Raw genomic sequence first — 123043 nt, forward strand, 5'->3', positions numbered from 1 at the left:
ATTACCTAGGAACCCAATGTCTGGTCAACTCTGATTCCTTTAAAAATTTGTTGAGAATTTAAGGACAGATGGGATGTGAATATTTTTTACACTTTAGTTTGTTTTTTGTCTATTTGTTCATCATGTACAACCGAATCTCCTCCAACATTGTGATGATAGGCTTAGTCCTTGTTTTTACCAGTACATTATTAAAGGCTTTAGACATGTTGTAAAGCATTGTATTAGATTAGGCAATGGTGGTGAACCTACATCTTGACCAATATCTAATCCAAAATACATTAAATATTAGACCAAAGGTTATGAAATGGTGCACTTCGTAATAAAAAGAATTCAATGTCATGAAGTATTCAATGCATACCTTAGAGGAATCACTATCAAGTGTATGAATATGTCATCATTGACTTCTTTTATGTTCCTCATTTATTTTTCCCATGCTTCTAGGTGTGTGGAAGATGTTACCCTCCACATTAGATGCTTCATATTCTTACCAGGGAATTTCTTTCTAAAATTGGCATACAAGTGTCTGATGCAAAATCTTTGATCCACTACATGGAGAAGATATTTTATAGTTGGTAATAGGCCTTGCGTTTTCAATTAAATACAATGAAGATTTTTGTGTTGTCATACGAAACTGAATTCAATAGAGAAACAAATATATGGTATTACCTTATGCTGGTATAACATGAATGTACATCCTGCACACAATTTAGCCCTACCAATATCCTCAATCAAAAGCTCTAAAAACCAACTCCATGAATCCTTATTCTTAACCTCAACAACAACATAAGCAATAGGCAACATTTGGTCGTTCCCATCTCTTCATACAATTGTTGACGATTTTCCTCCATATTTGCCTTTCAAAAACCAATCATCTAATCCTATAATAGGCTCACATGACATGAAATTGTCTTTGCAAGCCTTGAAACATGCATAAAACCTTTGAAAGATTAGTTGACCTTCATTCTCTTATACCTTAAGTTTGATTGTTGAACCAAGATTTGTCTTTAGAAGCTCATATGTATAATCATACAACCTCTTATATTGTTCTCTAAAGGATCCATCAACAATGTCTCTTTCTATTGCCTTTACCCTATAAGATGTACACCTAAATACACCAATGTTCCATTTCCTGCTCACTTTATCACGAATCTCAATCCCCTTAGTTTTCGAATTATCCTGTCTTTTCCAACCTCTTACTTAGCCACTTTGCATTAATTAAACAAAGGTTAAATTCTCTACTGCAATTATGATTATCAATAATTTTCCTCAACTACCATGTTTTGATTACTTGCATATAGCCACAATATGCATACCAGAGACATTTTCCTTTTACACCAAGACATTTCACTCTCACTCTTTTTTTATCATTTTTAACAATTTTTAAACTTCTCCCATTTTCCAATGCATAGCTTTTATAGCTTCTACGAATTTTGCCTTTTCACTCAAATAGGTTCTAACTTCCTATATATATTGAACCATACGTTTGGGCATTGAAAATGTTGCAAACTTTCCATAACCCTCTTTATCAGTATGTGTTTTATCATTATATGCTTCATCAATATATGCTTTATCAATATCTGCTTCATGAATATCTTTAGCCCTTCCCAACTCTTCTAATTGTCACTCATTATTTAATAATCTTATGTCTAAACCCACATACACCTCATCATTATCTTCATTTGCTCTATCATTTGCCCGTGAACTCATAGATGGTCCCACAAAGTCTTCTTCAATACTTTCCACTTCAACTCCTGCATTACCCTTTATTCTTCATGTTCTTCCTTTATATCAGCATCAATACTAATATCAACTAATCCCTCAATATTGTAACATCTCGGCCGGATATTAAGAATTTAAATAATAAAATAAATACATAATAATTACTTGTCAATTAATAAAACTTCATTTCCCAAAAACACAAAAAATTTAGAACTTTTATTACTTTCAATAATAAACCAAAATCCATAAGTATAAATAAGATTATAATTATCCAAAAGTCTAGTAATATCCATAATTACAATTTATTTGAAATCATAAAAGCTATATAAAAGCTCTAATAAAAATCTCCCAAGACCAGCCCCGCTCCGGCTCTACGTCTCACCAGTTCCACCTATAACATCATCTGCTCACGTATATCATGTATACGATCATCGCCACATACAAGCAGATAGGGTGAGCTAACAAGATAAACATATATATATATATATATATATATATATATATATATATATATATATATATATATATATATATATATATATAGCACATTTATATATATCACACATTCACACCAAAGAATTCCTTCCTTTGATTCCATATCACATGGCCACAACCATGTTAATCGTGTTCTACATCTTCTGGTGAGTACTTCAAGATGTCTTGTTGTCATACCTATCGGCCACAACCGATAGAGCACGTGCGGGAAATCATGCTACGGATCACACACCGTAACGCTAAGTGGAGTCCCAAATACGAACATAGTTCATAACGTCACAAAACTACCAAAATTTTCAGCTAACTACTGAGGATGTCAATTTATCTGTATCCATCCGTACTGGCCACAACCAGCACACTCACACCGGAACCACTCGCCAACCTAAGCTCAACTCAAGGGTTCCTCATGTTCATCTGTCATCCCAAGCTCAACTTGAGGGATGCCATTCTGAGTCCCAACTCGAGGAATGCCATGTGTTTAACCCTTATCCTGAGCTCAACTCAAAGGATACGTTCTGAGCCACAACTCAAGGAACACCAACAAGCTGACCTTTAAGGTGTCATAAAAGCCTTGTAGATCACGCACACATTGCCATCAACCTAATGTCGCTGCAGCACAAATCGTTTGGCGCAGGTCACATAGCGCTAGGCGCTGCCGCTTCCAAATCGCCTAGCGGGGGACATTTACTGCTAGGTGCCAAGCGCCCCAAAGCCCATTGATCTACAGTTATCGCCGGGCGGGAAGCTCTTTGTCGCCAGGCACCGTGCGTGAATGTTGTCCTCTGAATCATCATTATCGCTTGACAGTTCGAATATTACCGCCAGACGTCCTATCAATGATTGCACAATACTGGTTTCTGCTCAAGTCCAGGCACAATTGCTCGCATAATACTCACCTTGTCATTCCCCCAGAGTCCTATAACTTAGTTGGTTACTGTCAACAATGATGTTTATTTTTCAATCCTTAACTTAATAATAGTGCATATCATGCTACTACCATCACAATTACAAAGTTAAGCTTCCTCACTTCAATCATATTATTATTCTTAGAGTCCTTAACTTTAAGTTAATGATAAGCCTGTTACCACTGATATGGAGTCCTCATCACAATCAAGTACAAACACTGTTGATACCATATTCCTTATTACATGATCCCATTTGTCTCAATGCCTTGTTCTATTCTATAATTACCAAACCTAAGTTTATCCAATGAACTCTTACATGCACATCTTCTTGAGCACTTACTACTTGTCTCACCAATCCATTACAATTATGTTTCTGTTTCTGTATCCTCAAACTACACTTCCATCAATACCATTCTACATTCTTTTAAGTCCTGACCATTCTAATGCATCACTCTAGACTATATAAGCTTTTAACACCAGTTTTCCAGTTTAGACCACTCTCGATAAAATTCCCAACCCCACAATTATATCACACATGACCCAAAATGGTTTCCCAACCACCAAGCGCACCAAAACACCTAACTTGCAACTCTAGTATGGCGTCTGGCGGCAAACTGGGTGCCACCATGCGGTTCCTGTTGTTCTAGGAACCCAACTTCTCCTATGCACCTACGAGCTTTAACCAGTCTCCAACTACTCTGTTTTTCATTTATTTTTCGAATCAAAGGCTACACTCACAAGTTTAAGATCATGGTTCGTTCCTATGGCTCCCATTATACGAAAACCCCTTACCTTATTCTGCTTAACTTAGTGTCACAATAACAATCTCAACCCTAAAAATATTATTTCGATTTTCGTCCAATTTAATCATCACTCACATGTAATTCAATTATGTATGACGCCCAAACACTAAGAACCAATAAGGACTTCCCCTTTCCTCAATCAGAATCACCCTAGAACACGTTAAAATATCAAAATCAAATGAATAGGTTCGCGCCTGGCGAGTGTTCATCACCGCCAGACACTTTATCAAGAAAACCCAGAAAATGGGTTACGAGCTTGCATCGCCTGGCGGTCTGCAACATGCTGCCAGACAGTTCCTATCAAGAACCCAGAAACAGCCCAAAAATGTATGTGTCGCCTGGCGGCTACGAATAGCCCGCCAGACGGTTTCTGGAAAATTCCCAGAAACACAAATTTTAATAGAACAGATGGAGGTTCATGCATAATTATCACATACTTATCATACAATTCATTTGTAAATACAAAGATTAATGTGTAGAGCTCCCCTAACCTGATTTCCTTAGCTTAAATTGGAGTTGTTGTGAATTCTCTCTTGATCACCAATGATCTTCCTTTGACCTTATCCCAAAACAGCTCCTTTCTTCACTCAATCCTCACAACAACTCTCTAATTTCGTTCTCTGTTCTACAAGCACAATGGCAGCCACCAAAACACTCTCCCTCTCGTTTAATTGGTCACTAATTGTTGTCTTAATTGGCAATGATGATAAAAAAAACGAAAATTGGTTTAATGTGGTTGCTTATTGCCATTCAAGGGTTCATTATGAGCAGTTTTTTCTAGCCCCTCTTGACTGCTAGGGTTTTCCTTGCCCTTTCCTTTTCATGCCAAATGAAATTTTGGCAAAAAGAAAGTTCAATTTGATCCTACCAAGGTTCGAACACACAACCAGTCAATCCCAAAGCAATTGTATAACCAATTCAACCAACTCATGTTTCATGATAATTCTTATAATTCTATTACCGCTCCACATGATCAAGCATAACTATAAAAATAATTATAATTTAAATGGGTTTGCAACATGCCGCCAGGCAGTTCCTATCAAGAACCCAGAAACAACCCAAAAATGTATGTGTCGCCTGGCGGCTACGAATAGCCCGCTAGACGGTTTCTGGAAAATTCCCAGAAACACAAATTTTAATAGAACAGATGGAGGTTCATGCATAATTATCACATACTTATCATACAATTCATTCGTAAATATAAAGATTAATGTGTAGAGCTCCCCTAACCCGATTTCCTTAGCTTAAATTGGAGTTGTTGTGAATTCTCTCTTGATCACCAATGATCTTCCTTTGACCTTATCCCAAAACAACTCTTTTCTTCACTCAATCCTCACAACAACTCTCTAATTTCGTTCTCTGTTCTACAAGCACAATGGCAGCCACCAAAACACTCTCCCTCTCGTTTAATTGGTCACTAATTGTTGTCTTAATTGGCAATGATGATAAAAAAACGAAAATTGGTTTAATGTGGTTGCTTATTGCCATTCAAGGGTTCATTATGAGCAATTTTTTCTAGCCCCTCTTGACTGCTAGGGTTTTCCTTGCCCTTTCCCTTTCATTGCCAAATGAAATTTTGGCAAAAAGAAAGTTCAATTTGATCCTACCAAGGTTCGAACACACAACCAGTCAATCCCAAAGCAATTGTATAACCAATTCAACCAACTCATGTTTCATGATAATTCTTATAATTCTATTACCACTCCACATGATAAAGCATAACTATAAAAATAATTATAATTTAAATAGCACATAAATGGCATACATAGGACTTGAACCCAAGTCCTCTCAACGCAACCAAGTACTATCAACCACTTGAGCTAGTATTTTTCCACGTCATACAGGTTAGAATTTAATGTCATAAAGGCTCCCACTACCCGCATTTATTAATTAATTAATTATATTCAACGGGTCTTACAAATATCATCAACACTTTCATCACTACTATCATCAAGTCTAGACTCATTCCAACTCTCAACATGAAAGTCTCTATCACCTACATACTCACCCCCTCCTTTAAGTCAGGTTAGGCTTCACTCTCACACTAACCAGCAATATCTAACTCAACCCCCTTATCTAACTCAACAACAACATCTACCCCAGCTTCAGCAATACACTTACACATTTAATGTAATTGACCTTGACCTTTACACCCACCACCATTATCTAACTCAGGTTGAGTCATACACTCACCCCTTTATCTAATTCGCATAGACCCCCTTATCACACTCAGGTTTAGCCATAACCTCACCTCCCTTATCTAACTTAATTTGACCTTCATAACCACCCTCCTCACTATCTTTCTCATTCTCAATGTCCAAAATATTATTGTCATTGTCACCTTCAACTCATTTCCATCATGAGAAAAATATTCCAACATTTCTATTATCACGGGTTCACGCACTTTATGCACTATAAAAAGATGAACCTCACCATTTTTTTGTCATTGCCACCTTCAACTCACTAGCTCAGTTAACTAAAAAAGTACAATTTTTTCTTTCTTCAATCTCAAAAAAACTAAATTATAATTATGATTAAAATCTAAAAACTTCAATAGAATCCAAGTGCAATCCAAAAGGATGTTAAACACCAACTACAAACCAAAATCACAAAAATACCAATGTGTTAGCTAAAAAGACAACATAATTTGACCTAAATGCAAAACCCAATATAATAAAAACACATGTGTAACCCTTTATTTATGTGTTGGTGAGCCAACCCGGCTCACCACGGGATCAACCTAGGTGAGCCGGTTTCTAGATGGGTTGAGTCAAAAATTAATCCGTATTAAAATTTGTAAAAAAATTTCAACCCAACCTGGCTCAAACCTGTAGTGGGTCGGGTTGGCTCGCGGGTTCTAAGTCATTTTGACAGTTCTAGTTTCACTCCCTACATCATTACAAAGCTTTGTGCACATTTAATTGCATTTTTGTTGCACAAATTGGTAGAATTAATCGAAATCACGCTTCTACTCAAATTTGGGAATTATGGTTCATGATATTGGAAATTTTGTGTGCAGTGCACCAAAGCGAGTAACTCTAATTTCTAGATATAATTGAGATCATTTATAATCATTCTACATCATTACATTTTCGATTGTATCATAAAAAATATCTCAATCTGAGACTACCATGCACTTTGTTCATGAACATGTTCTTGACTTTTGGCATATTTCGAGTTTGATGAATTTGGACCAATTTAACCATTGCATTAGCCTAGTTTTGACCATTTAAAATTAGCTTATTCATCATTCCCTACTATTTTGCATTACATGTCATGCATTCATATATAGTTCATAGCATTTTTTGCATTTGATGATTTTGAGTTTTCTGTTTTTTAAGTGTTGATTTTGAATAAATTTTCTCACCACAATTCAAGTACAAACATTGCATTTGACTTTAGCCATGTCCACAGATTGATTCCCAAGGTTCTCCTTATACTGCATTTTTAAGGGGAATTTGGATTTGATTGAGTCTTTTAGGCAACAAAAAGGCTTTATCAAACCTTTAGTCCCCCACCTCTATTTATAGCATACAAAAAACCTTAATGAGTGTAACATCTTGACCTAATATTACAGGTTTAAATAAGAAAATAAAATCTCATTAATTATAAATCCATTTCCCAAAAACACGAGAAATTTCAAATAATTTATTTCATAATAAAGATAACTCTAAATTCAACTTTCTCAAAAATTCAATAAAATACCAAAACAGTCTCACAATAGTTTACAACTTTATTCCAAAATCGTAAGTGATAAAAACTCAATAAAATCGTTCCCATGAGTTTTCCCCGCTCCACTGCTAAGTCTCACCAGAGCCACCTGCAATATCATTTGCTCCCGTGTACCGCGTACACGATCATCGCCAAACACAAGCAGATAGGGTGAGCTAACAAAATAAACACACACACACACACACATACACACACACACACACACACATATATATATATATATATATATATATATATATATGTATGTATGTATATATATACATATATATGGCACAATTATACAATCACACAAACACGTCAAAGGAATTCCATCCTTTGATATCACATCACATGGCCACCACCATGTTAATCGTGTTCTACGTCTTCTAGTGAATACCTCAAGATGTTTTATTGTCATACCTATCGGCCATAACCAACAATAGAGCACGTGCGGGAAATCATTGCCACGGATCATACACCGTAATGTCAGGTGGAGTTCCCAAATAAGAACATAGTTCGTAACGTCCCAAGACTACCAAACTCGTCAGCTAATTATTGAGGAGGGCAATCTATTTGGACCCATTCGTACTGGCCACAACTAGCACACTCACACAGGTAACACTCGCTAACCCGAGCTCAACTCAAGGGTTCCTCGTGTTCGTCCGCCATCCCGAGCTTAACTCGACCGAGCTCAACTCGAGGGATGCCATTCCGAGCTCAACTCGACGAATGTCACGTGCTTAACCCCTATCTCGAGCTCAACTCAAGGAACACCAACAAACCTACCTTTGAAGCATCACTAAAGCCTTGTAAATCGCGCAACCAATACCAGCAAACTGAATGCTGCTGCAACAAAATTGCCTGGCGCTGCTCACAATGCACCAGGCACTACCCGCTTCTAAACCGCCTGGCAGGAGACACGTACCGCCAGGCGCCTCTGCACACACTAACTTTGCTTTTATCGCCTGGCGGGACGACCCCTGCCGCCAGGCGCTACAAACTCCCAGTCCTTTCTACTTTGATGCTATCGCCTGGCAGAGCATAGCTCGCCGCTAGGCGACATACCAGTAGTTGCGTATTACTGGTTTTCTAGTCACTTAAGTCAGGTTGTCCAAACCCTCATTGAACATCCCTAAAAAAACTATGTCAATACTAAAATATTTCTCTCATCACCAAAAGTGCCTATGCTACTTTAGGTTCATAATTTCAAGATTTTTTCATTCTTAGATCAACTTATATTCAACCTACCAAACCTATATCCCGCTACTGTAATTTCATAGACATATACTCTCTCCATCCATCTGCATAGTACCTGGTCCCAAAAAAAAATCTTCAATTCATAATAGCCTTTATGAGTTACTCATGTTTGCACTACCCTTCTAGCTTAGCCACTTCAAGGTATGTTGCCTTCTTAACTCACATTCTGCTTATCGGTTCAACTTCACTTTGTTTACATAACTTGAAGTCCATTGTCATAACATCCAATTATATTCAATATTCATGGGTTAACATCCTTGCACTATTCGTCTCATGCATTTCCTCTCCACCTAGTCCCTATCCAACTGATTCAAACTTTCTTTGTATACCTCAACTATGCTAGTTCAACTTTCCAATTTCTTCCAATGCACCTCCAATACACGCATAACATCCAATTATATCCAACTGATTCAAACTTTCTTTGTATACCTCAACTATGCTAGTTCAACTTTCCAATTTCTTCCAATGCACCTCCAATACACGCATAACATCCAATTATATTCAATATTCATGGGCACCTCCAATACACGCTCCCTGCTGCTGGATTGGTGCTTGGCGACAAGATGCTGGATTGGTGCTTGGCGACAAGCATGGTGCCGCCAGGCAATGCATACGAATTCTGGAAATCCAAGAATTTAACCAATTCATGTTTCATGATGGTTAATATAATTCTATGATTATATTATCTTTTAACATGATCAAGCATATTATCAAAAATAATAATAATTAAATAACACACAAATGGCATACATAAGACTTGAACCCAAATCCTCTCACACAAACAAATACTCTCAACCACTTGAGCTAGTACTTTTCCACGTCACAACAATAAATATTAAATGCCATAAAGGCTCCCACTACCCGCATTTATTAATTAATTATTTATTTAATTAATTAATTTTCACGGGTCTTACAATGAGCAATGGGCTCAAAGCTTTCCCACCATCGGATCTATTCAAATCAACGGACAGAATGCCATGACTCTTTGCATGCCAATGGATGAGGTGTTGAGACTCCTTGTTTGTTGTGCACTACCACACATCCTACACCTTACCTAGATATTCATTACGACTTTATGGTTTTTGCAACCATGTATATCCTGGCCAAGCACGGTTCATGTGCACTAAATGATTGCAATTCAAAAGCACACATTAAACCCGTGTATATCTCAGCCAAGCTTGAGTATTTGCATTAAATGTAAAGGTGGCAAGCACATTTGAAAGTCATGCATGTCTCGACCAAGCATTATTATGTGCATTAAATGTTAAAGTTGAAAGGCATATTTTTGAAGCATTACATATCACAACCAACATAGACCTCGTGCATTTAATATTGAAGTTAAAGACCATTTGGGAACCTTGCATATCACGACCAACATGGTTCTTTTACATAAAATATGGAAGTTAAATAACATATTTTTGAAGCCTTGCATATCTCGCCCAACCTTGTTCTTTGGCATTTAATATTGAAGTTGCAAGGCACATTGTGGGAGCCTTGAATACCTTGGCCAACATGATTTCTTTGCATTACATTCTACAGTGGAAGAGGACATATTGGGAACCACATACATATCAACAGAAAAGGGTGAATACACCTCGGCCCATGTGTATTTTCAATGTAATCCAAGTGTTGATTCCCAATACACCCTAATTTATGGAATCTCCACCAAATCAAGACTGATTCTTCCCAATATACCTCAAGACATGGGGATTTCTAACCTGTTTAATGTCATTGCTTCCCAACACATCAAGGCTTGCAAGGTTTTCAATTTAGTTAAGGCCACCATTGTCCAACATATCTCGGCCCAAAAGATGGCAATTTCACTTAACCCTTTTTTTCCCACATATCTCGCCTAAAGTTAAAACCACAAGGGATGTTACTTTCTAATACATCATGGTTTCACTTGGAGAAATTTCAAGACTCTTGTTCAATTCAATTCAACAGCGAGCCTGGGGGCTACTTTACAGGAGGTAGGGCCAGCTAGATCTCAACATATTAAGCAAAAAACATTTTAGTTAAGCTCAACTCATAAAAATTAATGTACCTGAACAAAGTGCTACGAGATGAGAACATCCCGGCCTGGGACTGAGAACATATCGACTTAAGACTATAATAGGTCTAACACAGGTAAAGATTATTATAATTAGCATTTAGGACGTTACGATTGTTACAACAAAACATTTATGAACATTTATGAAGGAATATAAACGCTCTTGAAATCCATAAATGAGAACCAAGTGTGTAAAGGTGACCGGAACATTAGTAAAAGGTATCTTAAGCCCATTACTATCACTGAGATTTTCCAATATATCCTGACCACTGACTTGAGTGTTAGAGTACTTGTAGGTACCCAACCCTCATTCACATCAGGGCAAGATTGTCCAAGGCGTGTTGTTGAAGTTCATAGAGTGGAGATCAAGACCTTTCAAAGATAACTCAGATCCATATATAAATATTGGCGCCCACTGTGGGGTTGTACACATCAGATGATGTTATCTTTTGTCGTATCTTCCCGACCTCTCTGAAGGGTCCCAACACTTGCTTGGTTTACGCGACTTCATCCTAACTCTATTGACTGCTTTGAAGCACTGTCTACATGTTTTGGAATACAGTTTGCCACCACAAACCATATCACCTTACCTCTTTGGCTTTGATTAACATACGCTAAGAGAAAGGAGAATCCATGTGAGTGTTCATGGAGAATCCATGTGAGTGTTCATGTGAGTGTTCATGAAGTAGTAATGCATCATCTTATCATCGTACTTAGGCCAGGACCATTTATGGGTAACCTATGTAAAAAACTGTGATTGATTTAGATGAGCTCAAAACTCAAGCCACTAAATTTATGCACATGGAGGAAGTGAATGAATTTCATAATGCTACCAGGATATAGGTTGGCGACAAGAAGAGCATATAAAGAGAAAGGATATCTTGGCCAAATCATAAGTTCCGAGAACAAAAACAGTTGAGGTATAACCATTACACCCCGCTGACTTCTAATAGATCAAGGATCCTTGAAAAAGCCCTCAATGCTGATCTCATATCCACTCCCAAAAATGTGTTGACACCTTCCAATGTCGATGTTACAAAACATTTCAAGTACCACCATAATTACGGCCATACGACTAAAGATTGTTATACCTTAAAGGATAAGATTGTAGAATTGGTACAAGCAGGGCACCTTCGCAGATTCATCAAATGAGGTGATGGTGGATATTCTTGAAGAAATGAATGTGAGAGAAAGGATGATAGTAAGTTTCAAAGAAAATTTGGGAACAAAAAAAACTGGGAAGAAACCTTAAAGAGGAAGGTGGATAGTAAGAAAGGGGAGCAAGAGCCTCGAGAAAGGCCTTTAAGATGAGTTATTAACTCTATCTCAAAAGGTTTTGATGGGGGAAGAGCGACCACCTCAGCTAGGAAAAGGTGTGTTTGAGCCATACAAAGTATAAATGTTATCTCCATGTACCCCATAAGATGAATGCTTCCTATCACATTCTAGGATGAATACTTTCATGCAATTGATCCAAAGCATTATGACCCTATGGTAATCTTGGTCTAAATTGAAGATTTCACAGTAAGAAATACCCTTGTACATTAGGAAAATTCAGTGGATATTCTATATTTAAGAACTTTTAAAAAGCTAAAGATTTCGAAGAAAGAAATACAAACATATTCAGAACATTGACACCATCTGTGAGGACGATAACGGAACCATCGGTTCCTTAAGCCCACCATTAGGGATGATCTACTCATTCCACTTAGACCTCGACTGGGGGGCCTATGTTCCTACTGCACCCAATAGTCCACATTGCTTAGAAGTCGAGGCCTAAGGTAATTTAAATACGTTTTCCTTCTTCCACCCTCTGAGATGTCTTTTAAGGACAAAATTGTGATGGAGTTTTATGCTCCAAAACAGACAATACCTCATGAATGCAGTGGTTGGTCCTAATAATATTTTCGAACTTGCAATCGGAACATTAACACCATACTCCTTCCTCACTTCACACCTCAAGAAATTTAATTGATTAATATTATTTTTATTATATTAATTGTAACATACATATAAGTTTTTATTATTATTGAGATACTGAATTTTATAATCAATTTCTTAAGGATCCTGAACCATATAAATGTATGTCATTTTTCTATTATCTTTTCTTGTGTTTCCGTTATTATAAATCATGTCACTCGGATGTTGAGAACCTCTTTAAATCCTTATAAGAATTATTATTAAAAGATATTTTAATAAAAATAATATTAACGTTGGATTTTTAAAGAAAACATATATTAAAAAAATTATTATCAATAAATCATTAGTAACTTTCTGGAAAAGGGTATTGCAGAACCTTGTTTCAAAAATTTTAAGTTATAATTTATGAACTTTTATATATTATTTAATTTCGATTTTTTTTTATTGAATATGGAATTCAAACTCTTAGGAGGTATTATCAAGGATCATCTAATTAGGTTATGAAAAATTTCCAACTCACACCGGCATTTTGATTTTCCATTACCCGATGCCATAACAACCCTCCAATGTTGCTTTCCAAGAAACTTCCGGAGAAGGAAACTAAACGACTAATAGTTTAAACAGAAAATACAAACCGTACAAAAACCTTTGGAAATTGTCTTATTAATGTTTACTATTTTTCACTTCCAGATTTAATAGATTATATTTTTATTACTTCTTAAGATATACCCGTGCTCATCTTTTACTTTTTCTTAATGTATAGAAACGGTTAATGATTAAAAGTCGAGTATACAAACAAAAATAAAATGAAAATGATTTTAATTATGAAGAAAAAAAATCATATGAGATAGTTAATAACAAGAAAATCAATGGAGATAAGGGTTCAATCAAATTGTAAATTAAAAATAACAAGCACATATTAATTTTAAAGAATAGAGCAATATTAAATGTTGAATATATAATATAATAATATATAATATTAGGATAGCATATGTGGTATAATACTTTTGTTAAATAAATAAAAGAAATTCTAAATCTTTTAGGATGAGATGGTGATTTATTAAAATAGAGAAGAGATAAATTAAATTTGGATAATTTAATGGAGAGAATAGAAAAAAGATATAAAAATAAAAGTTATTACTTTACTTCTATATAGTTGGATAGTGTTGTATAAGAGGAAGGATATAATGAGTACTATACTATTCGAATATTTATTTTTTAATATTTTATTTCAGTTATATCATTTAAAAAAATCTTTTTATCTATCATCTGCTTTTAATACATCAACACATTACAGTCAATATTTTTTTTCATGTAACAGTATTTTTATCTTTATAATGAAATTTTCGTGTGGATATGGTCTTATTGTATTGCGTTTGGTCTGAAAAGCCCTCCATTTGGATGAAAATCACAATAATATCCAATAGCTTAGCTTGGTCACTTTCCACATTTCCAGGAATTAGGAAATTCGTTAATTTTCATATGCTCCCCAATTCAATTCTACTTTCACACTGACTGGTCAAGATCACTCATCTCTTCTCCTTCTTCTATTCCACCCTCAATCCTTCTTCTCTTCTTCCATTTTTTTTTTCTTTCCAATTTTCCTTCTCTCATCTTAGCCCTATTCAAAATAAGGTATCTTGATGACGCTTTTTTTTATTTTTTTGTTATCTTGAGTGATAGGGTTTTTCACTTTGGCATTAGCAAGCGATTTTCGTTTGCCAAAGGGTTTAGAAAAAAATTAATGAAAAGGGGTGTGCGGGTAGACGGAAGAAAGAGCCTTTAACTTTGCATATTCAAACATCTGGCTTAGGGTTCCACAATGTTATTTTTGGACGAATTCTATTCATAATTCACGATCCCTAATTTTCTTTCTTTTTAGGTTTTAATTGCTTACATGTTTCGGTTTTTATATAATTAAAATATCAATATTAAAAAGGAAAATCTCTTCTTTTTTGAAGTTTTGCAGACTGTCTACCTTGATCATGGGTTTCAATTCTGTCTATAGAAGCTTGCAGGAGTTATTTCCTCAGGTATAGCTATTTACTATTTTCCCCAAAAGTGTGATTGCACATTAATACATTATTATTAACTATTGGTTGCTCTGTGATCTATTAGTTTTTCGGACTATAGTTCTGATTTGTGAAGTTCATTTGCAATTCCAATATTACACTAATGAAATAAAAATAAAGATTATTGGACTCCGTAGTTGAGCATTAAGTTCATGAACATGTATAATTTGGATGAATAGATATTGTTTCTATTGTTGCTATTAGTTCCTCTGTTTTTGGTATGGGAGACTGGATAGTGGTTGCGTTGCCTATCAGTAAAAAGGTATTCTATTCAACTGTTAAGAAATTCCTCGTGGTAGTTGACATATGCTTGAGAATGAACTTACTTACTGGTGCCAATAATTATATAAATCATCAAACATTCTGTAATCAGAGTATTTATAAAGATGTCTAATCTGGTAGCATGTCAAACTTGTTATCCATACTGAGCCCTAACTGAAGTTTATCAATTTTCTCTGAATAGGTTGATGCGAGGTTACTGAGAGCTGTGGCTATTGAACACCCAAAGGATGCTGATCTTGCTGCTGGAATTGTTCTTGCGGAAGTCATCCCGTTCGTGTCCAAAAAATTACCTCTTGCAACTCCTCCATCGGACAATGCCCATGGGGCTCCACTAAATGTTGAAGGTGGAGTTGCTCCTCCACAGGACAATGCCCATGGGGCTCCACTAAATGTTCAAGGTGGAGTTGCTCCTCCACAGGATAATGCCCATGGGGCTCCACTAAATGTTGAAGGTGGAGTTGCTTCTTTTGTCCTTTCATTCCTATTTCTATATCACTGTACCTTGTTTGCATTGGTCTGGTTTACTAATGTATCTTTCGTGACATGTTTAAAATGTAGCTGAAAGTGAGGAGGAAGGCGGTAGGTTGAGGCACCGTCAGCTTGTTCAAGACATAGATGTGGGGCCTTCTTCTGCTCCACATCCTGTATATACCAAACCAGCTGATTATTCATTGGTACCAGATTTAAATGAAGCTCTGGACAATTCTACATTGTCAAATGTCAATAATTCAAACGGTGTTACTGAAAAGTTTCTTGGAATGGATGATATGAAAGAGTTAGATGTTTTGCAGAATGTTGAAGATAACTTCGTTGAAGAGATCTCAAGCAAGATTGCTATGGAGATATCAAATTGCTTTATTCAGGGATATAATGAAAATATTGATCAGAGACGACCTCATGTTGATGCTGAATCTGAAAACTTGATTTCTTCTGGTATATGTCAAGAGACGGAACCTGAGCATAGCTACCATAGCAAGGAGGCTAAATCCACTAATAACAATGGAAGTGAGTCTGGAAACCGTTTAAATGAAGAATGGGTAGATTTTGTAGGTCCTTCAGCTGATGATTATGATGCCACTACAGGTCACATACCGGAGGATTGTGAAACTAACTTGATTGAGGTAGAAAGTTCTGAGGTTCAAGCTGTTTGTCTTGCTCAAGGGAATACACTAAATTCTATAGATAGTCTTCAATCAGAATTCAATGCTGGGTTTTCTAGTGCTGATGACAAAACTAGTGATGTTGAAGATGATGTTGGTGGAAAGAATGAAGTTAGCCAATATAGTCAAGTATGCAGAATTGATCTGCTTGAGGAAATCATCGATGACGCCAAAAGTAACAAGGTATTAGTAGTCCTAGACTTCATATTTGGATGTTAGGAATACTAGCTTTATAACAATATATCATGTGGCAGAGGTTTTGAAGATGACAATGAAATCATTTCTGTTGTACTGAATGATTAAGCAATAGAGTAGATATTATAGCAATGTATAAGCCTTGTTAATATAGAATGATATGCTTATAGTTTGGTGGTAACTTTGATACTTGTGACATCTTAACATTATTCAACATTGATGCAGAAAACTTTGTTTTCATCAATGGAATCTCTTATCAACTTGATGAGGGATGTGCAACTTCAGGAGCAAGCTGCAGAGCAGGCCAGTATGGATGCTGCTACTGGAGGGTCTAATATTCTGGCCATGGTAGAAGGATATAAAACAGTGCTGGAACAAGCTAAAGAAGCAAATGACATGGTTGTTAAAGTTCACAATCTTTTGCATTTATTGTTTAGAATTAGACGAGCAAAAAATATTTATTGTCAATTTGTTCTTGCAGCATGCAGGAGAAGTGTACGGGGAAAAAGCAATTCTGGCAACTGAACTGAAGGAACTTCAATCACGCCTACTCAGCTTGTCTGATGAAAGGGATAAGTCTCTTGCAATACTCAATGAGGTGCTTTACATTTTAGTTTAGCTTGTTCATTTGAAATTTAATCATCATACCTTTGCTGCACATATTTCTCATTTCAGAGTACCTTGAACGCATTTCTGACTGTTGTAATATTCAGTCTTCTCTACTATAACATAATGGCTAAGGAAGGCATGTGATTTAAAATTTTTGGTCGTGATTAAAAAATGTTCCTTTGTGCAATTGGATTGCTTAACTTGATGATTAAGAAGTAAAATTGCTAGCCTTTTATTTAGTTCATTTCCTTATTCTGGCTTCCAGATGCGCCAAGTTCTTGAAGCACGACTAGCTGCAGCAGAAGAATTTAAGAAAGCAGCTGAGAATGAAAAGCTGGCAAAGGAGGAATCAGCACAAAAGGCTCTTGCTGAACAGGAAAAACTGGTGGAGAAGGTACTACATGAATCAGGAAGACTACAGCAGGAGGCAGAAGAGAATTCGAAGGTTAGTTGTGTTTCTCGTGCTTCTGAACCATTCCATTTATTCTACATGTAATATTTTTGTACAAGCTCCTCAAGTGAGCTTGTTTTTAAAGTGAACTACGGTTTATCCGCCCTTAAATCTTTGGTGGTTTAAGATCATAATTCACAAATTAAATTAAGGAACGGTACACCCTTATTTATTTTAGAGAAGTTTCTTCGTTGATATTTATAATTTTTATTTCCACCTCTTAATCTCTGCAGTTACGGGAGTTCCTTATGGATCGAGGGCAGGTTGTTGATATGTTGCAGTAAGTTGTTTTTTCTGAATAAACGTAGTTACATTTTTCTGCTTGTTTACTGTATTTATATCTTTTAATCCAATTCTCTAAGCTGTTGATTATTATTTCTTTTTTGAAATTACTGTAGGTTCCAGACTATTAGATTATAACCATTACGTTATATTTTTAAATGGTCATTGTCGTACTAGAGGGCATTTTGTTTGACATAATTTCCCTGAAATTGTTGTTTCGGTCTTCTGCCTTTCTTCCTTCAACATGCATATCTGTGTAGTTGTAATAATTTTGTACTTTCTATTCTAACATATTTACTTTTCATTTAACTTTGCAGAGGAGAAATTTCTGTTATTTGTCAGGATATTAGGCTTCTAAAAGAGAGATTTGATGCAAATCTTCCATTGAGTGAATCCTTCACCTCAAGTCAGACCAGTTGCAAGTTAGCTTCATCAGGTACGTCCCACAAAACCGCGGCATCTGATGTAGCTTCTGTGCATACTGATTCATCTGAAAGAAGTAAGACAAGCCAGGTAACCTCAAGTGAAAACCTTTCTCCAAAAGGTGGGCACGAGGAGGAAAAATCAAAAGCCTATCACAATGCTCTTCTTGATGATGGGTGGGATATTTTTGAGAAAGATGCAGAGCTGAATTCTGGAGTTTACTGAGTGCTTGGTTCGTGCTTATTGTTTATACAACAAAATAAACCTTAGAATCCTTGGATGTCACTGATTACTTGTGATCTGGATATTTATGCTATATAGTACTCCGAGGTTCGGTTCTCTTTGTTTTACAAATTTTGTATATAAAACGTCTCTGAGAATTACTTGATTTCTTCTGTCACCTGCAATGGTTATTGCTATGTGTTTGGATGTGTGGAAGAAAGTAAAGAGAAAATAGAAGTAAAAGTTATGCAAGTTGAAAAAAGTGAAATTAATAATATATAAATTGAGTATTGAATTGTTTGATTGAAGATAAATGTTAAAGAAATTTGAATAATTGTTTTCTATTAGTTTGGTTGAGTAATACCTTCTCATATTGCACCTCTATTACTTTCTTTCTGCACTCATTTTTTTTTCTTCATTTTACTCTTTTTTATTATACAATCTAAAAATCTTTTGTTTTTATAAAAGATTTTTGAATTATACAATTTAAAAGGTAAAAATGACTTTATGTATGGTACATTATGGCTTCTGAATAAATATTTTTTGAATTATTTAATCCATTTTTTTTAGAAAAAATTGACTTTTGGATTAACTTTTAAATTACATAATCCAGGAAGTTTTAAAATTATATAATTTGAAAATTATTTTTTATATTTAGATTACACAATTTTAAAAGGGCAGAGTAGGACAAATATTATATAAGTGCAGAAAGAAAGTCATGGAAGTGCATGAAGAAACTGCCGAACAGGTCTCAGACCTCATAAAATCGTATGGGTGACAAGAAGTTATGTGATTTTCAGTATTTGCTTAGGAAACAGATGAAACTAGTAGGTATTCACATCTTTAATCTCCTTCAAGTCATGTATCCAAATTGTAATTTTATTTTAAATTTATTTTCTCCAAACCAATCACACTATAAGAGTGTACATGAGTCAAATTGATGTAGAATTCACACTTTGACTATATATACATAAGTATGATAATTTCCTTTTGTATCCTATATTTTTCTACTACATTGTTGTAAATATGAAAATTTGTATCCTAATTTTAAAAATAATTTTATGTAGTCTAAAAACAAGTTTTTAATTTATATCATTATATTAAAGATTTACTTTTTAATGTACACATTTATTTTCTAATTTTACTCTTTAATAATTAATTTTTATTTAAATAAAATAATTATTTTAATAATTTTATTTTTAAAGTAAACGTGGTTTAAATTTAACCATTTTTTTATTTGTTTTTGTAAATTTAACTATTTCTTTTAAACTAAAATGACTATCTATAATAAAAAACATTACATACAAAATAAATATTTATAATACAATTATAAAAATATTTATATTTACTTTTATAATTATAATTTTATTAATTTTAATAATAAAATAAATTAATATACATATATAATTTATGGTCATTTTTTCTATGCACTTATATAATTTTAACCTACATTTCTATAAAATTTTGTATTTAGAATTGTATAGTCTAAAATAATTTTTTATATTTTGAATTATACATTTTAAAATAAAAAATAAAAAATATATTACAAATTGCATGATCTGAATACAAAATTTATAGGTGTTCTTGCGAAGAACAAATAAGAGATATTAGGAAACACAAATGATTATTTACCTCAATTCTTGACCTCTCGAACCGGCTCCTTCTTGACTTGTACATGTAAGGGTTACCTGCGGAGAGGGCTTCGACGATCAAGTCAGCAAAGGGATCTTCAGAAGTCAAATCTCAGATTAGGGAATTAATGAAAGCGTACCTCTTAATTGCTGGGGTCCACGCGTATTTATAGAGTTATTAATTATGTCTGTCATCCTTATGGGCTGGGCCTTTCCAACTGTGCTGGGCCAACGTTTGAAGCCTAGATGGGTCTGGGCCAAGCCCAAGTCCTATGTTAGGGTTGTTGATACAAGGGGCCTTGTTTGTGATATTCTAAGTTTGGAGTTAGCAATTTGTTATTATGTATTATCCTTTACAGTAGGCGGCTTGGGCCGCTATGTGATCCTTCTTAACTGGTTACTCATATACTGATTTTATTTGTGGGGTTATACCTAGGCGGTCTTGGCCGTGCAGTTACCTTGGTCCACCTAGGTATAGCACACCAGTCCCCCAACCTTTGTCGAGACAGATGTTGCGTCAAAGACTTAGAAGTGTATGAATTATGTGCAAGTGACGAGTAGTGTTATCAACTGTGGTATCCGTCTACTATGGTGAATTTTAACGATGCAGGTTATCGTGACCATGTGCCCCTTGGTTCGTGTAGTTCTTGGCAAGAAAAATTACTTCTTGGTGGGGTATGTTATAGTAGTCCCCAAATCTTTAAGTGTTGTGAACAGTGTTGAGACTAAGGTAGAAGCAGCGATGGTAGGTGAAGGGGCGTCAAATGTCAGGAGTCCAATCAGAGGGATTCGCGTTGCCATTTCGAGTGTTGTGACGCTTCACATCCGTTGTGACGTTTCGCATCCATTGTGATGCTTCATATGATCGTTGCTTTTGGCGGGAAAAGTTGTAGCGGTTCAGATGCGTGCTATAAATACAAATGCTGAGGAAAATTTGTTCACCTTGGTTCATTTGCAAGAAGTTTGAGAGAAGTAATTTGTGTGCATGAGATCTGTCCGATACGTCTCTTGTTTCTGCCGTCATCTTGTTATTCCAAAAAGGTATGTCTAGTGCTAGCGGTAGTGTGTCTTCATCTAGTATGGGTAGTGGGAGTGAACATACAAGGGAAGGGATGAGTAGTCGACCAGGGAGTGGGGTTAGTAGGCAGTTGGCAGGTGAGGGGAGGATCCCCATGGAGGTGACCACGAAGACGAGAGAGGATTCGCCAGAGGAGATAGCGGAGAGCAGCTTGCCGACGAGGTCCGGATACGGGTGGGTGGCCGAGGATGTGCGGACGCAACATTCTTTATTCAGATGGTCGCGACTGTTGAAGTCTTGGCTGAATTGTATTCCTGTCTTTGAGAGGGGTGTCTGGAGGGACATTGTGGCCTTGAAGAGAGTAAAAGTTATTGATTGTGTGTCATGGCCAAGAAGGGGCTTTTGAAAAAATATTTTGTATGTACATGTGCCACTTCTCATTGTTATATATGAGGTTGTCGTTTGATGACTTCACTATAGGGGTGCTACGTTTGCTGAACATTGCCCCTACTTAGTTGCATCCGAACAGCTGGGCATATTTTCAAGCTTTCCGGGTATTGTGCCGGTCTTTGTATTTGCAGCTGTCTCCACAATCATTTCTATATTTCTACGATACTCTGCCCAAGATTCCAACAACATGGCTGTCGCTAATAAGCCGGTCAGAAATAAGCAGGCTGGAGGCGTTTACGCAATCATTTAAGCATTTTAAAGATGGTTTCTTCAAGGTGGTGGTGAAGGAGCCTGGGTGTTCGTACTTCTATAATGATGATGGGAGCACTAAGTTCCAATTCAGCTGGACCGACAACCCTTAGCGGTATAAGGATATGAAAAGGGAGAAGTTGTCACTAACGGATAGGGAAGTGGTGGATACCCTGATGAAGTTTAACGATAAGATGCACACTAAGGCTTAGTTAGGGTTTATAATTTCATACATCCAATTCTTGATATAGAAGGTATCTTTTTGTGTTTTAAGTGCTATGTTGTGTTTGAGTTAACTAATCAGCGTTGTTGCTATTACTGTAGGTCATATGGCACAGGTTGGCAAGAAAAATTTGAATTTGTTACAAGCTCTTCGTAAAGAGAAGGCGATGAAGACCAAAAATGCTGGGAGTACTGAAGTTCCCAACCTGTAAGATCCATTGGTGGAGGTTCATGTACATGGCGGCTCAAAGAGGAAGGCGAAGGTGCCCGCTAAGTAGGGTATGGGTAAAGACATTAAAAGGGTGAGGGCTGCCTTGTTAGGGCCGGGATCCTCGTCTGGTGTGACCAAGCCCGAGGCTGGGTTGATAGAGTTGCCAGAGACTACTGTCCGGCACGACATTGATATTAATTTGTCGGAGTCTTTGGTTAACTCTATTGACAATATGAAACCAAATGCCATGGTGAAGGCAATGGTCGAGTTTAGCAGCAAGGCTTTGATACTAGGGCGCAGAGTTGGAAGCTTGTGTCAAAGGGAGCTAAAGGAGGGTAGTGGGTCCAGGGTGGAGGAGTTAAAAGAGGAGCTGAAGGGTCAGGCTGATAAACACGTTGAAGACAAAACTTCCTGGAAGAAAGAAAGGGAGGAATGGATGGAAGAGAAGAATAGGTTGGGGTCGTGGAGAGTGAGATGTTTAGATTCCGAGAAAAAGCTTAATGTGAAAATCGCGGATCTAGAGACCGACCTCGATGAAATGAAGGAAAAACATGACGTTCTGGAGAGCGAACTCAAACCTGAAGGGTCAGATAATCCAGGAGCATATCAATGGGTTCCAGAAATGGTTGAGGTGAGCTGCCTTCTTCCACAGTGATATAGATGTGTCGGACACTAAGTTCAATGTAAATAAGGACGTGGTTGAAGGGCAACTTGTGAACGAAGCGAATTCCAGCCTAGAGGAAGAGGCGGAGGAAACTGTGGCGGAGGAAGTTGTGGTGGACTTATAGACTTGGAAAACATATAGACTTAGGCTTTATGGTTTTAATATTTGATTTACATTTCTTCAGCCTAAGTCTGTAATAACTCGTACAGTATTTTTATTTGCTTTTAATATGATGGATGCTTTTGCATATACTTGTTTGGACGAATGCCTATCATTTTGTATGTTACCACTAGGTTATTGTTATAGGAGTGTGTTATCGTTTTAAACATGTCGGTTTGGTTATTGTTGTAGTTGCACGATGTGGGTATGATAGACCGCATACTTTATTGATGGGGTTTGTATCTTTTTAGAAATAACCAAGGATTTGGGAGAAAGACATAACCGTTTTAGTATGCGACCCAGATCGTCTATTGGTGGGGAGGTTTTTTCAGAGAATGTCTTAGCAATGGTTAGCAGAAACATATAGATGTTAACTGAATAATTAGTGTTCGACCCAGGCCGCTTACTTGTGATAAGTGGTGGGGAACTTAAGAAAATGAATTGATTAATTAGTGTTCGACCCAAGTCGCTTACTTGTGGTAACTGGTGGGGAACTTAAGAAAATGAACTGATTAATTAATGTTCGACCTAGGCCGCTTACTTGTGGTAAGTGGTGGAGAACTTAAGAAAATAAAATGAGTAATTATTTTTTGACCCAGACCGCTTACTTGTGGTAAGTGGTGGGGAACTTAAGAAAGTAAAATGAGTAATCAGTGTTCGACCCATGCCGCTTACTTGTGGTAAGTGGCGGGGAACTTAAAAAAGTAAAATGAGTAATTAGTGTTCGACCCAAGTCGCTTACTTGTGGTAAGTGGTGGAGAACTTAAGAAAGTGAACATGTATATCTCCTGAGTATAAGATAAAGAACCCTTTGTTTTATTCATGAAGTTTGGGGTACCTCGTTAAAAACTCCCTAGCCAAAACCTTCCTTAGGGAAAAAGAGGAAAAAGAGTACACCCAGGGTTACAAGTATTCATTACATTGACCAAGCTAACTAAAGTAAAACTTTAGGTGAGATACATTCCACGTATTCAGTATCCCTTCTCCTGATAGCAGCTCAAGTTTGTAGGTGCCTCCTCCTGCATAATCTCGTATTCGATAGGGGCCCTCCTAGTTGGCTGAGAACTTGCCGTCCTTTTTTCTTGCATTGCTGGTCATTCTCCAAACTAGGTCTCCTTTAATATACGTTCGTGGGCATAGGTTTGAGTTGTATTTTCTGGCCGCTCTCTGCTTTACCACTATGTTCCGGATTTGCGCTTTTTCTCTTAACTCAGTTAGCATATCTAGGTGGGTACATAGATTATGCTGGTTCTGGTTGGGATCGTATACTTGACGGCGAAAGGAAGGTTCGCCAATTTCAACTGGTATCATTGCTTCTGTGCCGTAAACCAGGCTAAAAGAGGATTCATTCGTGGCAGATTGGGGGGTACACCTGTAGGCCCATAATATTTCTAGCAAGCGGCCCTTCGCGCCATCTAAACGTTTTTGTAATTTGACCAATATGACTTTTTTGGCGACTTCAACTTGTCCATTGGTTTGCAGATGCTCTATAGAGTTGGTAATGTGTTTGATGCTTGGGCCGATGTAGAATTTGGTGAGCGCCTTATCAATAAATTGCCGGCCATTGTTGGTTATGATAGTATGTGGGACTCCATAGCGGCATATGATGTCTTTCCATACGAACTGTTGGACCTGTTGCACTGTAATCGTGGCCAATGGCTTGACTTCTATCCACTTTGTAAAGTAGTCGATGCCGACAATGAGGAACTTCACTTGTCCCTTCCCTGGAGTGAAGGGTCCAAGGATGTTTGTAACATCCGTAAGGAATATTACTTAAATAAATAAATAAATATAAAAAATAATTAAACGTCGCAATATTATTATTCCCAAATGCGGGAAAATTTAAAATGTTTAAACAATGCGCCAAAACTTATAAAATAGTAGTAGTAACATCATTACAATTTCCAAATTCCATTATCATAAATAAAAGCATAGTAAAATCCCCTAGCTCTAATCCCAAGCTAGCCTTTACTTCGTCGTTTGAACATCCACAACATCACATGTATCATCATTTGCTCCCGTGTAACGAATCACACGATCATCGCCAATCACAAACAGAAAGGGTGAGCTGATAAAAAATTAGAAATAACAAATACAATACAAAAGGTAAGTAATACACCCATCTTATTCTTCCTAATTAGTTCTTGGCCAAGATCGTAATCCCCAAGACTTTTCAACCTTTAATCACACAAATAGTTAACCTTGGACTCAGGAATATGATGCTCACACGAACCTGCCCGCTCGTGATCCTGCCTCTACGAACCTCCTCGCCCGTAGTCCAACACATGTGATCCACCAGCCAAGTACCTCCCCGCACGCAACATCTCTCAAGTGTGAGCACGGAACATACGAACCTAACCCGCTCGTATCATCACATGTTCACCACCTACCCGCTCATGGCACAACATCTCCTGATCCAAGTATAACATCATTGCTTAAATGCAACACACACAAGCCATAGTCTGCAACGTCATCGCCTGGCGCAGCCTAGGCGCCGCCAGGTGAAACCAGTGTAGACCGTCGGGCGGAACTTCCTCGCCGTCAAGCGCCAGACTCCAAGCAGACCCACTGTCCTAGGGTCTTCCGCCTGGTGGAATCCACCTTGCAGCCAGGCGCCGCTCGTTGTAGAGGCCTTCATACTGTTCCTATCGCTTGGCGGCCACCCCCGTGCCGTTAAGCGCTATATCAATAGCGCACAAGCTACTATTTTAGCACCCTAAACCAGATTATCCACTACAAAAAATTGTGTAAGTTGTGGCGTTTAATTTTGTATATTGCGGTGTTTTTAAACGTCATTTTTTACGTCCCTGACGTTTTCCGAAAATGCCGTAATTCCTGCCGCCAAAAAGAATAATATGGCGTTTTGAAGTGAAACACCGCAACAAACGCCATTTTATACATTGTATAAAGTGGCGTTTTAAAGAGGTAATTAATGACAGTTAAAAATGACGTTACTTACGTACTGCAAAACAAATCTAATGAAAATAGTGACACTTAAAAACGTCGTAATTCACATTACAATATTTATATTTTATTATTTTAAATTATCCTATAATAAAATGTTTTATTATATTTAATTATTCACGAATATTTTATAATTCAATATATTTTACTATTTATTATCATCCACCTATATTTATAAGTTCATAATTAAATATTTTATTATATAAAAAATATAAAACTCTAAACAAAATATATCAATATATAGATAAAAATGAACAAAAGAAGAAATTTCTTTGATTTGTCCAACAATTTCAAAGTGCATAGGAGTTGAAGTATCTAAGCATAAAATAGACAATATTAAAAGTCATTGTCAAATCATAATACAAATCTATATTTAAATCTAATCCTAATCGATTTTTCTTCCACCACTTGATCCTGCTACACCATTAGAATGTTCAAATGCAAAATCCAAGAAGATGTTTAACCCATTGGAATATTCAATGGTGTTTCGTGGTTTAGAAATCCACGATTTATCTATTGGCATGACTACAAAACAAACATCAAAGAAAAAATCATGATTAGGAAAGGGGGTCATAAAAACACTTGTAAAGGCCTACTACTATCAAAAACACTAAATGAACCATATTAACTAAAAAAATGGTTAATAACAATATCGATTCAAAGAAATTATCAAATCAAGAATAAAGAAATTATTTAACTACTTCTTTCTCACGTCTTATTTTGTAGCATCTCTCGGTATCGTCCTCATTCAAATGGGATGTAAATGATATAATTACAGCCCAACTGACCTAAGCTAAAAATAATACAATAAACTATAAATAATACAAGTATTCAATAAATAATATGAAAAAATAAAAATTATTTAGCCCAAAGTTAGAACTCTATCAATTTAACATGATAATTAAGTGATCTTGAAAAAAAGTGAATTGGTGTATGTAGTAAGATGTGGATGCCAAATAGTAAAAAGAGGTAAAACTATAAAAAGTAACATAAATACAATAGTTTTGCGAATAAAAAGCACTGAATTCCCATACTTAATTTTGGGGAGTAATTGTTCTCATTTTCTTGGCACATACCAGCAATGATTATAGAAAAGACAATGCAATCCATTTCATTTAACTTCTCCAACAGCCATCAAAGTATATGTTATCATCATTGTAGATAATCTATTCAAAGTTCGTTAGTTCAGTCATTATATTGTGTTTTTTATATAGATGTAACTGTAAAAACAACATACTGCAGTTCAAACTTATTACCATGTTTATATTTGAATGGTCAATTTTTTCTTCACTTATGGAGTGGCTTCACAAAGTTTTGATTTATGTTTAATTCTCTCTCGAAAACAAAATATGCCCATATTTTCTCGATATTAATTTTGTATAACTTTTCAAAGCATTCAAGATACAAAAATCAATATGAAATTACAGTGTTAAGAGAATTACCTCCAATTGTAGAAAATGTAGATTTGGCATCACCTATTGCTTCTTGAATGTGTCACAACCCTTAACTATGTCTTGTATTTCCTGCATCAAAAAGAGAATTTATGGTTATATAAGGCACCCTTTAACATTATCTGTAATTACCAACATTTTACCTCTCCTATGAGTTGTCAAAAAGACTAGTGTTAATGAATTTTTTCCATTAAAATTTCAAATGCATTTATATATAATTCGAAACATTTTAAAAAGAAAGTGATATGGCAATGAAAAGTTCCACAGTAGCTTGATTCATTTGAACAGAGAATGATTCATTTGAACTAAAAACTTTAATACAGTGTCATACATGAGTTAAAAAATAGAGAATGATTCATTTGAACTAAAAACTCTAAAACCCTAAATCTCATCCATAGTGAAGAACTAGAAAACAGAGCAAAATAGGTTCTGAACTTCAAAACCCTAAAACCCTAACATAGAACATTACGTTGATTGAACAAACGAAGAAAAGAGAAGAGGTTGTGAATGGCTTCGAACGGTTGGGAGCGGCTAGGAGTGTCTTCGAATAGTTAGGAGAGGTAGGGTGCGACTGCGAACGATTGTGAATGGTGATGGCGAATGCGAACGGTGATGGCAAATGCAAACGGTGAACACGAAGTTAGAGCGGCAAATGCGAACACGAATATGTTTCGAGAATGGTAATCAGAGATCTTGTTTCCAATGCCTTGAAAGTAGACACATTGAAGGGAAATGAATGTGAATAGTGATTTTGGAAAGTGAAATCAGAAAATTAGAAATGAAAATATTGATTTTGGAAAAGGGAGGGAATCCATTTTTAACAAAAAAAAAGCAAAAGAGAGGGACTCACATATTAAAAATCGAGAAAGGATTTCAAAGTATAAAAAAAAATTATTGAAAAGTGACGATTTTAAATGACATATTTTTCAATAATAGTACGACATTTAATAATATGATAGTTAAAAACACCATATTTTGCATGTAAAATATGACAGTTCTAAAAATGCCGTATTATACTATAAAAAGTGACATTTTCAAAGAACCGCCATATTAAAAACGCCGTTATATACGCGATTTTTTGTAGTGATCCTGACAATCCATTAACTCTTCCAAAGGTATCAATACACTATCATCCTTCAGAGTCTTATTCTTAGTCCCCTGACACTCCTCCAATGATTCCATTACCTATAATTCCCATTCCCAATCCCATATTCAAGACCTAGGATTTAACCAATTTTTCATCATTATCCAATAACTCAAACTAGCTTATAGTGATACCTACACAGAACAGTTCTTTATACTACACAACCTGCCTAAAACACATTGTAATAGTAATACGCATTCCACTCAATTAGCTTTAAATCCATATCACACAATTCATAACTAATACCTTAACCCACTAAGGGATACTATCTCGTGTCCCAATTGTACACCCCCAAGCAAACCTATGCTTTCCAAACCTGAAACTTTTAATTAGAAGTATCTTTCTCCCTTTCTTTCATTAGCATTCCTACAAAACACACCATAACATATTCATACTTTCAAACCTCTTACAACTCACATATTCAATTACTAAATGTATATTGTCCCTTCCAGTTTCACCAATTAATTCCCAATACCACTCACTCACCTAGGTTGCTCCCTCCTTTTCCAACACTTTAATCTGCAAGACTATACCTGCACCTCGTCATCGCCTGGCGGCACGCAAGACGCCGTCAGGCGGTGTATCAGTACTAAGCCTAAGACTGGTTTTCTACACACCTGCGAGTAATTCATCTCTCTATAGTATCCCTTCCCGTTGCTAAATGAAACCAAAATGCAACAATTCGCATATAATAGACTAGACTTCTCTTCCCAATTTAATTCCTAAATTTTTCTGGGTCTTTACTCTTTGGAATTAACCCTAATTCAATCCCTTCCAAAATTGCACATGCGATCATGGGTGATCATGTACGAGTGTTTTCCAATATTTGGCCATGCTCACAGTTTTAATTATTTTCATAGTATCAAGGCACCCAGTAGGGTTTACACAAATCAATTCCAGAAATCTCATTGATTTCCGCTCAAACAGCATCAAGAACAACCAGGCGATTCATGGCAAAATGTAGCAAAACCAGGCACAGACTGATGAGTCGCCTGGCAGCTCGGGCTCTACCGCCAGGCGGTTTCTGGGCAGAAACCCAGAAATCACGAAAACAACGCTTTTTATGAGGGAAAATCATGCAATAGGATTCATTCAATATACAAAACATTGTATAAGGTTTAAAACACGCAAAAGTAGCTCCCATTACCTGAATTCCTTGCTAAACTCAAATTGGTGTATGTATCCTTCCACCAAAACCCTCCTAGCCTTTGCTTCCACTCTAAACAACATTTTTCAGCCTCACAACTCCTTTCAATCAGCACCACTCCTCTAGAAAACCTTTGCCTAACCTTGACACGAAAATGCAGCACTCTTTTCTTCTCCCAATCGCCTTCTCTCTCTTACTTACTACCCTAATTAAGTGTGCTTAATTCTAAAACGAAAATACCATAAAGTCTTATGTTAGTGGTTAATCATGGACCATTAGTTGGGTGTCTCCAGCCCATTAGGCTGCCCCCTCTTGGCACCTAGGGTTTCTATGTCTCTTCATTCCCATGCCAAAATAAAATTAGGCAAAATGAAAGTTCTTCATTCCCATGCCAAAATAAAATTAGGCAAAATGAAAGTTCTAGTTTCGTTCCTAACAAGGTTTGAACATACAACCATTCAATCACAAAGCAAGTACACAACCAATTCAACCAATACATGTTTCGTGATAATTCCACCCACCACATTCCAATATAACATTAAAATAATGCACAAATTAAATAACATACAATTGGCATACATAGAACTTGAACCCAAGTCCTTTCACACAATCAAGTACTCTTACCATTTGAGCTAGTACTTTTCCACGTCATAGCACTCTGCATTAAATGCCTTAAAGGCTCCTATTACCCGCATTTATTAAATAATTATTTAATTAACTATTTAAATTTCTCGGATCTTACAATGTCCATTCTCCACTTCCCGAACGACCACGATGAGAGTATGGAATGCAACTATTTTTGTTTTTGGTGAATGAGGTTGCCATGTTTCTAACATGGTATGCATTTCTTAACAAAGGCTTGAAAATCTGCCTCCATGGTTGGCCAGAAGTAGCCGTTTCTGAGTATTCTGGTGGTTGTTGTCTGTGTGCCTAAGTGGTAGCTGCATATTCCTTCATGTATCTCTCTAATTATGTATTTGGCCTGCTCTCTTGTAACGCATTTGAGCAAGGGCTGTCCATATCCTTGCTTGTACAATTCATCACCTATCATGGTGTATCAAGCTACTTTTGCCAGCCATCCTTTGTCGGTATTGGGTGGGGGATTTCTGGTTTTAAGGTAGTGGATGTAGGGGGTTGTCCAATTATCGGTATGACCTAGGTTGAGGCAGATATTTTTTATGGATGGTGTCGATAGTGTCTGTTGTAGGAGGGATTTATGTCTACCTTTGAGCTTGGTGCTTGCGAGTTTGGACAGGACCTCCGCTCGTATGTTTTCTCCTCTATGGGTATGTTGGATGTGTACTTGGTTAATCCAGACTGTATGACGTTGCGGACCAGGTGGTAGTATTGGAGGAGAATTGCGTCTTTTATTTGAAATTCGTTGTTAAGGTATCCGACAATGAGTTTGGAATCTGTTTTGCATACTAGGCTTCGTACACCAACTTCGTGTGCCAGTGATAACCCCGCGAGGATGGCTTCGTATTCGGCTTGGTTGTTAAAGTTTTGAAGGCGAAGTGTAGAGACTTTTCAATGAGGATATGGTTGGGACCTTCTAGGACAATACTGGCACTAACACCCCTTATATTAGAGGAACCATCAACATATAGCGTCCATTGGTCCTCGTCGAGGTGTGGTGGGATGGGATGTCAGACGATGGTAGGGAATATGGTGGTGTGGTGGTGAGGAGGGATATGAGTGGTGGGAAGGGTGGTAGCAAGTTGGTTGGTAGGAGGTTGTCCGGGGATGGTGATCGGATGATGGGTGGTTGTGTGGTGGGTGGGGATGATGGGTGTTTGTTGAGTGGTGGTGAAAGTGTGTGGGGTGGGATTGTATTCACTTTCTTCCTCGCTAGGTTGGTAGGCCGGGGACCTAGGGGCCTATGACGGCTCCTTACCCTTCCCCTTCTGGGTAGGATCAGCTTCAATCTCCCTCCTCAACCTGGAGTTCTCTTGCCTAAGTGCTTCCATCTCGTCAGCACTACGCTTTTTCAGGTCGACAAGTTCTTGTTGCATTTTGGCTTGGCCTTCGAGAATGGCAGCCAAGTCTGGGGTAATATTTGCAGGCATAGTAGGGCCTGCCTCAGGGTGCTTCACGGTTCCGACTCTGCTGCGGGTGGAGACCATTCTCGATAGTGTTCGAATTGCTTGGTAAGGTATTACTTCGTGCCCCACACTGGACGCCAATTGTTCCTGCGGAGAGGGCTCTGATGATCAAGTTAACAAAGGGATCTTCAGAAGTCAAATATCAGATTAGGGAGTTAATGAAAGCGTACCTCTTAATTGTTGGGGTCCACACGTATTTATATAGTTATTAATTATGTCTGTCATCCTTATGGACTGGACCCTCCCAACTGTGTTGGACCAATGTTCGAAGCCTAGATGGTCTGGGCCAAGCCCAAGTCCTGTGTCAGGATTGTTGATACTAGGGGTCCTATTTGTGATATTCTAAGTTTAGAGTTAGCAACTTATTATTATGTACTATTCTTTATAGTAAGCGGCTTGGGCTGCTATGTGATCCTTCTTAACTGATTACCCATGTAGTGATTTTATTTGTGAAGTTACACCTAAACGATCTTAACCGTGCAATTACCTTGGTCCACCTAGGTATAATATAATAGGAATGCATGGAAAAATATATGCAAGTGCAGGAAGCAGCTCCCTTCAACAATAATCATAATAAACGCTAAGGGTGTATGGATTTTAAACCCTCTGTGATTGTTTCTTAAACAGCATGAATGTCAAGATAATAATTATAATTAAAACAGTGGAATTTAGGAGAGAAAAAAAGTATAAATATCAAATTTGTGAAACGATAATTGTAAAAAATTTAAAAATTGCAACCAATCCAGTTTTTAATAAGCTCTGACATGAAGTCAGAAAAATCATTGATCATGCATGACCATTAGATTGTGTGGTGAAATTAAAAAATAAAAAATAAAAAAGATGGGAGTAAATAATGTTGGAGGACACATAAAAGCGCTCTTTTTTTGCGCGTTAGGTTTTTCCACTACCAGTTCACGTGTCTGACCGAGGAAAAGGTTTTCTTTTTAGAAACATTTGTGTTTTTCAGGTTTTCTGCTATTTGGCTTTGCCACTTATGTTTTTGTGTGGTATCATGTTCCATCCCATCACCAATTAATTTTGTATATATTTTATTGAAAGTTAAAGTTATGGTTGCTCCTTCTCATGTGACAAAATCACTATGCTGCCCTTATCAACTGTTCTAGATTTTTAAATCACTAACCTCTGTAACAACTAACACTTTACAAAGGTTTAATATGAAAACAAAATAGTGTTAATAACTTTTCTATTATATGAGAGTAAATAAGATTTAACTAGAATTTTATCATGGACATTCTATAATAAATGTTTGTTTTATGTAACTAACATTTATAATGAGTAGATATATCTAAATATATAAATTGTAATTTAAAAGTTGTAATAAATAAATCTTTTTGAATATATAATTAAATTTTAATTTATGATAAATACTTTATAATGCAGTATAATATTAATTTTTTAATTATTCTTTTAAATATTAAAATTCAAATTAAAACCAAAAGTATTAAAAATAATAAATAAAAGATAAAAACACTTTTATTAAAAAAACTTAAAAGGTATTATTCTTTAATTTAAATACCTTTCTATGAGATTTTTTAATAAATTTTTTTTTTTATCTTTAACTTATTATTTTTAAGGTGATAATGTTATGTGTTTGTGTCCAAATGTGAGGAGAAATGTGAGGAGATAAAACTTCAGATGTTTTGTTTTTGGTTGTAGGTGAAGTAAGGAGAAAGAGGGGAATTGAAGAGAAAGAAGGAAAAATATACACCATATATTAACAATTGATGTATTTATCCACATTTTTTCTGCATAATTAAATAACCATCTGAAAATATTTTTACATATGAGCACTCTGACATTGTTACAAATTTTTTTTTTGTCTGTGTTTTTTTTTTCACAGAATCCATGTAGGAGTAACGGATTATGTGATTTGTTGTGTTACATTATAATCATATTGTGATGTGGTATTGCAATGATGGAGTAATGCTATGATGCTGTGCAAGGTAGTGCGACAATGATGAATGAAGCTTTCTTTATTATGTTATATAACACAATAAAATAATAATTATAAAACATTAATAATATTAAAATAATAATAATAAACATAAACTAAATAAAGAAATACTAATAAAAATAAAATTTTTAAAAATATTTAAAATAATAATAAAATAATATTAATATTAACCATAACAAATTTATAATTTACTATTTAATTAAAATTAATTCTGTTCTCAAGGGACCGAGGTCTGTAATCCACAAATCAACCAAGGGTCTTGTACGTCTTCTCGGGGCCGGTCTTCTCTCGTCAAAGGGGGCTTGGGGGCGGCGCAGGAGACCTGCAAAAGACACTCCGATGCCTAAGTCAGCACTGGTGATGTCAGGGTTTCAGAGAATAATTAATGCGTAATGAATGCATGGGATAGTGTGCTATTTATACCTTTTTTACCTGTGGGTCCTACCTGGGATGGGCTTTCTGGCCCAATACTCCTTTTTTAGCCATTCTTGGATCTAGTGTAGGAGTGGAGAATTTACCAAAGGGTCCCTCAGGTTCTTCAAGTGTTGGCGGTGTCCGGTGTTCGGCCATGAGATGCGTAAAGGGGGGCTTTCTTTTGGGAGGGTGCCTTTGCATGGGAAACGGCTGTCAGGCTTCGGCTGCTGGCCACGTGGTTTAATGGGGGAGTGTGGAGCCAGGTGGGGGCCGTGATGTCCATGTGGAGGGGCTCTTGTGTGGTAAGCAGCTCTGCGTGGTAGGCGGCCATCGCGTTCTCTGATGGCTGCCTGGTTCTGCGCGAGGGTGTTTCTGTGAGGTAGGCGGCCATTGTGCTCTCTGATGGCCGCCTGGTTCTGTGGGAGGGCGTCTCTGTGAGGTAGGCGGCCATTGTGCTCTCTGATGTTCGCCTACCTGGGTATGGTTGGGACATCAGCCTCCCAGTCTAGAGGCAAGAAGTGACGTGTAGACTTATTTTGCAAATTTCATTTGTGGTTCTTGGCCGTGTGGTTCTTGGCCGTGCACCATACTAGCCTCCCAGTCTAGAGGCATGAAGTGACGTGTAGACTTATTTTGCAAATTTCATTTGTGGTTCTTGGCCGTGTGGTTCTTGGCCGTGCACCATACTAGCCTCCCGGTCTAGAGGCATGAAGTGACGTGTAGACTTATTTTGCAAATTTCATTTGTGGTTCTTGGCCGTGTGGTTCTTGGCCGTGCACCATACTAGCCTCCCAGTCTAGAGGCATGAAGTGACGTGTAGACTTATTTTGCAAATTTCATTTGTGGTTCTTGGCCGTGTGGTTCTTGGCCGTGCACCATACTAGCCTCCCGGTCTAGAGGCATGAAGTGACGTGTAGACTGATTTTGCAAAGGGTCGTGTCGTAGTGATAATTGGCCGGTATCTCTGAAGGGGTGCCAGGGGGGTGGTACTGTTTGATCTGACATTTGGCCAGGAGTTAGGTTGGTTGAAAAGACGTGACTGTTGGGTAGCCTGTTGGTGTCAGAGTTGGCTTTTCGAGGAGATTTTCGGCGGTTGGGCCTTGGGCCTTTGGGGGGTTTGGTGGGAGGTGAAGGGTTTTGGCTAAGTTCTTTAAATAGGAGTGGAGCCATTCGTTATTTTCATCGCTCTTAGCTTCTGGTTTCGCTGTGGTTGCTGTGTGGTTGCTTTGCTTGTTGGTGTTCGCGTGCCGCCTGCTGTTTGACGAGTGTTGAGGTATGTCGACTACGTCTTCTAGTGGTTCGAATGAGGGTGATTCGGGTGCGAGCTTTGGTGGACTAAGGTTAGAGTTCTTGAGTTCGTCAGAGACGTTGCATATTGAGGTTGAGCGGGAGGTGCGTGAGGATCCGGCCAATGAGCATGCGGAATCGCTCTGGCCGAGAAGGGGTGGGTACGAGTGGGTGGCTGAGGGGGTGAGGGCGTGCTCTTCCAAGTATCGTTGGTCTAGGTTGCTTAGATCGTGGATGAATAGCATCTATCTGTTTGAGAGGGGGGCGGACCCTAGTATGGTGGCTATTGAGAGGGTGAGTGCTGTGGAGGCCGTGTGTCATGGTCGCGAGGGGTTGGAGGGTGATTTTTTCTATATGTACGCATGTATGTTTACAAAGCTTCATGTTCGGTTGCCGTTGGACGATTTTTCGATGGGGGTTCTACGCCTTTTAAACGTTGCGCCGACGCAATTGCATCCGAACAGTTGGGGGAGTTTGCAAGCTTTCCGGTTGATTTGCAAAGCGCTTTACCTGTCGCCGACCCCCGAGAGTTTCCTGTATTTTTACATCACGCGTCCGAGGGATCCGTTGTCTTGGGTATCTCTGGTTGGCAGATCGAAGATTAGCTTACTGGATGGCTTCACGCAGTCGTTTAAGAGGTTTAAGGATGGGTTCTTTCGAGTGCGGGTGCTGCCTGCCGGAAGGCGAGTATATTATGATGATGAGGGGCGGCCCAGGTTTCCTTTCTATTGGACAAGTGCGCCGGCGCGTAGGGATGCATTGGCGAAGGAGGCCTTGGATGAGGATAGCCGGAGGGTGGTGGAGGTGTTGGAGATGTTGCCGATTAGGGTGCCGGGGAAGTGGGTTGTTTGCTGTTATTTGACGGACAATCCTGGTCGTGACTTATGTGGTATGTTGATTTATTGTTGTTGGTTTTGTGTTGAACTAATCTGAAAAATTTTTCTCTGTGCAGGTGTGATGGCGCACCATGCTAAAAAGGTTGGAGGAGAAGTGGACTTATTTGCCAAGATCAGAGACCAGATGGCGAATGCCGCGAAGGGGGAGGGGCAGTCGCAGGCGCCGAACCTTATTGGCCCGGTTGTGGATACTTACAGACCTCCTGTTGCCAAGAGACCGGCTCCTTCTAAGATGAAGGGGGTTGGAAAGGATCGTAAGAGGCTGAGGGCTCTTGCGAAGACCGGGGGTGTTGGGTCTAGTGGGTCGAGTAACCCTGATCTTAGCGGCTTTGAGAAAGTGAAGATTCAGATGAGGAAGGGCGTGGAGCTCAAGTTGGGTGACGAGGAGGTGGCCGTCGTGGAGGCTGCTGACCCGGGGCTAACTATGCGAGCCATGAGCGAGTATTTGGCGCGGGGTATGGTGTTGAGTCGGCGGGTGGCGACTATGCTGCAGGGGGAGCTGGCTGCGGGTGATAAGAAAAAGGTTGCAGAGGAAGTTGCTTCATTGAAGGCGCAGAGGGATCGCGAGCAGGCGGCTTGGGCGGATGAGAAAACGAGGCTGGAGGCTGAGGTGAAGAAATTGAAAGGGAGTGTTGTGGGTTTGGAGAAAAAATTGAAAGCCAAGCAAATGGAGTTGGACGGGGTGAACGCCGCCAAGGAAGCTGCTGCTGAAGAGGCTGCGAGTGAAGTTTTTGGTCTGCAGCAGGCTGTGTATAATGAACACGTGAACGGTTTCCAGAAAGCTTTGAGGCAAGCCGAGTTCTTGTATCGGGAGGTGTCTGTGACCGACTGCCGCTTTAATGTAAATCTGGATGTGTATGATGGTCGTATGCTGGATGTTGCTGAGATTAGCCGGCTCAGGGCTGAGAAAGAGGCGGTTACTGTGGCAAATGAAGATACATTGGTGACGACTCCAGCGGCCACCCTGGTTGATGAGGGGGTGGGGCAGGTGGAGGTTGGTGATGAAGAAGCCGATGGCGTGGAGGAGGACGCGGCGGTCGACGAGGTGGACGAAGCTGAAGAGTAACAGTAGTGTAGATATTGGGGGCGAGGGCGCCGAAATTTGTTTAGTTCTTTTGGTATGTCCATGTGGGGACTAATTTGTTTTGTCAGTGATGCCGATTTGTTTTGGGGGCGAATATGCCGGGATTGAACTATGGGGACAAGAATGTTATTATTGTAATTATATTTTGAAATTTATGGAAATAGTGGTGTTATCAGCTTTTAACTTGTCGATTTTGATTTCACGTATACAAGAATGTTTAACTTTACTCGCGTAGCGGCATATGGTTGTTAATTTCCTCTAGCGGTTGTTTATACTAGCAACACTTGAGTGTTGGTAGGAGTTAAGTTGGGTTATTCGACCAGCGGTATTTGTAGTAGTGGCTGGGAGCTAATTTATTCGACCAGCGGCACTTAGAGCAGTGGCTGGGAGGTAATTTATTCGTCCAGCGGCACTTAGAGTAGTGGCTGGGAGTTAATTTATTCGACCAGCGGCACTTAGAGTAGTGGCTGGGAGTTAATTTATTCGACCAGCGGCACTTAGAGTAGTGGCTGGGAGTTAATTTGTTCGACCAGCGGCACTTAGAGTAGTGGCTGGGAGTTAATTTATTCGACCAGCGGCACTTAGAGTAGTGGCTGGGAGTTAATTTATTCGACCAGCGGCACTTGGAGTAGTGGCTGGGAGTTAATTTATTCGACCAGCGGCACTTAGAGTAGTGGCTGGGAGTTAATTTATTCGACCAGCGGCACTTAGAGTAGTGGCTGGGAGTTAATTTATTCGACCAGCGGCACTTAGAGTAGTGGCTGGGAGTTACGGTGAATAAGAGATGCATAAACTTGTATTTCATTGATGGGTGATGCCTCATTAAAACCTTCCCAGCCAAAACCCTCCTTAGGGAAAAATGCCGGGGTAGGAAAGAGTACATCATATTACAAGTGTAGTTCAGCTAAAATAGAATTTGAGGTGAGAGATGTTCCAAGTGTTGGGAAGCGGTTCTCCAGATAGTTTTTCCAGGCGATAGGCTCCCTTGCCGACCTCTTTAAGTACTCGGAAGGGTCCTTCCCAGTTGGGTGAGAATTTGCCTTCGTGCTTGCGGGCTTTGCTAGCCATCCTCCACACGAGGTCTCCTTTGTGAAAAGAACGTGGTTTCAGCTTGGAGTTGTACCTTCTTGCTGCCCTCAATTTGGTCGCCAAGTCCCGGATTCGTGCCCTTTCTCTTGTCTCGTAAAGGAGGTCGAGGTGTGTGGTCATGCAGTCGGCGTTTATCTGCGTGTCGTGGTGTTGTTGTCGGACTGAAGGTTCCCCGATTTCCACTGGTATGACAGCGTCTGTGCCGTAAACTAGAGTATACGGTGATTCGTGGGTTGAAGACTGGGGGGTGCACCTATATGCCCATAGCACTTCGAGTAGTTCTTCTGGCCATTTACCTTTGGCTCCGTCTAAGCGTTTCTTTAACTGCCCGAGGATGACCTTGTTGGCGGCCTCGGCCTGGTCGTTGGTTTGAGGGTGTTCGACGGAGCTCGTTATGTGGGTAATGTTCAGGTTGTGGTAGAAGTCAGCGAGGCCCTTGTCTATGAACTGGCGGCCGTTGTCGGTTATGATTGTGTGAGGGATTCCATAGCGGCAGATGATGTTTTTCCAAACGAAGCGCTGGACTTGGTTGGCTGTGATGGTGGCTAGTGGCTCTGCTTCGATCCACTTGGAGAAGTAGTCGACCGCGACAAGAAGGAACTTGACTTGGCCTTTCCTTGCTGCAAAAGGGCCGATTATGTCCATCCCCCATTTTGAGAATGGCCATGGTGAGGAGACGTAGTGCAGTTCTTCCTGGTGCATGTGTGTAACCGGCCCGTGTTTTTGGCATTGGACGCATTTTTGGGCGTATGTGGTGCAGTCTTCTTCCATTGTAGGCCAGTAATACCCGGCGCGTAGTATTCTGGCGGCCATGGTTTTGGGTGCGGAGTGGTAGCCGCAGATGCCTTGGTGTATTTCTTGGATGACATAGTCGGCTTTTTCCTTAGTTATGCACTTGAGCAGGGGCTTGCTGAAGCCTCTTCTAAATAGTTCGTCTCCAACTAGTGTGTATCGTGCCGCTTTCCGTACCCACCCTTTTTCTTCATTGGGCGGGATGACCCCTGTTTCTAGGTATTTGATGAAAGGCTCCATCCAAGTGTTGGTGGTGGTAATGTTTAAGCACTGGTTTTGTTGCTCAATGGAGGGTGCGGTTAGGGTGTGTTGGAGGAGCGACTTGTAACGACCTTTCTTTTTGGTACTGGCGAGCTTTGAGAGAATGTCTGCCCGGGTATTGTCGCTCCGAGGGATGTGTTGAATTTGAAAAGTGTCGAAGTGCTCAGCCAGGGATACTACCATGTGGTAGTATTGTGCAAGGGTGGGATCTTTGATTTGGTACTCACCGTTGAGGTGTCCTACGGTGAGCTTTGAGTCTGTTTTGCATAGGAGTTTGCGTGCGCCAACGTCTTGTGCTAAATTGAGACCGGCAATGATGGCCTCGTATTCAGCTTGATTGTTGGATGTTTTGAAGGTAAAACGTAGAGATTGCTTTATGAGGACGTTGCCGGGTCCTTCCAGTACGATGCCGGCGCCGGCCCCTAGCGGGTTTGAGGAGCCGTCTACGTGCATGGTCCACCAGGTGTCATAAGGGGCTTGCTCTTGAAGGTCATTGGCGAAGTCTGCCAGGCACTGTGCTCGGATGGGTCCATGTGGTTCGTAGCGAATTGTAAATTCTGACAGTTTGATGGCCCAGGAGGATAGCCGACCGGCTAAATCAGGTTTTTGCAGGATCTTTTGTATGGGATGGTCCGTTCTGATGATGATCGTGTGTGATTGGAAGTATGGTCGTAGGCAACGCGCCGCTGTTATGATTGCGAGGGCTACTTTCTCTACCACCTGATATCGTGTTTCAGGGTCTTGGAGGATGCGGCTCGTAAAGTATATTGGATGTTGGGTGTTGTCCCTTTCCTGGACGAGTGCAGAGCTGATGGCGTTTGCGGACGCGGCTATGTACATAACAAGGGGGAGGGAAAGATCGGGTTTGGTCAGGACCGGGGGGGTGGTGAGGAGTTGCTTCAGAGTGTTGAAATTCTGCTCGCAGGTGTCATCCCAGGTAAACTTCGTCGACTTTCTCAGGAGTTGGATCATTGGTTTGATCTTGTCTGCCAACTTGGGGAGGAAGCGCGAGATGGCTGTTAGTCTGCCCACTAGTCGCTGTACTTCCTTGACATTCGCGGGGCTTCTCATGTCGATGATGGTTTGACATTTTTCGGGGTTGGCCTCGATCCCTCGCTGCGTGAGCATGAAGCCCAGGAATTTTCCGCCGTCTACCCCGAACGTGCATTTTTCAGGGTTGAGCCTGATGTTGTAGGTGCGTAGGGCTTTGAAGACTTGCTCTAGGTCCGAGGAGTGTTGTTGTGCGTTGGGGGACTTGACGATGATGTCGTCAACATATACCTCTACTGTCTTGCCCAAGAGTGGCTGGAAGACTTTGTCCATCAAGCGTTGGTACGTAGCGCCGGCGTTTTTGAGACCAAAGGGCATGACTTTGTAGTAAAGGTTGGCTTCCTCGGTTATGAACGCGGTTTTGATTTTATCTTCATCAGCCATGGGTATCTGGTTGTAGCCGGAGTAAGCGTCTAAGAAGCTCAGTAGGGCGTGTCCTGCGGCCCCATCGACGAGTCTGTCTATGCTAGGTAATAGGTAAGCATCCCGGGGGCAGGCCTTGTTCAGGTCTGTGTAATCTACACACATACGCCACTTCCCGCTGGGTTTCTTGACTAGCACCACGTTGGCGAGCCAAGTTGTGTACTGGGCTTCACCGACAAAACCGGCCTGTTTCAATTTTTCGGCCTCTGCCATAGCCGCTTGTCTCCTACTTTCTCCAAGCTTCCTCTTTTTCTGGGAGATGGGTTTTGCGTTAGGGAAGACGGATAGCCGGTGGGCGGCTATTCTAGGGTGAACGCCGGGGAGGTCGGCTGCTGACCAGGCGAAGAGGTCAGCATTCTGTCTGAGCACTTGCTCTATGTGGTCTATCTCTCCGTCAGGAAGGGAAGTTCCCACCTGGAGGAAGTGGCCTTGTTGTTCGAGTGGGAGCTGCCTTGTTTCGCCCACGGGTTCGAGGCGTGTTTCGGAGTTTAGTCTGGGGTCCAAGTCATCGCCGTACAGAGTGGGGTGGGCTTGGGAGTGTTCAACGTTGTGGGTTGTCAAGGGTGGGAGTGGGAGTTTCAGGCTGGCCATGTAGCATTCTCTGGCTGCACGTTGGTCGCCATGTACTGTGATGATGTCGCCTTCCGGGGATGGGAACTTTATTGCAAGGTGTGGGGTGGATACTATGGCGCCAAGCGCGTTGATGGAGGGACGGCCAAGGAGGATGTTGTAGGACGTGTGGGCGTCGACGACCAAGTAGCGAATGGGAATGGTTTTGGTCTGCCTTCCTTCTTCGAATGTTGTGTGAAGGTCGATGTACCCTTTGGTGGGGACTCTCTCGCCTGAGAATCCGTATATAGGCTCATTGTGAGGGGTTAGGTCAGCGAGGGGTATCTGCATTTTGTTGAACGTTTTCCAATACAAGATGTCCACGGAGCTTCCCTGGTCAATGAGAACCTTCTTTACCGCGAAGCTCTCGACTTCTACAGTTATGACCATGGGGTCGTCTTGGTTGGGGTCGGTGCCCTGAAAGTCAGAGTCTGAAAAAGTGATGGGCGGCATTCTTCTTTGTGTTCGGCTGGATATGGTGTGTATTTGCTGGATGGCCCGTAGATGTCTCTTCCTCGATGAAGAGGACCTTCCTCCTCCTGCGAATCCTCCTGATATCGTATTGATCGTTCCTCGTAGGGGTGGTCTATCATCCGCTCGTCGCGGCTGTGGTTGCGGTGGTTCCCTTTGTTCCGCGTTCTGTGCTCTGGCTGGCTCTCTCCTGGGTTCTCGGCGTTCGACTCGTTGGTCATTGCGTCGTTCGGTCCTCCTGTTATCGTTCCTGTCGTAGCGGGGTCTGGGTGGACCCACCCCAGCTTCTCTTATGTAGTGCCTTAAGTGTCCAGCTCGGATGAGTTCTTCGATTTTGTCTCGTAGGGTGCCGCATTCGTCAGTGGTGTGGCCGTTGTTGCGGTGGTAGTGACAATACTTGCTCAAATCTGCGTTTGGCGGGTTTTGATACTTCCTGGGTGGTGGGAGGAGCTCCGCTTGCAGGACTTCATCGAGTATGCGGGACCGGGGTGCGTTGAGGGGGGCATAGTTCGAGAATTTTGCTGGTCTGCGTTCTGAGGGACGGTTATGGTCTCGTGGGATGGGCTCTTTGTTGGTCCTTTTGGTCTCTGTCCGCACCGGGGCGGGTTGGGCATAGTTCTGGTAACGCCTCATGTCTTCAACCCTTATAAACATGGCCGCTCTCTTACGAAGTTCCTGCATGCTCAGGGGGGGGCGCATTGCCAGCTCGTCGGCGAAAGGTCCCGGCCTGAGGGAGGTCATCATGTACATCAATATGAGGTTAGGGGTGAGGTCCTTGATCTTCATGGCAATGGCCCCGAATCTATCGATAAAAACTCGTAGGGGTTCCCCTTCTTCTTGTCTGAGGTTGAGGAGGGCGATTGTGGTTAGATCATGCCGTCTGCTTGTGTCAAATTGCGTGGTGAAGGTAGAGGTGAGCGTAGCGAAGGAATCGATGGTGTAGGGGGGGAGGCTCATGAACCACTCTAGAGCCGATCCCCTGAGGGCTACTGAGAATGATTTGCACAGTACTGCATCATCAGTAGAGTACAAGCTTATTTGATTGGTATAGATGGATACAAATTCATCTGGGTCCGTGGTTCCGTCGTAGGTGACTGTTGGTGCCTTCCACTTGTGGGGTAGAGGTGTCTCCGTTATCCCATCCACGAAGGGGTGGCGGCGATTTCTTCTGGAGGCGAAGGAACTATGATTGCCGCCTAGGGTTGGAGCGGTGGGCCTGTATTCACTCTCGTCCTCAGTAGGATGGACGTCGAGTTTTGAATGGGGGGGGTCATTTTTCGATTGAGGGGGGGCCTCCATCCTCGAATGAGGGGGGTTTGGCTCCCCGGTTGCTTTGTCTGTCTCAATTCTCCGCCTAAGGCGGGAGTTTTCTTCCCTTAGTGCTTGCATCTCTTCCGCATTTCTTTTTTTGTACTCCGCGAACTCCTCCTGCATCCTGGCTTGAGCTTCCAGGATGCGTGACACCTCCGAGGCGGGGCCGGGGTCGCCAGCCTCCACAGTCGGCACCAAGGGGGGGACTTCTGCTGTTCTGCTTCGCGTGGACACCATCTCGCTTCTGGGGTTTGCCTTGGATCTGTGAAATACTCTTCGGCCCCACGGTGGGCGCCAATTGTTCTCAAGGGACCGAGGTCTGTAATCCACAAATCAACCAAGGGTCTTGTACGTCTTCTCGGGGCCGGTCTTCTCTCGTCAAAGGGGGCTTGGGGGCGGCGCAGGAGACCTGCAAAAGACACTCTGATGCCTAAGTCAGCACTGGTGATGTCAGGGTTTCAGAGAATAATTAATGCGTAATGAATGCATGGGATAGTGTGCTATTTATACCTTTTTTACCTGTGGGTCCTACCTGGGATGGGCTTTCTGGCCCAATACTCCTTTTTTAGCCATTCTTGGATCTAGTGTAGGAGTGGAGAATTTACCAAAGGGTCCCTCAGGTTCTTCAAGTGTTGGCGGTGTCCGGTGTTCGGCCATGAGATGCGTAAAGGGGGGCTTTCTTTTGGGAGGGTGCCTTTGCATGGGAAACGGCTGTCAGGCTTCGGCTGCTGGCCACGTGGTTTAATGGGGGAGTGTGGAGCCAGGTGGGGGCCGTGATGTCCATGTGGAGGGGCTCTTGTGTGGTAAGCAGCTCTGCGTGGTAGGCGGCCATCGCGTTCTCTGATGGCTGCCTGGTTCTGTGGGAGGGCGTCTCTGTGAGGTAGGCGGCCATTGTGCTCTCTGATGTCCGCCTACCTGGGTATGGTTGGGACAAATTCATAACAAAAAAAACCAACATGATAAATTTATTAAACATATCATTTTATTTTTTAAATTTATTATTTCAATTAAATTATTCACAATTTTTTACCTTTATTTCGCTTTTCACTTTCTTCTTTTTCCATTTGTCATATTTTAATTATTAGGGAAAGTAGTTAGAGATCCAACTCCATGATCAAGAGTATGAGACATTTTCCATTTGCCAATTTACATTTAATTTTATTACTTGTGTATCAGTGATATCTTTTCCTTTGTTTCCTCAAGAGAACATCTTATATATTTAACACTCACTGTTTTTATCTGCATTCATTTGATAACTACATTTGGAGAATTGTCAAGTTTAGGAGAAAAAAATGAAAGTGTGAAAGGAATATGACCTTGAAAGATATATATGAACAGCCAACTAATTAGAGACCTCACTAGTTAGTTTCCTGAAGTGTCTAGTAACAATTACTTTCACTTAGGTTTGCTAATGACTTGACCAAAATTCCCTTCACAGGAATAAAAGTTGGTGGAAGTTGTTGGCATTTCATTTCTTCCATCATAGAAAATCATCACATCATCATCATCATCTTTGTATATAGCATGTGTGTTAGAAAATTTTTGTTCTTCTATGAGTTATTTTGCCATCTTCTTTTGAACACATCCTTAGTCAAAGAAGAATAGATTGAATACAGAACGAATCCAAAAGACTTTAAACAATTTCTCTAGACCAAGAAAGAACTGATTTAAGATGAGATTTTCTACAGCAGCATGATGATGAAGTGTGCCATCTCATCATCAATTGACAAAGAAGGTATCATGTTTTGTTGGCAGAGATGGAAAGGAAAAGTGGAGCTACGTTCTCTTAAATCAGCCATCATGTCATGTTAAAGTCATGCTGAACTCTCTGAATAAGTGAGCTATATAGTTTCAGAATGACATTAAAAAGGGATTAGAACTTTTTACTCCAGAAAGTTCAGTACCATTCACGCTGACACAGAAGTAATAAACCTTAAAAGCAAAGGGCAGTGTTTATATGTCAGTGTGTGTGATATCAAAAAGACTCAAACATGAGAGACTGAGTTATGTCTTCATTTTGAATTATAAACAGGCTAGTTTCTAAATTTACACGTTGAGCATATAGCCCCATTAGTTACCTACTCTACCCCCTAAACTCTCCATTTCTCGCCATACAAGTTTCACTTGATTGTGCTCAGCAAGTATGGAACCCCAACTTCTGCTCGAACATAGCTCAAGGTTCTTCCATGTCTTCAATATCGAGTTTCACTCATGCCAGCACAAGAGCAACACAGTGCATCTCCAGATTATGTAAAGTCGTGTCCTCTGCTGACGAACTTGTTTGGAACACCTCCCCCATGATCGAAGCTTTGAACTCCTAACTGAGAATGCCATTTCTTCTCTCCTTCAAGGGTGTCTGAAGACTGAAGGTGAAGGTGAAGACTGAACCATATATATAGGAAAAAGGATTTGAAGATACGAAGGAAGAAAAATGTGGTAGATGACTTTTGTTTTTGTGGCCTCTGATTGCAGCTTTGGGACATGTGCCACCATCCACCTAAGATGACAAAGTTACACCCATGAGCCTGTCTCCTTTGCCGAACACGCTTGAGAGGGACTACTCATCCACTATTACTGACCAAGGGTCACCCTTGTCGCCCCATCGTCAATGCCTATCTCTTTTGTGGGATCTGTCTATATCAACTTTGTTACAATGTTTCTTATCTTCTATTTTGTTTTATTTTCTTTTTCATATTTAAATAAGACATCAGTGGAAACCCCTTCTTCTATCTATAAAAAACAAACCACACCAATCGTGATAATGTAAAATACATTCATTGTTGCAACTTGTCTCCAGATAAAGACATTCTTAATGACAGTTATACAATAGGTTATAGGCCTAACCATTCTTAATCTGCCATATTTAGGTCAAATAAAATACTAAACCAGTCGGTGGGTGGTGAAGTATTGTAGGTCTAATCATGACTCAATAATAAGGATCCTAGAGTTTTTTTAAGTCCAAGTCATGGTTGACATGATTCATTGATCATCATGGTGATGACTAAACCACCATTAATATTCTGTGCTTGAACAAGCTGACTCATGTACACCATACTTATAGAATACGGACGAAACTGTCTTTTGTCTCTCTCTTCTCCCATTCGATATGTTTTATGTACTGTAATTAACACTGTCATGATTCAGATTCTATAACCTCGGTGAAAGACTAAAAGACACAATCAAAAACACCAGCTTTTATTAGCATACCACCCACATTACCCCCCAGAAAAAGTGAGATTTCACATAAATTTGTGGGGTGAGGAGTAAATTGAATGCAGCAGGATAGTACTAGTAAGAAATTAATGTATTCGTCCTGGGTTTGATGTTGAATACTCCTAAAATAGAACATGCCTTTCCACACGAGGCCATAACACAATCATGTGTTCAGATTTCTCAAAGGACATTTTGTTGAAGGCAATGTTGTGCCTCTAGTAGTGGCCATGATCACGTGTTCTGTGTTGCCTCAAAGCAAAACCAGGTCGTTGTCGTTGTCGACCTGACATGCCTTCCTCTTATCATTTCCGGCACCAGTCAAATTCCTTCACATTCACTCAATGTTCAAGACCTTCCTTTCCTTCTGATTTTCATCTTCACAAATCGTGCTCTCACCCTCACATTTAAAAGATTAGTCCCACATCGCTACCTCTGCTATTCTGGAAGTGGACAGCCTCAACATTATTGGCCACCCTCAATAAGGTTGATACATTTGGTCATGCACGTTCACTCTTACACGTGTGCCTCTGCCTATGGATTTTCTGTCACGGGACCCAGCGACCCTGATTTTCTGTGTAGGCAAGGAAATTGAAAACTGAGGGCAAAAATTTTTCATTGCCAAAAAGATGAAAACATTCATTCTAGATGTGAACTGTTGAAGTTAATCAAGATCTTGATCGTCTTTGTAATTAGTCCTTATTCTCTGTTTACATTGTCATGCATTGGTTTTTGTCATTTTTTTCTGATTATTGTGAACAAACTAAGCAAATCAGTGGAAAGAATTGAAAGAGAATTTGAAAGGATAAGAAATTTGTGGTGCATTGTGATTGTGTGCCCCATTATTTGCTTATCAAAACTATAACACTCCTCTTAAATTTGATAACTCACATCTCTCATAATAAAGTTTCTCTTCATACAACACCAAAGATTGTCTCAAAACTTTAAAAAAAAAAATGCATAATAATTGAGGACACTAACTAATGCATATGACTTAAGGAAATAAAAGAAAACAAAAATGATGGGGAAAGGAATTTATCTCAAATAAAGATAAAATAGGTTGCATGTATGCTTCAACCTTCACTTACAATAATAGTATGTTATACATGGGTGTTCTCAGAATTTTTGACAAGGAAATTCTACCTACACTTTATAAATAATTCAATGCTTTCCACAATCTTCTCTTTCACTCCATTTCTTTATCTAAATAACATCACATTATAAATACTTATGACTTCTTTAAATTCAACTAATACATTACTAAGTATAATTATATATATTTATATTTAGATATTTAAATTACTAAATAATCAAAGTTTTCAAATATATAAATACTATGTGATCAAAGTCAAGGCATCCCTAATGTGGAAATACAGTTTTTTTTTTTTCACCATAAGCTACTGTTGTACATAGGGACATATGTTTACATGGCAAAATCAAATTGAATAACAATTTCCTTGGAATAAAATTTAATAGAATAATAGAATAAAATGATACAACATCACAAGTAAAGCCATGAGACATAAATATAAGCTAAATAACGAATAGAATAAACATCAATCACATAATCTTTTCATTTCCTTTTTCTTTTGATATATGTTGAACACGAGCAATCGTTTTCGTTTGAAATAATTGTAGAGTCGTCTTTCAAGCCAACCGCAATGCTTTCTTGATGTCTTTCTGTCAAAGAAGAAAACAAAAAACTTTTTAGTTTCATACCTCAAGCAGTTTAATTTACGTTAATTAAAAACACTAGTCGATAATAGATAAGATATAAAATTAAGTGATTAAATTTTATATTTGGCTAGTGTAGTACCACGTCAACTAATCAGAAACCATGATTGATAAGTAATTAATTAAAAATTGACAAACTCAGTGAAAAGAATATCAAAAGTTATGATAAAGTATACTAATAAAGTTAACGACAGATCGTCGGTTAGCATTGGTAGGTTTTTTATGGATTTAGAATACATGGATAAACTAAGTGCAATAAATACTATAAACTAAAAAAAAAAGTAAAAAATTAAATATAAGCTGGTTTACTTTAATTATTAACTGAGTACAAATAAAATTATATTAAGAATATATTTTATTATACTAAAAATAAAATATATTAATTAATATTTATTATAATAAATGGATTATTTATTCTAGATTTAAATATTGTATTAAAAAAAATATACTTATTTTAATAATTAGGGTTATCTCCTTCCATGAAAGAGAGAAAATATATGTTACTTACTTCAATGGCTAATGGCTTGGTGGTTGGGCTATAACGGTTGATGACGTGGCCTTCTTCATCAACCAAAAACTTAGTGAAATTCCATTTAATTCTAGATCCCACAATTCCAGATTTCTGTGCTTTCAGAAAGTTGTACACTGGTGCACTTTTTGATCCATTCACACGTACCTACACATAATAAAAAACAAGAATTTAAAGCACTAGGTTAATTTGTTTGATACATTCATACATGGGTTAATCTAAGTCATTGGTAAAACATCATAATTAATGTAAATCATATTCCCATACACAACCTACTATTAATATTTATATACACTGTCAGTAAACTTTATTAAATAAATTAGTAAATGTTAATTAGAGTGTTTCAACATGCATAAGTGAAATTATTGAGCTACAACATGTTTTCACTGTTTGGATAATGCAATTGGAATAACTAAGTCAAATGTGTTCAAAGGTAAAACAAACACTGTAAAAATTCACCAAAAACCACATGACTCACATGAGTGTTCAAAGACAAAAGAAAAAATATATATACATAGTTACTTTCACACGGACAATATCACCTAATCTTCCGACAAACAGCAGCATCATTGGCTCATTTTCCAATATTTGTGTCGGTCTGTTCAATTTCATATGCAATTGCACGGACGGTTGGGGATCAAAGAAAGAAGTGCGTTGGAACATGTAACAGAGATAATAGAATAGAATAATAAATTCTTAGCATAAGAAACTTCATGCTTATAACACTCAAATACCCTTACTAAGGTGGATAATAGTTCATATATATATTATCACCTAGGGAGAAATTTATCTTTTGACAATGGATCTGTTATTTATTCCCTTATGAGAAAAAAATTTGTTCTGTTAGTTATTTCAGTACCTGTTGAGTATAATGTGAAAAGAATACTTGTAAACTTTTAATTTCATAATTATCATGAATATTCTTAAATATTTTTATATTCATCTTTTTAAATTTTAACTAAAATTATTTAAAAATAAATCATTATATTATAACTTTAAATAAAAAATTAATTGGTAAGTATAATTCAAGTTAAATTATTTAATAAAATATTAATACAAATAACTTTGATATTTTAAAACAAATTTTAAATAACCTAAGCCAAAATTAAATTTTAAAAAGTTAACATTTTATTGAATGACTTTAATTTCATAAATATAAAATCAAATTTTAAACAAGTCTTCCAACTATTAACATCTATTTTACTAATAATTTTATTTTCATTACTTAAATTAATAAAAATATTAAATAAAATTCATTAGTAATTATTAACTATTAATAAATATCTGATATTTAATATTATTATATCCTCTCATCCCTCTCTGCATGTGTCCACGTGCTGTATGTCGCATAACAGTTGTGAAATGAAATATTTTTGTCATTCTTAAACTATATAACATCCTAAAAAAAAACAACCGCAGGTGAAGTTGCATCAGGATTAGAAAAATAAAAAACCAACAAATGTGTCTTATTTTCATTGACATCGAGAAGAAGAAGCAATATATACCTTCCCGAAAATTGGATACTCAGCCTTATATCTTGTACATGCAAAGTCATGTGCCTCTTGGCTAGTCCCAGGCTCTTTCTTCAAAAATTGATTACATGGAAATGCCAATATCTCAAGACCTAACATCAACAAAACACTCATCACTTTCCTTTTAGACCAACCAATGTGAATAAGTTGAAAGAGAATAGCATACCCCTGCTTTTGTATGAGGAATAAAGCTGAGTTAACTGTGTGTAATTCACATCAGCAAATCCACTGTTTGTCACAAAGGAGTAGGAAAAACTAACTTTATTTTCTTTTCATCATTAAACAACAATGCAAGAGAATGTTGTGCTAAATAATAAAACCAACCATTTTGAAGCAACATTGATTACAAGAAGAACTTTGCCCCTGTAGGCGTTTAGGTTCACATCTTTGCCCCTAGCATCCTGCAACAACCAAACTCAATAAACATGTTCATCAATTTACTTTTTTAACACATGATTTTAAACTTTTGTTTCGGTTGAAACTTATAACAAAGAAGTGTACCTTGACGGTGAATTCATGGATAGAATTTTCTGAGATTGATTGAGAAGCACCCATTTTGTCTGTGTTCTGAGATGTGGATACTCTTGTATTTCTCTTTTCTTTTCTTTTCTGATGTTGCACAATCAGAGTTCAAGCCTTTATAGCATTCTGGTTCAATAACTTGTTGGCACGAAATCTCATGCTTTTATCGGGATTCTAAATTTGACCTTACCAATATTTTACTAATTCTTTTTCTTCTCATTCGATTACAAAAGATTTGTTTTTCATGTCAATGAATTGATGTTGCCCACCTCAATGTTTTTTAAAGTATTGAATGGTCACCTTACACCCTGGAAATATAACATGCTTTGCATGACCTTCTGCCATAGGCTGGGAACAATGAAACTCAGTTCAAAAATAATGCCCCTTTTGATTTGCATACCATTTTATCTACAATCCAAAGTTCAAAGCTAAAAACAGCACTACATAAGGTAGAACATTATACCAACTTCACAGATGAATACACTTAATTTCTATAAAAAACAAGAAAAATAATAAAACAATAAAAGATGTATACATAATTTACGTATAACCTAAAAGTATAAATTAAAAGACTAAAATATATTTGAAATAGTTTATTAAACATTTTAAAGTAAAAGGGTTTAAATATTATATATATATATATATATATATATATATATATATTTTTTTTTTTTCCTTTTACAGAAAATAATTTACTACGTGCTATATTAAATGAACACAGTATTTGATATGACAGTCAACAAAATGAGAAATATAAACATATCATTAAAAATATAGTAAAATAAAATAATTGAACTGACTATAGTATTTGATATATATAATTTTTCAATTATAGTTTAACTAATAAAAGTTTTTGAGACTGCATTATTAATACAACATGTTAAATATTTCTTTCTATCATAGCTTTACAGAAGCCTTTTACAGTCAGGCAATCACAGGAACCTCAATTGTTCTTCTCCCCCACTGTTTTCATAAAAATTGTATATTTGTTTTAAAATAGTTCTTGTTCTCTAAGGATTCGAAGTCTCTCGTTAGTTTTTGTTAGGATATTTCCATTTTCTTATATTTAATTTTCTATTCGAAACTAAGACAAATTTCATTTTGCTAAAACAAAAATAAAAACTTTTGTTTGCTTGACTTCCCTCGTTGAACCTTTCATTTCTTTTTCAAAATACAAAGCTAGTTTATTTTCTAACTAACTCAGCACTTCTTATATTTAAAAGCATCAAAATGTAATTAAAAATTCAAATGTATATTCGTTCTCCTCTCCAATGTATCTTAATGTCATTACTATATCTTACTGTCATCAAACATTTTCTTACAAAAAAATTATTAAGATATATATACCCAAAAAACGCGTCTTTGTCCAGTTGTTCAAATACTAAACTAACTATTTTCCTAAAGAATAATGGATGAAGAGACAGTTATCCAGAAATACAAAGGCAGATAAATGGCATTGCACGATTAATTGGAAATTTAGAAATCTGAAGTTGATGATCATCAACGATGGCACTGTTGCTGATTAAGCCAGGTGGCCCAAACGACCAATTTGAAGTTGGCGGCCACTAAAATTAAGATAAGACCATAACATTTGGCAAACCACGCATTTAAGAGAGAACAATTTCAATATACTAAGAGAAGAACAATTTCAATATACTAAGGGAAGTACAATTCCAAGAAACGACCCTGAAAATTGTATGTGTGTGTATATATATTATATATATATATTGATCTAACTTCTGTAAGGGCTTCCCCATGAAATAAGTTATAAAATTTGGAGCAAAAAATTTGACACATGAGAACCTAAATAGATTACCCCTCTCCAACAACTCTACACTTTTACTCATTCTGCCCTGCCCTGCATTCTGCAGAAGAGGCTAAAATACATATGTACAAAACCTAGCAGATGATCCATATGTCCTGTGCAGATTCCGCCGAACCCCTCCAAGGATCCATGCATGTACACAATGGAAAACCACCTTTTCCTAAACAACAAGACCAGATACCTAGCAATCAACGAGGGAAACATGAGTACCCACAAGAATACTGGTTGAAGGACAGGCATTATGATCTAGACGATAAATAGAAATATACCAGCCATTGTTTCTAGATATTTTCTGATCACCTAGGTTGCCAAAAGCTTGGACCTGAAACATAAATACGAAGCGTTTACTATTTTCTATAGAGAATCCAATAGGAGCAGAAGACATTATCAAATAAAATTTTGTAACTACAAAGTAATAATGTTGTGTAACCTCTGTTTGAAACTGGAATTGCGTCTTCAAATGGTGGTCTATAGGACATGGAGTTCCTCTGATTCATAGAGCGAGGAGGAAATCTCCACCCATGATCTGGTATTCTGGTTGATTCACACGGATGACAACCATAAGGAGCAGGCACACCTTTTTCCTGATATCGAGGACCTACCAAAGAAAGAAACTTGATTTCATTCCATATAAATACAACTAACCATGGCATGATCTATTAACCACTAAATATGAATATACATGACAAATATCACAAGAATCATCAGTCATCCCAATCTTACCGGGAAAAGGTGTAGGAATATTCCATCTCTCGTGGTAATCATAAGGAGGTGGTCTTATTCTCTCATGATTATTATTATAGAAGTTATCTCTTTCCATGTTCTGCATAAAGTGCTGCCTATTGGAATAAGGAGGGGGTGGTGGAACCTCCCTTCGATGTTCCACATGCCGCTCCCCATTAACAAAAGAAAACTGATTGGACGGCACATGTTGAGGTGGCCGAATAGAATACCCCTTATTACGCATAGCAACTCCATCGGTATGTCCAAAATTGTCTGGAGGAGGTACAGGAAAACGGTTGAAAGAACAAGTAGATTCTGGCATGTGCATGTCTCTATATTCAGGGCCTCGATTGTGCACTCCATCATTGATAGGTTGGTTATGCCTAGGGGCAGCCATGGGCTGAACCACAGAGGGAAGTGGGTTGTCATTAAGAGTCTGCAAACCAGCTCGATTAGAAAAGACAAAGAAAGCTGAGTTCTATATTACATGGTGGCAAAATCATACGCAGTTGTGAAGCTTACCTGTGAAACGCCTTTTGAATTAACTACGGTGTTATATGGATCAGAGGTAGATGGCATGTGGTGTACAACTGGGGGTGGGGGTGGGGGTGGGGGTGGAGGAGGTGGTGGTGGAGGAAGGAATGAAGGTGGTGGTGGTGGTGGTGGGGAAGATGAAGGCACATCCTGATGTAGAGGAGCAAAGGGCGGGGCCAGATTCTTCTCAAACAGCTTTGCAGTTTCACCACCAACATCAGAAGTCGAATTGATTTCAACTTCATTTGAGGGAGCTACATCTTCCATTTCAAGTTCACCATCAACATCTTCCAAGATATGCCTGTGTTTTTCAATTGCAGAAGTCATTTCTTGTACTTCAGAAGTATGCTCTGGCGTGACAGCCTCAAAGTTCCCACCATCAGAATCACTCCATTCACCATCATCTTCATCTTTAAGCATCCGGGGCATGCAGAATCCAGGCAGCTGAAAAGTTGAGTTGCTACAAGATCAAATGAACAATAAGTGAACAGTCCCAGAAGTATGAAAAAATAAAAGATAATTAGTAGTAACAAGCTCAAACCTTCCATATTCATCAAGCATGCCCTCCATTTCTCTAACGGGGTCATCCATTGCCCTCTCTGTTCTCATCGAACGGCGCAAAAACACACCAGCAGCAGCTGAATTGCTATATAAAGATAGTTCCCGGATATGACGTCGAATTACGTGCACTGGTAGGATTTTTCTCTCCAACCACAGCCTTAAAACCTATTGAAGTTCAAAGCAAAGGTTACAAAAATATGATGATGCAAAACAGATATTCGAGGAAAGCACATTTTGTTTCACTTCAATAAACATTAAACTTGATTTACTTGCCTTGAGACACTGCCTACGGTTTTCTTGTGCAGTATTTCCAGGAGGAGCAGCAGCAGATAATAGTCGTGGAAGGACTGCATGGATAGCAGACGAATATACCCCACAAAAATCACCTGCACAGTCAGACATTTTATATTCAAATTAATTATTACACATCTGGCTGACATTTTCATCCTTCTCTTTTAGTTAGAATAGTGTAGCAAACATCAAACACGTCACCTTTTAAGCCACGAGAAAACTGTGCAATTGAGTCAACAAGAAAAAATAAATCCACCCTCCGATGCATGCTAGACTCCATTTCCAGACAATGAGCAAGAATTTCCATCACCTGGAACACAGCCCAATACATCAACATTGTAAATGGCACGATGTAAGCCTTTTGTAGCTAAAGTTAAACAATTTTAATTAGGAAATAACGGCAGAGTCTATTGAAGGAATTTAAGTTTCATCGGTGTCCAGAAGAATTATAATACCAAATATGCTAATTTTTAGTCAGATTCACAGTCAAATTTAATTAAACCCGAAAATTAAAAAAAAAATGTCTTCAACATTTAAAGAGTTGTCGGCATAGCTTATTAAAAAAAAAAAAACTACATTTTTACCAAAATTAAACTGCAATTCATAAATTATAAATGAAAAAAAAAATTAAAGCTTCATTTATAAAATTGAAGATTTGTAACTGGATATAAATAAATTTTACCCTATCCTGCTTATAAAATAACATTTAAATTTAGAGGAGGTGCAGAAATAGAATATTAGGATGCAATGGCAAGGCTTTGAGTCATTGGAAGTACAGGATTCTAATAAGGTTCAAGGCTTTCAACTCTCCCAACACAATAACCACCCTTTGTGGTGTGGTTCTTCCCAGGTTCTATCATATTCACAACCAACATTTCATAATAGAGGATAGGAGGATTTCTTAAATTTAAAGAATCATATTACCTTATCTGCAATACCAAACTTTGCACAGTCAATAGCTATGCGTGTTGCTCGACCAATACTTTCCTTTGTCCTTGTCAATGTCCCAAGCATTGCTTCAAAGTACAACAAAGCAGCTCGTCCTGCTTCAGTTGGCTTCCCTATACATCTTGACTGTTGAGTTGCAACATACCCATCTTTACATCCATCAAAAGGTTCAGATAAAGTTTGCTTCTGTTGTAAATGTACATCAGGGCTACAACTTCCATTGTGAAGAATATTACTACTGTCTGATGTAGAAACGTTGCAAACAGAAGTAGTTGGAGGAGATCCTTGCGGAATGCAATCACCCCCATCTGTCAAGGATGGACTTGACCGAATATCTGAAATACCCTTGTCACCCAGACAGTCATCAGATGTTGAGACAGAATTCATATCCTCCTGTGGACCTTGACATTTTATCTCTTTCACAACCTCATGCCTAAAAGTAAAGATCGGACAGAAACATTCTTAAATTTAAAGAAATAATGCGTAAACAACTATTGTTTGACAATTGATCTCTTTCATATTGACCATCATTTAAACATGAAGCAAGAACATCATTTTACCCGGAAGATCACAACCAAACTGAACCCCACAATTAGTTTGCAGTAGAAAAAAAACACTTGCACCATGAATCATCTAAATGAGAAAAGTGTAAGTTCATCCAACCAAATTGACAAACTCTATAACAAGTTGTCATAATAACAGAAAAAATAAGCTTTGTGTGTATAAGAACAAAAATGTTTTCTTAATTTCTTTTTCTTCTTTACTTTTTAGGATTTCAATAAAAGTGTTAAAAAGGCTAAGAACTACAACATGCCAAAACTAAATCTTACATATCATTGGCTGTGCCAATATCATCAACTGCTGGCTTGAAGCACTCTGTCTCCTCACGTACAGCAACCTCATTCCGAGGCATATTAACATTATGAGGTGATAAAGCATCATTTTCATTCACACCCATCACAGGGTCAAGGCTTATTCCATTTTGCCCTGATGCATCAGATGCTGAATTTGAATGACTCAAAGTTCTAACGTGGTCTTCATGGTTCGGTAGTATTGATGGATCTGGTGAATACTGAATGCTTCCATCATCACAGCATTTTGTATCAATAGGACAATTTCCTTCATTTGACTGAAATTTTAAATCAGCTTCTTGGCAAACCATATGATCACTAAGCTCTTCAACAACTTGAGTGGTGGCACCTGGGAGAACATCATTGCTGGTTTCATGCTGTTGCTTACCCACTTGAATAGGTGATTTATTCTCAGATAAAATCATTGGATTTGAATTGGTTGAATTCACATTGATATGAGACGAATCAATGTTGAAAGTATCCAACTTTTGCAGCCCAAAATCATTACATTCTTGATTATTAATGGTAATACTCGGACATCTCTTCACAGCAGATATACAGCACATACCACTTGCTGTCATTATGGTGGATGATGAAGCTTCCATATGAGCTTGGCCTAGTTCCGCAGCATTAGCCGACATGGCTTCTAAAGCTCGATGGAGGCGTTTAGATGGAGGTAAAGCAGCTTCACCATCCACAGAGCTGAATGTTTGATCTTTCTTAGTATTACATATCTGAGTATTGGAACATGGAACTGAAAGTTTTGGAGAAACATTATCCAGAACTCCATTCAGTACATATGAGTCTCCATCAGCAGGGCTACCATTCTCATAATTTGAAGATGTGATAATCTGATGTGCTGAGTTAGTAATAGTATCTTCCTTACAGTAGTTTTCTATAGATTGGAGAGTGCTATGATGTTCTGCCTCCACAGATGATTTACCCATCCTGACTCTTGCTCGTTTGACTAGGGGCAAGTGCTCATCCCCATCTTGTTCAAAGCATCTTTCTTTTGAATTTTCACAAATATTCTGTGAACTTTGACTGGCATTCTGCAAACCAGCCTCCTCCTCTGTCCTACTGGTTGGCTTAGAAGCATCATGAGTTGCCCTTTTCCTATTGGGTTTTCTTTTTTTCTTATTGACTACAGGTCTTATTTTCAGATCAAGCCCTTTGTTCAACTCAACTTCTGAACATTCAACAGCTTCCGAGAGTTCAAGTTTAAAATTTGAATCTATTGTACTGCCCTCGTTGAAGCTAAATGTATCAGAATCAGTTGTTATAATTTCAGAACTGTTGTCCTCCATGCTACCATTCGAGACAAAAGCAGATGACTCAAAATCATCACATCCAGAAAGATCAGGTGACTTCCTAACACATTTATTCCTTCGCGTACATGCAGTAGTTGATGGGTCACCAGCACCCTTTGCACCGTCATTATAATGCAACAAAAAGTTTTGGGCACGAGATGGATTTCTAGACCTTCTTACTGAGGTATGTTTCTGTATTACACAACCCTGCAGGCATAAGTCAGCCATAGACCTTTTTCGAGTAGAATAAGTAACTGGCTTAGGAGATTTAACCGCAGCAACCTCATCAGCAGGCTCCTCCAACATTGCCTCCTTATTATCAGATTCATCTTTATATACACCAGCTGACTCATTCTCAGCTGCACATACTACCTCTTCATGTTTGTAGGTAATAGAATCTGAAGAATTCTTAGGTAATGTGTGTGTCAACTCGGGGGTATCTGTCTGATCCTTGGCAGATGAGATAACCGGATTTGAAATATCTACACTAGCAACATCGCCAACAAGGCCAGTTTCGTCAATCTGAGACTCTTTTTTTGATTTCTCAAAACTGTCAATTATCTCCTGAACAGCACGACCAAAATCAGCACCTTTTCCATGACGTTTTCCAAGAAGAGACTGTTTTTTCTCCTCAGTAAATGCTTCTACATCAGAAGGATTGCAGAATGCTCTACAAAAAAATATCAGTTCAAAACTAACATGAGCTAAATATAAATTAGATATAATGTGCAAGGAAACAAAATAAATGATAGGGAGTACAAAAGCTTCAATATAAGACCACAAAACAGATTAACCCAAAATAATTATAATTACTAGCAAAATTGCAGGCGTTGCAGTGCCTGTGACCACATTTGTTATCACACCGTATTATAATTTTTTGTAAATAAAAATGTGTACATTATTTAAGTAATTTTGTCTATTTATATGAAAATAAGATAATTAAATATATACATTCTACTGAATTGCAATAAAAAAGCTAAATTATATAGAATCAAACATTTTAAGAGCTTAATTCTACAAAGAACGTGGAAGTTTCTTTTTTTAATCTATGCAGGAGTCTCTTCCTTCCCACTATCTGGTAGATTTTTTCTTGTTTGCTTTTTATTTGCTCCACCGTGGTCCGTGTATTAATTTTATTTTATTTTTTTCATCTTTTTACATGTGTCATACATTGTGAATTTTGCATTGCGATTTAAAATGTTATTAAGGATGAATTAGAAAAACAATTTGTGTACACCAAAAAGGGGAATCACAAGTATATACTGTAAAGATATACCATTAGTACTCAAACTACCCAACATTCCACATTGCAACACAGTGCAGTAAATAAGCCTTACATAGAACCCCGAATTCAACAGTAGGTGAAGTTTATATTTATATTTGAATCAAGCCTGAGTGCATCAAAACCTTCTCACTTAAGAGGAACTAAATCCATGGTCAATAATAGGGTCAGAACAAAACAACTAACAAAATCCACGTGACAGAATCTATATACCAAAACATCAGGGGTCATCAAAATATTCACACTCCTGGCATGGGACTCAATATCTAAAACATTTCTAGCCAATAATAATACCAGAAGGTCTACGAAAAGATAAACAGTTTAGCTCTATTTTCAGATCACAAATCACAGAAACTAGTATTTATGTTTTCTCCAGAGTTCGTGCAGAAAAGTGACAATCACCTTTTTCAATAATTCATTTCAAAACATTGTTATGTTTGGAACTTTCATCTGCAATGTCATGGACCAGAGAGTAAAAGTGTACCTAATTTGGTAGTATTTTAGGCTAAAAGTCAAGCATTTAAGGTAAAAGGGGGAAGTATCTTTGAAACCTGATACACAGTGGGCAGGTCAAAAGGGTAATTCAGATATGAGGGATGAAGTTACTCCAAAAGTAATTCTAAAAGTGTCGTCATTCATCCTAACCCAACATTTTCTTTTAATCTAAGAGTTAAAGGCGTGTTACGTTTAGATTAAAAGTAAAAAAAATGGGTTTGAAATGAAAAAGGCAACTGTTCGCATCCTTTATATGAAAAAGAGAAAGATGCTAAAATAGGCCATTTTACAAGACAGCCATGATTACAGAAAAAAGATAGGATTGTTCATAACTTTTAGATGATCCAGATTGAAAAGTTTATATAATTAAAATCTGGTTTGCCTATCTTTCACTGGTTTCACACCATAGAAATCAGAGAACTAGTTCAGAATAAAAAGCAAAAAAATTGTGGAATAACCCTAAATACCAACTTTGTGCCAATATGGCACCAGTTTCTCCCAATTCTCCAACAGTGACAAAATGAATTCGCTGTCAAACTCTCCTAATTTATATATAATAGGCAATTATGTTTAATTTCTTTTACAATATCAATCAACCCAACTGACCCATCGAACTCCATCACTACCAGGGACCTAACCAAATCCTAATAGAAATTACATTTGACATGTCAACAAGGAAATTATACTTGATCTTCCATTACAAAAATACAAAAACTTGAAATAAGATGCATCATTGTCTTTTCTATAATCCATTCTGACATTTGGGATCTAAGTCAAGCCACATCTTTTGGGTTTCAATATTTTCTTACATTTATTGATAAATACTCTCGTTATACTTGGGTTTATTTAATGAACGAGGGATCTGAACTAATTTCTATCTGTCTTTCCTATAAAAAATAAAAAATCAATTTGGCCAAGTTATCCAAATTTTGAGTGATAATGTCAAAGAAAACTTTTCTTCTAGCTATTTTTCTCTTTTAAGTTCAAATGGCATTTTACATTAGTTTACTGGTCCTCCTAAACTTCAGAAAAATGGAATAGCAAAGGAAAAATAGACATTTTGTTGAAAATGCTCATAACTTGTTGCTAGCTTACCAGTTTGTCACTGGGTGATACTGTTTTCATTGTTTGCTTCCTCAAAATAGAATGTTCTCTTCCTTTCTTGACAATCACATTCCATATATTGTTCTATTTCATACTAGTTAGAATCATAAGAATTGTACGATTCGAATTAGGATTCGTTACAAAATTCATCAATCATGATACATATCATTTGATGATTGTTTTGTTGCCCGAATTGTAACATGAATAGGATGAATCGGATCTGAATCGTACGTTATAGACGATTCATGAGGAAGGAAGAAATGAAAAATCAAGACAGAGCATAAGAAACTTGTTCTGGTAAAAAGCTGGGTGCCCTAGACCGGAGAACAAATATAGAGATTGAATAATCTAACTCAGTTAACCATGCTTCAAGCCAGAGAACCAAGTGTCTTAGCCTTGGGTGTGTCATTCTATTTATAAATAAAGTGGTTACAAATCAATCTTCCAAATAAGAACATAATACTTCAGTTACAAAATACAAAGATAATAATAAAATATAAACCACTTTATTGTTTTGCTGAAATATCTCCCAACTTAAAAAATCTGATAATTAAATCAAAACTTCCTATAGACTTTAAATCGGCCTTTGGGCATTTTATCCATCTTCGAGTATCGAGTCGGACCTCGAACAACCGGAACGGTTCACAGCCCCCCAACCTTGAGCCAAAGTGTATGAGGCGTAAAGTCTGAAAAAATTTGTTAAGCTCATTCTGGATACTTCCTTCCCAAACTTTTCCACTTGTTTTGTTTAAATTAGTGTTAGCACAAGTGACCTTAGTGCGTAGATTTGATGAAGCTAGTACATGTGATCATGAGAGATTGATGAAGACTTAATGAAGAATTAAAGTGATTGGTAGTTGATCAAGCTTGGGGTTTATTGAATCTAAAATTGACATGAAGACCACAAAACTTGAAGATTGGACTCAATTCGTAGACTTTATGACATAGTGTAGATGTCCTTTGTCTTTTGTCTATCTTTTCAATCAGCTAAAAAGGATTTTAACATGTTAAAAGGCTTGTTGCATATAATTCTAGTATGAATGTATTAGATTAGTTTAATTGCTATGCAATTGGCTGATTTCACTTAAGTCAAGTGAAATCAACAGATTGTATGGACAAATCAACATGTTGAATTCACTTATGTGCAGACTATATTAGCTGGGTTTTAAGAGAGTGGGAGAAGTTATGTGATTTTTGAGCATGAAAACAGTGAAACCAATTTGGAAAACACTCTCTCCAGATTACACAATGAGCAACTCATGATTGAAGTTCTTAGAGCCATTTTTGCTTGGTTTTGAAGCTTGAAGGACGCGCTTTGGTTGGCTAGGGAGAGCCACCAACAAGGTCTGGTTGTTCCTTCGCTTCTAGGTGTTTCTTGGTGTGATTCCAATTCTGCAAGTGGGATCTTGCTATGTTGGGTTTGAGATTCTTGTGGGATTCAAGAATCATGGTGTTTAGTTTAATTCAAATTGTAATCTTTGCGGGATTGTGTAAATCTTTTAAGTTAGTGCATTGTCAGACTTAGGTTGCCCTGACAAACTAGATGTAGCTTAGATTTGAGTAAACCAGTACAAAAACCATTGTGTGATTCTCTCTCCCTTACCTTGTTCATCATTTAAACTTCAAGAAAATCAATTTAATCAATCTTTGTAAGGTTTTCGTGTGATTTGATGTAATTTGGTGGTGCAACTAAGTTTGATATATCAATTGGAACCAATCTTGTTTGGTAAAGCATGCTACTTGAGTGATTTGCGTTTTTCTGCAGAATTTCCCGATATATCAATATGTTGATTTTACATTTTAATTTGTTATCATACTGGTTTGTTTGAGTTTTTCCTGTTTGATCAAATCAATCTATTGTTTTTGTCTTTCAATCATCTTAAATGTGGGGTCTTGCAGCAATTAACTTCTGATTTGTTGGTCAATTTTATTCAAATAGAAAAAGTTTTAATTGAACATAATTTCGAGTTCTTAGCCATGCTGGAATCTCTTTTCCTTTAGTCGGGTGAGAACTTACTCCTAGCCGAGCTGGAACTTTAGTTGCTTTAAATGGTGTCCTTGACCCAGCCGAGATGAAGTTAGTAGATTTGAACTGGTATTTAAATATAGCTGCAAAGGTAGATATCCACATAAAACGTACATCCATAACTCAAAATATACATAATGGTATTATTTATTGAAATAAATTTATTTATGATTTAAAATAAATAATTGTTATATACAAAAAGTTTTAGAAATACTTTACTTGTAATTAAATAACTTTCATATGTAAAAATTCATAAAAAGGTAAATAAAAAATGATTTTTATTAAATATCACTGAAATATTTAAGCGGGTTAAAATAAAATATTGCTATAAATATTAAATTTGGCTAAAATAAAATAATTTTTATTTATAAAACATCATAATAAAACAACTTTTATAAAATATCACTTAAATATTAAAGTTGGTTAAATAAAATATTACTATAAAATTTTCACGTTCATTAAAATAAGATATTACTATAAAATATTTTAGTTAAAATAAGATATTACTATAAAATATTTTAGTTAAAATAAAAGATTACTATAAAATATTTTAGTTAAAATATAATATTACTATAAAATATTTAAGTTGGTTATAATGTAATGTTACCGTAAAATATTTAAGTTTGTTAGAATTAAATATCACTTTAAAATGTTTAAGTTGTTAGAATAAAATATCACTATAAAAATATTTAAGTTCGTTAAAATATAATATTACAAAATATTTAAGTTGGTTAAAATATAATATTACTATAAAATATTTAAGCCAGTTAAAAATATAATATTACTATAGATGGCGACCAGTAGTGGCGAACAGCGACAGACTAGATTTCCATCAACAACAGATGATAGTCAACAGTGGTGGACAACGATAACTACGGCGGACAAGAAGATTACCATCAACAATGGATGGTGGTGTTATAAAGCTTAATGGATTTGGACTTATCCAGAAAATGGTGTCCCAGGTCATCTGATGATTTATCGTGTGGTGGTGGTGTTATAAAGCTTAATGGATTTGGACTCATCTAGGAAAGTGGTGATAAAATTGGACTGCCATAGTCAAGTTCCTTCACTACATTGTATTCCATCTCTGTAGAGAATGGTTCGAATGTATCAAGGACCTCAAATATGGCAATCCAATTTCATCACCATTTTCCCAGATCAGTCCAAATCCATTAAGCTTTATAACACCACCACCACACGATAAATCATCAAATGACCTGGGGACACCATTTTCCTGGATGAGTCCAAATCCTTTAAGCTTTATAACACCACCATTCATTGTTGATGGTAATCTTGTGCACCGTTTATCGTTGTCCACCATTCTTGGTTGTCATATGTCTAGTCCGCCACAATCTGTTGTTGTTCGCCATTGTTGGTCGCCATCTATTGTTGATGGCAATCTTCTTTGACAAAATCATCCTAATTGAAGTTATGCAGTTGTGCACCACTTTCTCATATTATTCTCCATAGCTGTTTTAGTTGTTTATCGGCCTCTGTTTTCTGCCAGCCCAGGTTTGATGTTTGTTGGCCATTGTCATATGCTAGTGACCTTCTTTGTCACTATTGTCACTAAAACATCTCTAAATATTGTCAAAGCTAGATGTCTACTTTGCAGTTTGTGCTCAAATTGTCTAATCCAAGAAAAATGTTGTCTAAAGAAGTTTGTACTATGTTTGTCAGATCAAAATGGTCAACTTGCATATATGCTGACCAAGTTCTTAAGGGACTTCAATTGAGTTTATCTATTCCAAGCTTGGGTCATCCAATTTGTATGCTCCAGCTTGAGGGGGAGTGTTGAAATAAGTAATAAATAGTACATTGGCAATCATTTATCAGCTGTAATCATGATTAGTACTTAGTCTTGTACCAAGGAGTCTAGTGCACTATCTGAGTTGTACCTAGGAATCTAAGGTAGTCTTTTGATCTTTCATCTTCCATTATATCTGTTTCTATCATTATAAATAGAAGATCACAAGAGGGATCTCTTGAGCCATCCAATTTTATATTATCTTTTTATTCTCAACAGGACGGGTATGCTATTGTAAATTTTAATCAACTATGAGGTAATTCAGAAAATACAATGACTTAGGATAAAATGCTAAAGTGTTAAACTGCACTCGGCAACTGAACACATTTATATATAAAAAAGAGTACAATTTAAACGGAGGGGACAAGTTCAGACATGGAGAACCTGCTCTAACACAGGCTTTTCAAAATACGAAACAAAACATATTTTTATATAATCTATAAAAGACAATCCTGACAAAAGATAAATATTGTTTTTCTAACGGATAGAATAAGATTATCCTGTTTGGTTGTTACATCCTGTTCATTAATTAAAAAGTTGAGGCAACCAGAGATGGGTTAAGAACAAATAGGATAGGAGAAAGAAAAGTCACCCCCTTCCATCACTTACATAACTTCTTAATTCCATTCCACCATTACTATAATTGTGGACGCTGCTGCACCATCACCACTGTTGCCACAACTGCTGCAACCCATGCCACCTCTACCACCAGTACAGCAACTATGCCACGTAACTATTGACCCACTACAATCACCACCTCCATGATTACAATCCCAGCCACAACCACCACTTTTCACAGGAATAACTTCGTCATTTGCATACAATTTATATTACCAACTATCAGACTATTTGGTGGGCACCACACACACAATATTAGTCAGTCATCTTACTTTGTCCATCCTATCCTATCTACACTACCAAACAAGTGCTAGGCTTCACAATTACATTGATTATGAAATTTGAACAAAGTATATATGATTTTGAAAGTTATGCTAAGCTATACAAATCAATTGTCACAACAACCACACTTTCGTCATTCAAGCTACCAAATAGTTTGCATACTTACATTTGTTGTGTTCCAAAGAAGTAAACAAGCACCTTCTTCCAATCAGTAGAGTAACCCCATTTCTCTGGCTCACTTACCTGCCACCAGCAAAGAACTGCATAAGTTAAAGGAAGTAGCTACTATAAAAAAGAAGGCGAACAAAAGAAACAGTTTTAGAACCTAAGGCCCCTTTTTCGACCGTGATTTATTAAGGTGAGTTTGGTAAGAGTGTAATGAGGGTTGGGGTAAGGAGTGAAATTTGAGAGAATAAATTTCAGCAAGTAAAATGCATATTCCACTAGAGTGAAAAACGAAAAGAAATGTTGCAGAAGTAACTTCTTTTTCGAAAATTAATGAAGTGTAAAACTTACACCAAGCCTGACAGGTGGATAAAATTTCCAAATCTCGCACACTCTCTCGCACTATTGACTAATATATCTAACTTTAAATCACTCACTACTACATTGTAAGGATCTCTCTTCCTCAGCCAAGCTCTCTCAACAACTAAACGGGGGCCATCAAAACCCATCTGTTATCCTCACATTGTTGGGAAACTGGGTTGCAGACAGGAGACCTTTGGTTCTCGGGTACGGTGTCAACATTCAGACTCTATATAAACATGCCTAATGAAAAGAAGAAAAAACAGATGAAAATGGCTTAAAAATCATCTCATTCATAAGCATGCCAAACCCAATGTTATAGAAGCGGTAAATATTCAAAGTTAATTTTTTTCTGCGAGGAGGAGAAACAGGAAAGTCAAAGCTCCAGATGGTTTCAGCCCATGTTTACTAGCCTATGTTTACTAGTTTCCATCTTCTCCCCCCTTGCTACCAAAGAAATCAAAAGTCGCCTTTTCCGTCAGAAGCAATCAAAACTTCAGAATTCGCAATTAAATTTTGAAAACCTGCTGAACACATTCCAGTTATGCACAACATATTCATCTAAGCAAACCACGAAGCGTACAAAACGCATATAAGACATAGAAAGTTTAAGACTTTATGGTCAATCCATCTTCTATTACGGAATTCAATACTGGATCCACAATTCTCAAGGAAAATTGTCACACTAAACCAAGAATTCTAACCCTACTCAACATGCAACCCCCGACACAACCTCAAAAAGCACATTCAAACAGCACAGTCAAAAGAAAGACAGAAATTTTCACAAAAATTCACAAAGTAAAGAGAGGAACCAACCGTGGCAGGCCATGCAGGGAAGCCCTTGACTTTGGCAAGCACAAGATCGCCCACTTTCCACTGGCGGCAGGCGGCAGCCGCCGCCGCCGCCTTACTGACCCCCTTTCTGCGGGTAGGCGCCATAGGAGGAAGCCTACAGTGAAATGAGGGGAAGAAGTGATATGAAGTGAATCGAGCAGCGAATTGGGTCGACAATGGAAGGGTTAGGCAGTGTTTGGTATTTAGTGAGGGATTTGGCAGGCATTGAAACGCAAGGGATTTGGGGTAAGCAGAGGGAGAAGGAGGGTGTTGGAAAGAGTGTGAAAACGCAAACCCTAATTGAGGGAGAAAGAGAGGGGAGGTAGAAGGGGATTTTGGGGACGCAAGTAGAGTTTTTTTCAGAGATATGAGTTGGTTAGGTGGAAGCAAGACACGGAGTATGGGCTTCTGGCAAGGGTGAAGTGGGCTAACGTGCGCTCCGTGCTGACTGTAGAAAATTGATAAAGATGAGATATGCTTTGTGATCATTCATTTTATTTTTGGTATACTTCCGTGCACGTGACTACAGCATTTCCAATATACTCCATGCCACGGCCGTTCTCCCTCGATTCAAACTTTAGACTTTCGGCATTCATGGGCCGCCCAGTTCTTCCTGCACCCCATTTTTTCTTCCTGCACCCCATAAATTTTAATATTCCAATTTTATTCTCCTTCTCCCAAGGTCAGGCTCCATCCTCATGCTCCCATATAGCCACTCCTAGGGGACTCAAGCTTGTCGGAACCATTGAAGATGAAGTAGGTGATGCGGTGAATCCTTTCGTTGTTGTTGGTGGAAGATTAAAGATCGTTAAGTGTCTTTCAGATTGTTTAATCCGGTATACATTTGTGGTTTTTGCATTGCTCAATCTGGAATTTATTCTCGAATTCAAGAGTGTATTTTGGATTGTCCAATCCAGAACTCAAGTGCCATTTCTGGAATAAGCCATTATGTACCAGATTGAGAGTAACTTCTTCTTCACTCAAGGAGACTCCTCTTCTCCCCCACTTTCCTCTTCTTATCAACCAAAAAGACTCACTCCCCTCAACAGTCATGCATAGAGGGGAACACAGAGCACCATCCATACACCAAGGTCATTTCACGCACAACACCAGGGGCCATTTCCTTTTCTTCCACTAGCAGCAACGATAGGATTCATCGCATCACCCATTTCATCTTCAATCTTCAGTTTCAAAAAGCGTGAGTCCTCAAGGCTGGCTATCTATGAGCTTGAGGATGGAGCGTGGCCCCAAAGAAGGAGAATAAATTTGGAGGGATGAAATGAGAATATTGAAAATTATAAGGGTGCAAAAAGAAAAAATAGGAGTTCATGAAGAAATGGTCTCATGGACTTTAACAAGGCCTTTCTTATTGCACCTTTTTTTTCTTCCTGCTTATAAATTAAGATATCCTCATTTCACCTTTCTTAAATTTATAATAAAATAAGAAAAGTTTGCCTACACATTTTTCTTTTTATTGTCCACTTCAATCTTCTCTTCGTCTTTATCCTTCAGTTTGAAGTTCACCTTCATTTTTTTACTCTTCATTGGCAATGACTCTGGTTGAAGGCTTTGGAAGGTTTGTTTCATCTTTTACCCGCTTGTAAATTGGTTGAATAAGTATTTCTATTTTTTTTTTTTTCTTGTTGGGATGATGTTGTCTAGGTTGAGGGTGTGTTTTTTAGAATGGTTTTTGTGAGATCCTAGAAAATTATGAAAGCTTTTTGGGTCTGGCTAGATATTACAAAAGATTTGTAGAATGATTCTCTAAGATCGTAGCACCTCTCACCAATTAACTCATAAAGATCAACCTTTTATTTGGACTTATCGATGCGAGATAAGCTTTGAAGAGTTAAAAATAAGTTGACTACTGCACCAGTGTTAATTGTTTCCAACACAAATAATCATTTTGAGCTCTTTTTGAGATGCATCTCACCAAGGATTAGATTGTGTGTTGATGCAAGAGAAAATGGTGGTAACTGCTTGTAAATTGGTTGAATAAGTATTTCTATTTTTATTTTTTTTCTTGTTGGGATGATGTTATCTAGGTTGAGGGTGTGTTTTTTAGAATGGTTTTTGTGAGATCCTAGAACATTATGAAAGCTTTTTGGGTCTGGTTAGATATTACAAAAGATTTGTAGAAGGATTCTCTAAGATCGTAGCACCTTTCACCCAATTAACTCATAAAAATCAACCTTTTATTTGGACTTATCGTTGCGAGATAAGCTTTGAAGAGTTAAAAAGAAGTTGACTATTGCACCAATGTTAATTTTTTCCAACACAAATAATCATTTTGAGCTCTTTTTGTGATCCATCTCATAAAGGATTAGATTGTGTGTTGATGCAAGAGAAAATGATGGTAGCATATGCTTCAAGGCAACTAGAGGTGCACAAGAAGAATTACCCCACTTACGACCTTTAGTTGGTCGGTGTGGTGTTTGCATTAAAAATATGGAGGCACTAACTTTATAGAGCTCAAATTAAAGCATTCAATGATATAAGAGTTTGAAGTATTTGTTTGACCAAATTGATTTGAGGTAGAGGAGATGGATGGAGTTATTAAAAGACTACGATTTTGATTTGATGTATCATCCATGAAAGGCCAATGTGGTAGAATATGCACTAAGTAAAAAAAGGTTCAAATATCTTTAATGATGATTAAGAGTTGGAGTTAGTTGAGAAATTCAGGAACTTAAGTCTAGAAGTTGAGTTAAATGTAGATCATATTAGTTGGGGTCAATTGACTATAATTAAGAGGAAGGACATAAGAGTCTTCTCAATATGCGTCCTAACATGACTAAGATGTGCAAAGATTTAAAACAATTATTTTGGAGGATCGGTATGAAGAGAGATGTCGCTTAATTCGTTGTTTCATGTTTCACATGTCAAAAAGCCCAGGTAAAGCATCAAAGACTAGGAGGTATGCTACAACAGTTGGATGTTCCATAATGAAAGTGGTGGGATAGCCTTTCAATGGATTTTATTAATCGCTTGTCAAGGACGGTGCGAGGTCATGATACAATATGGTTTATAGTAGATAGTTTGACTAAGAGTGCTCATTTTTCGCCATTAAATTAGAAGATGTCTATATCCAAGTTGGTGCAACTGTATATCAAATATGTGGTAAGATTGCATAGAGTGCTAAACAATATTATGTTAGATCAGGATCCAAGGTTTACTTCAAGATTTTTGGGAACATTGCAATAGTCTTTGGGAAATAGATTGAGGATGAGTTATGTCTATCATCCTCAAACTGGTGGTCAAAATGAGTGAACAAGTCTTTGGAAGATTTGTTGAGAACATGTGTGTTTGACCACTTGGCAGCGTGGGACGAGGTGTTGCCTCTAGTCGAGTTCACTTATAATAATAAATTTCATGACTTTTTATTTTACATTATTTGTGTAGAAACATGATTTTGGACAAACATGATGATAGAAATCTAACTTCTTTTGAGGTGATGAAGGTATGGGATGCAGGTTATGGTTCTAGGACATTAATGGTTGAAAGGTGTTCACTTTATTATCTCATTATGCTTAAAAGAGTTTTATATGAACTAGGTTAAGATTTTGAGGTTTTGATGTTTGAGTTGGAGTATAAGGGTAAACCAAGTGTTGTTTTCAAATATATAAGGATGATGATTTTAAGTGGACATGGATCTTTTAGGGCATTTCATCTTGTTCATTTAAAAATTGTGATTAAAAATTGAATATTTTGGGTGATTAGGTTAAAAAGATCAGTTTGTAAAGAGAGGTTTCTTGGAAGAGCGATTTGTTCCACCATAGTTGGAAGGCTGCTAGAAAGAGCGATATGACGACAATAAGAGTTGCAATACAAACACAATTAAAGTTAGAGAAACCTGTGTTAGGGGGTTTCATTGCAAAACTCATGGGATTAAAATGGGTAAGTCGAAGAAGTAACAAAAGCTCATAGCTTGAGAAGATGAAGAAATCGTTGAGGCAAGATGGATAGAGGGAGGCGTAAAGCAACATTAAGGAAGAAGAAACAAAAAGAAAGTGAGCAAAGCTCTCCATATATGGTTTTTAATATAGGTAAAATGGAAATATTAAAATTTTGTGGGTGCAAGATGGAAAAAAGGAAGTGCAGAACATATGAAGCCTTTATCAAATTTCAATAATAAAGCCCAAAATTACTTCCTACATCCAAATTTTTCTACTTATACACCCTTATCTCCAAGTAAAATATCTTACTTCCCTGTTATCACTATCGGGTGACTTCTTCAACTATTTCTTTTTAAAATAAAATCAAACCCCAAATCACCAATTCCACAAGTAGTATTTTCTATGTTAGTTTTTGTATATGTATTCTATGTTAGTTTTTTTTATATGCATTATGAAATGTCTAGAGTTTTTATTTTTCAATTATTTTTAAAACTAACAACATATAAATATATCAATGAGTGACTTAATGCATTTCATGTGATATATTCAAAAATTATTTTGTTTTACTCATTATTATAATTAGTACAAATATAAAACTCTCTCTTAAGACTTTAAGGGTGTATTTGTAAAACCTGGGAAAATTAAGTAAATAAATAAATATTTATTTAATAAATGTGAGGGAAGGAATTTATTAAGTAATTAATGCAGAGAGTTATGACAAAGAAGCAATGGTAGCTCAAGTGGTTAGACACGCTTGGTGTGGGGTGGATGTGAGTTTGAACCTTGGCTAGCGCAAAATAGTCTTTTTTATGCTTGGATTATTTTTGGCTACTTTGGTAAGTGATCAAGAAACCCTAGTCGTCTTCAGAGAGGCTAGAAAGTTAAGGATATGAGCTGAAAGCACCAGCTAATTGCACTTGAATGACACTTAAATATTTAAATCATTGTTTTGGTTTTTTGAAATTAGTGTAGTAATTACTAGGGTGAAAGCTTAATGAGAGAGTAAAGGTTTTGTGTGAGAGAAGGTAATTTCGGGTGGTTGCCTAATAGGGTTTTCCAGAACACCAAAACGGAATTAAAGAGAAGAGTTGGAGGGAACAAAGTGCACTTAAGTATAGGAGAAAAGAGCAAAGGATATTTTGGGCTAAGAAGGGACGTTGGGAGCGCAAATGGGGTTGCGTCTCGTGTTTTAATTTTTGGTATATAATTATGGGATTTATGAAATGCGTGTGGACTTTTGGATTCTGCTTCGTGTTTCTGGAAATTTTTCAAAAACTGCCTAACAGTCTTGAAGACCTGCTAGGTGATGCATGCGACTTAAACGTAGTTTATGGGTTTTGCCATGCTTTCTATACAACTGGACAACCAAATTCGAATATGCAATCATCAATAGCCTGAAATATCAAAACCCTCATCCCACAACATATTACCCACACATAATTATGCACCCCAATCTCAAATACTCCGATTCACAATCACAGCACATAAGGTACGAATCTTCCCCATCAAACAGGAATCAATTGAGACGCCAATGGCTCAAAATCATAGCACTTAACAGCTTATTTACATACACAAAGTACAACTCCCCTAACCTGAATGTTTGATTGAAATTGAGAAGAAAAGTGGGATTCCTTGGTTTGCCAATGATTTGCCACAAACTCTCTCTCAATTCAGCCCCTTACACATCCAAAACCTCACCTCACAGCCTCAATTTCGTGCTCCTCTCTATAGGTGAACTAACCAAATTGCAGAAACCCTATTCCCCTTTAAATTCTTCCTTTTATAAGTGCCTTAAGGTGGTTTAATGCAAAAAAAAAAAACGAGATTGGCTTTAGTGTGGGCTTAATGGCTATTCAAGTCCCTTAGTTGGATGATTTTTCAGCACCTAATGATTACCCTTCTACTAGGTTTTCTTTGCATCTTCACATTCAAACCACAACTAATAGTTAGCAAAAATAAAGCTTACTCTATGCCCATCAAGGTTTGAACCCGTGACCTTCCACTCATAAGAACAAAGCATAACTACTATGCTAAATCACATTTGGTGATAACCATTATAATCTTATGATTATACTATCACTCACCATTCACAATTACATTACCAAAACAAAATAATAATAAACCATACAACACATAATTGGCATACATAGGACTCAAACCCAAGTCCTCTCACACAATCAAAGTACTTTCAACTACTTGAACTAGTACTTTTCCACATCACATCAAACAATAATTACTGCCATAAAGGCTCTTTCTATTCGCATTTATTAATTAATTAATTAATTAATTAATTAATTAATTAATTTCACGGGTCTTACACCTGGCGGTGCAGGTTGAACCTCCAAGCGATAGGCCACAAAGAGCACTTTAGGGCAAAACCCGAGAGTTGGCGCTTATCGACATAAGGGGTTTCGCCAGGCGGTGTGTTGAAAAATTGGGACTGTTTCAAAATGCAGTGGGCTGGCACCTAGTAGCGCCAGGTGTTCCACCAAGCGGTCTGAAGCGGTCGTTTGCTTGGCGACACTGGAGTTGCGTCAGGCGATTCTGTGTGCAAAGTGGGGTTGCGTTGGAGGATTTTACACAATTTTGGATAGAGGCCTTGAGGAGATGACTTGCTAGGGGGCCATTTACAAGTTGTAGCTTGTAGTGGGGAGTTAAACACGCGACCATTCTAGGTTTGAGCCTAATGGTAATTGAAATTTTGGTGTGAGTGTGCTAGTTGTGGCTAGTATGGAGTGGTCACTTGATTGCCCTTCACAGTCAGAGCCGGTGAGACTGGTAGTCTTGTGATAAATATGAATTGTGATTCGTATGGGGGAGCTTCACTCGGTGTTGCAAATTGTAGTTCGTAACTAGATAATTCTAACATGTGATCTATGACACCCCGACTAATATATTAAATAATTATTATTTGATAAAAAATATGGAATTAATTTTTTTTTCTTTGGTATAATAAGATTTTCCTTGAGAGGACACTAACAATAACATAACTTCACATCCAACCGCATATCAATAGTTTACATCTATGTAATTGTTCATGAAATATTACAAAAATATGTATTTGAATAATATTAAGAGTTTTATATCAGAATGAAAGATTATTTATATTTTTAATATCTCCTAAAGATATTAATAGAAATTATCCACGAGTTAATCTTCAGAAGACCCACCAATAATATCTCGAACAACTTTCACTGAGCAAGTTCCTCTCCTACTCATGCAACATGTACATATAGAAAAATGAAAGGAGTGAGGTCTTTATAAGCCTTAATTATCAATCTTAATAAATTCAACAAACAATACAGACATTGGGAGCATAGAATTTGACCTACAATCACAAAACTTGATCTTATTTTGCCAAACATATGGATCCATATTCCACTTTTGATGGTCCATTATGAACATTAAAAGTTATTTTGGGAAGTGATTAGATAGTTGAGTATTTTTCATAAAAACATTGGTACAATCATAATTATTTCTTTCTCGAGAATATTAGCCATTTATCGGCCCATAAAAGATATACATACTCGCTACCTAACATTGACTATCTGATAATACCGAGCAGATATCGGATATTTCCAAGTTTGACCTATGAATATCTTTGTCCAGCGCACTATTCTGAACTATCTAAATATTCACCTACTTGGTAAAACGTCCTTAGACCCCACCATGGCCCTTGCCTTTCATCCCGTAGTGTACCAAATTGTGACTTTCCAAATACAAACACTCTAACACTGGTTTAGTATCAACTTAATGAAACCAGACTTAACTCTTATTTAACTGACATACTCTTTGATATTTTCAAATGTCATGTGATGACTATCAAATCATGTCATTGTATAAACTATACATAATGAATATAAAACAATGATAAAATGTACATTTAATTTTCTTCTATCCAAGTCCACTGAATAAAATAATATTTACTTTTACTATTTAAATTTTATTTTTTAATTATAATATAATGATAAAATAAGAATCAAAGCAAGAACTTTAAATAAATAACTAGATAAGGATTAAATGTTATAAATAAATATAATAACAAAAATATAAATTAAATCGGACTCGTGCGTGACTGGAGATATATTAAATGAAATAAATAAACAAGATCAGTGCATAACTAGAGATAAATTGAATGAGATAAATAAAATGACTAGTTCATAACTGAAGATAAATTAAATAAAATAAATAAAGAAGACCGGTGCATAACTGAACATAAATTAAATAAAATAAATAAACAGGACTAGTGCATAATTGAAGATAAATAAAATAAAATAAATAAATAGGATCAATGCATAACTGAATATAAGTTAAATGAAATAAATAAACAGGAACGGTATATAACTAAAGATTAAATAAAATAGGATTAATGCATAACTAGAGATACATTAAATAAATTAAATAAATAGAACTAGTGATTAAATAAAATAAATAAACATGGCCAATGTATAAGATAAATTAAATAAAATAAAAGAACATGATGAGTACATAACTGAAGATAAATTAAGTAAAATGAATAAAATAAATAAACAAGATCAGTGCATAACTGAATATCGACTAAATAATATAAATATAAGAGGATAATAAATGAAAATAAGTTAAATGGAAGTAAATATAATAATATATGATTCAAAATAAATTAAAGATTGTATAACACCCATGAGTTTATCAAAATTAATATAAAAATAGCTTAACCTCACTCCCCCTTACCTTATTAGTTGGAGGGACACACTAGTAATACTTCTAGAATACCAAGATCTCTTTCAGATCTTTTACTCCAACTTTTTCTCTCTTTCTCCCTCTTCCCTTCTTTCTTTCTTTCTTTCTCACCTAACTAACATTTTCTTTCATTCTTTCTACATTATTCTCTTTCATTCCATCCTTTTATAAGCAACCATGTGCACATTTAATTAATGAAAAGATTCTCTTCATAAAGATAAACTACATTTAATTAATGAAAAGATTCTCTTCATAAAGATAAACTTCATGCCTTCTCTTCTTCTTTTTTTCTTAACTTAATCACCCTTCTCTCATTTCTTTTGCTTTTTTTTTTCCTGTCACATTTACACATACTTAGGTTGATAATTGCATGCATTAAATGCAATCTTATCACTTCTTATTCTTATTTTCCCATATTCTTATCTACTTCTTTTTTACTTATTTATTTATTTTATTTATCCTTTTTTTTATCTCTTAGATTTAAGATTAAAAGATTCCTTTATTTTTTTAACCTATATATCTATATATTAATAACTTATCTTTTTTGATAATATATATATATATATATATATATATATATATTATTGTTGTCATTTATTATTATTTTTATTCTACTTATTCTTAATGTTTCTTAAAAACTACTTAATTTCTTTCCCAATGTCAAACTATATATAGATAAAATATGAAACATTAAAAATGGAAGATTTTCTAAATCTTATTTTTAAAGATGAGGATAAAATAAATAATATAGTTATTTAGAAGTAGGGATGTTACATGATCTACAGGTGGTGGCCAGTAGATGGTGGAACCACGAGTTGGAGTTTGTGGCAGCAAGAGTCATCTTAAGGATATCATCAACATGTGCATGGTGGGGGCTGTGATTTCTAGTGCATGAGGATAGAGGTCCTCAAAAGGGGTTTGAGTTAATCTTAAATGCTTTGGATGATGACTTTGGGGTGGAGACTTGCTGAGGCCATTCCTTGATTTGTGGCTCGAAACTGAGGGTAAATACGTGGCGATCCTAGGTTGTGGCCTGGTGATATTGGAAAAACTAGTGTAAGTATGCGAGTTGTGGCTCATATAGATTAGCTCCACTTGATTAGGCAATCACGGGTAGTGGCCAGTGATGTTGTGAATCTTGTGTTGAGAATACAAATTGTGGTTCATATTGGGAACTCGACCTAGCGTTATGGATGGTGGTTCGTAACATAATAGTTCCGCACGTGTAATCCGCGAGTTGTGGCTTGTAGAGGTGGAACCATGAGTTGTGGCTTGTGGCAGCAAGTAAGGTCATCATCTGAGGATATAGATCGTGGATGGACATGATGGTGGCTATATTTTCTAGAGTTAGAGGATGGAGGTTCTCCGAAAATTGTTTGTGTTCACATTATATTGTTTAATAATTATTTATTCTATAAGCTCACCTTATCTAGTTATGTTTGGCAATGATCGTGTAACTCGTTACAGGGAGCAGATGATATTTCAGGTGGAGCTGATGATGCTCAGTGCTGGAGAGGGGCAGTAGGGGAAAATCTTTTTGGATTATATTTACTATTCTATGTAAACAATATTTATACTCAGTTTTTGGACATGTAAACATTGAGTTGAAGATATGTATTTGAATTATGGCATTTTAATAAAGTTTGAATTTTTCCCGCGTTTTGGGAAAGAGGTACTAAAGGCAATTTTATTACTAATATTACTTTATTTATTTAAACTAGTAATATCCGGCCAGGATATTACAATATTTATGTCAGATATTCAATTTAAATCATGTAATATAAATAGTAGATGTTTATATTTAAATTAGTTTTTAATTTGTATGTCGTTCATTCTCTTAAGTGTATGAAACTTATGGAGTAGTGGGAGACCATGAGAAATGGTTTGTTGAATAAAATTATTGAAAAATATGTGAAATTGAACTAAATTGATATCGAATTGAATTATTGATGTGAATGATGCAAATAAATTTTTAGTGGTGATCTTTGTTAACATGGCTGAAGAGAAAGAAGAAAGGATGTTATACAACATAAAAAGAGATTGGATTCAAATTCACTTGATAACATTGTTGATGAAAATTTTAAATGGCAAGCATATTTGTTTTCTATCTTTAATTTTAATAAAAAATTTATAAAATTTTCAAAAATATGTTTTTTTTTTGTTTTTAGTTATAAAAAAAATTGTAAAAATTAAAAAATTGTAAAAGTTGACTTAGTAAAATTAAAGAAAAATAAATTTTGACATATGATCAGACTAAGCCAGAAGTCACACAAAATTTTCTATCTCATCCCCTAAATAAGTCCTTCAAGAACAATCTTTAGAATAAGTGTGAGGGGAAAAATCGTAGTTAGGATTTTTGCTTTCTCTTTTTACTTTTTGTTTTTTTCTTTTCAATTTTTTTCATTGAAAAAAATATCATGATTGTTTTGAGAAATTGTGAAAGTATTAACTTTTTACTTAGCGAAACTTCTAAACAATTTGTTTCATAAGAAATTCACTGAAATTATTTCTGTTTTCAATAACACATATTAATATTGAATTTTCAGGATTTGACTTAGTAACTAGGATGATCATAGTTCTGGAAAAATAAATTTTGATTCAACGTATCATCCATTGTGATGGTTATCTTGCCAATAGGCAAATCAAATGAATTTGTATTAGTGTGCCACTGCTAGAGATATCAAAGTGAGCTGGAACCGTGAGCCAACCTGACTCACTATGGGTTTGAGCCGGACCGAATTAAAAAAATAAGATTTTTTTGTAGTTATGGGTCAAAATGGGTTGTTATTATAATAAAACTATAATTACAAAAATATTAAAATATAAAAAATATAATTAAACAAAATCATCAATAAGTTCAAAATAAAATTAAACCTAAAATATAATTAAAAAATATAAAATTGACAAAACATAAAAATAATTATATAAAAAAATATGAAACAAAAATTTAAAAAATGAAATATAAATCGGTTGTGGAAATTCTTGAATAATATAAAATGAATTTCAAAATATGTTGGCTTTTTAATCTGATTTTGGAAATTCAGTAATTTTCAAAATCAGATTTCGAAAGTCGGTAGAATTCTGGAATCGAATCTCTAAAGTTTTTTTAAATCGGATTTCGAAATTCAATGTATTTGTAAAATGAGATCTGGTATCCAGTGTGTTTAGGAAATGAGATGAAATGAGTAAGAGGGGTGTAGGAGATAGATGATGGATTAGGTTAAATTTGAGCGTGTAGAAATGTGTAAATAAATTAGAGCGAGAGTGTTATCCAAAACTCAAACCATTATACTTTTGATTTTACATAAAAGAAATTGTTAACTTTACAAAGTTCTTCACTGAAATTACAGATATGTTGTAGAATTGGCGATTACTAAATTTAAATTTTGCATTAACGAATATAAAATTTTAAAAAAGAAAAGTAATAATTTCCTTCAACCTATGATAATATCGATAGTTAACCAAGTACTTTTTATATTTTAATTTTGAACATTGTGTGGCAAGACACCAGTTGAATGAATATTGAATAAATATTGATATAATATTAATACCATATTTAATCAATAGACATTATACATAATGTAAATTTATTATAATTTGACAGTAATAAAGTACTCTAAAATTACCTTTTAATTGTAATATTTACATTTATTATTTAAATAATTGTAAGTTTTTTTTATTTTTTAATTTTATTTTACAAAAATTAAAAAAAATTACATATTGACATGCCCTTAATATCATTAGTATATATTTTTTTTGAAAATGTCCTAATTACACTTTCTAAAAAGTTTGAATAAAAGCGAAAACTAATCTATTACACTTTCACCAAAGTGAATGAGACACTTCCACCAAGAAACGAGTATTCTAATATATCTATTAAAAAAATATTTTTTATATTCTATAACTAAATTGAACAATTTTGATTTCCTATTTAATTGGAAAAGTGGTTTTCTAGTTGATAAGCATTATTTTTCTATAATGTTAATAAGAGATATACCTTTAAAACAGTACACAGTAACCATTTTCTCTCTTCCCTTCACAAGCATAAAAAAAATTTAAGACTTCTCTATGATATTTTTGTTCCACTTTTCAAAAGAGTTGATATCACAAATTAATCTCGGTATAGATACGCATAAAATCTCCACAAAGTTGAAAACAAAATTAAAGTTTCAAGAAGTTATATCCAGGTACAAAATGCAAGTGTTACAAACATTCCTCTTTTCGGTTCACCCCTTCACTTTGACTAAGGATGGAATTTACAAATGTATAATGTAGCAACTCTGGCTCAGTGCGACACTCACTGATGTTTATCACCAAACCATAGGTTTTACTAAAACAAGAATGCCCCAACAGAGGTGATCTAATAAAATTCTAAGTTTTACATATTTCAAAATTTAACTTCGAAGTACTTGATTTAGAAGTATAGATCAACAACAAACGTACATTAAGGCACATATTTTGTATGGAAATCCAAAGTTTATTTCTAAATTCTAATACGTCTATACCTTTAGAGGGTCACCCAAATTGCCATGGCTACATTTATTGTATGTCCTGGTTTTTCTTTTTTTGGTTGGTACTATACTCATACGTTCATCATAAAAGGAAGCTAATTGCAGTTCACGCCAATTCCTATTCACAACTAGCACTAAATGCAATATGAACCAAAATGCTATCTAGGGCAAAATAGTTACCATTTCAAACCTACGGCTAAATCTAGCAGAGCTTCAACTTGGCGTATTGTTTGTTGCTTCTCCTGTTGTTTCAGTCTATTTGCAACAGATTCAAGATCAAACCCTGATTCATTTTGTACTTCACTCTTTTCAGAACGAACCTCTCGCAGCAATTCATCCACCTCCCTTACGAAGTCCACCCTCAAAAGGATTTCATCATCTTCAAGGGATGGTCTCAATGGCCCTTGATGCTAATTCCACATGATTTCAAACAAAAATTTGTCAGGGGATTCAAACAGGTGGTTTTCAACTTATTTTTAGGGATAATCTGGACCTTCTCACTTCTAGTCTTAACCAAACTTATGCATAAAGAAATAAACTTGAATCAATTTAAAACTATCAATGTTTAAACAGATAAGCTTGAATTTAATCAATATATAACAATGGCTAATTTCAATTGTTATTTAGAGTTATTTGTGTAAATAATTTATCAATCAAATAAACTACCTAGTTTAATATGGTGAAGTGGACTAACATTTGGTTGTTCCATTAAAGGTTCAGTAAAGCACTGAGTGGTATTGATACTTCCAACTACATCTTACAACCCACTCAACCTTATAGTTATATAATTATATTGGAATTGCAGCTTCAGTTATTTTCCCGAGAGGGGGCAGAAAACTTAAACTTCAAGGAGCAACAACGTGACTAAGGTCTAAGGCATGTAATCTAAAGGTAAATCTTACCTTATCTATGTCGAATGACTCCAATCCTGGTGGAACAAGAATACTAAATGGATCCTCCTGAGGAAATGCATCAACCATGACCTTCTTACATTTCTTTAGCCACTGTTCAAAATCATGGCCGTCATACATAATCAAAAGATCATTCAGCAATCTCATCGCAGGGGTAGCCTCTCGTTTCAAGATCTCAGTCTACAATTAAGAACAAAAAATTACAAAAAAGAGAGTAAAAAGTCCGAAACAACTATGAAGTTAAACCGTTGCAGACCCAATATGCTGAAATTGTTCTAATGAAAATGCCAGGAACACAGTATCTAACACTTTCTTTTGGGTTGAAAATTATTAAAAATCACAAAATTCCATGGGTTCTACATCTTAATTAACTTCTAATAATTCTTTAGTTTTCTATAGTTTTCTATAAGTTTTAACAAATTGAAGAGAGTTTTAGAAAGAAGGTGTTCCCAACGCTCCACTTGTCTATAAAAGCGAAAAGAAAAGTTTAGTTGAATCTACTATGGGGAAGGAAAAGGTCTAAAATATCCAAGGTATTTTAAAAAAAGGAATACAAAACCGTAAATATATATACTTTAGCAATAAATTAAAAAAAAGATTCAAATGCTGTGTATGGAAAAAATGTGGTTGGGAAGGTAGACCCTCCTACTAAAGGTTAGCTATGTTCCACAATGGAAATTTGTTTTCAGCATAGGTGGTGAATATTCTGCACCAATAATTAGAAGTATCAAAATAGATTCAAACCTGTGGTCAATCGAACTCACCATGAGTTGGATTGGGTTGGAAAAGATAAGTTTTTAATATAAGCCAAAATGAATATAGCACACTTAACTCACGGGTTAAATAGATTCACATTAAGTTGAAGGTGAGTTGACTTGTAACCCATTTTTATATGAATTATGAATCTTCTAGCTCAACTCAACAATATTTTTGAACTACAATAATAGTAGGGCAACCCAAGCCATGGCAAATTACTTTTGATTGTATTGCAATAAATAGGTGATCAAGCCAATCCACTTTAATTGAACTACAATAAATATATGAAACAAGTTGGGGAACAAGACACGATGTTCAAGCCAGGTTGTAAAACTTTTGGCTTACTATAAAGTAGGTAGGGTTGAGTTAATCCATTTTTAACTCAACCTATACTCGAGTTAACTCAATTTGACACCCTAAGCATAATCATAATTGAACAAAAAATGTCCAAGTATGGAGTATTGATATAGCATTAAATTCAACAATGATTGTCCAAGCCTGAATTACCGATACTTTAATTTGTCTCACATATCTATATATTATCTATATTCAATACATATCCAATATTAATAGCCACTTGTATTTGTAAAGCATCTTAGACTTTAAGACAATTTATGAAAAAAAAAATGAGAATAAAAGTATGTATGGTATAAAAATGCATTGTTCCTTGATAAACCAAAAGTCAAAATTTGTCTTCTATATGGATGATTTGAGGAATGTGATGAGCGTCATATGGTTCCTATTTGTAGACAAATAAAAAGTGATGTATGATAGCAATGATTTACAATTTTTATTTTATTTTAAGTAAGCCTAATAAGTATGTTCTTAATTTGGATTTACAAAATTACAACTATATATTTATCACGTTCTATGAATTTTGATAAATATCTAGATATGAATCTTATAGGTATAGTATCCCATATTCCTTTAGAAAAATTGCATCAGTATATTGCGTATGTATTGTATTGGATACTCGGATCATATTTCTGCATCATAGAGAACTACATTAGTTATTAAAATAACTTACACCCTAGGTCTGAAAAAGCTACGAAAACTTTCTACGTGGAGGTGCACATGACAGCAGAATGACTGGAGCACAATAATTAAGGAAAGAAAATTTGGGAAATCATCCAGTTCTACCACCTATCATGACCACAGGGAAATGGAACCACGAAGGGGGGCTTTGTACTAAAGTAACCATTTGCCCTTACTGTGAATTACTATTATAATTTATTAATTGATCCCTAAAAACCTGAAATGATTCAAACAAGAGCTGGTGCATCTAATTAAAAATGTATCTATACAAGGGCAATTATTAATTGTTTACCTCAGCCCTTCTGTATAACAGATCCAGACTTCTAATGGCATCCTTTTCTTCCTGCAAAAAGTGATAAAATAAGGTATAATAAAACCAGATCATGATAGCCTTAGGATGAAAAATATTATACCACGTTCTTGCAGAAGTGGACACAGAACTAAATCTAACATTCACTTGTGATAATCTCTTTCAAATTATCATGATAATATCCAACACAGAACTAAATCTAATGTTTACTTATGATAATTATCATATGATAATATCCAATACAGAACTATACAGCTTAAGTCTTTGCTTAATATGTGTTAGAATAGGTATTTAATATAGATAGTTAACAATTGTATTAGAAAACTGTTGCATGTTGTACCTATGGGTTGTTTACTTATTAGCATTAATTACTTATATATTCCTGATGTAATTTTCTTCTATAAATAACAAAGAGCAGCTGATACATAATCAATCTCTTAAGATCTTTTTCTTTTCAACCTTAAGTTGGTATCAAAACAGGTCAATCCCATTATGCTAGTTTTGCATATACCCATCATCGCCCACCATTACCCTTTTTCGCTGCCAACCACCGTTTTGTCATTGGAACAACTTCACGTCTTCTCCACAAGGCTCCCGGGCCTCCCTGTCTTTGGTTGAGAAGCTCCTCTCTCCTCTATCATAGTCTTCCTCCACTATTGTTTGCCAATTTTTTATAGTTGGCACTGCTGTGGAGTGTAGATTGTTGTTGTAATTCTAATTGTTGATGAATTCTTCGTTCAATATGTCTTCTTTTTCTTATGGATAGAAGCGTCCTCAATGTTCTTCTATAAGAGATTGGCCACACTCAATAGTTTCTTCTCACATGGTTTTCCTAGTAAGACAGCAAACATCTAATAAGGTTGAACTACATGAAGAATATCAAGTGTATCTCAGTCTGAAGTTTGACACCCAAGCACAACCTTTCACTAGTTTGTCAAAAGTTTGCATCTCTCAAGCCTTGGAATGTCAAAGTCTATGGATAATTGACTCTGCTGCTTTCGATCACATTTTTGGTAATGCTTCCTTATTTTCTTCCATTTCATATCCTAAATTTCCTCATTTTATTACTTTAGCCAATGGATCTGCACTTACTTCTCAAAGAGTTGGTCAAGTCTCCCTTTCTCCATCTTAGAACCTAAAGCATATTCTTTGTCCCTAATTGTCCTTTTAACCTAATTTCCTCAAGTCAAATAACTAGATATTTAAATTGGTCTATAACTTATGATGCAAATCTTTTGTTATACAAGTGTGCAATATAGGTCGACCGATTGATGAAGGACATGAATATAGGAGACTCTACTATCTAGGTAGTAGACCATTAATGTCTTGTTTAGCATCCCTATCTCTTACACTTTTACATGATCACTTGGGTCATCCACATTTATAAAAATTAAAAAGGATGATTCCAAACTTAGCAAAAGCCAAGTCTTAAAATGCGAGTCCAGTCAATTAGGAAAACATATTTGGTCTTCTTTTCCAAAAAGAATTGAATCAACATGCAAATCTTTCTTCTTTATAATTCATTATGATATATGGGGTCCAACTCGAGTTTCATCCTTTCAGTTTCCTTATTGTGCTACTCTTATTGATGAATATTCTTGTTGTATTTGGGTTTACTTAATGAAAGATCAATCTAAACTTTTGAATATCTTTGTGTCATTAATCTAATTAAAAACCAATTTGGCCAAGAGATTAAGATCTTAAGGAGTGATAATGCATGCCAAAGAATAGTTTTCTTCTGATTTTTCTACTCTTTTAAAACCACATGGCATTTTACACCGGTTCACGTACACCTAAGCAAAATGGTTTATTAGAGACAAAGAATAGACACTTAATTGAAACTACTCATACTTGTTGCTTGGTGCGAATGTACTTGTCCATCACTAGAGTGATGTCATGTTTACAGTATGTTATCTTACTAATAGAATGCCCTTTTCTTTGGACAATAAAGTTCCATATTCCCTTGCTGTTTTCAATGAACCTATGTTTCACATTTCTCTTCAAGTGTTTGTTTGTGTGCTTTGTGCATGATGTATCTTCAAGTTTGAATTAACTTTTACCCCGAGCTATCAAATATGTCTTTTTAGGATATTCTTGTCTTCAAAAAGGGTATTGATATTATTCACCTGACACTAAAAGATATTACATATATCCTACTTCTATCACTATTCCAACATCTTCGAATAATTCAAATTCTTCTCATCAGTCAATTCACCTAGACCATCTCCTCCTCTTATCACCTCCCAACAATTTACTTGAATGACCTGTCCAATGCCGCATGGTGAGTTCTCTTCATCAAGTCCTTCATCACCATCATTCCATATTATGTATCCTGATAATGAAGATTCTAGTTGTCCTCTTGCTATTCGAAAAAATACTTGCTCCACACGCAATCCTCATCCTACTAACAATTTTTTAAACTGTCATCATTTGTCCCCTTCCTATTTTTCTTTTACTTGATCCAATTAGATATAGCATAATTGTAGGAAAACTTATTTATCTCACTATTATTAGACCTGGTCTATCTTTTGCAGTGGGTGTTGTTAGTCAGTTCAATGTAAAATCCTTGTACTAATCATTGGAATGCTATCATCTGCATCTTAAAATACCTCAAAAAGGCTTCAAGGCAAGGTTTATTGTATGAAGTTAAAGGGAATACCCAAATTTCTGGGTATTGTGATGTTGATTGGGCAAGATCTTTTATGGATACATGTTCTACTACAAGGTAGTGTGTTTTCATTGGAGGAAATATTATTTCTTAGAAAAACAAGAAAAAAATTGTGATAGCTCAATCTAGTGTTGAAGCTTCATATAGGGCAATGGCATCTCTCACTTGTGAACTTGTATAAGTGAAACAATTTCTTGAAGAATTTATTCGTTCCAAGCTTGGTAATTACAATATATATGCCGCAGCTTGAGGGGAGTGTTATATTAAATATAGATAGTTGTTAGAATAAGTAATTCAAATAGGTAGTTGGCAGTTGTATTGGAAAATTACTATATCTTGTACCTATGAGCTGTTTACTTATAACCATTAATTACATAGATAGTCCTGATGTAATTTTTTTCTATAAATAATAATGATCAACGAAGAGATAATCAATCTCTTAAGCTATTTTTCTCATATTTTCAGTCTTACGTGTGTGTAAATTTATTCGGCTTAATAATGTTTTAAACATAATATTGGGAAAGAATCTGCCAAATGATAAAGGAAGGCAGCTGAAATCAGTTTACAGCTTAAATGAAATTGCAAATTTAATGAAATTAAAAGTTGGACAGAAGAAATCCACTGAGCGAAAAACAGCAATTAGATTATATATATCCACTCTTTCACCTGCCAAACTAAAGGATTACACAATACTTAAAAACCATTTAATTCCACCTTCTGACAGTGAGCTACTAAATTGGTCAGTTTATTTCTAAACCAATATTGAAATTTCATAAGAAAATTATAATTTTGTCAAGTTTCATTTCAAAAAATCGTGGCACGATATAAGTTCGTCAGTCAAGAACAAGGCAGTGGCCATCAGTTGCTGGCCAGCTGCTACCTCCTGTATTACAAACTTCCAGTTTTCAAAAGAGTACCTCACTCTTTGCATATGATCAACTTTCTTTTGTGATATGGAATAAGTAAATATTAGTCAATCTTAATTAAAAAGAAATAGTAATTTTTAGTTATAATTTGAATCTAACAAAATTTGGTAGTGACTACAAAATGTTAGTATTTTATGTACAAACATGGTGCCCACCCACTGAACTTTTAGTCTGTAATTAAATATAATTGCGCTCTAATTCACAACGCACCAATTTGTTGATCATAAGCTGTCAAAATCTGATAACTTGAGTAAGAAATAAAAGCTATTTGCTTACTTCTTTTTCTTCACAAAATGAAATTCTTTTCACAAGTTAATTGGCCTAGGACATATTAGATGCTAAAACAGTAACTTACATCGCGCCGAGCAATATCAAGCCGATTCCATATGACCATTAAAACAAGTTCAGTAAGCTCTCCTTTCTCAGCAGCTTCCTCAATTCTCTATCAGAAAACAGACAGTCAGTTCTCTGAATACTCTCACACACCCATGAGAAAAAAATGTAAAACCAATCAAAGGACGAAATTAAAAGACTTGCCTTCTAGTGGTAAATTAGCTTCTTTATAATATTACTATTTTCTTATTTATATGCATAAGTGATGTGCAAACTATCAATAAATAATGAACTTAGACACTTTACACAGAATATTATTGAATGAGAGGAAATTATGCAAAAACATGTTAAAATGCCATAATGACGAAGATCATTTTCCTCTATTTTTCATCTTGTTAGTCCTTAGAGTTTCAATTTTTTAATGTGAACTATATCACAAATTCCTTCATTTAAAAATGAAGATTTTCTATTTTTAATACGTGACAGTTTTACCAGCCCATATGTCAAATTTATAAAGTTAAGAACAATCCCGTGTTCTTCAATTTCAAGTTTATAATGTCACTTCTCCCTTGAATTTCATATTATAGTTAGTGTTGATCCAGTATGTCAATTGCGCTGCAATTGGCTTCTTGAGGCTTACCAGAAGATAAAGAAGATCCTAATATGGCCAAGGGAAAAGCAATCTAAGTTTTAGCTTGGTTACCCAACATTTAATCAAGACAAGCCCTAAACATCCATCAATTGTACAACATGCAGAATCATTTTAATGAGGAATGGAGATATAATTATGACTAAATTTTAAAGTTGAAAATACACTATCTCATGAGGACATATTTTTACCTGCCAGTCATTCAGTATATTATTGCACTTAGAAATTACCTCTTCCACTTCTTCAGGAACCTTGAGAAAGCTTGCAACTAGTTTCCTTGCTTTAATGACATCTTCTTCTGGGTATTCCTTCAACCGTAAGCCAATTTCACGATACTCTCCCATCTTTCTTTCTTCTTCCTCTTCTTCCTGTCTGCGTCTCCGTTGCAACTCCTTGGTCTTCTTTCGTTGCTGGGCTTGCCATTCCTATCCTAGAGAAGGTTAATGAAACTGCCCAAAAAAAAACATTCCGAGTCCCAGCTATTTTGGTTTTACAATATAGTTATCAAACAGAAAACAAACATGAAAATTGCATCAGGCATTAAAGATGTGATGATATGTTTTCTCTAATCATATGCTATCATTACCAAGGTTATTACTAGAAACGCAGCCTAATTGACAGACAAAACAAAGCAGCAGCATTTTCTATTTTCCTTTCAAAGGTCTACTCAAGCCATGCATGCAAAATTGAACGAGAAATAGTAACAATTTCACTATAAAATTAATGGTTTGATTCTTCTATTCATTCAATTGGTTCAATTTAAAAGAAAGTTCAATCTGATCCAATAGTTTTCAAAAGTGATGTAATGTTGTCCTTTAGGTCTAATCACGAGAAACAACACCATTTTCTATATGTGACACAAAAAATTTAAGCAACCAAACTTAATAATAAAGGAAACAAAATAGTAATTTACAGTTCTAGAAGAAACTTTTCTATAAACCTTTTTGAAAGAGAAAAATAAAAAAAATAATAATAATTATTCACAAGCTTATGCAGAAGTTAAAAATAAGATTTTTATGAAGCTAATAAAAAATAACTTATGCAAGAGTTGATTTGAAATTTCGTTTTGTCTCTATTAAAAGTGTTTAAGGAGAAGTTCTCCAAACATACACTTAACCAGAAATGAATAGTATTAAAATTACAAAGTGTTGGTAATGCATACATCGTCATAGTACTCCTTGGGCATCCCTTGTAGAAGCTCCTCTTCCTTTTCCCGTTTCACACATCTCCTTAAAACTGAGGAAAAGCCAGAAACACAGTAAATAAAATAATCAATTTTGAGAGTTAAGAATGTAAAATAGGTGGTGGCAATGATTAACCTGCGCCAGATGTGCATTTGTATGAAGAAGGAAAGGTGGGAAGTGTGGTTAGAGCAGGAAATGAACAATAACAAAGCGAAAGTGACGATGTTAGAGAGAGAAGGTTCATCCCAACGAGAGAGAGAGCAGGATGAAAAGTAAGAGAAGAATGGGTGACTAAACTAAACTAAAATGTTGGTATATTAGGGCTCAATTAGTAACAGCTACGAACTACCACCACGAAAATGTTGAGGAGGAGAAGGTGAAGTGAAGAAGAAGATGAGCGAAGGTTCGCTATTGCTGTCTATGATAGCAGGATTTTGGCCCCGAAAGGGTTTAAACGAGGGTACACGAGAATTTGGAAAAAGACCTTATTTTCTCTATTCACAATTTATAACATGGTGTAAAAGAAATTCAACCCAGAAAATGTAAAATACAAAATCTGGAAAATAAAACTATCATTTAGATTTATTCTTACTTTCCATTTAAATTTTCGAAAAAAATAATAATTATAAAAGCCAAATAAATATAACAAATTGTAATTTTGAAAGAGTGAATACAATTTAATTTTGAAGTTACATGATTATGATAAAATTGTAGATTCTATCCGTGCAAGAACCAAAACGTTAAATATGTGAATAAGATGTAATATCATTTTAACGTCGACAAATGACTGACACCAATTTATAGTGTTTCTTAAGATTACAAATGTAAGTTTTTTAAATAAAAAAAAAATGGTGTCACCTGAACATACTAAATTTTTAACTTAGTTCCTCATTAACATGATTTTCTTGTATCATGTCAGTTCAATAAACAACTTTTTTTTTAGATAAACAGCTATCGTTCGGGATATTTTCATCTATATATAATTCATTACCAATTAAGCTATTTCAAATTAATTTGTTATAGATAACCAAAAAAATTAAACTGTTTCAATTTAGTTACCAATTAATAAATAAGAATTTACTGAATTTATTTTTTATAAAGTATTGACTTTGTTTAATATAATAAAAAAATACAATTTGTTCATAATAAACGTGTAAAACTTCAAGAAAAAATATTTTGTTGTATACAATTATCTCACTAAACTTCAGCTACTGTCCTTAACAAACTTAAATTTGACAAAATGCCTTTCCCTTAAAAAAACAACTAAAATCTTAATTTTGACATTACACAACTACTCAATGTTAATTCAGTATGCGAATCAGAAAATTATTAGTTAATTGTTTTGTTGAAGGTGTAACTGGCAGGTTTGCTCTACTATATTTTGAAGGTGTAATTTTTAACTTTAAATAGATAAAATTAATCATAGAAATGGTCAGTTTGTGACGGGGTATATCATTAATCTATGGCGTCCCTCAATTTTATCAAACTACAATTCTCATTAAATCGGTTTTACCATTCGCAGATAATATCCATATCCAAGCAAATACCTCCGTTCTCACAGGAATATAGAGAGCAAGAGAGAGAAAAAATGATATGAAAGTGATGAATACTTTCTTTTAAGACATGTTTTACGAGCAGTGTTATCACAGAACCCTACGCATGACAGAGCTGCAACAGCACCAAACAAACTACATTTACATCTTCTAGACACGAAGAGTAAGCTAAGAAAATTAAAAAGTGTCACTAATCCTATAAATGCTGATCCTCTCCCTCCATCTGTGGCTCTCACTGCAATTTTTAAATGCGAGGGGTAGAGAATATTTGTCAGTCTTCGCACTATAGCCTTTGCTTCACCCTCCTTCCATTTATGTCGCTGCCATCAAGTATTGCTTCATTCCTATGTTTGCACAAGTAGTCTGAGTGCTCCGTAAATCTAGCCACATACTCTAAAAGTTCAGTTAGAACTGATGGGCAACTTTCTTTCAAGTACTCAAAACCATCGGTTTGCATCACAGCTGAAGAAACAAAAGGGAAGAGAATAAGTTAGCCTATCAATTATAGTTCAGGACGAAGAATTTTTATATCGTTGCTGTTAACGATCCATTCTAAATTTTCCAAAACAAAATATTTGGGTACAAGCCAACTTATAGACCACTTAGTCATGATAGCCTAAGAATTAAGACATATATAACGAATTCTTGATATTACTAAAACTTAGATTGCAAATTATTTTTAAAAGAAATCAAATCCTTCACAGCTTAGGATATTTTTCTTTAATATCAAACTGGAAGGTATGAGGGATAAAATCAAACTATTTAAATAGCCAAACGGATTAAAAAACAAGAAACCAATCAAACAAAAAAATATATTTTTCTATTGATACTTGGGTCAGTTAATACTGTTCCTATTGTTAGTCATACCTTTAATATATATTTTAGAATTATTTAAACTTTTAATAATATTAGTATGTGATTTATGTTGGATATTTTGGTTATGATAAAGTATGAGTTTAGGACATGGAAAGTATACATGGTATGCATGTTCTGTAATGCACTTTTTAATAAAAGGTTTACAATGCAACTATTATGCGTAGCTTTTCATGGCGTTATTGATTTTGTTTATTTTAATGTCACTTTCAAGGAACCATCAGTTATTATTTTTTGCTATATTTTTGTCAGTTGGTATGCTAAGCAAGATTGAAGGTCATATATTTAAATAAATAAAGTCAAACTGAACCCAAAAGATGGCTTGATTAATATTAGATATGGCATTCAAACCAAACAGGGACGGCACCTATATGTCAGAAACAATTTTAATTTTCAATGATAGTTACATACTCTTTTAGACCCTTCAATGTCCCACAATTAACCCCTAAATATTGCACCCTTTTTAGCTGTATGTTCAAGAAAAAAAAAAGTTTAAAGAACAAAAACATACCTCTGAGATTTTCAGGCTGTGCAACGAATTTCAGACAGATAGCTTTCAGTTGGAAACAATGGTGCTGCTCTGCCAAGGCTAGAGTCGTAGCAACAGTGTTTATTGCAACATCTTCACAGAGACTTGTTTCACACATCAGCCTAACTCTCTCTAAGCCATACCGATCAGCAGCTGCAAGCAGATGCTGAGCCATCAAGGTAGTAGCCCCTTTCGAGTTCAACCCAGTAAGCTCTTGCATGTCAGGTAGTGAGTCATAATATATAACATGAAGCAATGCCTGCAAAACATTGAAATATGGAACAGTAAAGCAGACATGTTGCAGTTCTTTTGTAATAGAATAATATTAAGCTTCATTTGTCAAGGAAACAACAACACAATCTCATCACACCCAACCCAAGTTCTGCTTGTAATAATAGTATGAAACTACATGAAGACAATAGGAGTTCAAGAAGCCAAACACAAATATACAAAAGGCGCAAGTGTGTGTAGGTATAAATAAATAGTTACCTGGTTTATCCTCATTGTGCTTCATACCATTTGGACATATTTCAATATGCACTGATAAATATCATAACTAGGACGGTTCTTCTTAAGGTAATAAATATCATAAAGTAGAAAAATAGAAAAGATTTAATTACAAATTTGGTCTCTATAGGCACAATTTAAACGTTATAGTCCCTATACCTAGAAGCTAGACGTTTTAATCCCTACATTGCTCTTTAATTCTTGTTTTCCTCTGTGCATTTCAGTGTGTTTTAACTCTGTCAGGTAAAATCGCCAGAAAATAGAACTAATAGTGTAAAAGCAGCACAAATTTTCTGATGGTTGCTAAACTGTCACAAAATTCATGTCAAAGTCGCACACTTTGGTGTTTTAACACACCAAAAAAATTTATGGTGCTTTAGACACACTTAATTGAAACCAACACAAATTAGAAGTGCTTGTGTTAGGGACTAAAACATCTAGTTTCTAGATATATGAACTTAAATGTAAAAATTGTTCACAAGTGTATACCAACCAAATGAGTAATTTAACCAATAAAAAAAGTCAACAAAGAAAACCAATACCCACTATTGTTATTTTTTATCAATTTTCTATGCCCAATTAGGAAAAGAAATGAATCATATCATATCAACGTTTCTAAACCTCAAGATGAAAATTGGTAGACAAGATCTAAGCATCCAGAAAAATGAAACTGTTTAGTAAGTTCCCAATTCAAAGCATAAATTATAGAAAGCATGAACTAAACCAAAAACCAGCCATGTCCGCATATAGTATCACAAGTATCATATATCAAACATTATAATATCATACAATGTTAGTAATGTTACAGTACTAACTAATTATATTAACAAACAGCCGGAACAACTTGCCAAAGAGGAACCAAGCACTAAGGAACCAGAACCAGAAAACAACGCACAAACTGAGTCAATTTATAAGGAACTAGTCTATCTTTAAAAAGAAAAAGAAAAAAAAAAAAACTTTTATAGGTTCTTTCAAAAGAAAGATTATATGATCTCAGTCAAAAACTCACATCTGAGTCAATTTATAAAAAAATAGTATGTGTTCAGCTATTCCCGAATGAGAGGACGACAGAGAATTTTTAAACGTGTTCTCTTTAGATCTTTATATAAAATAATAATAACAAAAATAGCAAAATCTGTCATAGAGAAATGTGTTCATTTCTCATTAATGAAATAAAACATAAGATAAGTGGATCATAATTATTAGATGTAACGGTCCTAGACCCCTCTCTTTGTATTTTCTTATTTATAAATGCATAACCCTATATACTTTACACAAACTAAGAATTCGTCTTATGCCTCTCTCTTTTATTTTAAGCTAATATCAATGTGGTGAGTCAATTTCTTAATTCTCCATATGCATATCATTGGACTGTTGTCATTCATAAATTGAAGTACAGTAGAGGTTTTTCTAAAAAAGGTTTATTATATGGACACAATAATCACACTAAAGTTGTGTTATTCAAATGTTGATTAGTCAATTTTTTAATTCTCCATGTGCAAATCATTGAAATGTTGTCATTCGTAAATTGAAGTACATTATAGGCTTTCCTTAAAAAGGTTTATTATATGGACACAATAATCACACTAAAGTTGTTATTCAAATGTTGATTAAGCAGAAACAAAATGTTGTAGCAAGATCTAGTGTAGAAGCAGAATAGCTATGACCTCAACTACTTGTGAGCTTATTTGGCTTAAACAATTACTAAAGAATTGCAATTTGGATAGGTCACTCAAATGACACACACACACACACACACATATATATATATATATATATATATATATATGTGTGTGTGTGTGTGTGTGTGACAATCAAATTGTTATTCATATTAGCTCAAAGCTCGTCTTTCATGAAAGGACCAAACATATTGAGATTGATTGTTATTTTATTCGAGAACAAAACAAAACGTATTTGAATAAATCAAGACCGAGTTTGTTAATTTTAATGATTAACTGACATGCTTTTACTGCATCATTATGGGAACCTAAAATTGATTATATATGTAAACCCTTAGAACATTAGTACATATGATTTATATCATCAGCTTGAAGGGAGGGTTAGATGTGACAGGTTTAGGCCCATCTCTTCGTATTTTCTTATTTATAAGTGCATAACCCTATCTGCTTTACACACATTAGGGATTCAACCTTTGTCTCTCTTTTATTTTAAAGATAACAATCACTAGAACCTTTTTGCTAACAAGTTTCAAGATAAAAGACCAACTAAAGCAAGAAAAATACCGTGGGGGCATTAATTCAGTTGCAATGATATGCATAACCAAGGTAATAAGGAAAATAACTTAAAAAATCAAGAAGCACATTGCGTATATCAGGCCATAAACAGAAAGAATAACCAAAATATATTTCCAACCACATCACAAGCATAAATCAAAGAAAGAAAGCACATAAAGAGCATTCATTCAAACCTTGAAAACTGGAGCCTCCATGTCTTCAATTTTTATACAACGGGTATTCTGATCTTTCATAGGACCAAAAAGTTGGGCCCTGAAAACTGGTGAGCGAGCAGCTAGTACCAATTTATGAGCAGCAAAAATTTCTCCATTCACTTCAAAACTCACATCACTGCCTTTCCCACTATCTAATAGCTTCCCAAGTTGCTGACCAATGTTAGAAGGCATAATTGGAATTTTATAAATTTTAGGGCCCTCCGTGTGTGACTTCACAACACCAACACTACAATTAACGCTAAGGCAATCGTCTTTAAGGTAATCTGATGTCTCTAGTGCTGTTCTCTTAAAAAAACGCTTGTAACCCCTGAAAAACCCAATTTCAAACAATTAGCATCTTGACCAAACTATTCAACTTTCTTATCACAAAAAGTTATGAAGGAGTATTTGGCCAAAGCAAAAGCCATGCATTAAGATCTTCTATATATTAAAAAATACATTTAGAGGTGGAGGAATCACAGTTAAATTCAGTTTACATACACATACTCCCGAAGCGAATAGAACGAGTGAAAAGAGCTAATTCGGATTTTTGACCATCTAACTTTACAAAAATGATCGAGGTTAGTTTCGAGTTTTACCATCCACGTATGGTTGTGTGGTCAAGATTAGCTCTTATCACCTTTCATGCTCTGAGTTGAAGGTATGATGACACTGTGTTGTTTAAGTAAAGGGTCATAAACCAATCCCCACCCACATGCAATCTGAAGAATTAATAACTAAGCTTCAGTTTAGCAAGACAGAAAATTATGAAAAGATATTGAACAACATGAACCCTACCCCCGGCGAAATAACAAAACCCCAACCGTTTGCCTTTATAAAATTACTCCAATCCATCCTCCAACAACATTTAAACCCGCAACATATACCTTCCACGTTTAAGCAAATTCCCACCAACCACTCTCTAATTTTCCTCATGCAAACACAATACCCAACAACATATTACAACCAGAACCAATCCAAGTAAATCAAAAACAATTTTGAATTATAAACAAATAAAAATAATACAAGTCGCATATCCAACTTGCTCACCACATGCTACCACGGTATTTTAACGTGTAAGGTCCACTCTCGAGGGTCCTCTCGAAATGGCTATGCACCTTATGCCTCTCCTTCCCACTCTGATCCAAAAGGGTCAACTCAAAAAGCGCTCTAACATCTGCCCCTTCGCTAGCCAGCGCGATGAAGAGAGAAACGTACGTAGCATTGTCCTCCACGCTCTTCCCATCAGGGTAAAAATAGATCGCCCAATCGTACCCTCCCACCGAAAATATATCCGACGCTATGTACTTCCCAATCCCAATCCCCTTCGACAGAGCATACCCCGTGATCTTAAACCGGTGCGATCCCCTCACGGTGTCGGTCACCGACGTCGACGACGTCGTCGCCGGTGGCGCTGACGACGGTGACGCCGATGAACAATTAAAGGACGGCCTCGCGGTTTCTCTCAGAATCTTACCCATGCGCAAGCCAGGACAGCGGCAATGCCTCGGAATTTTGCGTAATTGAATTTTCTTCTTCAGAATCCAAAACCGATCGGGGACGAAAAAAATATTAAACGGGATCTGCGATCTGGGCGCGGAATCCCAGGAATGGGGAGAAGCTTTGAAAGATTTCAGAGAGGAAATCTAGGGTTTCGTGGGAGGGTCTACTTTTCTAGGGTTTGGATTCTGAGCGAGATGGAAGAGGAAATTATAATGGATGGTGATGAAGAAGGTGACTTTAAATGGCTTTTGTGATTAATGTCCCACAATTGAATTGGGAAGTAGTAATGAATAGTGCGGTGCGACGCGCTTGCGCGTGGTTTCACCATTGCCTTAGCCGACTCGCTTTGCTTATGGGACACGTGTGGATTACAACGGTACGCAAAATCTCGGAAACTTACGTGAGTGACACAGTAAAATTTAGTCAAGTTTGGCGGCGCCTCAATTTCCTCTTCGCAATTAAACAATAAATAAAAGAAGCAGCAATCACTCTAGCTTAGAGTTTTTTTATTTATTTATTTAACTCTTCACCGGATAAATATGGTCAAGGAATCTAACAAATATAATGACTTTGATTTTCTTTACTTTTTTTCTTTAAAATGGAATTAGAATTAAATATAACTAACAAAATTAATTACAATGTCATTTAACGTAACTTTATTTAATTAATGTCAATTCAAACATATATTTATTTAAATACATATTATCTTATTTTAGTATTAAATTATCTTTCTTATAAGAGTTATTCTATATTATTTTAATTTATTTCTTTTAGTTTACTTCAGTCAAAAAATATATATTTAATTAATATTATGTTAACAATCTCATAACTCTAGGAACGATTAGAAAATCTGGTCGAGTAAATTAGTTATACAATTTAATATGAAAATAATTTTATCGTCCAAAATTTTAAGATACTTTTAAATTGTTTTATATTAAATTGATTAATCAAATTTGGATGCATCTAAACATGATTGGAACCTAAATTGTGATTCTTTTCATATCTTCTGATTTCCTTAAATAAATAATATTAAAAATTTAAACTTAATAATATCATAAAGCAAGTTATGCCAATTAATTTCTCTCGCCTAAAATTTTAGTTTAATTTTCTTAAAGTATTTTATATAAACTTAAATCTTAATTAACATGTCTAGTCAACCTTGTAAAGCTAACCTGAACATGTGGAAGCCTAGACTGTGGTTGTCTTTCCATGTTTTTTATTTTCTGAATGATTAATATTATAATTTTAAACTTATTATTTAATTTTTTTAAGAGATAATTACGATTCATTTAAAATTTGTGTCTGAGTCTTTATAAATATTTACCTGTTTTCTAGCCTACTAAAAAAAACGCAGTAAAAGAATAATTTTATACCAAATGACTATAAATGTAAAATCAACTTAATAAGGGAATAGAATAATTGTTTACAACGTTAATTACTGATGCATGTTTGACTTATAGTGTATATGTAATTTATCATTTACCATGTATTTTTAACACTAAAATGCATAAAAAAGTAAGATAGATGTATTAGAATTTTAAACGTATTTGTTCAATTGTTTTTTATAAGAGATAAGTATGAGGATAAAAAATGTTTAATTCAAAATTTATTTATGACCGTTCGATTATTTACCAAAAAAGAAATTTACCAAATGCATATAAATGTAAAATCCGCTTAATAAGGTAATATAACAATTGTTATTACCGTATGTTAGTCGTGTATTCTATAATTTATCATTTACCATATATTTTTAAAACTAATTAAAATGTAATTTTACTTCCACCTTGTAAACAAATGGTAACTAAATATAATATATTGATTTTCAATTAATTATTAGATTCAACTATGAGCATATTGTTAAATTAATTAAAATTTATACCAACGAAAATAAAAACGGAATAATAAATATAATTTTAATGTTGATTGTCGTTTCATATACCGGATGTTTTAACTATGAACGAAAATTTATTTTATTACAGCCAATTTATTAAATATAAGAATTTAACTCTATCTATTAATTATTTATATTATTGGAAACTCTGAAAAAATAACTAAAGTGATTTACAACATAAATAACCACATAAACATAAACGAGATGTGACGTCCCATTTTAATAGATTAATCTACCAAATAAAGCGTCATAAAATTTTGATAACGAGAGCCAATCGAATAAACATGAAACGTAAGAAGGGTAACTATTACAGTCATCCGGAGTCACTTAAAAGAAACTTAGGCATACCACATAGTCCTAAGCAAAAGGAAATTTAAAAAGGGGTGCAACAATTTTGCAAAAAGGTTGCCACTAAGGCAACTAATACAAAAGGCCTCTTGGCCCTGAAACTATTCCTAAGACATCCAGACAGGGAAGTCTAGGCCGCACCGCTGCGTCTCCCGGATCCATCACGAACCTCCCTCTCATCTGCTCCCACCGGTGAGGTGATCATCGCAAGAGAGAAAACATAACAGAAACAAACACAACATGCAAGGGTAAGCTAGTGCAATATAAGACTTATCATGGTATAAAGGAATAAGTACGTAAACATTCCCAGACATACAACACAGAGGCACATAATTCATGTTATGGCAAGCAAGCAAAACACTATGACTCGATTATCCGGATACATATATTAAGATCAGATTCACTGGACGCTTGCACTTGTGGTGGCCTCTACTGCTCTGCAGAGCCATTGCCAATGGGTTTCACCCTACCACACACAAGGTTAGCCTTTAAACGTCTAAGGCCATTATCCTGCCAAAGACTAGGGCCTCCCGCTACTCTCACCACTTGGGTCAGTTTGCTCTACTTGAGACTCACTGACCCTTTAGAGTTTCGGGATGCGATCCTTACTTGAATCCTTATCTTAATATATACACTACACGCCACCACGAGGTCTCCCCACGAGACTCATGGAATTACGCCTATCGCACCAAATTTATGTTTCATACCATATTCACCACCTTTATCTTGAACATCCAATTCTCATGCAAGTTCTCAACCAACCAAACAAGTCATGTTTTCCATTTCATACTCAACATAACAAGGCTTCATTTAATCTCATACAATCAAGCACAACACACAACCATAATTCTTACACCAAAATTTCTAAGAAAATTTATTATCACAAAACCAAAATCACTACAGTAATGCGTGACACATTTCTCAAGCTACAGATATCTAATCGACGATCCAACCGGTCAAAACATAAAATAGCATGTTATGAACCACATGTCAAAATTTGAGCTCAATCAAACGGTTAATGAGTCGGGAAAGTCAATTTTTCTAAAACTGCACATATCAGAAAAGTACACAGTCGCCCAGCGAGCCAAGGAACTAGCCCAGCGAGCCAAGGAACTAGCCCAGCGAGCCAAGGAACTCGCCCAGCGACTGTGCGACGCATCAGAATACGAAAAAGACGTCAAACATCACAGTTTCATGAATATTTGAACCCCTAATTCAGAAATATACCAAAACTAACGTTTTCCAATCATTTAAGCATAAAACATAAACGAAAACAAACCACATATTTCAAAAACGCGAAAAGAACCTAGCTTCCCTTACCTTGTTAAACGCTAGCAGAAGAGAGTAGCAACCCAAGAAAGGTAGTGGAGCACAGCAGTTCGGGAGACGGGTTAGGAACTGGTGGAACAGCGGCACAAAAAGGAAGGACAGAGTCATAAACCAACATTAAACGGTGGAATACGAAGAAGGAAAGCGAAGACGATAGGTTTAAGGGTCACTTACGTCGTGCGGGAAGTAAGACTGGAGCTTTGAGCTAGCTCGGGGAGGACATCAGGGCAACCCTAGCAGAGCTCTAGCGGCACGAAGAGGGCGGAGCGACGGCTGGTTCTGAAAGAGTGAATGTGAGGTGGGATTAGGGCAACATAGTAGGGTTTACATGCATTGGGCCAACCCTTAGGCCCACCTAGGGGCAGCCCACTAACTTTTAGGGCTGGAAAACAAAATGGGGCCTTACATTCTCCCCAACAAGAAAATTTTCGTCCTCGAAAATTCATCGATGAGATAGGAAGGAGCTATGTTCTCCTTATCTCCTCTGGGAACCACTACTCAAACACGACATATACAACGACTCCCACACCTATAGTCATTGGAAACTTTGCCTCTGTGCTAAGCGATATGTGTCCAACTATGTAGATTAAATTAGTCACTACTCTTGAAGCACTCCAAATCCTCCGGCCTTAAAATCCGAATGCTCCTCCATGCATGCCCCCACTAACTTGTATCTAACATACTTACTCACTTTCTATATTTTCTCCGCTACCTCTTGTAGGTTTTTATCAACTTCTCAGATGTCCTTAAGTCTCCAACCAAGGCACGCTCGTTATCACTTCACATCACCCTGTTTACTCCTTTATGCATCACCCCACTGACTTGATCACTCTTGAGTGTTGACCTACCGCCACACCATCAACACTTTTGACCACTTTTATGTATATTGAGATTCCTACACCTTCTTCTCATTTAAACCTTCAACTGCTTTCTTCACCATATCGCATCGGCATCCTATCTTCATCTTTAATCCCCCCCTAACTTATAGGCAACATTCCACAAAACCTCAAAACCATAACTTCCATTGACTTCAAATTTCTAGCCTGGTTCGTACCACGCAACTCCACGATACACCTCAAACTAAGATATTCCGATTTGGTTTTTTTTTCTCAACCTTGTTGAGAGGTTCACTAGTGCTAATAAGATGACGAGACTAATGAAATCCCTTACACATTCTCTTCCCAACCCAAACACTTATGGTTCTCAACCAACTCTCACTCTTACTTCATCAAATCAAGGATCTTCAATTCCCTTCTCTGGCTAGACATCTACTCTCACTTCCTCACTTCCAAGTTGGCACCCTAACTTGAAATCATGACTCAAACCATCCCCTACTTCTCTTGCACAACTTTCTTCGAGCAACTTCATAATTCCAACTTTAACTGGTAACTGAACATCCTTAACTGATACTCATAAGAATGACACATTTGTTGTTCACAAGTAAGATGGTTCTTTCCACACACCTTTTACCCCTCATAAGTATCACTTGCCATCATCTCGCTGCGCTACTCTGATCACCACAAAAGGCCACTCATTTGTTTACTCGAAATAATGCCCCTTTCATGTCTGCCGTGACAAGGAATCAATCATCACCGAGAAACCTTCTTTCAAAACTTCTATGCAACTTGTAAAATCCTTTGGACTCACCTCTTTATAGTCTTAGCGTCTCATTTTCGCAACATTGCATCCACCCTTCCTAACTATGCGTCCTGTTAGGCACTTCATCCTTTGTCAATACCCTTTCTTGCACATTTTAAAGACTCTGTTCGCACTTGGATACTCGCCGTTAAACCTTGACGACACAGCTAACATGTTTGAGATTGTCTTACCTCCACCATGTTCTCCACTCTATACAACCATAGGTCCGAAAAGTCAATCCTCCCTTATCTAACGTTTTCCCTTGAACAATCTATTCCACCATTACCTTTCCTCTGATGTTCACCAAATTTGCTGTCATCCTTGTGGTCATACTCGGTATAAGCCACTACTTCTCCGACATCTCCTCCACCTCCGTATTTATTTCAGACTCGCTGTAGAACCATTCCAGTAGGGACTATTGTCTCAAGTTTCCTCTTCAGGCACCAATGCAAAGGGGAATTTTATCACACCAAGGTCAAAACTCTGGTGCTTGTCCCACAGTACGTCTATAACTCCTTTTCCACTGAGATCCCCTTCGTCCATCATCCACTTTCCCTCGTCAGATGTCTTTGATTCACGTGAAGCTTTGTCCCCACTATTTAGCTTGGTCCATACCTCACACGCCACCATTGAATCATCTCTTTTTAATCCAAGAACACCACCTCGTGGGTTGTCCAGCTCATCAGGATGGGATTGAGAAAACAACTGATTCACCCGTGAGACTATGTCCCAACATCGCATAATTCAGATCGGATTTAAATTTAAATACTTTGATTACCCCGAAGGCACCATACCCTTGAGCGGGTCTCCCCTTGGTCGCAATTTTGGCGAAACCATCGTCTCAACTTCAGTCCTTTCTTAAAGGCAACCATCACTCATCCACCATACCGACGACATCAAGGAGTACACGATCCCAAGAAAATCGGCCCTTAGTCCAAGCATCTCTTCGTAAGGCACATCTCTGTATGAGATTTATTCGCACTAACCACTTTAGCATCAACCATCGTGGACACCATGCCAACCACTCAGAACTTCCCTCTTCATTTCCCCCATCATTGCGTTATGACATCAGTTGGGTTGTCCTTCCATACGAGAATAACCCTTTAAAGGCGTGCCCCTTCTTCTAGTACGTGAAACCTTTAACTTTTTACCCAGAGTCAGATGTCCTACTCATGGGAACTACTTTCCCCTTGAAGCACCCCACTCACAAATTTGGAAATACCCCTCATTACCTGCTGACTATTTATCCTGGTATGAATCCCTTATGCCATTTCCTCCCTATCCATCAATTGTTCCTTCCCCTACTTAGGAACGTCATCTTTCCTGACTGACCAGTAACCCATCTCCATCTCAACCTCTCACTAGAGGTTTGTCATCTTTTGCACTTCCCAGTCTCCTCCTCTCTTACCTTTCTTGTCGCTAAGCGATTCCTCCACTTTTAGCAACCTCAGATTTGCCAATTGTTCCTCTTACACCACTCCAAGAAGCACTAGATGTGACCATATGACTATATTCAATGACATTCCATCTAACACCGTATGCATTTTCATAACTCGGAACCTCACTATCGTCGGGGTGTAGAATCAGCTTGATTTCCTCAAACGATGTGGCACTTGCATGCACTGATACCCCTTAGTGTTATTACCCTTTTGATTCAACTCCCTTTAGAAAACTTGTAGTATCTTTATTTTGGGAACTCTAGCATATTCTCCAGTTTATTAGTCCAAGACGTTAAATCTCAATCCCCTTATCTTCGTAAACACTAGACACAAAGCACAGAGGCGCAGCAAGACAAACTAGATCATACCCAGCAACAATCTATCACTTACAGACAACGAACCCCTTTTTGTCTGTCGCCCCTATTTCCTCGAACCATCAGAATTAAGAAAGGAAAACAACCTTTAATCTAGTCATGTGTGTGCACCCTCATTACTCTATCAAGGCGTTTTCTGTTCCTAAACTTTTGGTTTCACTGACAAACTCGACTTAACATGACTACTTACGCCCGCAAGGAACGACAAACCCACAACCTCAGGTCATCCTAAGGACGAACTGCTCTGATACCATAAAAGTGTGACGTCCCATTTTAATAGATTAATCTACCAAATAAAGCGTCATAAAATTTTGATAACGAGAGCCAATCGAATAAACATGAAACGTAAGAAGGGTAACTATTACAGTCATCCGGAGTCACTTAAAAGAAACTTAGGCATACCACATAGTCCTAAGCAAAAGGAAATTTAAAAAGGGGTGCAACAATTTTGCAAAAAGGTTGCCACTAAGGCAACTAATACAAAAGGCCTCTTGGCCCTGAAACTATTCCTAAGACATCCAGACAGGGAAGTCTAGGCCGCACCGCTGCGTCTCCCGGATCCATCACGAACCTCCCTCTCATCTGCTCCCACCGGTGAGGTGATCATCGCAAGAGAGAAAACATAACAGAAACAAACACAACATGCAAGGGTAAGCTAGTGCAATATAAGACTTATCATGGTATAAAGGAATAAGTACGTAAACATTCCCAGACATACAACACAGAGGCACATAATTCATGTTATGGCAAGCAAGCAAAACACTATGACTCGATTATCCGGATACATATATTAAGATCAGATTCACTGGACGCTTGCACTTGTGGTGGCCTCTACTGCTCTGCAGAGCCATTGCCAATGGGTTTCACCCTACCACACACAAGGTTAGCCTTTAAACGTCTAAGGCCATTATCCTGCCAAAGACTAGGGCCTCCCGCTACTCTCACCACTTGGGTCAGTTTGCTCTACTTGAGACTCACTGACCCTTTAGAGTTTCGGGATGCGATCCTTACTTGAATCCTTATCTTAATATATACACTACACGCCACCACGAGGTCTCCCCACGAGACTCATGGAATTACGCCTATCGCACCAAATTTATGTTTCATACCATATTCACCACCTTTATCTTGAACATCCAATTCTCATGCAAGTTCTCAACCAACCAAACAAGTCATGTTTTCCATTTCATACTCAACATAACAAGGCTTCATTTAATCTCATACAATCAAGCACAACACACAACCATAATTCTTACACCAAAATTTCTAAGAAAATTTATTATCACAAAACCAAAATCACTACAGTAATGCGTGACACATTTCTCAAGCTACAGATATCTAATCGACGATCCAACCGGTCAAAACATAAAATAGCATGTTATGAACCACATGTCAAAATTTGAGCTCAATCAAACGGTTAATGAGTCGGGAAAGTCAATTTTTCTAAAACTGCACATATCAGAAAAGTACACAGTCGCCCAGCGAGCCAAGGAACTAGCCCAGCGAGCCAAGGAACTAGCCCAGCGAGCCAAGGAACTCGCCCAGCGACTGTGCGACGCATCAGAATACGAAAAAGACGTCAAACATCACAGTTTCATGAATATTTGAACCCCTAATTCAGAAATATACCAAAACTAACGTTTTCCAATCATTTAAGCATAAAACATAAACGAAAACAAACCACATATTTCAAAAACGCGAAAAGAACCTAGCTTCCCTTACCTTGTTAAACGCTAGCAGAAGAGAGTAGCAACCCAAGAAAGGTAGTGGAGCACAGCAGTTCGGGAGACGGGTTAGGAACTGGTGGAACAGCGGCACAAAAAGGAAGGACAGAGTCATAAACCAACATTAAACGGTGGAATACGAAGAAGGAAAGCGAAGACGATAGGTTTAAGGGTCACTTACGTCGTGCGGGAAGTAAGACTGGAGCTTTGAGCTAGCTCGGGGAGGACCTCAGGGCAACCCTAGCAGAGCTCTAGCGGCACGAAGAGGGCGGAGCGACGGCTGGTTCTGAAAGAGTGAATGTGAGGTGGGATTAGGGCAACATAGTAGGGTTTACATGCATTGGGCCAACCCTTAGGCCCACCTAGGGGCAGCCCACTAACTTTTAGGGCTGGAAAACAAAATGGGGCCTTACACGAGATATTTTACTTAATTATATATATATATATATATATATATATATATATATATATATATATATGAAAATATATAAAAACTAGTAAAAAATAATAAAATTATTATTATTATAAGAGTTAAATATATTTTTTTTCCTTAACTTTTAACTTTCGGTGAAAATTAGAAATAGTATCTCTTCAAAACGTTAAACCAATTTAGTCCCCATCTTTAGAAATGCGTGAATACAGTCTTTTTAACCAAATTTTGTTAAGTTTATTTGAGGTTCCAAATGTGTTTCAAATGTGATTCTCAATTAATAAAAATGTGTCAAACAATATAAACAACTCAAATGCTATCATGAAAAGAGTTGAAACAACAAATAAACTTAACAAAATTTGACTAAAATGATTAAATCTACGCATTTCTAAAATCGGGGTTTAAATTGAGTCAAAGTTTTAAAGATAGACTAATTTCAAATTTCAATGAAAGCTACGTGACCAGAAACATATCTAACCCTTATTATAATATAGAAGTTAAGGTAAATAATTTTTAGAATCTTTTTGTAGATGCTTGTTTTAATTAAAAAAACACAGATAAATAAAAAAATAATTAAATTTAAAAACAGATCCCAAAAGGTAAAATTGATAAAATAATTATTTTAATTTAAAAAAGTTATTTAAAGAGTTAAAATAGAAAAATGTGTACATAAAAGGGAAAAATCCTCCTTATATAATAGTATACAATTATATATATATATATATATATATATATATATATATATTGTATTGGGGTCTAGGAGGAAAACACCTTGATCAATCGGACGACATGATGTTAGACATTTAATAATGGTCTTCTTCTTTACTTCTTCATAAAAAATTGTGAGGAAGATGACTCCATGGGGGATGGGAGAATGAAAGCTTGGAGAGGATGAAAGTTTAATGGTGTTTGGTTTGGTTGAAGAGAGTTTCCCAGGGAGGGGTGATGTCAACTCCTAAGGAAAGAAGCCTATAGAGTAGTATATAAGAAATGACTAGTCTAGGAAGAGCTTAAACAAGTGAATGACAAACCAAATTGCTGGCCTTTTTCTAATAGACTACAACATTATAATTCTTTGATCATTAGATTTGATCATTAGTATAATGCTTCAAAAAATGGTGAATAAGTAGAAGCTATCTTGTTTTCATCTTCATCAATAACTTCCTTTTTATCACTCTTGAACAATGAATATATTATTTTATTCTTCCTTAATATACCTATTTTCTTATGAAATAATTTATCATAATCTAATAAAGATTTGAGAGATGTAATTATTAAAAGAAAAAATATGTTGTAGTCAAATCTTAATTAAAAATCGGTTATGAAAAAACAAATAATACAATTTTTTTTCTTCTACATTCATAAAAGAATGCATATACAAAAGGCTCATGGGATACAAAATAATGTTAAATGTTAAACTAATATTTTATTATCAAGTGAGACAAGAGAGAGTTGCCATTTTTCTTCAAGAAATGAATAGGACAACTGAGAAATGAGAGCAAAAATAATAAGTTTGTGTCTAACTTCCATTTTTCTTCAAAAACAAATGAGAGTGAGGGATAAATACAATTTGTGAAAAAACTAAAAAGAGAAAGAGAATAAAAAATATCTTAATAAATAATTGGTTTAATCACTCCTTTGGTTCCTATTTTCATGTAAAAATGTTAAGTTGGTCATCAAGTTCTTTTTAGTTTTAATTTGATCATGATTCTTGAAATTCTGATGCAATTTGGTATTTTTCATTAAATTTAGGATTAAGTATGTTTTTAGTCCCTGAACTTTGACAAAAAATTGGAATTCGTCCCTGGTCGAAACTTTGATAAATTTTGGTTCCTAAACTTTAAAAATGAATGAATATAGTCCTTTTAACCCAATTACAAGAGACATGACCCTCCCTCCCTTAAGACGATCCACCATTGAGTAGGAAAAAACAAGTTAATGAGAGTTGACATGAACCATTGGAGAAATAAAAGAAGTGACCACTATGATTAATCTTTATTTGAGTTGCTCAAAACTATTCTCACATTTTTCTATCCACACAAAAGTTTCACCTTTTCTTGGTGAGCTGAGTTAAAGACATAACTATTTTAGAAAATCCCTCCATGAATCTTTCATAATACCATGCCAAATTAAGAAAACTACGAATCTCAATCATTATTATCGGTAGTTTCCATTGCAAAACTGCTTATACTTTGGTTGGATTCACTAGCACTCCTTATTTTGGAAATCACATGTTCTGAGAATTTCACTTCATCTAACTAGAATTCACATTTAGACAACTTATTCTTTAGCATACAATTGTTTGTCTTTCATAATCTACATGACAGTCCTAAAGTGTTTCTCATGCTCTTCAAAAGAGTCCTAGAACAAATAATAATGTCATCTTAAAATAACATTAACTACCAAGGTTTTAGCCACAATTTTTTAATGGACCAAATTTAAAGACCAATTGTTTTTAGTAACTAAAACCTTCATAACTAATGTTAGTGACCAATTTATTATTGTAACCAATTTAAAAGTTATAGTTACTAATAATTTTTAATTTATAAATTGGTCACTATAGTGCCTAATTATTTCACTAAAATCGATCGCTAATAAAATATTTTATTATAGTGTGAAGTTAACACCATTTTTAATATTCTAAAAATTTTATTTTCCATACCTTAATCATCAATAAAAAAAAGTGATGGTTCACGTATGATAATATATATATATATATATATATATATATATATATATATATATATATATATATATATATATATTATAATATAATATAATATAAAGTTATATTGGTTTATATATTAAGAATTTTATTTTATTTTATTTTAAAATTTAAATTATGAAACCAAATTGAATTAAGTATTACTTGTTATGGCATAACCTAATATCTTAACATGATTAAACTTTAGAATTTAGTGTATTTATTAAAATATATTTGACCTATATAATATATTTTTATAAAAGTGTTATTAATTAGTTTTATAAAAAATTTATATAATATAGTAGTAATTACATCCAAATCATCCAAATCAATCAATAGTATTTTAATAAAAAATGAAGTGAATGATCATTAACAGGTTATATAGTTGGTTAATGTTGAATGTTAATAATCCATTTATAAAAACACCTAAAAAGTTAGAAAAATATTAAATAATAATCCATTTACCATTCTCATATTAAAAAATCTACCAAAAAAAAACTAAAAGTCACAAACAAATGTATCTGTAATTTGTTTTATTTCTTGATGATTAGGAGCATCAGTAATTACAATGGAAAAAATGAATTCTGTGCATAAATCAACTTGCAGAATTTACCCAAAAAAACGTCCAAAAGAGGAAGACGAAACCTGCTAAAGCCGGGCCCCATCGAGCAGAGATTTTTTGAGAAACAAATGGTGTATGATGTGCCGTTAGGAGCTGGTAGGGCATATAAAGTTATGACACGTGGACCACGGAAAGTCACAACTCAATTATCATATTAACCGTCCAGATCAAAAGAAGAAAATAATGAGCGGTAGAGATGAATCTCGAGTGGCAGAGTATGTGAGACTTAGGGCACCCAGTAAAAACCCACCCAACATGTCCAAGTCCGAGGGGAAGAAGAGACAACATGTGTGTTTTCTCATCCCACGGAGCGTTGATTCCTCCAATTTCGGAAGTTTTCGGTTTAAACAAATGGATCACATAAAACGACTTTTTATTTTTATATTTTAAATTTCTGGTACCACCCAATGAATTTGTTGCGGAAAATCTTTCGGATTTCTGGCCCTGGTGGGGATAAGTTGATGGGGTCGTAAGTGCAACAGAGCCACGAAAGGAGAGAGTTTTGGTTTCCAAAACCTTGTTTTTCCCAACACAGAAAAAATGTTGCAGAAGCTGTGTTTGATGGCTTCTCATGGATGCCCTGTGGGACTTGCTTTGCAGCAAGATTTGCCCATGGTTGGGAGCACCATTACCAAGGTAAAGAATCTGGTTTATGATTTGGTGGTGGCAACTTTTTGCATACTTATACCCTAATCCTTTTGGTGGGTCTCTGAATGAAAAAGGGTTCTCTTTTTTTTAACGTATGATTCATATTTTAAAATTTTGTTAGTATTAGTAAGTTGTTTCTTAAAATTCAAAGAGTGGCCTATTGAGCATAAATGAAGTCTGGAATTGACTTCGTTACCTTTTCTCTTTCACAATTAATGTTTTTGGTGAAATTCTTGTAAAGAAAGATAGTTTAGTGTGCTGAGTGCCCTTACGGTACTCCAGTTTATGAATCAATAAATAATTTTTTGTATTGAAAATCGTGCTAGAGTTTGTTACTGGTGGTCCTGCTAATCAGTGCCTTTTCTTCTTTTTTTTCCTTGAATTTTTGTGAGACAGGGTTGTCAACCATTATTGCCTTCTCCTGTACTGAGACCAGAAATGATCAGATATGAGTCTCCGCTAAATCCATTTGAGACAACCAAGCCCCAGCAAAAGTGGTTCGATTCTGACCAGATTGTTAACGTGAACTTGTCGACTCAAAGACCCATGCTTATTGATGTTCAAGGTGTGCACGCAGCTCACTAAGTTGTATTGGATCCAGCCATTTGATTGCTGATTCATTCTTCAATGTTATATGATTGATTGCTCGATTCCAACTTGTGTAGCTCGTAGCCGCCTAACTGAAATACTATTTGTTGGTGATGTAATAACTAGTAATTCTGCAAATACTGTTTCAGTTTGTTATAAAAGGTTGTGTGTCTCTGCTATGTGTTGAATGTATCTCATTCTTTCACACGTTCATTTTAGTATTCAAAATGTTAAATCCAATGATAATTTTCCATTCACATGTTAATTTAGTGGTGAAATGTTAAACCTGATGACAAAAAGATTACATAATACCTAATCACTGAAGGTTGGTTTTCTTTCTCAGATATGATGCATCCTAGGTTCTAGAATGAGATAAGTAATTGCTGAGAGGATGGTAGATTTAATTATTGAGCCTACATTTACTTCTGTTATGAATGTTTATTGACTTATACTATTAAATTTATGTTTTAAGCTGTGTCATACTTAGTAATTTCCTTAACTTCGGTTGCAGGAACTTATCCAAGCCCAGTACACTTTGGCTTTGGCATCGTTGAACAATGCTCTCAGCAGGATAAAATTTTGCAGTGCATCATGTCTGAGAGTGCTGAAGCTGGTATAGGTGGTTTACATATATCTTTGTTGTCTGACTTGGTGGATTTGCAATTGTCAGGCATTGATGAACCTCAAAAGCCATTGACACCTATTATCCCAGAAAGCAAATTCTTCATCCCGAAGCTTTTGCTAGATATTTTTCAAGATTCGGCCTTTAGTTCAAAGGTCACAGTTCATCCAGATGGTCAAGTCACTTTCATGGGTACTGCTCTTGAGATGAAAGATGTTCTTTCTGTAGTTTCTGACTCATACTTATTACGGAAGGGTGAAAAACAATTTATGCTTGTTCCACACTTCAGCAGGTATACATATTATTTGGAGCTGTTTCAGAGTCAAATTGATCACATGACATTCTAAATCTTCTGGTCAACTAGAATTACATTTTCATAGTAAAACAGAATAATCAACATTTATTGTGTCTAAAGACTGTTGATCTATAGATTGAGTCAGATTTAATTAGATTTTCGATTTCTAATTTAAAAGCTTGGAAAAATATATGTTTTTAAATGTGTTTATTCTCTAATGTATAGAAAGATACCGGAATCTTTGCAATTTGCATGATTTAGCCTTAATTTTGTTGACTGTGTTGTTTTGCATTCATGACAACTACATGAAGAATTTTACCCATAAATGTGCTAAATTGACAATGGATTACCTTGTGTATCTGGCATGGTTAATGTATGGTCTAGACTAAGGTGTAGGCTCTAGGTAGTTTTGATGTTCCCTAATTAGAACTAGTTTAACTTTGGTATCCATGTAGTGATGGTTGACATTGGTTATGAAGGTGAAATTCTGTTTTGATTGGAAAACAAAAACAAAAGCCCATAAATTTTGTTCTTTATAAAGTACATATTTATGGTATTGTGAAGAATTACTTATCTTTTTTTCTTTTTAAATTTTATTGGAGGGACGACTATAAGTTTCGGATGCTTTCATATAAGTTAACTGAAATTTGGTCAATATGAAGACGAACTTCCTTCTTCACTTGCTCCCTCCATATGCCTGTGAGCACGTGTGCATGTATACTAATTTAATTAATGCACATCTGCTAACTGTTAATTTTTGAGAAATAGTCCTTTTTATTTTAGATGATGCTTTCAGAAACTAATAAAAGAAAACCAAATAATTTCTCTAAAATACACACTAGTTTTATTTTGTCTTCTAATTCTGCAACAAATGCAAAATCTATAAATACATGATTAATTCTAGTTACTGAAGTTAAATTAGTTGCTTTCTGGTTTCTGCATAGTGATTCCTTGAATTAACTGATTTTTCAAACTTTCGTTGTTGCTATTAAATTACTTTTCTAATGAACTTTTAAATCTCCATATTTAACAATCTATTTTTGTTTGACTTTGTCAATTTCTATGTGCAGGATGAGTATCAAAGAAGTAGAAGTAAAAAGTCTTTCCTCCACGCTGGATATTCATTCTACATTGACTGTTCCTTTGAGGAGGTATGCAAAATATGTTTCCCTGAAAACTTGCCTCTTTCCTCCTCACTTTGAGATGTGAAAGATATACTTGTCTAGGAGTCACTTTTATTCAAAAAAACAGTTAACAATCATCCTGTTCCCTATAAAACAAATGCAACTTTGGTCTGAAGGCTTTTCATTTCATCCATGTTATGCATTTGGTGATAATCCAGTCTACAAACTGTTTTTTGGAATAGGAGTCTGATGAGGGAGAATTATTTTCTTGTAAAGCTTCTTTTAATGCATATAGACTTGTGCAATTTTTCAAAATCATGACATGGAGGAACTGTGTTCTACAGTTGAGCTGCATTATTGCTTTCATTTATGCTGACTTTTCTGTCTCTGGTTGTGGATAGTCTTACTAATAAACGTATTATGCTGTTTTTGTTTTGCCTAACAGTCCCGAGAAAGCCAAAGTGAAGCCTTCACGAAAGAAGAACAAGAAAGTAGCCACGGAGAGGGATCTCTTCAAGAAGAACTACTTACATGCATGTGAGAGCCTTCTGTCCTTATTGGTTGACAAGAGGCAACACCGCAAAACAGCAATTCTCTCTCTCAAGAAATCTGGCCCTGAACTTCCTGAGCTCCTTACACAATTTTCTGCTGGCATTGCCGGTACTGGTCTTGCTGTTCTGCTATCTGTTATCTGTAAGCTTGCTTGTGGAAGAGGGATTCCCTTTTGTTCTTATAAGCTCATCAACACAGGGTTTGGATTTGGGTTGGTTTGGCTTTCTTGGGCAGTTAATAAGCTAAGGGATACAATTGTTGGCATTAACAAGAATGGTGGAAAGCCAAGACTGAAAGATGAGGAGATAATTCAAAAGGTGGACAAGAGCCTAAGAGAAATATACTTCAGATCCGCTGCATTGCTGGCAGTAGCAGTGCTAAGGCTTGCTTGAGCACTGAACAAATTATCTCATTAAAATTGAAGTGCTGCAAGTGTCACAGGTCCACACATTGGAACAATCATTATACCTTATTTGTTGGATGTCATGGCCAACGCTTTTGGGGAAGTGATAGCAAAACGCAATCTTGTTTCAAACCAAATGAACCTTTGCTTGATCTTGGAAGCACATGATTGTGGATTATTGGCTTGAGCAGCACTTGGATTCTGTACTTTGGGTGATGATAGTATCTTGTTTCATTAACCAAAGTATGTAGCATACTTATTTGATTGGTATTAGGGCAGTGAGGTAAATTGTAAAGTGTAATGTGAAATTTTGTAATGAAATACTGTTTTGGTAAAATTGTTCAGGTGGTTATATATCACTGCTACCAAATGATGCATATTTCTTTGTCTGAAATTTAGATGGAAGAATATTTTATTTCTAATAAAGAATAATTAGGTCATTGACCTATATGTACACCAGTCTTTTGACAGGTATGGAAATATTAATCGGTTAATTCTAGAGAGACAAATCTCAATAATTGTGGGATTTATTCTAGAAATACAGTCCTAGCATTAACAACAAATAATCAAGTAGCAGTGATAGAGAATAAAATTTAAACTTTCCTAAAATACATTAAGTAACAATTTTGACACTTCTCCTCAAGTTGGTGAATAAATGTTTTTCATTTCGAGTTTGAATATAATTCTTTCAAAATTGATAAAGTTCAGATCCTTTGTGAGAATATCTGCAAGTTGATTTTGAGTGGACACATATGAAGTGAAAATCAAGCCACTCTTTAGTTTTTCTTTTATGAAATGTCTATCCACCTTGATGTATTTGGTTTTATCATACTGCACCGAATTGTGGACTATGCTAATTGTAGATTTATTGTCACAATATAACATCATATGTTCATCCTACCTTATCTTCAAGTATTCTAATATAATCTTTAGCCATAGAAGTTCACATATTCCTTGAGTCATTGTTCTAAATTCTGCTTCAACACTTGATCTAGCCACCACATTTTGTTTTTTGCTCTTCCAAGTCACCAAGTTTCCACAAGGAAGGTGCAATATCCAGTAGTTGATTTCTTATCCACAACTGGCATAACATAATTTGTATCTATATATGCTTCAATACTCATACTATTGTTTTGTCTAAACAAAATTCCTCATCTTGCTGTCCCTTTTAGATATTGAACAATTCTAAAGGCAACTTGCAAATGTGCTTCTTTTGGTTGGTGCATAAATTGACGAACTAGACTAACAACAACGTAATGTCTGGCCTAGTGTGGGACAAGTAAATAAGCTTGCCCACAAGTCTTTGATACATCTCCTTATCCACTGTAATATCCTCCTCTACACTTCCTAACCTTGTATTTGGATCAACCAGAGTACTTGCTGGTTTGCAAGTTGTCTTACCTGTTTCTTTAAGCAAGTCAATAATATATTTTTGTTGAAATATGAAGATTCCTTTCTTAGAACGGGTCACTTTAATTTCAAAAAAATATTTAAGTCTCCAAAGTGTCTTAATCTCAAATTCTGCAACAAGGCATTGACTTAACTTTTGTTGCTCCTTTTTATCGTCCCCAATTACTATAATATCATCCATATACACCAGTAACATTGTAACTCCCACTGAAATTGAGTTTTTGATAAATAGAGTGTGATCACCTTGACTTTGTTTATAGCCCAAACTTGTCACGACTCTGGTGAATCTTCCAAACCATTCTCTCGAGGATTGTTTTAGCCTATAAAGATCCTTTTTTAGCTTGCAAACGATTCTAGTAGCAACTTGTTCATCATAACCAGGAGGTAACTCCATGTATATTTCTTCTTCAAGATCTCCATGTAGGAATACATTCTTCACATCAAATTGTTGTAGGTCCCAATCATGATTTACTGCTAGCGACAATATTACTATGACAGTATTCATCTTAGCAAACGGGGCAAAAGTCTCTAAATAATCTACCCCACAAGTTTGAGTGAATCCCTTAGCTACTAATCTTGCCTTGTAACGTTAAATGGTCCCATCTGCTTTATACTTTACTGTATATACCCATTTTCCAAATTTCCTATTATTAGTCTTAGGTTGAGGTGCCATATTTGCTTCTGAATTTGATTTCCTTTCAGATCAGGTTCAACAATCGTGCTCACAATTTCTAGCCCAATAGTGTAACATCCTAGTCGGATATTACAGATTTAAATAATAAAAACAAGAAATATAAATAAAACTCATTTATTATGTTCTCGTTTCCCAAAAATGCGGGAAAATTTAACATTTATTTCATCGCCAAAAATAAAAAAGAATGCCAAAATATAAAAAGTCGAATACAAAGTCAAAGTCTGATAGCATCAGTTATTACAATTCCTCAAAATCTGTAAAAACAATAAAACTCTGTAGAAAATTCCCAAGATAGCCTACGCTTCAGCTCTATGCCTCACCAGATCCACTTGCAACATCATCTGCTCACGTGTAACGAAATACACGATCATTGCCAAACACAAGTAGATAGGGTGAGCTAACAGTATAAAAATCATATATAAAATTCATATATATAAGCACACACATCAAAGAAACTCTATCATTTGATCTCATACCATATGGCCACCACCATGTAATCCATGTTGTACATCTTTAGATGAATACCTCAAGATGCCTTGCTGCCACACCTACAAGCCACAACTTATAGAACACGTGCGGGAAACCTGCTACGAACCACACTCCATAATGCCAAGTGGAGTTCCCAATACGAACATAGTTTGTAATGTCCCAAGATTACCAAACTCGTTGGCTACATACCGAGAAGGACAATCTTCTGGACCCATCCATCGAGCCACAACTCGCACACTCATACCGGCAACACTCGTCAATCCGAGCCACAACTCATGAATTCCTCGTGTTCATCTGCCATCCCGAGTCATAACTCAAGATATGCCATTCCGAGCCACAACTCAAGTAATGTCATGTGTTTAACCCCTATCTCAAGCCACAACTCAAAGGATACGTTCTGAGCCACAACTCAAGGAACACTCCAGCAAGTTGATCTTTAAGGTATCACCAAAGCTTGGTAGACCACGCACATCAAAAGCAAACAGCCACTCTGCCTCTGCATTATCGCCTCGCGTTGCTCTACAGCCACTAGGTGAAACTCAGTTCCAGATCGCCTGACGGAAGCCTCGTGCCGCTAGGCGCCAAGCACCTCTGAACATATTGTCTTCCAGCTGTCGCTTGGCGGGATCGCCCCCCGTCGCCAGGCGATGCATGCTCCAGTCCTCATTGCGTTAATTATTATCGTCTGGCGGTCCCATTCTTGACTATGTAGTCGAGTACCCTAAGAATACATACTTGACAACCCTAGGATCAAGTTTTCGCTTTTCATTACTATGAACATGTACAAAGGATACACACCCAAATATTCTAGGTTGGAGTTTATTTGTAGGGTAAAAATGTGGGTAGAATGAGGATAGGACTTGCATGGGGTTTTTTTATTCTAGGATTTTTTAGGGTAACCTATTGATTAGGTAGGTAGCAATAAGGAGAGCTTCCCCCTTAAAATTTCTTAGGAACATGATTTTGAAAATCCTAACTCTAGTATGGTTTAATATGTGCCCATTTTTTCTTTCTGCAATCCTATTTTGTTGGGGTGCGTTGACACATGAAGATCGTGAATAATCCCTTCCTTTTGGCAAACAGAGTTTAACACAAAATTATAGTCCCTAACATTGTCAGACCTAATTCTCTTAACATTGATTGGTTTTTAATCAATGAGACAAATCGAATAAAAATAGAGCTTACTTCAAATTTTTGTTTCAATAAGAAAACCCAAGTCACCTAGGTACAATCATCTATGAAGGTTAAAAACCATTTTGCACCCGAGATATTAGGAATATTAGGAGGGCCCCATAGATTAGTATGAACAAGACAAAAAGGAAAGGTTAAATTACTCTTTTGCTCCCTCTATTTGTCATGAAAATTCATTTTGGTCCTCAAGTTTTTCGTTGTCTCAATTTGATCCTCATTTTCTTATAAATGACTCAATTTGGTCCTCACTGTTAACTTTGACCAGACAGTGTTAAGTCAATGCCACATGTCAATTTCTGGTTTTTTTGAATTTTTTTTATTTTTGACACGTGTCACTTCATAGTTGTTCCACGTGTCAAAGTGACTCAATTTGGTCCCTATATTTGTTTTTAGTTTCAATTTAGGCACAATTTTTATAAGAATGAAGCAATATTGTTCTCCTTAGATTGAGACTCAATTTAATCTTTGTATACAACTTATGATGATATTTTTAATAAAATTGATGTTTTTATTAAATATTTGTAGAAATATTTAAATAAGTTTTTTTTTATAGTTTTATTATTAAACAAAGTTAAACCCTAAACTTAATTTCAAAAGTTAACAATTTTGTTATCATATATAAATGCATCAAGTGTATCATATTATACAAACTTAGTAAAAATTAAAAATCAAATGACTTGTCACACATAAGTTTAGGAACTAAATTTCAAGTTCAAAACAAAATCAAAGTCTAATGTTTTGTGTAGAATTTAAAGTTAATTTAAAATATTTATAGAAATATTTAATAAAAACATTAATTTTAGTAAGAATATCACCATAAAATTTATAAAAAGTAAATTTAGTAACAATTTAAGGAAGGACAATATTGCTGCATTTTTACAAAAATTAGGATTAAATTGAAACTAAAAACAAATATATGGACAAAATTGAGTCACTTTGACACGTGGCACAACTGTGAAGTGACACGTGTCAAAAATAAAAAATTAAAAAAAAAATTAAAAAAATTTTAAAAAAATTTAAAAAAAAAATAAAAATAAAAATAAAAAAAAATAAAAAAACCAGAAATTGACATGTGACTTAGTTTAATACTATTTGGTCAAAGTTAACGGTGAGGACCAAATTGAGTCATTTTTAAGAAAATGAGGACCAAATTGAGACAACGAAAAACTTGAGGATCATAATGAAATTTCATGACAAATAGAGGGACCAAAAGAGTAATTTAACCAAAAGGAAAATGACTCATTTTATAACTAACAAGAAAAAGGTACAAGCTTGTGTTTAGCAAACTCATACACGTCACAATGTAGACTCCCCATATCTAAGTTCTTAATCAAGGAAGGAAATAATGCTTTCACAACTTGGAGCGAAGGATGTCCCATCCAACAAAGGTGTAATTGGATTTTCTCTTTGCTGGTCATGGTGGATTCAAATATAAGAGAGTGATTTCTAATAGGCATATTATGATTTTCTATGTAGTACAAACCATTCCATTCTCTAGCATGTCCAATCATCCTCCCCGAATTCTTGTCCTGTAAAGTACAAGCATTGTTATAAAAAATAACATTACATGAGAGATCTTTTGTAAGTTTTTGGATAAAAATTAGGTTTGTGGACAACTTAGGGACATGTAGAACATTTCTTAATGTTATGGATGGATTTATGTGGACCTCTCCTTGTCCTGCTGTTGTTATAAGGGCTTCGTTTGCTGTGGAAAAGTATTTGGGTAGGGGTGTCATATGATTTGTGGCTCCAGAATCTAATATCCAAGAGTGGGTAAATAGTGTATTTGAAACATTAGGTCCATAAAAAAATGGAAAATTACCAGAATATGTTAAGGAGCACGTACCGATGGGCTTATCCAATGACCTTACCTTTTCTATCTCTTCTTGATTCAAGTGACCAACCTATTCACTATGTCTATTAGCAGTGTGTACTTGTCCTTGTCCTCCTCTTTTTTGAGAACATTTTGCAATTCTCCAACACTTTGTGATTTTTCCCCTATTTCAAAAAGGGATTTCTCAGTCTCAGCTAGAGATGGCAAATAAACCCGTCCCCGTAGGTATTGCCCGAACCCGTCCCCGTTTTGACGGAGAATTCCCGCATTGACTGGGTATGAGTATGGGTATGGGGAATCCCCGATTTTTTCAATTGGGTATGGGGATGGGGATGAATATATCCCCGCCATAATATCCGTCCCCGCCATATTTCCATCATTGTTTAAATTATTAAAATATTCACAATTAATTAAGTAACCCTATATATTCTTTTTATTTTTTATTTCTTCTAAATATTTGGTTTGTCATGAAACTCATTCGCATCTCCAATATATTTTTTATCTTATCATAATCTTTATGTAATTATGTTAAAATGATGTATGTCAATTAAAAAAAATTATGTCTAACATTTGAACATTTCTATTATTTTTTAATATTTTTATTTATTGTATATTTTCCTTTCACATGAGAATGTTTAATACTCTTAATTTAAGTGTTTAATAGCATAAACATTTCATTTACTTGGTAATATAAAAAAAATCTTTTCTTATTATTATTAATTTTTATTTCATTTCAATAACTCTTTTATTTCGCTAAAACAATTTTTGTTATTTTTCAACCATTGAGTATATATGTTGATATTTGAAAAGTTTTCTTAGATATCTAAGATATTTTTCGTCTTATCATACCCTTAATTATACATTTGTTTTTTCTTTGTGCAATTATTTCCAATAGTCTCCAATTTTATTATAAGACACACATTTGTTAATTTTTTAATATTTTTATTTTTGTTTATTTTCATCATGTAGAATACTATTTCGATAATTTTTATCTAATTATTTTTTATTTTCTAACTCATTACAATCATACTTTAATTTTTTCACTATAATTGTATAAATAATTTTTATTTACTACAATATAAAAATTTAATGTAATTGTCATGAATATTTTTTTATCACCATCCAACATATATTGGAGTTTAAAAGATATAATATCTATGATAAAATTTTATTATGTTTATTATTTGTTCTTTGCGTTATTTTTTTTTATCAACCATTGAGTATATATGTTGATATTTGAAAAGTTTTCTTAGATCTTTAAGATATTTTTCATCTTATCATACCCTTAATTATATATTTGTTTTCTTTTGTGTGATTCCTTCCAATAGTCTCCAAATTGTTTATAAGACACACATTTGTTAATTTTTTAATATTTTTTTTTGTTTATTTTCATCATGTAGAATACTATTTCGATAAATTTTATCTAATTATTTTTTATTTTCTAACTCATTACAATCATACTTTAAGTTTTTCACTATAATTGTATAAATAATTTTTATTTACTATAATATAAAAATTTAATGTAATTGTCATGAATATTTTTTATCACCATCCAACATATATTGGAGTTTAAAAGATACAAGATCTATGATAAAATTTTATTATGTTTATTATTTGTTCTTTGCGTCATTTCTTTATCAACCATTGAGTATATATGTTGATATTTGAAAAGTTTTCTTAGATCTCTAAGATATTTTTCATCTTATCATACCCTTAATTATATATTTGTTTCTTTTTGTGTGATTACTTCCAATAGTCTCCAAATTGTTTATAAGACACACATTTGATAATTTCTTAATATTTTTATTTTTTGTTTTTTTCATCATGTAGAATACTATTTTGATAAATTTTATCTAATTATTTTTTATTTTTTAACTCATTACAATCATACTTTAATTTTTTCAATATAATTGTATAAATAATTTTTATTTACTATAATATAAAAATTTAATGTAATTGCCATGAATATTTTTTTACCACCATCCAACATATATTGTGGTTCAAAAGATACAAGATCTATGTTAAAATTTAATTATTATGTTTATTATTTGTTCTTTGCATCATTTTGATCAAGTGATGTATTATAACTTTTATTAGTGTATAAAATATAGATTCATTATAATTTAAAAAATTGAAGTAAACAAACATTTAAAATATATTTTAATTTAAATATTTTTTCCTTTTATATTTTTTAAAAAATATTTTTTCCTTTTATAGTTTTTTTAAAAAATATTTTTAAAGTTTATCAACTAGGTTTCATTAATGTTTGCAAATTTAATAAATGTTTGTGTTCTCATTAAATTTTATTTGGTATTCTAATCTAAAATGTAAACAATTATAATTTATTTCAAAGTATTTGATATCAAAGAAATAACCATACTCCTAATATTGAATATTTGATAATATTATGTTTCCTTTACCGTAATTTTTATTATTTTATAAAAATTAGTTAAAATTAATATTAAAGTAGTAAGTAAACGGGTACGGGTATGAGTACGAGATTATACCCGTTACCCGGTGGGGTATGGGGATGAGACAAAAGTTTGATACCCGTTAGGTTTGGGTATGGAGATGATGATACATTTTTTTTATGGAGATGGATATGGGATAGTGAAACCCATCCCCGCTCCGCCCCGTTGCCATCCCTAATCTCAGCTATAGATGAAGACTACAATAAAAGAGGAAGACAACAATGAAAGTTGTGAGACTCACAACTTTAAAAGCTACAGCGAAAAACATAGGTAAGGATGAAGGCTGCAGTGAAAAAGCATAATGGGTCAAGATTACACAACAACAATAACTACGATATAGGATTTTAGAATGGTTAAAGACTCCTAGGATCAGGAGCTATGATACCATCTCAAATTTAAAAACAAAAATATTTTATTTCTAATACAAAATAATTAGGTCATTGATATATATATATATATATATATATATATATATATATATATATATATATATATATATATATATATATATATATATTTGATAGATTTGAAAATATTAATCAGCTAACTCTAGAAAGATAAATCCCAATTATGAAATTTATTCTAGAAACACAATCCCAGAGAATACAATTTAAATTTTCCTAATAACTAAGTAACAATTTTGACACTTTGCATGGAATATCTCTGCAAAAGTATTTCAGATCCCACTGTCTTATTCTGCAAAAGTCATTACGTGCACTGTTAGATGGGAGCATATTCGAGAAACTGGAATACATATGGACCAATTTTCAGTACTTTACCCTGAAAGAAGACATCGTAGTGCATTGCCATTTAACTCATGCTATAATGCTGGTGCCACTAACGTTATATATCAGTAGTGTTCGATAAGATGTCTGAAACTAATAACAGAAAGTTCTGATTTTTTTTTAATCGCTAAAATGTAGTATTTAAGAGCGTAACATCGATTGTTTTAGATTCTTGTAAGCATTGATGTTAAACAGAAACTAATTTCTGTATTCAAAGCATATCTCATATCTCATATCTGATTGTGTTCGGATAGCGAAAATTTTGTTTCATTTTTTATGTATTGTTATTTTATAATCTCAATTAAATAATGTTTATCTTAATTAGTTATTTAAAATAATTATTATAAATTTAACACATGACGGGCAACAATTTATTCTTAAATGACATTATACAAGTTTTGTATTAATATAATAATGTCACTGTAAAGATGCTTATATGACAATTAACGCGTGAGTGAAAATGAAGTTTCTTACAAATTAATTATATCTATATCTTTACCCTATTTTATTGAACATCTTTTTCTTTCACTGACTCTTATTTTTTCTTTTGTGATTTCATTGTGTGTGTGTAAATTAAAAATGAAGTAATTGTTAATGTTATGTTAAAGTTTTAATAAAAAAAAAATAATAATAAGAATTTGTTTTGAAAAGGAAAATAAAAAAAGAAAAATGTATACAGCTGTATATGTTGATATGTATGGATATATAAATACATGTTTAGTGAAATATTCTATCCACACATTTAAGTCACTATTGTGGCACTATACTTCTCCATACATTTTCTCCAACAAGGTTATAAAACACCTATCAATGAAATTTCAGGTGGAAAAAAGTTATATGCCTCTTTTACTGTTTATTTTATTTTGTTTATCATTTGTGTGAACTTTATATTATTGTCTCCAATCCTTTCTGTGTGACTGTGTTCATATAAAGAACAAACAGTTAATTCATAT

General features: G+C 35.7%; 7 protein-coding genes and 1 long non-coding RNA gene across 13 annotated transcripts; 2 read left to right on the plus strand and 6 right to left on the minus strand.

The window, feature by feature from the left end:
- Nucleotides 1-14246: 14246 nt before the first annotated feature.
- Nucleotides 14247-18734, plus strand: LOC114191549 (ELKS/Rab6-interacting/CAST family protein). Of its 4 annotated transcripts, XM_085665091.1 has the most exons (11): nucleotides 14247-14495; nucleotides 14822-14893; nucleotides 15396-15666; nucleotides 15773-15888; nucleotides 16006-16219; nucleotides 16298-16557; nucleotides 16795-16968; nucleotides 17051-17167; nucleotides 17444-17623; nucleotides 17863-17909; nucleotides 18229-18734. In XM_085665091.1, the coding sequence occupies exons 2-11, from the start codon at nucleotides 14846-14848 to the stop codon at nucleotides 18557-18559; spliced, it is 1758 nt and encodes a 585-aa protein (XP_085521217.1). In that variant the 5' UTR covers nucleotides 14247-14495; nucleotides 14822-14845; the 3' UTR covers nucleotides 18560-18734. The 4 variants fall into 4 exon arrangements, with proteins under 4 accessions (XP_085521217.1, XP_085521215.1, XP_085521216.1 ...); XM_085665089.1 differs by having other exon boundaries at nucleotides 15773-16219; XM_085665090.1 differs by having other exon boundaries at nucleotides 16006-16557.
- A 26888-nt stretch (nucleotides 18735-45622) lies between these two features.
- On the minus strand, nucleotides 45623-46115 carry RTFL14 (ROTUNDIFOLIA like 14). Its single transcript, XM_028081916.2, has one exon. The coding sequence runs from the start codon at nucleotides 45962-45964 to the stop codon at nucleotides 45836-45838; it is 129 nt and encodes a 42-aa protein (XP_027937717.2). The 5' UTR covers nucleotides 45965-46115; the 3' UTR covers nucleotides 45623-45835.
- A 2085-nt stretch (nucleotides 46116-48200) lies between these two features.
- On the minus strand, nucleotides 48201-51295 carry LOC146884746 (putative glutathione peroxidase 4). The gene is made up of 6 exons (XM_085676268.1): nucleotides 51137-51295; nucleotides 50960-51036; nucleotides 50802-50863; nucleotides 50609-50727; nucleotides 49083-49250; nucleotides 48201-48520 (listed from the first exon to the last, which is right to left on the minus strand). The coding sequence occupies exons 1-6, from the start codon at nucleotides 51188-51190 to the stop codon at nucleotides 48488-48490; spliced, it is 513 nt and encodes a 170-aa protein (XP_085532394.1). The 5' UTR covers nucleotides 51191-51295; the 3' UTR covers nucleotides 48201-48487.
- A 1468-nt stretch (nucleotides 51296-52763) lies between these two features.
- Nucleotides 52764-67636, minus strand: LOC114191281 (protein HUA2-LIKE 3-like). 2 transcript variants are annotated; one of them, XM_085676267.1, is made up of 12 exons: nucleotides 67156-67636; nucleotides 65981-66057; nucleotides 56870-58870; nucleotides 56016-56472; nucleotides 55293-55401; nucleotides 55074-55186; nucleotides 54781-54965; nucleotides 54228-54699; nucleotides 53706-54105; nucleotides 53413-53580; nucleotides 53252-53304; nucleotides 52764-53163 (listed from the first exon to the last, which is right to left on the minus strand). In XM_085676267.1, the coding sequence occupies exons 1-11, from the start codon at nucleotides 67276-67278 to the stop codon at nucleotides 53279-53281; spliced, it is 4131 nt and encodes a 1376-aa protein (XP_085532393.1). In that variant the 5' UTR covers nucleotides 67279-67636; the 3' UTR covers nucleotides 52764-53163; nucleotides 53252-53278. The 2 variants fall into 2 exon arrangements, with proteins under 2 accessions (XP_085532393.1, XP_085532392.1); XM_085676266.1 differs by having other exon boundaries at nucleotides 53706-54141; nucleotides 67156-67635.
- Nucleotides 67637-80244: 12608 nt separating this feature from the next.
- Nucleotides 80245-89532, minus strand: PAC (pale cress protein (PAC)). The gene is made up of 7 exons (XM_028078345.2): nucleotides 89207-89532; nucleotides 89050-89123; nucleotides 88118-88312; nucleotides 87261-87347; nucleotides 83294-83344; nucleotides 81202-81390; nucleotides 80245-80709 (listed from the first exon to the last, which is right to left on the minus strand). The coding sequence occupies exons 1-7, from the start codon at nucleotides 89313-89315 to the stop codon at nucleotides 80476-80478; spliced, it is 939 nt and encodes a 312-aa protein (XP_027934146.1). The 5' UTR covers nucleotides 89316-89532; the 3' UTR covers nucleotides 80245-80475.
- A 1128-nt stretch (nucleotides 89533-90660) lies between these two features.
- LOC114192178 (BTB/POZ and MATH domain-containing protein 2-like) lies at nucleotides 90661-96730 on the minus strand. Its single transcript, XM_028081810.2, has 4 exons — nucleotides 96033-96730; nucleotides 94962-95310; nucleotides 92009-92285; nucleotides 90661-91086 (listed from the first exon to the last, which is right to left on the minus strand). The coding sequence occupies exons 1-4, from the start codon at nucleotides 96461-96463 to the stop codon at nucleotides 90908-90910; spliced, it is 1236 nt and encodes a 411-aa protein (XP_027937611.2). The 5' UTR covers nucleotides 96464-96730; the 3' UTR covers nucleotides 90661-90907.
- A 1901-nt stretch (nucleotides 96731-98631) lies between these two features.
- Nucleotides 98632-105625, minus strand: LOC114167454 (uncharacterized). 2 transcript variants are annotated; one of them, XR_003600228.2, is made up of 5 exons: nucleotides 105410-105625; nucleotides 105227-105304; nucleotides 100228-104086; nucleotides 100045-100122; nucleotides 98632-98904 (listed from the first exon to the last, which is right to left on the minus strand). It is a non-coding gene; the product is annotated as an uncharacterized LOC114167454 (long non-coding RNA). The 2 variants fall into 2 exon arrangements; XR_003600220.2 differs by having other exon boundaries at nucleotides 98632-104086; nucleotides 105410-105620.
- A 3696-nt stretch (nucleotides 105626-109321) lies between these two features.
- LOC114192247 (uncharacterized) lies at nucleotides 109322-113553 on the plus strand. Its single transcript, XM_028081905.2, has 5 exons — nucleotides 109322-109620; nucleotides 110029-110197; nucleotides 110732-111134; nucleotides 112208-112288; nucleotides 112707-113553. The coding sequence occupies exons 1-5, from the start codon at nucleotides 109525-109527 to the stop codon at nucleotides 113203-113205; spliced, it is 1248 nt and encodes a 415-aa protein (XP_027937706.1). The 5' UTR covers nucleotides 109322-109524; the 3' UTR covers nucleotides 113206-113553.
- Nucleotides 113554-123043: the final 9490 nt, after the last annotated feature.

The sequence above is a fragment of the Vigna unguiculata genome, chromosome 7 (genome assembly GCF_037176805.1).
Source record: "Vigna unguiculata cultivar grain cowpea cultivar isolate G323 ecotype 2 chromosome 7, ASM3717680v1, whole genome shotgun sequence".
Lineage (NCBI taxonomy): Eukaryota > Viridiplantae > Streptophyta > Magnoliopsida > Fabales > Fabaceae > Vigna > Vigna unguiculata.

What these genes read in the sequence shown, in the direction of transcription:
- PAC (XM_028078345.2), bottom strand. Translation starts at nt 89,315, where the DNA reads ATGAACCTTCTCTCTCTAACATCGTCACTTTCGCTTTGTTATTGTTCA. An exon ending in CAAATGCACATCTGGCGCAG is followed by an intron (nt 89,124 to 89,206) that starts GTTAATCATTGC and finishes GCTTTTCCTCAG; the next exon opens with TTTTAAGGAGATGTGTGAAA. An exon ending in TGTTATACAGAAGGGCTGAG is followed by an intron (nt 81,391 to 83,293) that starts GTAAACAATTAA and finishes TCTTAATTGTAG; the next exon opens with ACTGAGATCTTGAAACGAGA.
- LOC114191549 (XM_028080780.2), top strand. Translation starts at nt 14,846, where the DNA reads ATGGGTTTCAATTCTGTCTATAGAAGCTTGCAGGAGTTATTTCCTCAG. An exon ending in ATGACGCCAAAAGTAACAAG is followed by an intron (nt 16,558 to 16,794) that starts GTATTAGTAGTC and finishes ACATTGATGCAG; the next exon opens with AAAACTTTGTTTTCATCAAT. An exon ending in CTAAAGAAGCAAATGACATG is followed by an intron (nt 16,969 to 17,050) that starts GTTGTTAAAGTT and finishes TTGTTCTTGCAG; the next exon opens with CATGCAGGAGAAGTGTACGG.
- LOC114191281 (XM_085676266.1), bottom strand. Translation starts at nt 67,278, where the DNA reads ATGGCGCCTACCCGCAGAAAGGGGGTCAGTAAGGCGGCGGCGGCGGCT. An exon ending in TTCTTTGGAACACAACAAAT is followed by an intron (nt 58,871 to 65,980) that starts GTAAGTATGCAA and finishes ATTTTTTTGTAG; the next exon opens with AGCATTCTGCAATCCTTCTG. An exon ending in ATTCAAAAGGCGTTTCACAG is followed by an intron (nt 54,142 to 54,227) that starts GTAAGCTTCACA and finishes GCTGGTTTGCAG; the next exon opens with ACTCTTAATGACAACCCACT.
- LOC114192247 (XM_028081905.2), top strand. Translation starts at nt 109,525, where the DNA reads ATGTTGCAGAAGCTGTGTTTGATGGCTTCTCATGGATGCCCTGTGGGA. An exon ending in CTTGTTCCACACTTCAGCAG is followed by an intron (nt 111,135 to 112,207) that starts GTATACATATTA and finishes TTCTATGTGCAG; the next exon opens with GATGAGTATCAAAGAAGTAG. An exon ending in TTGACTGTTCCTTTGAGGAG is followed by an intron (nt 112,289 to 112,706) that starts GTATGCAAAATA and finishes TTTGCCTAACAG; the next exon opens with TCCCGAGAAAGCCAAAGTGA.
- LOC146884746 (XM_085676268.1), bottom strand. Translation starts at nt 51,190, where the DNA reads ATGGGTGCTTCTCAATCAATCTCAGAAAATTCTATCCATGAATTCACC. An exon ending in TTCCTCATACAAAAGCAGGG is followed by an intron (nt 50,728 to 50,801) that starts GTATGCTATTCT and finishes TGTTGATGTTAG; the next exon opens with GTCTTGAGATATTGGCATTT. An exon ending in AGTATCCAATTTTCGGGAAG is followed by an intron (nt 49,251 to 50,608) that starts GTATATATTGCT and finishes TATTATGTGTAG; the next exon opens with GTACGTGTGAATGGATCAAA.
- LOC114192178 (XM_028081810.2), bottom strand. Translation starts at nt 96,463, where the DNA reads ATGGGTAAGATTCTGAGAGAAACCGCGAGGCCGTCCTTTAATTGTTCA. An exon ending in AAATACCGTGGTAGCATGTG is followed by an intron (nt 95,311 to 96,032) that starts GTGAGCAAGTTG and finishes TGGGTTTTTCAG; the next exon opens with GGGTTACAAGCGTTTTTTTA. An exon ending in TGGAGGCTCCAGTTTTCAAG is followed by an intron (nt 92,286 to 94,961) that starts GTTTGAATGAAT and finishes AATGTTTTGCAG; the next exon opens with GCATTGCTTCATGTTATATA.
- RTFL14 (XM_028081916.2), bottom strand. Translation starts at nt 45,964, where the DNA reads ATGGCATTCTCAGTTAGGAGTTCAAAGCTTCGATCATGGGGGAGGTGT.